The sequence below is a fragment of the Pinus tabuliformis genome, chromosome 4_1 (assembly GCF_031772625.1).
Source record: "Pinus tabuliformis cultivar Carrire ecotype Pingquan chromosome 4_1, CPIR1, whole genome shotgun sequence".
In the NCBI taxonomy this organism is placed as follows: Eukaryota; Viridiplantae; Streptophyta; class Pinopsida; order Pinales; family Pinaceae; genus Pinus; species Pinus tabuliformis.
The window spans coordinates 857,428,852-857,573,030 of NC_142303.1; the positions used below are offsets into that span (position 1 = coordinate 857,428,852).

The 144,179-nt window shown below is 35.0% G+C and overlaps 1 pseudogene; it reads left to right on the forward strand.

The window, feature by feature from the left end:
• Positions 1 to 20,699: 20,699 nt before the first annotated feature.
• Positions 20,700 to 113,865, forward strand: LOC149178914 (glutathione S-transferase omega-like 2; annotated as a pseudogene).
• Positions 113,866 to 144,179: the final 30,314 nt, after the last annotated feature.

A 144,179-nucleotide genomic window follows, 5' to 3' on the forward strand; every position in this document is an offset into this window, starting at 1 on the left:
TGAGATGCAAACATTTCTTTTCAAATTTTGAATTTAAAAAAAAAAAACTACACAAGAAGAAATTATATCACTCTAAACACTTCTTAGATATGCAAACATTTTTTTTCTTCAAATTTTGCATTTAAAAAAAAAACTACACAAGAAGAAATTATGTCACTCTAAACACTTCTTAGATTTGTGATTAAAATAGATCAACTAAGAAGATCATCTTGAAATTTTAAAATTTGTTATTGAATGATTGCTAATTAATTTTAGAGAAAAAATTCATTCATGCTACTTTACCTAATTCTACACTAATCCTACAATGAAAACCTAGGACAAACCAAATTCATAACTGATTTACTTCTATACATTTGTTTCTAATCCTACACTAAAAACCTAGAACATACCAAATTCATAACTGAGCTACTTTTATACATTTGTTTTTGAAAAGTAAAATATTCCATAGAACACTCCAAATAACTAACATCCAATCGACACCAAGTTACTAAATTTATAGCAAACACATAATTGATCTCATGGAGATTCGTGGCATAAGCTGGTGAAAACTTGTACTCCTCATATATGCGATGACACATATTCCTCTCGAGTCAAGGTCCTGTAAGTTGGCCTCGTGATTCAATATCAAATGCTCAAACTTCTCATAGAGGTTGTCCATATTAAATTTTCCACTGTCAGACACTTGTGGCAGCGTACAAATATATGTATGTGTAGATACTGGTAAAGTAGATAGGGAAGTAAGTTGTTTCAACGATTATAGGAAATTTCCTTGTTATATATGGTATAGAAAAAATTATTATCAATCGCAGAAGAAGTAGCATTCACAACTTGTAGCCCACATTCTTCTACATGAGAAGAATATTGGAGTAAACAAGTGGAGTAACATTATGACCTTCGAATAGTGTGAGGGAAATCTTATGGTTAGAATGGATGGAATTTATTTGCACCAAAGTGAAGACATAGGAAAATACCTTATTATATATTTTCTTATATATAAATCAATGTTACAAATAATAATGAGGAACTTATCATGGATGAACTTATTAGAATTGGAATAATCTCAAATTCCTAGGAATTTGGTGGGTGGCGAGCCACCTCGCACAATTTTTTTTTTTTTAATTTATTAAAAGTAATGGATGATTTTGCAAAATAAAATTTGCTTATATATAAATGAATGTGCACACAAGATACTCTCTTTTGTACATTCACACATGTAACTTTTTTGTGCTTGCTGATTTCTTTTGGTTCCTATAAAAAGGAGTATATCCTCGGATCCATATACAAATTCATATATTTGCATATTTAGAGATATTCCTATATGGTTAGACATTTATATAGTCTACTTCATCTCCATGCATAACAAGGCTTGAAATTAATAAGAATATATATATATGAATTAAACATATGAAATGTCTACCACAAGAAGCTCTCCCTCTCATCTACGCAAGTTATTCTTTCCTCATACTACACATAATACTACTTTCATACAATCATTTGTTCCCATTTCTTCTCTCTCAGTAACCCATAGTAAAATCAATACGTCTACTTGTCATGTATGTTAATGATATCTAAAGAATAAGATATTCAGATATTAGTTCTTGTAAATGTATATCTCAGTACTTTCATGCACAAAGAAATTTCACATATAATAGGGGAATGCATAATCTCAAGTATTCCTTTTCTTTCTATTTTTATATGAGCTTAGTTTCGTAGCATTACTAGGTTCCAGATTTGATAAATAAGTGTATTATACATACAACTCTAAAAAAATATGGATATATAAATTATAAGGCATCCACGTTTTCAATGTTTTACAACTTGCACATCATTCACTACTAGGCATAAAAAATAAATATACGAAAAAAACCTATCCATAATTATGACTTTGACATATATTCAGAATCGAAGCACTTCCTCCTAACCATGAACTACCTTTGCAAGTCTGTCCTGAACTAAGATCCTATAATCATCAGAATCTACTTCCCCTTAGATTCTTAGGTCGTTCCTTTTATATATTTTCTTCTAAGAATATTTTAGCCGCATACTTTTTTAAGGTCTGCGAGCGTTTCCTCATAGGCCTTTTGTTTTAGTTTTTTTTTAAAATGATACTTTTCTTTTTTTAAAGTGTTTTTTCTTTCCGGTGGTGCTTTATTTCATCTTACTTAGTATTTCTCTCCAACTAAATTTATGTAAAACAAGACTTTGTTCTATGGAATAGTGATAAAAGTGTCAAGCTTAGCTAAAAAGTTGCAAGAAATAAACTAAAAGTTCAACAAGGAACTCATATGCATTTTGAGATAAAAAAGTACATATTTGTTGAGAATAGTTAGAGAAAGGAACAAGATATATTTGTAATTGAAAATGAACACAAAGAATGTTGTAAAAAATATGGTTTCTATAACGTATTTTTTATATGTGCAGGTATAGCCCAAAATGAAAATTATGGGAATGGAAGGAATCAACCTTCCATAAAACAACAAAGATATTTGACATGGAAACCATATACCTTGGATATTTGCGAAGAGAAGTGGGGAAAAACTCTTACGACTCTCGCACACCATATTATTGAGATGGTGATCGCTGAGTGGATGATAATGCTTCAAAATGACAAAGTATGTGATAATGGAAATGTGTGGAATAACCAATATAATTTCTCGTTTAACGCAAAGGAGAATGCCTTACAGATTGACATGCATAACAAAAGCAGACTGAATACTGTACAAACATAAGAAATTAAGATCAAAGACAACCTAAACAAATTTGAGAGAAATGAAGATATAAGGATAGTCATTTGACTTGAAGATGATTTAGATTATAGAGTTTTGAGATGGTTGATGCAGGGGTTGTGTTAACGTAAGTATGAACCTGCAAAAAGGAGGACAACAATAGAAGACAATGACAGGGTTGATCTAAATGATCATTGGTACTTGATCATAGGAGATATATATTTTTGGGTGTATATGGACAGAGAATAATGTCCTCAAGAAGATGCGATTTGGAATGAAGGAAGAACTTTTTTACAATTCTTACATAGGTTATTATAGAAGAAAAGGAGGACTCCAAAAGGTAAGAGGTTGCAGATTGTAATTTGATCTTGTTTGCGAGTCAAGGAGGATGTGAAGACCAAAGAGTTGCTTGAGAAATGGCAACTGGGGACTGTATGAGGGCAATAATCGATCAGTGAGGTTCATAAATTTTTACAGTAACAAGGAATTATATGAATGAATGGTTTTATATTTTCACACCAAGAAAGAAAACGTTTATTTTTCAAGTTGGAAGAATTCCACTTAAACAAGTGGAGAATCAAATCCGAGGAGAGGACAATTAAACAACAAGCAGGTGAGGAAGAATTTGTAACTTTTGAGTAAATTAAGAAATAGGTGGATTTTTGTGATGAAATGATGAGGTAGTCAAATGTTTCACTGAACTACGGAGAAATTTACCATCAATTTTTTGGAAATAGTGAAGGCATGACAACCAAGGATTAGGTTATTAATTTATCACGGCATTTTCAGAATCATGGAATTGATCGAGAATGAGAAGAAACGTGTGATTGACTGTCTGTCGAAACAACTTATAAATATGATGTCGTGAAATAAATTAAATGGTGTTGAAATTATAATTTCAACTGCAGTGAACAGTTGAATAGCAGCAGCTACTTTACTTAAAAAAATGGGCCACCACCATTACTGTCCCTTCACCCTTTAACTGTTTTTGTGTTCCCTAAGGAGGAAGATTAGATCTAGTGCTGCGCCATTACTTCTAAACAACCGCATTAAAGAGAAGAATGGCCGAAAGTGAAAAGAACTAGCCTCGAGCCGTCGCAGCATTTATCAGCGATGGGTTTCAACACCACCAACTCAAGAAATACAACAAAAGATAAGATTTTTTCATCATGAGCAGCAGATTGTAGTAGAGACTTCATCAGCGAGTTAAAGCGGTTGGTGGATAAGTTATGACCCCTTCCCGCACTGTAAAAAGCAGAAAATGTAATGAACTATAAAACGCAGACACAACAGTGTAGAAAACATAGAGGTTTTTTTTGTAACGCACAGCAGTGCTGAAACTGTAATTTTCTAAGATAGTGAAAATTTGGTTTGTGGAACAGAAACATTCCTGTTGTAAACCCTCTGTCAAGATGAAGATGCTCTTCAACATAATCTCTTGTGAAAATCCCTCTATGTGAGGAAGACATTTTTGTAACAGTTGGTTTATTGTTAATGAATACAAGTTTTTTTTGTGTTGCTGAAACACCGTAATCAGAAAATAGTTTCTCGGTGTCAAAACAGAGTGTTGGTGAAACACCAGTTTCAGCGTTGCTGAAACACCGTTGCTGAAACACTACATTCAACAATTGACGAAACTGCGTTGCTGAAACACCGTATTCCGCAAACGATTTTTATTTCCGTTGTGTTAAAACAGAGTATTGTTCTGTTTTGTTCAGTTTTGTTTGGAATTATCAGAAATTCTCATCATGGTATCAGAGCTTGTCCAGGCTCTTTGAAGACATCAAAGAAGCTGAAGGAAGGTTTCTTGCTGCAGCAAATTATCCAGCAGAGTGAAAACGCTGTCAAGGTATTTTTCAGATTAGTTTTTTGTGTAGCTGTTGAAGACAATTAAGTGATTTTTAATACACAGTCAAGTATTGCAAGAATGGCCAGCACCAGCACCAGCGTGGGTATGTTTAATACCCAGCTCCCACAGTTCAATGGGAAAAACTATGACTACTGGGCAATAACCATGAGAGCCCTGTTTGCCTCACAAGATGACGAGGAACAGGATGTTTCCTCTCAGAATAAGGAAAGATTTAAAAAATAAAGAAGTAATTGCAGCAGTGACACAAGAGGCTCTCTAAAGCGTACCAAAAGATGAAAATTGGTTGTGGCATTTGAGATTTGGACATCTCAACTTTGGAGGTCTTAATTTGTTGAGTAGAAAAGGAATGGTAAGATGATTACCATTGATAGAGAAGCCAGACAACCTTTGTGAAGGTTGTATATTGGGGAAACAACACAGAGAAATTTTTCCATCAGGGAAAAGCATAAGGGCAAAAGCACCCGTAGAGATTGTCCACTCATATTTATGTGGACCGATGCAAACCCCATCATTAGCAGGCAGCCAATATTTTCTAACATTTATTGATGACTTCAGCAGAAAGACTTGGGTTTATTTTCTGAAGAATAAAAGTGAAGTGTTTGAAAATTTTCAAAATTTCAAAGCACTTGTAGAAAATCAAAGTGGGCTGCGTATCAAGGTTTTAAGAACTGACAGAGGAAGTGAGTATATCTCCAAAGAATTTTTACTTTTTTGCAGAGAAAATGGAATTCATAAACAATTTACAGCAAGGTACACCCTGCAGCAAAATGGAGTTGCTGAAAGGAAGAACAGAACAATCATGGATATGGCGAGGAGCATGTTGAAGGCAAAGCATTTGCCAAATGATTATTGGGCTGAAGCTGTACACTGTGCAGTATATATTTTGAATAGGTGTCCTACAAAAGCAGTGATGAACAAAGTGCCGAAAGAAGCATGGAGTGGGAGAAAGCAAGGAGTCACCCACCTGAAAGTTTTTGGTTGTGCGGCTTATGCACACATTCCAGATCAGCTAAGGAAGAAATTGGACAGCAAAGGGGAGAAATGTATTTTCATTGGATACAGTGAGGAATCTAAAGCTTACAGGTTATATATCCCATCCACCAAGAAGTTTTTTGTGAGCAGAGATGTTCAGTTCATTGAGGAGGAAGCTTGGGATGGAAGCATAGAGAAAACAGTTAATGTTAAAAACGGTTTGTCTCATGATGAAGATGATGAGGAGTTGGCTGAAACACATCCCCAAACAGCAGCGCCAACATAAGGACAGCAAGAGACACCCTTGAGGAGAAATGAGAGTGCTTCTCTAAGCACACCACAAGGAGGAAATTCAAGTGCGTCCTCAAGCACTTGCACACCAAATGAAAGAGGTAATAAATTCATAAATTTAATTGACATTTATGATGAAGGAATGAATTCTTTGTTTGCTTTGTATTGTCATGTTGATGACCCTGTTCATTTCGAAGATGCAATTAAAGATGAGAAATGGATAGAAGCTATGGATGAGGAGATGAATATCATAAAAGAAACAAGACATGGGATTTAGTTGAGCTACCAAAAGGTAAATAAGTCATTGGAGTTAAATGGGTCTACAAGACCAAGAGTAATGCTGAAGGAAAGATAGAAAGGCACAAGGCAAGACTTGTTGTCAAGGGATACAAGCAGCAGTATGGGAGAGATTATGAGGATACTTTCGCACCGGTTGCAAGAATGGAAACTGTGAGAGCAGTGTTGTCCATAGCAGCACGAAACAAATGGAAAGTTTACCAAATGGACGTGAAGTCAGCATTCTTGAATGAGAAGAAAGGCCAAGAGCACAAAGTTTGCATATTGAAGAAAGCTCTTTATGGGCTGAAGCAAGCACCAAGAGCGTGGTACAGTGGGATAGATTCCTATCTACTGGAGAACGGATTTGAGAAGTGTGAGGGAGAACCCACCATTTACATCAAAGAAAATGACGGTAAAATTTTAATTGTTGTGTTATATGTTGATGATGTGATTTTTACAGGTAATGATGACTACCTCATTGAAAATTTCAAATCAGTCATGAAAGAAGAATTTGAGATGACTGACATGGGTTTGCTGAGATACTTCTTAGGAATAGAAGTAGATCAAAATAAAAATGGAATTTTTATTTCGCAGGAAAAATATGTAAATGAAGTGTTGGGCAGATTTAACATGCAGGACAGCAAGGCAGCAATCACTCCCACAGTGATGGGATTAAAACTCAGCAAAGAGGACAGCAGCAAGGATTTTGACCCTAGCGTGTACAAGAGCATAGTTGGCAGCCTTATGTATTTAACTGCAACTAGGCCGGACATAATGCATGCTGTTAGTTTAATTTCCAGATTCATGGAGAGGCCAAAAGAAACACATTGACAGGAAACAAAGAGAATTCTGAGGTATGTTAAAGGTACAAAAAGGTATGACATTTTTTATACTGTTTCAGAATGTTCAGATTTAGTTGGATACGCAGATAGTGATTGGACTGGAAGTGTAGATGACCAGAAAAGCACATCCGATTACGTTTTTCACATAGGTTCATGAGCCATTTCATGGGCTTCCAAGAAACAGCCAATTGTGGAGTTGTCTACAACAGAAGCAGAGTACGTGGCAGCTACAACAGCAGCGTGTCAAGCGGTTTGGATGAGGAGAATGTTAAGAAATCTATGCCAAGAGTAGGCAACAACAACGGTTATTTTTTGTGACAATAGCTCAACTATTGCATTGTCCAAGAATTCTATGTTCCACAAGAGAATGAAACACATAGACACAAAGTTTCACTACATCAGAGAATTGGTGAACAACGGAGAAATCATTTTACAACATTGCAGGACTCAGGAACAGGTTGCGGATATTCTGACCAAGCCATTGGACCAGAAAAGTTTTGAGTTTTTAAGGAAACGTCTGGGTATGACTGATAACCCAGCAGTTGAAATTAAAGGGAGTGTTGAAATTATAATTTCAACTACAGTGAACAGTTGAACAACAGCAGCTACTTTACTTAAAAAAAAGGGGCCACCACCATTACTGTCTCTTCACCCTTTAACTGTTTTTGTGTTCCCGAATGAGGAAGATCAGATCTAGTGCTGCGCCATTACTTCTAAACAACCGCATTAAAGAGCAGAATGGCCGAAAGTGAAAAGAACCAGCCTCGAGCCATCGCAACATTTATCAACCATGGGTTTCAACACCACCGACTCAAAAAATATAGCAAAAGATCATATTTGTTCATAAAGAGAAGCAGATTGTAGTAGAGACTTCATCAACGAGTTAAAGTAGTTGGTGGATAAGTTATGACCCCTTTCCGCACTGTAAAAAGCAGAAAATGTAATGCACTATAAAACGCAGACACAACAGTGTAGAAAATATAGAGAGGTTTTTTTTGTAACGCACAGCAGTGCTGAAACTGTAATTTTCTGAGATAGTGAAAAATTGGTTTGTGGAACTGAAGCGTTCCTGTTGTAATCCCTCTGTCAAGAGGAAGATGCTCTTCAGCATAATCTCTTGTGAAAATCCCTCTATGTGAGGAAGACATTTTTGTAACAGTTGGTTTATTGTTAATGAATACAAGTTTTTTTTGTGTTGCTGAAACACCGTAATCAGAAAATAGTTTCTCGGCATCAAAACAGAGTGTTTCTGAAACACCAGTTTCAGCGTTGCTGAAACCGTTGCTGAAAAACTGCATTCAGCAATTGACGAAACTGCGTTGCTGAAACAACGTATTCCGCAAACGATTTTTATTTCCACTGTGTTAAAACAGAGTATTGTTATGTTTTGTTCAATTTTGTTTGGAATTATCATAAATTCCCATCAAATGGAAAGGGAAGTATTGTGACAAAGAAGGGATTTTTATTCTCTTACATCAAAATTTTGTTGGTGGGATGATAATTGAGTAGGATCAAAAATTTGTTTTGAGTAGAGAATGTGCTCAGAGATATAAGGATTATACAAGATATGTCAGGACAAAAAAATTGACAAGAACTATACAAACACTGTAAATAGGAATCACGAGCAACAGAGATGTGTACCAACAGAAAACACATTCGTACAGTGAGATAAAATAAAGAAGCAAGAACAAGTTAATAGTGCAACACAACAAAGTATCAATCTTAGTAGTCTACACACAATGATGAAATAACCAAACAAATTTACAACAAAAGAATCAAGTTTGGGATCCTAGAGGACTCAATGATTAATGACACAAGGCTGCTATAATCGTACATAAAGGTGGAAACATACCTCATGGAAAAGAATCCATAATATTTTGTTTCTTAGAAGTATGATGCATGGGCATTGATCAAAATTTTGTTTTTTAACCACTAAAAGGTCAATTAAATTTACTAGACGAGTTAGTTTCTCAAAATCTGCATTTTGTTAAGATAGATTAGGAAACGATTGTCATATAATTACTTGAGTTTAGTAAATTGTTAGATCTTGTTTAATAAGGATTGATTTTTCGATTTTAGACCTAAATTGGCTCACTTGATCCTATTTCTGTGGTTTTGAAGGAGCTAAGCAATGTATTTGAGGTTGGAATTTGTATTAATGAAAATGCTATTGATTTGTGTGTGTAAAGTTGGCTATGTAACTCTCGGATCTTGTAGTCCCTCATTTACCGGTGTTAAACTTTTGTTATTTAATGAGTGAAATCTATATCGAGATCCTTAATGCGAGCGATCTTAGGATTTTCATTGAATCTTTGTATAATTCCATAGAGGTCCTCCTTTTATGCCTCTGTTTCTTCAAAACCAGACAATTGACATAGGTGTTAAAATAGCTAATTAACTCTTGTATGGAGAACAATCTAAAATTAGAGAGTGAGTTAACTGAGCGCTGAGTCAAGTTGAATTTAGTGATTGATGAATTTAGTAGGCGGTTACATGCGAAGTTATTTTAGGTGAGTCACTAGATGGAAACATATAAATATCCCTTACCGGGTTCATTGTAATTATCAAGTTTTTGTGTGATCAATAGAAGAGTAGCATCTCATATTGTTTTTTGTGTGTTAAATTTTTGTTTCGCCTCTTTGCACTTTCCACAAATTGGTATCAAAGTCGAAGAAAGATCAAAAAGTCAGTGAAACCAACATAGCGGTCAAAAAGAGATAGAAGACTGAAAAATATCGATAATTTTTTCGCTTTGGCAAATTTGTCAAATAATTAGTGTACAACAGAATCGTTAAATAACTAAAGTTTTTCGGATCAACGCTCCCCTCCCGATGTCATAACCTACGCTGAAGGAGGAAAACATACGGTTCTTTGATTTTTTTGCAATGCAACGCCCATCCACCTTGTCGAAATCTGCGATTCTTTTATCTTTTGCAATGCAATGCCCATCCACCTTGTCAAAATCTGCGTTTTTTTTATTTTTGCAATGCAACGCCCCTCTACCTAGTCGAAATCTGCGTTGACAAAGACCGTATTAGAAATTCAAAGTTTGAGTTTTTAAAATCTCTAAACTGTTTTCTAGAAGTCACGTGGGTTTTCAAAACAAAAGCGCTACATATTCGGTGTGATTTTTTTGTTTTCAAGTCTTTAAAAGCTCTAAACTGTTTTCTAAAAGTCATGTGGATTTTCAAAATAAAAGTGATACATAATAGGTGTGAATTGTTTTTTAATATCAATGTATTTTAAAAGGGATTTTTTATTAGAAGGCAATTTTTTCTTTTTTGCGGAGGTATTACTATTAAAGATTCTCCAAAGGGTTTGAGTTTGGTTTTTTAAAAGATTTTTATAATGAATTTTTTTTATAATCTAAAGGCTTTTAAAGGATCTGTTGAAAACTGTTTTACGAGAGGGCTTTTCTTTTTAGTTTTTTATAAAGCTTTTATAATAGGTTGTAGAAAACAGTTTTTTTTGTAAAAGGTATTTTTATAAAATTGTTTTTATAAAAGTTATTAAAGAAGGCTTAACAATGTTTACGAAGGGATATTATTATTTGAAGAGTATTTTTTGAAGAAAGATGGTTTTCTCAAATTTCCAACCCCAATTCCCATCGTTTACAGCGAAGGATTATGATGTGTGAGCCATTAAGATGGAACCCACATCGTAGGCTCATGATGTTTGAGATTATGTCCAGTTTCGATTTTCAAAACTTAAGGATGAAGCAAAAGGATGAGCTCTCACTAATGCAGAGAGGGATCTGTGGAAGAAAGACAAGAAGAAGAATGCACAAGCATTGCAGCTTATCCAACAACGAGTGGATCAAACAGTGTTCTAGAAGATTATGATCACGTTTTCAGTAAGGGAGGCATGAGATATCTTGGTGACAAGCTACAAAGGTATGGCCAAAGTCAATATTGTTATGTTGCAAAATACTATGAGAGATTTTGAAAGAATACAGATGAAGGAGATAGAGGACATCGATTCTTTCATGACTAAAGTCATGACTATTGTAAATTAGTTAAAAATTTATGTTGAAGAAATTAAAGATCAAACAGTGGGTGAGAAGGCCCTCAGATCTTTGTCTACCAAATTTGATGTTGTGGTAGAAACTATAGAAGAAACCAATGATTTGACATCACTCACAGTCGATGAGATGATTGGATAACTTCGATCACATGTGCTAAGAATAGATAGAAATAAGGATTCCACTTTAGAAACTTCTTTCAAAATTCAGGTTTCTATTTCAAGAGACATAGTTCGAGGCAGAAATAGATCAAGAGGTAGAGGACAAGGCAGAAGACATGGTAGTTAGAGAGATGGCCAAGAAGACTATGAACATGAAAACGGAAGAAACTGTAGAAGATTTAGCAATAATCAAAGAGTTGGCAAATCAAACATGAGATGTTATTATTGCAATAAATTTTGTCACTATGTTCGTGATTGCAAGAAGAGGATAGTTGATCAAGGGAGCGAGAGAGCTAATGTCACTTCAGAGAGTACTAACTCCATGTTCCTAGATTTCCATACCATGCATGAACCTTCTGATAATGTGTGGCTTTTAGATAGTGGTTGCAGTAACTACATGACACGAAACAAGAATTTGGTTGCTTGGATAAGTCTGCGAAGACAGAGGTAAAGTTTGGGACTTAGGAGATTGTGGATGTAGATGGCAAAGGAGTGGTCAATATTTTGACCAAGAAGGGGCAGTCGAAGATAACCTCATAGGTATATTATGTCCCTGGTCTAAAACATAATTTGATAAGTGTTGGTTAATTGACACAGAAGGGATACAAAGTTACCTTTCAAGGACAAAAGTGTGTTATATATGACACGCCCCCAAGCAAGCAATTGACAGCAAAGGTGTAGCTGACGAGGAACAAACTCTTTCCTCTAGTTATGAATTATAGTAATCAAGTCAGTTCTTTTAAAGTTTGATGTTCTAATTATTATTGGTTATTTCACTTTCGATTTGAACACTTGCACTTTTCTGGTTTAATATTGTTGTAGCAAAAGCAAATGGTCAGAGGATTACCTCCCATCAAAGAACCTGCTAGTAATTTTGAGTGTTTCATCTTGGGAAAGCATCATCGTGAAAGTTTTCCAATGGGAGTTGCATACCGAGAAAAGAAACTTCTTGATCTAGTGCATACATACTTGTGTCGACCTATGAGGAAACAGTCGATTAGTGGAAGTTGTTACTTCCTCACTTTCACTCATGGCTATAGAAGAAAGACTTGGGTTTACTTCTTGAAGAAGGAGTTTGAAACTTTTGCAAAGTTTAAGGAATTCAAAGATTAGCAGGGAAACAAAGTGATCATTAGATCAAGGTATTAAGGTCAGATCATGGTGGAGAATATGATTTGAAGGAATTCCATGATTACTGCAAACAACATGGAATCATAAGAAACTTTACAATCTAGTACACACCACAACGCAATGGTGTAGCAGAGAGAAAGAACATAACCATTATGAACATGACAAGGAGCACGCTGAAAGGAAGAAATTTTTCTAATGAGTATTGGGCAGAAGCACTTTCATGTGTTGTTTATGTGATAAATAGATCTCCTACAAAGAGTGTGATGAATAGAGTACCAGAAGATGCATGGTCAGGTATGTATTGCAACATATCTCATCTCAGAGTATTTGGATGTGTAGCTTATGTACATGTGCCTAAACAGCTAAGAGGAAAATTGGATGATAAACGTTAAAAATGCATATTTACTAGTTATAGTGAGTAATGAAAAGCTTACAAATTGCATAACTGTGTCGCCAAGAAGACCATAATTAGTATAGATATTGTGTTCAAAGAAAATGAGTCATGGAATGCGACTGTAGAATAAACGGTTGATGCAGAAGTGCCACTGATGGAAGAAGATTAAGTAGTATAAAAGGAACGGCAAGACACACAGGTGAAGACACCAAGCAGAGACACACCGATAAGGACTCAGAGATTTTTCGAGTAGCATGGATCTTCAAGCATATCAACAGATTGAGATTCTCCCAGCAGTCAATCAGGTGATGAATCAAGCAATGGTAAGAGAAAGATGAGAGTGTGAAAGACATTTATGATGATTTGGATGTTAGTTCAAATTTTAAGTTGTTTTCATTCCAACCTTCTTCATTTGAAGATGCAATCAAAGATGAAAATTGGGTGCAAGCCATGGATGAAGAAAATGAAGTTATTGAAAATAATAATACATGGGATTTGGTTGATTTTCTAAAGGAAAAAAATCTCATTGGTGTGAACTGGGTGTACAAGATGAAGTCGAATGAGAATGGTTAAATTGATACATTTAAAGCAAGACATGTAGCAAAAGGATTCTTGTAGCAGCTGGGAATAAATTTTGGAGAAACATTTGCTTTGGTAGCCAGATTGGATACTGTAAGAGAAGTTCTAGCCACAACAACTAAGAAGTTGAAAGTATATTAGATGGATGTGAAATCAACCTTCTTGAATGGAATTATAGAAGAAGAAATTTATGTGGAGAACCCACCATGTTATGAAGTTGAAGGTAAATAAAATAAAGTTTATAGGTTGAAGAAAGCGCTCTATTGACTTAAACAAGTGCCTAGAGTTTCGTATAGCATAATTGACAGCTACATGATCAAGAATGGATTATACAGAAGCAACATTGAACCTACCTTGTACACAAAGGTAAATGAGCATGAATAGATTTTGATTGTTTTCTTATATGTTGATGACATGATTTATACATGTGATTTTGAATTGGATGAATTTAAAACAACCATAATGAAAGAATTTGAGATGTCACATCTTGGTCTCATGAAATACTTTCTTGGCATAAAAGTTGAGCAATTTGCAAAAGGAATTTTTATTTGCCAAACGAAATATGCTAGAGATTTGCTAAAAAAATTCAGGATAGAAAATTGCAAAACTGTTCCTACACCAGTTGCAACAGGTACAAAGTTAAGCAAGGATGATGAAGGATAAGATGTCAATCCAACTCTATTGAAAGGATTGGTTGGGAGCCTCATGTATTTCATAGCTTCAAGACCAGATATTATCCAAGGAGTGTGTTTGATTTCTACATTTATGGAGACTCCCAAAGTCACACATTGGAGTGGAGGAAAAAGAATTCTGATATAGATAACAAGAACTAGAGATTGTGGCATAATGTATGAAAGAATAGAAAAGAAGGATTTGATTGGGTACACAGACAATGATTTTGCGCGAATTTTGGATGATAGGAAGAGCACTTCCGGTTATTTGTTCCATCTTGGTTCAGGTGTGATTTCATGGGCATCTAAGAAGCATCTAATTGCGACACTTTCATCTGAGCAGATGTAGAATATGTAACAACAAGGTCAACAACATGTCAAACAGTATGGTTAGGATGAGTATTTGATGGACTCAAGAAGAAACAACAAGGATCAATAACAATATATTGTGACAACACCTCTGCAATTGCACTATCCAAGAATAGTGTGTTTTAACATAAGAGAAAGCATATTGGTACTAGATATCACTTTATTAGAGAACTTGTGAGCAATGGAGAAGTTCACTTGAAGCCTTGTAAATCGAGTGATTAATTGACTGATATATTTACTAAGCCATTATAAAAGATGTGTTTGATTTCATAGAAAAAACTTGGGTGTTATAAGCCAAGCTCAGACATAGACCAACAAACATCTTTGAGTTGTTATGAGTCATGTCTTAGTTTAGCGGCTGTAATTAAGGGGGAGTGTTAACATAGCTAATTAACTCCCGCATGGAGAATAATCTAAAATTAGAGATCAGTTAATTGAGTGCTGAGTCAAATCAAGTTAAGTGATAGACGAATTTAGTGTGTGGTTGTGTGTCAAGTTATTTTATTTGAGTTGCTAGTTGGAAACATATAAATATCTCTCACTCGTTTCATTGTAATCATCAATTTTTTGTGTGATCAATAGAAGAGCTGCAAATCATATTGTTTTGTGTTAAATTTGTGTTTCTCCTCTCTTCCTTTCCAACAAAAGATCCTATATTTCATCGAAAGGTTCCCTTTTCCTTTCTATATTTTAGCCTTTGGCCATCAATATTTATAAAGCCCATGGGGAGAAGATTTTCTATAGTTCCTTTAGAGAGTCCGTTAGTTAAAAAAAATCAGAACCAATTCTCATTCCTAGAAAGACTTAGAATCCTCACCTAGATTCCATAGTGAGATCTTGTTTGAGCGCAAAGGAAAAGGCCAGGCTAGAGTTGTGATTTAATGGAGTGCGAGACAAATTTATGTTTGAGAATTGTTAGAAACTATTTTTTGTTGCACAAGATTTTTTTTCCTAGGAATTTGAAAGTGTAGGAAAGTGGTTCGTTATAGAAATGTTAGGGATCAGGACCATTAGTCAGTGAAGGTAGAAGCTTTAACCTAATAACTAACATAAATAGAGTCTCATCTCAGAGCCTTAATTTTGGGCATTTGGAAAAGTGAACAAGTGACTTGTTAGTCATTGAAATGAGACTTATGTGATCCATATCAATTTTGTGAAGAATCTTCGGCGAAAATCACATAGAAAAACTTTTGTCGACGCATTTCGAACCAACCAGTGTGGTTCATCGCCAGGACAAGTTGAATGAGCAGATCTCACTTTGCACATTAAATAGATAGGGCAGAGTATCCCATGACTCAATTGTAACGGCTAAAAAGACAACAGCTCAATTTGACCGAATAATGGCTAGCTTGGGTATATATATATTATTAATTTAATAAGAAAACTCGGTTATTAATATTCAAATTAAAATGTAAGTGGACCATGTTACAAATATATACTAGAATAAGTAAATTAAGTAAATCATAAAATAAATTAATTGCAAATATATTGATAAATATAAATTAAAAATGAATTAAATTAAAATTATAAAATAAATTAATTTAAAATTGTTAGAAAAAATATTAGTTAGTTATAAACCCAAAAAATAGAGTAATAGAGTAATAGTTAATTATATTTATTAATTAAAATATATAATTATAAATATTCGCCAAAGAGTTTAATCAAGATAAAATTAGAGAATTCAAGTGTTAGAAAAATATTACAATATTAAAAATTAATTCACGGTCTTATTTAAGGATCAAAAAATAGTATATTAGCTTTAAATTAATTAATTATAAAATAGATTAATTTTAAATTAACATAAATAAATTAAGCTTATAGAGTTTTCACATATATAAATATTTATTTATTTAAAAAAAAAAACAAATAAATTAATAAAATAAAAAATAAATAAATAAAAATCAAAATAAAAAATAAATAATAATGATAATAATAAAATAAAATAGAAATCAAAAAATTAATTAATCAATTATTTAAAGGAGGGAAAGAAAAAAAACGGCTAGGAGGAGAGGGCTGGGACCCAGCAACTACTGATCTTCCAGCCATCCTCTCTATTGAGATTATTTGGCCTTTTTTCAATCTCAAGGGCTTCCCTAAATTTTCAGTGATGGAATTGCGACACTCTAGCAATCACACTAGCCTCCTCGATGCAAACATGATGATTGGTTTTCAACACATGCTTTGCTAAAGCGGAAGACTTAGTTCTCATATGCTTGAGGTCAGCTGCGTGCTCACTAATCATTTGATTAATGGAGCGACCAGTCTCACCAATATAGGGGGTCCCACAAGAACAAGGAATAATATAAACCCTTTCATGTCCTTGGGGTCGATGGGATCCTTCACAGATCTTAGGGATTTACGAATGGTGTTAAGAGGTCTAAATGTTGCAGGGATATTATGCTTCTTAAGAACCCTCACTATCTTATCCGTGGTCCCCTGAAAAAACGGAAAATGGACACCAGGAATCTGCTCTTTAGGCCCTCTTCTCGTTAACGAATTCTTAGCTACTTTGAGGAAAGCCTTTTGTCCCAAGTGTCTGCTGTAACCATTCTCAACAAAGACATTAAGGAGATGGGATTTCTCCTCCTCGAAGCTCTTTTCATCAGACATCCTTAAGGCATGAGTTGCAAGGGTGTTGAGAACCCCCAACTTCTGGGCTGGGAAATGGTGGGAACTAGCATGAAGATACTACTCAGTATGAGTTTTCTTGCGAAAAACTCGGTGGGAGAGGGAACCATCCTCATTCTTAGAGATAAGAATATCAAGGAAAGGGAGGCAACCATCGACTTCTTGTTCCTTAGTGAACTTAATAGTTGAGGATTGATTATTGAGATGATCAAAGAAGAGATCTAACTCCTCTTGGTCGTGAGACCAAATGAAATTAGTGTCATCTACATACCTCTTCCAAAGCTTGGGTAGGAGACGGGTTGAGTTCAGAGCCTTATATTCAAAATCTTCCATAAAAAGATTAGCAACAATAGGGGATAGGGGTGAGCCCATGGCAACCCCACAGGGGTTAGTCCCTGCCTTTGGTAGCGCAGGGACTCTTGCGATCGATGAGCCTTTATTTAGCATTAAATTTCTTTAGCTAACCATTACATTCACCGTTTAACCAATGTTTCAGTCGAAATATTTGTTCAAACAATTTTTTATGCAAAGTTTTAACTTGGATCTCTTATTGCAGGCAAAAGATGATGATTTTATTAAAACTTAGGATAATCGATTCAAATCGATTCAAATTTCACTTGAACTTTGATTTAATGCTAGATTGTTCCTAACATTACTTGGGAAACATTTAATGTTTCTCGTCTCATTGGCTTTATCCAAAGTCTGGATTCACCTTACAATTTCACTTTGCAAATTTTATCCAAACTTTGAACCACTTGTGGTGGAGCCAATAACTTGCCATCACTTCTCGCCACTTGTCATATCTGATAGGTACTTCTTGCCACCTACCATTGTTTCATTGATGTTTCATTTCAATGCCAACACATCGATTCTTCTCACCATTAATTCATCCCATTCCACCACTGATTCATTCCATGCCACCGCCAACAGAGAGAAAAATATAGGTCTTGTTCGGGCTCATTTTGCATCCTGCAAAAAAGACATGAAATAATCAATGAGCATCCTACCGAAAATATATGCAAAAATTGCAATAACCAGTGAGCATCATTGTGTATACAATAATCAGTGAGCAATGTTGTGTATGCAATAATGAGTGAGTATCCTGCAAAAAATTCATGCAAAGACCTGCAATAATCAGTAAGCATCATTGCATGCAATACACTTAGGTAAGCTTAGTTAATATTACAATAATCAGTGGGCATCGTTGTGTATGCAATAATTAGTGAGCAATGTTGTGTATGCAATAATCAGTGAGTATCTTGCAGAAAATTCATGCAAGGACCTGTAATAATCAATAAGCATCACTGCGTCCAATACACTCAGGTAAGCTTAGTTAATATTTTGTTAATGAGTGAAGCTCATGTATATTACAATGTTCTTCTATTTGTTAGAATGTTTTTTTATTTTCTATTAACAAGCTTGGCAATAAACCTCATTCATCTTCCCTATTTGATACATCAATTGCAATTACAATGTTCTTCTATTTGTTAGAATGTTTTTTTATTTTCTATTAACAAGCTTGGCAATAAACCTCATTCATCTTCCCTATTTGATACATCAATTGCAATAACCCTTTCACTTGCCTTTGATACATCAATCTTCGATTTTGTAACTTTAGCTCTAAGTTTCGATAGCCTTAAGCTTAGAGTCTCAGGAGGTCATGGACTGAGTAGTGGGTTCAAACTTTTGGATTAAAAAAGGACTCTTTATTATAAAGAACTTTCCTAGCCCAAGGTCATCACTTACCATAGCGAAGGTCCTGAAGGGTCTTTGCTTCAATGCTCTTTTCCATGAATTAACATCTCAGGAAGGCAAAGTAGTATTTAAGTGGTGCGTGAGCTTCTTTGAAATGAAATCACTAATATGAGTAGGGGGAAAGATGAGAGCTCTACAGGCATCTCTCAGTATAGTTTTGTTGAACTATTTTGACCTCTCACTGATGAGGTATTTTTACAACTCGCTGGTAAGGGAGGAAACAAACATAAAGCATACAAAACTACTATGTGAAGGCAAAGGTCTTTGCTTTCACCTGGAATAACTCATGTATCCATCTCCATAGTAAAGTAAAGGCACAACCTACAACTACTTTTGGTAATTTCTTTTTTAGATAGCAACCAAAAATCTTTAACAACAAAAGACCACCACTTTTTGTTTTAAACATAAACCTACTGCTACTGTATTTAAGTTCCAACATCTAACTTGAAAGAAATTATATTATACAGTACGAGTTTACTGACCTGAAAATCATGTGACGACATCTAAAAGCTTTTGCACGATACCTATAGAGTTTGTTACACCGATCCATCTCAGTGATAGCATGGTATCATAAAGAAAGTACGCCAACTAGTTGACAGATTAAATAAAGATCTATCTCCCCTTCCTTCATTGAATTCATTGGACTGCCTATTTGCTAGTTCAATTAACTAAAACAACAATATGCGCATTACGTGTTTCCACTGACCGATAAGTTTTGAACGGGCCTGACACTTCTAAACATAAACTGCATGACTTTTTCACAAGAGGGGCATCTGCATTTCGTTCGGACACTCTCTTTGCAAACTACCTCACCATTTTAGGCAAGGGAAGCAATATGCACCCCACTTCTTAGGTGCTTGCCCATTGCATTCTAAGGGAAAACAAGTAAAATGAATCAATGTGGGTATGGAATGAATAAACCTGCAACATAGCTAAACCTGGATTCGGCACAACCATACGATCTAGAAGCGGCAAAACATCGACCTGGATTCGGCACAACAATATGATCCAGAAGCGGCAGAACAAGGTTCGTTTCTAGGGCTAGTTGTCTAGTTAGGTTTATCCCATATTAAGTTTCTGTACCATGCGAATGAATGTCTTCGTATAGTAACATTTCTGCTGGAAGTACATGCGAATGAATGTCTTTGTATAGTAACATTTCTGCTGGAATTGGATCGTCTTTATGATAATAATATTTAAAATTCAGTACTATTGAGCTTTCTTTCCATTGGGGATTAGTTTCCTTTGATCACTTCTCACTGCTACAGTTTCTGGAGAAGTCTGTCTGGATTTTATGTGACAAGAGTTTCTCTGCAACCAACTGTGGATCATGCCTCAAGTGTTGTGATCAAGATCTGAGTGGAGCACTTCAGGTGTGATGTAAAAGGATAATATGAATCATAATATCATTTCATGGATTGCGAATATGACAATATGGAAAATATAATATGATAATGAATATGAGGATGATATAATCAGTTATGATATATAATTGAATTCTGTTAAATTTGGCTTCAGAATATTATTGTGTAAATCTTGTAAATGTACCTTCACCATGGATTACACATTTGGAGTTTGAATGTAATTTTCATAAAATAATTTGTTGCAAGCTATAAAATAAATACAGCAAAGTGATGCCCTCAATAAACTTGAATATGATACACTTTGATGGGTGGTTATCAAATTTTTAATGAGCAGATTTGTGAAAATTAGCTATATTTAATAAATAATAATTCTCTATTACAAATTGACTATGTTCCATGTAACCATACTTAATTTTGATAATATTATTAGGATTGCTAATCAAATCTGATATTACATCGGTTTAAATTAAACAGATATATATTAAAAATTACCCACCTCCCTCTCACACAATTCACTTTTATATAATAAAATGGTTTATATCTCACACAATTAGCTTTTATATAATAAAATAATTTATATATCAAACTTTGGTTCATATAAAGGTTCCTGGATCGCAGATAGTTGTCAAAACTTTATTTTTACCATATGCGGATTGATCAAGTCTTTGGACTGCATTATAACTGGTTAAGGATTTCAGCCCCGGCAGGGACTATCGGGGCTTGCAGCCCTCTTGTTAGAAATGGTCCGGGTCGGGATTGTCAATTGACAGAGAATGGGGACAGACATTTGTTCATCAATTGGTGTGAATTGTTCCGTCCCGGGAAATTTTCCCCGTGCGTTTTGGAAAGGGTTAAGTGCGTCGTTATAAAAGGCCGGGATCGGGATCTGTTCGGATGGTTATACCCGTGGTTTTATGGGCCTTCTCCGCTAGAATCGGTGTTAAGGTAAGTTTGGGATTGGTGTTAAGTTTTGTGATATAAAAGGAATTCCCTCCTCACGTTGTGACTTGGTGCCGTTGCTTTAGAATTTAAAATCCAAATTGAGTCTATATATATATATATATATATATATATATATATTTATGGTAATTTTAGAAATTGATTTTAGATTATATCATTTTTTAAGAAAACAAAAACCTAAAATGTAATCTAGTTATTAATATTTATTTATTTTATTATTGTGGCGATGAGAATAAGAACTTTTACCACTGAAACATATTATCCGGTATTCTTTTTATTTTAACAATTTCATGACTAAATCAACATGATGTGGTCCGTTACGTGGACAAAAGTCACGAAATCGATAATCAGGATAACGGAATCTCGGAGGAGAATCATTTTCTTAAAAGGAAAAAAAAAAACTCGTTTTAGTCGACTTTTCACGGTCATATTCTTTCTCGATCCAGAAGCATAAAAAAGCACATTAATTATGAAAAAAACGAGTAAACTCAGAATGTTGAAGAACAATATTTTCAACATTTCGATAGCGGTAACTTATTCTAAATGAAAAGTTCATATTAATTTTTTACCTCATACCCTATCTGCAACCTTTGAAATTAAAGAATTTTGTGTAAGTATTTTTAAAATTTATACCAAGCAAAGCCTTTAAAATTTTTCAATTTTGACCATCTTTCTAGGTAGACCAGCGCAACTGCATCATGAGTAAAATCCGGTCAAGAGGTAATCCGGGATTTAGAAATAGGTAATCAGAAATCGGCAAAGCTATTTATAATTTCTACATCAAAGTTTATTCCCACCGCATCGAAATTAAGGAAATATCGCGAACTATTATAAGTTTTACCTCGCCGACCAAACAAACAAAGGTATAACTTTTCATAAAATCTATTTATTGATACGCAATTTTGATATATCGTTTTGTGCGTTCCAGCTCAACTCCACTAAGATTAAAGACAAATAGAGACGTCCAACTTTCCTGCCACATTTTCTTTTGGGTCCCCAACGAAAAGCAAACGCTTACCATCCCACAGTGCAATTTAATGAGACTGACTCTCGTTGGACCAAGAATGGAACAAAATGAGACTGACTCTCTTTGGATTCGATGCGTAGATAAGCCCGGAAAACCACTTAAAAATGCTATAAAAAAAAAACAGTTGGGACGTCTTAGTCAGAATTTAGCCTCCGGTTTATGCAATTTCTGACTGCTAAATATGTCGTTTGAGATAGACAGAATTTAGCCTCCTATCATTTTTTCTCTTCCCTCCTCTCCTCTCTCAATTAGTCTCTCTATCTCTCCTTTGTCAATCCTTTTGTCTCTCCACCTCTATATTTATATGTATTTTTTCTTCCCTCTCTCTCTTGCCCCTTCCAACTCCATCTCTCTCTCAAGTCCTCTCTCTCTTCCTTTCTCTCCCTCCTTCCTTTGTCTCTTCGCCTATCTCTCTCTCTCTCTACCCTTCACTATATCATTATCTCTCTCCATCTCTCTTTCCCTCTCTACCCCTCCATCTATATGTCTCCCTATCTCTCTCCCTTCCTTTTATTTGTCTTCCCTCCTATCCTCTCTCCCACTCTCTCCATCTCTCCCTTGTCACTCCCTCTCTCCTTACCTCTATCTCTCCATGTATTTTTTCCTGCCTCCCTCTCTACCCCCCTACAACTCCCTCTCCCTCTCTCCATTCTCTCTCTTGATTCCTATCCTCTCTCCCACTCTCTCCATCTCTCCCTTGTCACTCCCTCTCTCCTTACCTCTATCTCTCCATGTATTTTTTCCTGCCTCCCTCTCTATCCCCCTACAACTCCCTCTCCCTCTCTCCATTCTCTCTCTTGATTCCTCTCTCTCTCTCTCTCTTAGACTATAGAAATTCATTGTAGATTCAAATTGCAGATGGTATATGCCAAAACAATTGACTTGAATCTAGAAGGAGTTTCCACAGTTTTTATCACAGTTGAAATCACTATAGAAGAAGAGAATACGAGTTTGTCTTTTCTAGGAGAAATCAAATTTGCAGTATCATAATTTAGAGCTAGCATGATGTCATTCTATGGATTGAGACTCGAATATGCCCTTGACTGTAGTTCAAACTATATTGGTTGGAAGGATAGGATGGAGGTAGTGTTGGAAGACGAAGGGCTTAAGGAATTCATAGACAAAGATATTCCTAAGGAAGTTGATGCTCAAGATCTGGTAGAGTGGAAAAATTGTGTGGCAAAGGCGAGAACGGTTACCCTAGAAGGAATTCGAGATCATATTGTCTCGAACCTCCATAGGAAGGAAACTCCATTTTCAATGTGGAAGCCCTTCACAAACTTGTTTCAAAACAACAACAACAATAAGAAGTTGGAATTAAATAAAAAGCTCAAAAAAATTAAGATGGAGAAGGGCGAAACAATACCAAAATACTTGACCAAGTTCACTCAATGTCGGGATGAGCTTGGAAGTGTCAGTGTTATAGTTTTTGAAGACAACTTGGTGACCCTAGAATTTATAGGCCTTCCCAAGAGTTGTCATAACTACCAATATTTAGTTAATGGGAGGGAGAAGCTACTAGAGTGGGAGCGATTATGGTCTGACTTTGTACAAGAAAAGGTTCAATGGAACACCAGAGATGGATCCCCATCCAAGCATGATGAGGAGGAGAAATGTGCCTTCGTTGGTAACACAAAGAAAGGGAAGGGGAAGTCATTCCACTCCAAATAAGATTCCATTCACGGAAACAAGAAGAAGGACTTGTCAAAGATTAAATGTTTTCACTGTCATGAGTTGTGACCCTATGCCACAAAGTGTCAGCACAAGAAGGCTCGTAAGAAGCCCTCGAGGGAGTATAAGGTGAAGCTCTTGCTTCACAATTTGAACTAGAATTGACCCTCATCGCTTGCATGGTGACATCGGTGATGGGTAGTGTGTTGTACCTGGATAATGGAACCTCATTCCATATTACCAACAACAAAGAGTTGTTCAGTGACATGGAGGGGAAGGACCTCGAGATACACATCAAGATGGGAGATGATTGAAGGTATAGAGTGAACGACATCAATACTATTACCTTTCAGAGGGAGTCTACTACTCTCACATTAAAATATGTCATGTGTGTTCCAAGTTTGAAGAATAATTTGGGTTTAGTTGTCATGTTGGAGAATCGTGGCTACGATGTGATATTTATCAAGGGAAAGGCTTTCATTTGTCACATAACCTCAAGATAGGTGAAGCAGATCAGGGATCGGGTGAAGAACCTCTACAAATTGGATGTAGAAGATTGCACTTCTTTGAGTACAAAATAAGAGAAGGTATAGAGCTGAGACATTAGTGAGTTGTGGCATAGAAGATTGGGTCACTTGCACCAAGGATTTTTGAATATCATGCAACGAATTTCTACAATACTTCCCAACAGTACACTAGAGCAGAGAGACACATGCAGAGGGTGTACATTAGGCAAGTACACTAAAGTTTCCTTTGATGATAAAGGCAATCGAGAAGAAGTGATCCTTGTTAGAGTTCACTTAGCTCGACAACATCCATGACCAAACACAAGTATTATGTAATATTTTTTGATGATTTTTCTCATAAGTGTTGGATTTTATTCATGCAGAAGAAAGATTAGACGTTCGCTAAAGTTTTTGAATTTAAAGCACTTGTTGAGAAATATACTGGCAGGAAAGATAAGGCTCTCAGAAGCGATATAAATGGAGAATATGTTTCGAATGAATTGAAGAACTTATGTGAATCATAGGGCATTCAACGAGAGTTAATAGAACCTCATAACCCACAACAAAATGGGGTGGCTGAAAGGAAGAACATAGGTATTGTGGAAGCAGAATGGGTGACATTACATGACCAGGGCATACCATTGCACTTGTGGGTTGAAGCATCCAACAAAATTTTTATTTGCATAATAAAATCCCTCACTGAATTCTCAGGATAAGTACACTAGAAGAAGCTTTTTCAGGTAAGAAATGATATTTAGCACACTTTAGGATCTTTGGTTCATTAGTTTACTGTCATGTTACCAAGGATGCATGGAAAAAACTAGAGCCCAAAGATGAGTTGGGCATATTTGTGGGGTACAGTGATACACCTTACAACTATCAGGTGTACCTGTCATCCAACGAGATGGCAGTGGTTTGTAGTGATGTGAAGTTTGATGAAGAGAAGGCCATGAGATGTTCCCTTGAGAGGGAGCCTCAATTACATGCAGATGAGGAGATTTTAGCTCCAAAGGAGGAACCTCAGGATGATGTGGAACATCCACATACAAAGGATCAGAGAGTGGAAGCACCCACTCAGGCAGAGAGTTCTAGAGATGGAAGGAAGTGCAGCAGAGAGGATGAAAAATTTATGCATCATGCTAGAGAGAATGTTGGAGCACCCACATCATAATGCAGGCACAAGAGGTCACCATATTAGTACACTTGCTACATGGCTCTGATAAGCGAGAGTGTAGAGGTTGAGCCATCGTCATTCGAGGAAGTAATGCAACAAACAGTATGGGTTGATGCCATGGTTGAGGATTATAACTCCATTATCAGAAACATAGTTTGGGAAGTGGTCCCAAGACCAGCAAAGAAGTCAGTGGTGAGTTCCAAATGGATTTACAAGGTAAAGAAAGCAACAAATGAGAGTGCGCAGAAACACAAGGCAAGATTTGTGGCTACAGGATTCCCTTAGGTGGAGGGAACTGATTACGATGACACCTTTTATCCAGTAGCAAGGTACTAATAAAGAAGATTTATTCTAACACTGTCAGTGTGGGTGGGATGGAAGATACATGAGATGGATGTGAAGACAACATTCCTCAATAGTATGATTGAGGAGGAAGTGGATATTGAGAAGCAAGAATTATTTGAGACCTTCAATAGGGAGTCTCATTCATGGAGACTCAAGGAAGTGCTATATGGACTAAAATAAGAAACCTATGCTTGGTACACCAAAATCAACAACTATTTCACTGGGTTGGACTTCACCAAAAGTGAAGAAGATGCGAACCTTTACCATATTGTGGTTGAAGGTAAATTGCTGATTATAGCATTATATGTCGATGATTTGATTCTAATAGGTAGTGAGATTATGATAAAATCTTGCAAAGAGGATCTTGCAAGAGAATTCGAGATGAAGGACATGGGGCTCATGCATTACTTTCTTGGTATGGAAGTATGGCAAGGAGATGGGAACTATTTGTCTCTCAGGGAAGTTATTCCAATGAGATATTGAAGAAGTTCCACATGGTGAGGAATAAAACCATGGACACTCCTCTAGTAAGTAACTAGAGGAAGGAGGATGCTACTTCAGGTGAAGTAGTGGATGTACTATTTATAGACAGCCTGTGGGTTCACTTATGTATTTTTTGAACACCTAACGAGACATGTGTTTTACAATTAACGAGCTTAGTCAAGCCATGGTTAAGCCAACTAAACTTTATTGGAAGGTAACTAAACATGTGTTGAGATACCTCAGAGGCACCACTTAGTTTGGTCTTTAGTAGAGATGAACAGAGGGAGTGAAGCTTCAAGGCTTCATAGATATAGATTGGGTAGGGTGTAAATCTAACAAGAAGAGAACATTAGGGGGAATCTTTAGTACTGGGTGAGCAGTAGTTTCTTGGTACAACAACAAGAAGAAATCAGTTGCCCTTAGTTTAGCAGAAGCAGAGTACATGGTTGCTAGTCAAGAAGATTGTGAGGATATCTGGATGGGGAAGATCGTTGTTAGGTTATTTTGTCAGAAGATGGATCCTACAGTGATTTACTATGACAATCAAAGTTGTATCAAACTCTTTGAGAATTTAGTTTTTCATTATTGGTCACAACAATCTCGATATCTGGTATCACCATCTATGAGATTGTGTGCAGAGGATAATCACGTTGCTAAAATACATTCCTATAGAGGAGCATGGTGCATATAATTTGGCAAAGGTATTGTCAAGATGAATATTTGAGTTTTATAGAGGTAGGATTAGGGTAGAAGCTAATATCTTTCTTGTTGAGAGAGAGTGTTGAAAATGCAACAAAAAAATCCTAATTTAATTTTTTCCTTGAATTAAATTAGGAATTAAAGTGTAATTCCAATTCTCATGACCTCTTGTAGTATTTAAATAAGTTAATTTCACTTATTTAGCTCAGCTAATTCAATTTAAGGATCTAACTAGAGTCATGTAGAGTGTCCCCTACATTTTAGGAGCCCTAGTTGAGTTTGTTTAGAGTTTTAATTATTTAATTCAGTTTAACTGAGTTAAATTCAGTTAAACTAGTTCCAACTGATGGAGGAATTAGTGGGAGATCTAGTAGTGGTGTGTAACCTGCAGTAGTGTGGTGTAACTAGCACTGATCAACCAATAAACTGAAGATTCACTAATAATTAACTAATTCATATTAGATCAGAGAAAGACCCAATTGAGATTGGAGTTCCGGGATAATGTACTATCAGTTCTATAATCATCTGAATTGTATAGGTGGTGCATGCAATAAGATGACGGACTATGAGGATTGTGCAATTCATATTTTTGGAATTTCCCAATTAAATATGGTCTAATTCCCAAGAAAATTGTGCAAGGAAATAAGAGCTCGACAGGGAGCTGAATTGGCTAAGTATTGGATTGAGCTTGTCTCAGAATTAGTGAGATAGATAGAGATAGTTTAGAGGTTTCTTGGGCTTAAGAAATCATTGTAATATTCTCATATTTTATGATTAATTCAATATATAGATAGCAGAGGTTTTTAGCTATGGCTTTCCCTAGAAAAATATTGTGTTATGTGTGATTTAATTCTTTCTCTTTTATGCTTCGTGATTTCATCGATCACTTATTATTTCTGCTGATGAGTAGAGTATATTCAAGTCAATTTTTTTAGCACATTACAATCTGCAGTTTGAATCTACAAGGAATTTCTAGAATTACCTCCCTCTGTCTCCCACATCACCATCGCTCTCTCTCTCTCTCTCTCTCCATCCTCTAGCTTTGTCACTATCTCCTTCCCTCTCTTCTTCTCTCTCACCCCTCCATCCATATAATGTATAATTTTCACTCTATGTAATGTCTAAAATATTTCATATTTTAATTTTTTAGTGTGAAATGAGTTATGTTTTTTGGCATATGGTATTGGCTTATGGTATTGTAGGAAAACCTAGTTACAAGTAGTAATATCCATGGTAAAGTTCGGGTGGATATCCATGGTTAAGAATTTTTTTATATTGTAATTCTATTGTTAGTATTAAGGTTTTATGTGTTTATTAATTGAATATAAATATGGTTATTGAATCGTTATTAGTCCCTATAAGGGAAACAGTGTAACAATTGATTTGTCTATTGATCACTATTAGCTTGAAGGGACTCTAACAATTGATTTGCCTATTTTTCTATTGATCACTATTAGTTTAGAATTGACCAATGCAAATTATAATGTTAAACTTTGAAAATTAATATTTATTTTTCAACATTATTAAAAAAATTAGTTTTCTAACATTTTATTGAACCATAAATTGAAGGTCTTATTGCAACCTTTACACAATATAATGTCATGTGGATAATTGCCTTACATATTTTGTGTGATTAATGTATATGGTTGTAATATTCATATGTGATTTTTAGATTTTTGTGTAGTGATTTTTTATTCCTCATTTTTGCAAGAAAACCATAGAAAAAATAAAATACTTGAAAATAATTTATAATCAAGTAAATAATTGAAAATAATTTATACTCAAGTAAATAATGTATCTACCATCAATTACTTCCCACCATAATTTAAGAAAGTGTTTGCAAACAAAATGGATATGAATAAGATATAAATGTGTAGAACCACTAGTGGTTACTACCCACAAAAATTTATGCAAGTTATTTCCCTTTGTGCAAGAAATTTACTTATCCACTTCACATCACAATTTATTAGTTCTTGCTAAAGAAAGATTATAGGATGATTTTTCTATCAATTATTATTGATTTAGCATTGACCAATGCATCTTATAATTATTTATACAAATTTTCACAACGCATAATTTCTAATTTGAATTGGAAGGGTTAAGCTTCCCTACAAAACATAATTACAATATAACAAATTGAATTTTATTAATTTTGACTTTTTTGTATTTATTGAGTCAATATTTAAAGGTTTACACTACAACATCTCCACCATACTCGTCTCGATATTACTTTCAACCTACTATTATTATTATTATTTTTGAATTCAACGACATATAAGTTCCACTTCTGTAAAACAAATGTTGAATTTATATTTTATTTATACATAATAAATATGTCTATTTTTAATTAGGGTCGACATTGACATTAGATTAAATTTGTTAAATGTTAAATTTGTTAAATATTAAACATTGATGATTGACATCTACCCCAAACTCAGCGCCTCTGCTCGCAACAACTATACATATTCAACTATTATAACTATAACATCATATAACTATATATTATTTATAACATAACATAGTTCTATAAATATTTAGCATAACACAGTGTTATTTAACATAATTATATATATATATATATATATATATATATATATATAGAGAGAGAGAGAGAGAGAGAGAGAGAGAGAGAGAGAGAGAGAGTTCCTAATATTACTATATATCTATATAATTATAAGATCCATCTTAACTCTGAATCTATTAAGCGACGAGTGGGATCAAATCTCTTGAGATACAAACCTCTTTTAAATTGAAAAGAGATTTGATCCCTCTCAATGCTTTAGATCTGGGGTTAAAAGGGATCTAGTTTGGTTTTTATGTATACACATACCACGTCTAGGATGGATTACTTTCTCCCTCTCCCTCTCCTATCTCTCTCTCTTCCCTCCCACTCTACTCTCTCCCTCACTCTCTGTTCATCTCCCCTTTGTCACCCTCTGTCTCTCTCCACCTTTCTCTCTTTAGATATTTCTTCTTTCCTTCCTCTCTCTCCCACTATAAATCCATCTCTCTTCCTCCATCTCTCCTTTTTTCTCTCAAGTCCTCTCTCTCCCTTTCTCTCCCACCTCCCACTCTCTCTCCTCCCCATAACTCTCTCTCTCTCTCTCTCTCTCTCTCTCTCTCTCTCTCCCTCTTTTCCCTCCAACCGTATCGCTGTCTCCCTCCCTATCTCATTCTCTTCACCTTCTCTCCCCCTTCTATCTCTAGGTTTCCCTCTGTCTCTTTCCCTTCTCTCTCTTTCTCTTTTATATCTTTCTCTCTCTTCCCTCCTCTCTTCTCCCATTCAATCTCTCTCCGTCTCTCTCTCCACCTCTATATGTCTATGTCTTTATTCTTCCATCTGTCTCTCTCGCCCCTTCCAACTCCATCTCTCTCCCTCCCTCTCTCCTTCTCTCTCTCAAGTCCCCTCTCTCCCTTTCTCTCATACCTCCCTCTATCTCTCCCCCCATCTTTATATCTCTACCCTCCAACTATATAAATATCTCCCTCCCTCTCTCTTTCTCTATTTCCCCTTCTCTCCCCCTTTCATGTCTATGTCTCCTTTTCTCTCAATCATATCCACTTTCCCTCTCTCTCCATATCTACCTTGTCACTCCCTCTCTTTACATCTATCTCTATATGTCATTGTTTTTCCCTCCCTCTTTATCCCCCTCCAACTTCATCTCTCTCTCTCTCTCTCTCTCTCTCTCTCCCCTCCTTCCCCTCGTCTCTCCATTCCTCTCTCTCCCTCTCTCTCAGTCTTCCCTTTGATTCTCTCATCCCCATCACTCTCTCTCTCTCAATCCTCTATTTTTGTCACTATCTCCTTCCATCTCTACTTCTCTCCCCTCTCCTCCATCCATATGATGGATACTTTTCACTCGATGTAATCAATGTTATATGTAATGTTGAAAATATTTCACTTTTTAATTTTTTATTGTGAAATTAGTTATATTTTTTGGTATGTGGTATTGATAATCCATGGTATTGGCCTATGGAATTGTAGCAAATATTGTTTACAAGTTAATAATATCCATGGTAAAGTGGGGGTAGATATCCTTGGTTAAGAAACTTTTTATATAGTAAATTTGTTGTACATATTAATTTTTTATGTTTTTATTATTTAAATTTAAATATGGTTATTGAATCATTATGAGTCATTGTCAAGGGAATATTGTAACAATCAATTTGTCAATTTGTCTATTGATCACTATTAGTTTAGCATTGACCAATGCAAATTAGAATGTTAAACTTTGAAAAATAAATATTCTTTCAACACTATTAAAAAAATTGTTTTCAAATATTTGATTGGACAATAAATTGAAGGTCTTATTTCATATTTTACGCAATATAATTCCATGTGGATAATTACCTTACATATTTTATGTCATAATTAATAGATATGGTTCTAATATTCATGCATGATTTTCAGATATTTGTGTAGTGAGTTTTTATTCCTAAGCTTTTCAAGAAAACCATCGAAAGAAAAAATAAGTGAAAATAACTTATAATCAAGTAAATAGCATGATTCTACCATGAATTACATCCCATCATAATTTAAAAAACTATTTGCATAAAAAATTGGTAGGAATAAGATGTAATACTCAAGTAAATAACATATCTACCATTAATCGCTTCCCACCATAGTATAAGAAAGTGTTTGAGTAAAAAATTGATAGGAATAAGATGTAAATATATACGATTACCAGTAGTTACTCTGCACCAAAATTTATACAATTTCTTTCGCTTGAGCAAGAAATTTACTTATCCACTTCACATCACAATTTATTGGTTACCACTAAAGAAATACTATAGGATGATTTTTTAATCAACCATTATGTATTTATCATTGACTAATTTAACGTAAATTTATTTATGCATTTTGTTCCAAAGCATAATTTCTAACTTGAGTTGGAAGGGTTAAGCTTCCCCACAGAACATAATTACAATATAACAAATCGAATTTTATTATTTTATTACTTTTGAATTTTATTTATTTATTGAGTCAAGATTTAAATGTTTAAACTACAACATCACTATATTGGTTCAATATTACTTTTAACCTATTATTATTATGATTTATAAATTCCACTTACAAAAACCAATGTTTATATTTTGTTTATACATAATAATTATGTCGATTTTTAACTAGGGCCAACATTGACATTAGATTAAATTTATTAAATGTTAAACATTTACACTTAACATCTACCCCATACTACACCATACTAGGTTTTAGGGCATCTCTTGATGCAATAACTATATATATTTAACTATTTGTTGTACTACTCAACAACCGGCCCATTAAGGTTAATAATATGATCAATAAATAATAGGGACCCTTTTGAATTTAGATAAAATCCCTTACTTTTAATAAAATAAGACAATTTTAGTTTTTGTCACCAAGAAACATGACTAAATGAGAGAATTCCCTTATCGGAGCTCTCATATTAGAGCTTAGGCTAATAACACATATTCATAAATAAGCTACCCATAGACTTTGTTTAAATGCATTATCGAAAGAACTTTATCAAAATATTTCAAATGTTGTAACATGTCCCATATGATAAGTTGTGAATAAATCCCTCCTCGATTAAAGTTTTCAAATATTGTAAGCCTAAAGTAATAAAGTGCTTCTTTGTGAATATAATAATAAAATGCCTAACCCCACAGGATTTCCACGTAGTATTGTCGGAGCTTCTGAATATCAGAACTTTTTATATAAACATCACTTAAAATAATATGATACCCTCATCCTCTGATCCTTTGATATTTCTTCTTTCTCATCCTCTGATATATGAAATCTCCGATACTTTGATATCCTCATATCCCTGATCTCCGATATTCCCAATCCTCTAATCTGTGATAAACTCCTCCTATCCATATCAGAACTTCTAATCAGTTGTCACTCTTTTCAACCCCTAATATCAAATCTCTGATACAACACCTCCAATACCTCTTCCCACTTATATTTTTAGTCATTACATTTTAATAATAAAAGCCTATCAGAAGGTAAGAATATCGAATGTTCCAAACATAAAAACATAATATTTCTTTAATATAACCTTCAGATATACTAACATGTATAAAATCCCATGTGAACCCACACTTGATCATTTAGTGGCCAAATGTAACGAATTTATGATTTCAAAGTTCTAAAGGATTTGATTATTGTGGCTTGATATCAATAGATTTTTCTCATAAAGACATGAACTGATTTATTCTCTCTATGGAATTCTTCGGTCAAGAAAGTTTTCACTTATTCACATGTTTTCCCTTCGCAGGCTAGTCCCGATAAGCAAATTTCAGTAGAAATGACTAGGGAAACTAAACCCAGGAAGAAACTCATTGTTCAACAATAAGTAGTCGCTCTTCCACCTGAAGCTACCGAAATGTCTACATTATTCTTGGATACAACCCGTACTCCCGATGTTGGGAGATCATCTTTGGAATCCATTTATAAAATTTTTAACATGAAGAACCTAAGGTGACAGTGAAAACAACCTCAACTGATGATTCCACCCCGGTTTCCAAAACTACTTATAGTGACATTGCCAATTCATTCCTGCATAGGATTGCAACTTGACCCAATATCATGCCCTATACAGATATGGTTAAATGGGTGATCGACCATATGAATATTTCAAATAGGAATTTCATGACTAAGAAGGAGACAATCATTGGGTCATTTACCAATAGTGATTTGAGTAGGATGTATCATCTACCACAACCTCAACAAAAATATGACAAGCTTTTTATACAAAAGTTCATGAAGTAAAATGACCATCAATTGAAGTCCATCATAAACTGGAGAAAATATCATAACAAAGACAAATGATAAGATAAGGGTATGTATGCTATTGCCTCCCTTGTTGGTCCATACTGTCAAATAGTCGTTATGATGTGTAGGATTTATGGTTACCCTAATACTCAGAAATTTTCTAATCAATGGGCACCTCTCATTGATGTTGCCTCTGATGTATATATTATGTACTGGGGAAACATATCATCTGAAAGTATAATCACTCAAATCATGAATTATAGGAGAAAACATGATTTTTATGAGAACATTGTTCCCCCTTTCTATATGAGCGCCTATATAATGGATGCCATATTTTTCACCTCTGATTTTACATCTATGGGATGGAAATGGAGCACAGAGCACCCTATGACTATCCATATCTATCATGATATACTCTAGGGATCTAAATTTCAAACTCATTTCTATAAAATTTCCATGGAGTTATGCTTCCCATCCACCAAAGTGTCTTTGATAAGAAAGCCCCTAGGGTTTCGCTTGAAGCCAACAATGATTTGCTATCAATTGGAAGATGGTTTGGAGAAGAATCCTTCACTTATATATGGATCTTTGGAAGTCTTTCCAACCCTCATGTGTTTCCCCTTTATGTTCCTGATAAACTCTTAGCCTGAGAGACAACCAACCAAACTATAGAGAAGGGCCCTTCAAAGGATATGAAAGATGCTAAAAAAGACAATGTGGCCTACCTTTCTTATTCATTGTGGTGTCTTTTCTCTTGAAAATTTCAGGCATGCTACTCTTGAGATTGAAGAAATTCAATGTTTAAATTTCATGACTATTCCCAATAGACAATATGATCCTAATGATACCACCAAGAATGTCACTACACAGGCGAAACTTAGGCAATTCATGAATGAGCCAGAAAAGTTTGATGATTTATTTGAATAAGCTTCTATCTATTCAAAGGTTGAGAAACAAGAAACAACATAGTTAGGTCCTGAGGAATTGATTCAATTTAATTAGTATAGGAATAAAAGGATAACTCACTTGCATATCGATTTGTTGAAGCTCCATCAACAAAATACAGAACATGATAAAGTTTTGGCTAGTACAACATAGGTCCCTAATGTATCTCAAATAAAAGAGATAGGTACTTCCTCTTCTTCTCAGGCAGAAGAAACTCTAACAAACAAAAAACTGGATGCAATATGGGAACAATTCACAAAAGAAACAGATCCCAAAATTCTGAAAACTCCATTCTATACAAAGATGATGTGGATCCCTTAAGTTACAGGGATGCCCTCACTTACTATATGGGATTTTGATAAATATTTGGACACTAATGATTTAGAGTAATCTTGGTATTCTCGACTTCTGAGGATGTTTTGAAAATTGAGGAAATTCCTCTGATTGATGTGTTTTATAGTCCAAATCATAGAGCCATGGCTGGAAGATAGAGAAAAAGAAGGAAAATTGAACAAACCTAGACATTAGTCCCTAGTAATGCTTCTTTTGAGGTAATTTGGAAAGATTATGAAGTTTCTCCTTCTGAGGATCTCGGGGGTCTCTCACAATTTGCAAGAGAATATGCCAGTGCTACTATTAATAAAGCCTCTAAAGTACAACAACTCCTAAGGGATAAATATGAAAGAATTATGCAGCTAGAACATGGTTTAGAGAATGAAAAATAAGTAATCGCTTAACAATGGCAAGCACAACTTGGAGAGCTTCAAACGAATTTCAATGACTTAAATATTGAACATGAATTTGATATGAAAATCCAGGATACTCAAATCTAGGAGCTTCAAAAAAAGATTGAAAAATTACAACTTAATCTTGAGATAAATGAATTTAAGAAGGAAGTAGGATAACTAAACACTCTCCTTGCCCAACAACAAGTTATTTTTGTCAGACATTGGCTACTATCCATGACTTATGTCAAACAATCAATTCATTAATGAATGAGTTGTCTGATCTGAGGACATATTATAAAGGAGGTTGAGGAGAAAATTTTAGATTATATAGATTGGCTAGTTAGTACTGAAGGGAGAGCAACTGATCTCCCTAAAATTGAAGAATCACATAAAGAGATTGTCTTACAAGAGTGGGAAATAAGACTCAAGCCTTAAAAAATGGAAATTTTCACCTCTAGGGATATTTCAAACAATCTCACTGAATCTATCAGTGACAATTTATTGCAGGGCAACTTGATTCCAAACTTCCTTGAGGAAACTTTTCCCTATGTTAAATTGCTAACTAAAACATGGCAGGAGTTATCAAAGAAGAAGGTTGAGAACATCAAGAATCTGTCAAAGGTTGACTTAGAATGCCATTACCATTTCATAGTTAAACCTCATTTTTAGTGGCTAATGTTGAGGTGTCTCGCCAACACGACTACTCATCTGCTTCTAGAACTCAACGATGTGATATTTGTTGCACGGATGCACATACAACTTCATTATTCACACGAATTTAAGCCAATGAAAGACATGTGTGAACTTTGACAACATGTGGGAGACCAACCTTCATCTTATCCATAGTCAAGTCATTACAACTGAAATCTATTATTGCCTTTTTACTTTGTATCAATTATGGTTTGTTAAAGCCACTCCAGTCTTTTATGGTACTTTACTATATTTCTATTTTCACTAGAAGCTATAAATCCTCTTCATTGATATGAGGAAGGGGTTTTGAATTTTTCTAAGAAATTTTGGTTTGCACTATTGTAGCTTGAAGTGATCTTAATAGAAAGTTGGACTGTTATTGTTTTTCTCATGAGTATAGTCAACATATATTGAGTACTACTATCTGTGTATTATTAATGTGTTTACGAGTTGAATGGTTATTTTAATTATGTTTTTCATATATGTTTTTACAAATAATTAAGCATTATCACTATTGATGTGTTTTGTTGAATATTTTAAGTATATGAATGTATAGATGAAATATTATATGGGCAATGATTTTCATTAACTAATTTAATTAACTATTTGACTAAATTAGTTATCTTTATTTTTTCTAACCTCATAAATGATTTGATGATCTATGTTAAGTCAAATGTGAGATCTTTCTAAAAGTCACATATACAGAGAAAGATTACCGAGGATAGATATTTTAAGCCTATTTATTCTTTATTTCTTAGTTTTAGTTACATCATTAGCCTCACACCTAAATATCTCATCCATTTCTGATTTTATATTAAGGGAAATTGGTCTCATAAAACCTAGGCAAAGCTACCATCCCAAAAGGAAAATGACCTGCCGTAAGATCCCAACCGTGTGGTTTTCCCCGATCAGTTGAGGCAAACATTTCAAGCCTTCAACACTATTATAGCTATAAAATCACATAGCTATATATATAAAACATAACCATAACCATAACTATAGTTCATAACATAGCTATATATATTTAACTATTATAACTATAACATTACATACTGTAATATGTACAACATCTTATAACATAATATAACTATAACTATAAGATTTAAAATAGAATAACTATTTAAAATTTAACATGTATATAACATTTAACATAGCATCTCTCTCTCTCTCTCTCTCTCTCTCTCTCTCTCTCTCTCTATATATATATATATATATATAGATATAAGTTCAAGTTTCAACAATGCATCATTGATAGATACATTAAATCCATCATGAAAAGTCCGTTTAAAGTGAATAAAAGGATTTTGACTCTTTTCTAATTTGTACCATAGTGTTTCATTATGTAGGCTTGTGTACAAGAAACATTGTCTTCATGTGTTTTCACTTAGTACATGTCATTTGTCAAAGTCAAACATTATAAAAACTTAAAGTATATTGGATTATTTGGTTGAAATTAAATTTTGTTAGTTTTGAAAATAGGTTTCTTTCAATTTTTGACATATATATTTACATATTTATGCCCTATAAATAAAATGCATCTTTTAGAAATAGGAAAGTATGAAGGTAGATTTGATCACTTCCTTCAATTTTGTTTACATGGAACTTAATACTTTGGTTGACAAATTATCAAAAAGTGGCCTCTAAAGTTTAGAACTTCTCACTAGATTATTCTACTTGAGTTTAGAAATGGTTTTCTTGTCAACATTCTTTGTAAGCCAAATTTTTTTTCTTGGATTAGTTTGTATGTATTATATGTAATAGTTTTGAATTAATGTAATAGTTTAGTCAACATTTTTTATTGTATTAGTTTATATGTATTATATGACATATGTAGAGTTGTATCCCATATGCCCCCTAATCGCAGGCCATTGTAGTCTGGGGGGGGTCTGCTATATTACATGGTTAGTCACATTATAGATCACATAGACCACCCACAGTGTGTGTTCAACTCATAGATCCTACCTTCGATTTCAGTCAGAGTGTTAGAGGTAATGTTCTTATCTATGCTAATGATCATGCTACTGATAGTGGACCTTATTCACTTGTTTCAGGTACACCTCCAGAATTTTTAAATCCTCTTTAAACTTATGTGTTAATTATGTCTTGAAATTATCTTTAATTGTTAAATCATATTTAACTAATGTGTTTGAATTTAATTTTTATGCTATTATGCTTCTAGTTTGGTAAATATATATGTTAAATTATATTTTTGATTTACATACCCTCAACAGGGCGAAGTTGAGGATCAAAGTGCAACATCGATCCCTCTGTGGGATGATGTTACAACTATTATCTCATTGGCATTGATATTTCTTGTCTATCTTTATGTGAGTTGGTTTCATAACACATAGGCCCATATGAAAAGCATTGTTGAAATTAAGCTTATGTGAACACATGAGCAGGGTGTTGGGTATAAAGGTATTGATTATGCAGGTCCATCGATGCAAGGCCCAATCTTTGACCCACAAGCATGGGAGCACCAAACCCAAATTCATTAAATCCCCATCCTATTTGACTTGCATTTGGACTCGAGTGAGGTTAGTAGAGTCTGTAACTATAGGGTTATTATTTGTATGACTAATTCAAGCTCCAATATGATTTTTCCTTCCTCATCAAGTTCTGGAAATATTGTTTGAATTGGGAGCTTGTCACCAATAACTTTCTTTGAGCATGAAACATGGAAAACTAGGTGTATTCGAGAAGATGTAGGAAACTCTAATTTGTGTGCCATAGTACCAATATTTTGCAACACCTTGTAAGTAGTACAACACTTGCGTCATAATTTATTATCCTTCTTATTTTGCTTGAGGGATATTTGTTTTTATGGTTATAGTTGTAAAAATATAGAGTTTCTTACGTCAAAACTTATTTCACTGTGATGTTGATATGCTTATTGTTTCATTCGATTATGTACGAAAGTGAGGTCATCCTTTAAGAGTTAGAGAACTTGTTGTTGATGCTCAATGTGGCCTTACACTAATTGAATGTTAGAATTTTATCTTATAGATGATGTGATGGATGGTGGATAATATCCATACAATGCCATAATTGGGGTTATTTTTGTTGCAGTATGGAAGGAAGTGTTATTCCAATATTCAACCAAAGGTAACCACTTGACTCATAGTTATTTTCTATCAAATAAAAAGAAATGAAGATATCTTTCCAAACATTTGTTTACTATATTAGTTTTCCGTCCATATTGAGGATGATAAGATGAGCTATGAGGTAATTTAGTAACAAGACAAGAAAATAATTCTATCTAAAAAATTCCAGTGAAAATGGGATCTCTGGCACTTACAATAATATTTGGGTTTCCATGTAGCTTTAGAATTATTCGTACAAATGTAGTAGCAATTTTATTAGCTTGAAAAGGATGAGATAATGCATGAAAGTGTGCATACTTGGTAGTTTTATCAAATACCACCATGATGACACTCTTTCCTTCAAACTTGGGTTAGCCAATGATAAAATCCATTGAGACCTCCTCTCAACACTAACTTGAAATGGATAAAGGTTGTAACAAAATTGTCTTAATTATCTCAAATTTAATTTGTTGGCAAACCACACATTCTTCCATAAACTTATTAATATTAGATTTAAGGCTATCGCAAAAAATTCCTTCTTAACCCTATGGTAAGTCTTTAAAAATATTGAGTGCCCTCCTAAAGGAGAGGTGTGAAGTTTCAAAAGAATCTTTTGTTTTAGTTGGTAACTCTTACATAGATATAAGTGATCTTTGTACCACAATGAGTAATTTTTCTAGATAAATGTGTCAATGGTACTGGGATCTTGTTGTAACTTTTGAATGAGTGTCCATACGTCTTCATCATTCCTCCATTCCTCCCTTTATTCAGTTATCCAATGAGGTTGGATAATAGAAATAGAATAAATCAATGCTTCCACATCCTCATACCTTCTTGAGAGTGAATCTGCAACAAAATTTTACTTCTCTTTTTTGTAGATGATTTCAAAGTGATAACCCAACATCTTAGTGACCCATTCTTGCTTCCCTTTTGAAAATAATATTGGTTTTGAAAATTATTTAAGACTATCATGATCTATTTTTACTTGGAAGTGTCTTCCCATTAGGTAAGGGCACCATTTCTTTAGGGCATGTAGTATTGCCAACATTTCCTTGTCATAAATAATTTTGTGTAAATAATTTCGCTTGATTGGACGACTTTCAAAAGAATTGGGTATTCCTCGCATTAAAACAATGCCAATTTCATTTTTTGAGGCATCACATTATACCTAAAGGTTTTTGTGAAGTATCTTGTAGCTAAAACCATAGCTTGGAACATTTCCTATTTAAGATGCTCAAAGGGCTTAACTTCTCCTAGCGTAAAAAAGGATGCATCTTTCTTGAGTAATGTTGTCATAGGTGTTGTTATTTTCCCACAATTCTTTAAAAAATTGCAATAATAACCTATCAACAAGATAAATCCTCAAAGATGGTTTAGGGTTGTGGGGAATTTTCATTCCTTGATGCCTTTAATTTTGTTATGATGATCTACCTTAACACCCACATGAGATACAATATGACGAAAATATTCCACCTCCTATACCCCAAAGGAACATTTGGATGTTTTTGCATACAATTATTTCTTCTCCAAAAGTTTGAGCAACCTATCTACATGTAGAACATGATATTTCCAAGTCTTATTGTAGATTAGTATATCATTAAAAAATATTAACACAAGTTTTCAAAGAAAGGGTTTGAAAATGGAATTCATCAAACCTTGAAATGTGGAAGGTGAATTAGTAAGGCTAGAAAGAGTGATAAAAAATTCATAATGATCTTCATGAGTTCTAAATGTTGTTTTCGTAATGTATTCAGTCTTCATTATAAGTTGATGATATCTTGAAGGAAGATCTATCTTGGTGAAGTAAATTTCTCCATGTAATTCATCCAACAATTCATCAATGAAAAGAGTGGGAAATTTATCTTTACCAATGAGCTTGTTGAGCTCCCTATAATCTAGACACATACGTCATGATCCATCCTTATTTTGTACTAATACTAGAGGAGTAGAGAAAGAACCTTGTCTAGGTTGAATTATACCTACCTCTAGAATTTCTACAAACATATGTTTAATTTCACTTTTTTTGGTTTAGGGATATATGTAAGGCCTTATGTTTAGAGGAACACTTCCTGGAATAGAGTGAATATCATGTTCATGATCATGAATAGGTGGGATTCATTTGAGAGTCTCAAATAACTTGGAATGATTGTCCAAAATTCTTTGGAGATATGGAGAAATAGATGATTTCAACATTTGAACATCTAGTGAACATAATTGTGCAATTATGCCTTGTTTTTCTTTCTTCAAAAGTTTTTTTATGCCATTTGAGCAATTATCTCCCACAGTTTCCTTGTGATGCCCCTTAATTCAATTTCGTTTCCTTCCCAATATAATTTCAAGAGATGTTATTGAAAATTTAGAGATATTATCCCCAAAGGTTGTAACGATTAGACTCATAATATGAAATCAACACCACCCATTGGAATGGAAAGAATTATACTACTGAATACATATCCCCCCATGGTTAGATTGAAATTATGTAGGAACTTCCCTAAGTAATTTGTAGTTGCTCCATTTGGAACCATCACTTAACACTCTAGTGTTGCATATAGAAAACAATTCAATTCCTTGTTTATCTTACAATGAATAAAATTATGGGTACTACTAGAATCAATCACCACTATTACCTTTTTTTTCTTGATATATCCTTGTATCTTGAGAGTTTGAGGAGTGGTAATTCCTGCCACTGCATTATAAGATATGGTCAGACTCATTTCTTCTTTCTCCGGGTTGGTTCCTAGTGTATATCCTCTTATTTTGATGTTTCTTGTTATTTTTATTCCTCCTCTTCACAATCTATGTAAAATATTTTTTTCTTAGTACACTTATTACCCTTTGTGTATTTTCTATCACAACTGTAACAAAGACCTTTTTCTCTTTTTTCCTCTAGTTGTTGTTATTTCAACCTTGTAGGTTGTGTGAGGCTATGAGCAACAACACTTCCATCTTTATAATTGTGAGTGGTAGATTTCCTTGTTGCCAAAAAATTTCTTTCAACTTTTCTTGCCACTTTGGATGCCTTCTCCAATGAATTAGGTTCCCGACGGCAAACCTCATGTTGGATGTTATCCTTTAAAGTATCAATGAATACATCAATATTATGATCCTCTAGAATATCATTTACCTTGATATTCAATCGTTGGAAGTTCTCAATGTACTCCACCATTGAACCCTTTTGTTTGAGATTTACTGATTGGCTAAAGAAGGAATTATTCCTTGTATCCTCATAATGTGCTAAAAATTCTTCTGTAAAAATTGTGCAAGTGATAATTGATTTACAAGAAAAAATCAATATATACCACACAAATTGATTTTGTTCTAAATATATAAATGCAATGCGTACCTTTTGTGTGTGTGACACATTATGTAGATCAAGTAATTGCACCATCTGTAGTATCCATGTTACCAGATCCTTGCCATCAAACTTCTGTATATTGATCTTTAGAATATGATTAGTCTTCATACCAAAGTTCGAGTCTCTAAAATCATGATTTTCACTATGTTTATTCTCTTCAGGAGTTTCATCAAATATCTTATCACCACCAAGAAGCCTTTATCTAAAAACTTTGCCAAACCTTCCTACAAACCCTCCATGTCTTCTTTTAAACCATTCATGTCACTTTTTATACCATCCATGTCATCTTTTATTTTTTCCTTTAAACCATCCATGTCCTCTTTTATTTCAACTTTGGTTTCTCTTTGTGAGAGTGAAATTTGTTGCACTTGGTCCCGTAATTTTGATATATCATGTTGCAATTCTTCCTCTTCATGCATCGTAGTAGAGCTTTCCAAGGGCTTAGTTGGTGTTAAATTATTTTGTTTAGGAGGGATTTTAAAACCAAATAATGATACATATGATTCAATGTTCCCTTTAAATAACTTTGGACTGATTTTCCAAACAAAAGTTATGCAATTTAAAAAAAAAAATACATATCTTTTTCTTGCCTTTAGGAGCTCAATTTTGAAACTATTGTATCTCTATAATTTCGGCTCTCCAAAGTCTGAAATTTCTTCTTGTGGTATCCCTTTGAGTATTCTTTCCAATTCCATAATTCAGACCAATATTGGATTCCTCAAGATAAAGTTATTTCCAATCTCCCATGATGACATGATTATGCACTAGTTCAATAGAGCAAACTTGTGCAAAATGTTGTGTCACTATTTCAACCTTCGAACTTGAAAATGCTACACAACAAACTAAATTGTGTGAAATTTTAGTCAATTTTTATGAAATTCAAATCCTGTGCTTGTATAGAAAGTTATGGTGATTTTCCCTAGGCCACCTGTTTGAAAATCAATTATGGAGTGTGCAGAAACCCTAAATGCTTCAGACCATATCTCAGATAATATAATAAACTAGCATCTGAAATGTTTACACAAAGTTTACCATGATTTTAGCTCCACGTGGTAGAAATTTCAGCTTATGAAGCCTATAAAAAAGTGAGCGAAAATTCGAAGGTGACTTGTTTGAGGTAGCGAAACCCTAGAATCCAAATCTTTGATAGCATATGTTATGCAACTAGATCACAAACTAGAAGGAAAGATAGATGAACAACTTGAAAATTAGCCTATTCAAGGAGGGAACCTCCTTTACATCACATAAATGAACAATTGTTGGACGATTCAAATCACATGATCTCCTTCATATATATATGAGTCTACAGGGTCACAATATAATCAAAGCCTACACAACAATGATAATGTAAGGGCACAACAATAATAATAGTGGGCTTCTATGGGGCACAAAAATAAAATTATCGAGGCTACATGGGCACAGCAATAAAAATAAGCGGGATACGGTAACATTAACAGTAAGGTGACTACACTAGTATTATAAGGACCCCACTCAATAAAATAAGATTTTAAGTTTAATGGTGTTAATTGTTCCTGTTGAATACACTACAATTCATCGATGTTCTTCTTCGCTATTATTAATTATTGCATGGATACTATGATTTCCTTCAATATTTGATGTAGGTGACTTTCCTACATTACTTGATGAAGCCTTTGGAAAATTACCATGGAAATGAGGTCCCCCACACCTCCAACAATTAACATGTGGTACAATCCTAGTGCCACTCTATCAGTTTCCTGAAAATTAGCCCCTTCTTATCGTACTTATTCCTCTAATGAAAGTTACTCGAGAGTTACACTATCTTAAGTTAGATATAAATGAGGTCGTAGATGCAACATTAACTACCATTAGCATCCTTGCTGCTACTCTCCTTCGAGCAAACTTACCACCATAAGAAGGTGGCCTTGAACTTCCTCCTATGAAGAAGTTTCAGGGGGTATTACTTAGAGATCATGGTTATGGGGTTCTTATCATAAATATTCTCCCCTTGATCCCTAGATGATCATCTACATAATGGACACATTCAACTGCCTCTATAACTGAAATTGGACTCCAGATTCTCACCATAGCCCTGATTCATGTATTTACTCCATACAAAAAATTATCTACTTGGCATTCATCAATATCTAGATAGGGAACATATTTTACAAGTTCCATGAATCTCATCTCATATTCTTCCACTATTTTATTCCCTTGAACTAGCACATGAAATGCTCCTACCCATTGTTATTGAAAATAAGGTGGCAAGTACTTTGCAAGAAATCTTTGCTCGAACAACTCCTACGGAACATTGTCCAATGTGAGATGTAATTATTTTTTGATATTTCCCCACAAAATTTCAGCACTTCCTCTTAGTTGGAATATAGAAATATTTCTCTTAGAGGTAGAGGCAAATTCATTTAGCGGGAAGCAACTTGTCATACCTTCTAACCATGCCTTAGCATTTTCTTCGATTTACCCTCCTGAAAACTCTGGGAGTTTGATCTTTTGCATCTCTCTAGAGATATCCTCATGAAATTGTTTATGATCCGATCCCCCAGATTCTTATAGGTTCCTTTCCTCAGAATGAGATTGTTCCTCCTTGGTATTGGCTATTGAGGGCCCTTTCAGTGCTTCCATGATTGTTTCTAGTGAGTGTATTATAATGGTTCGCTCAGGTGCAGAGAAATGGTGTTGGCGACAACCCTGGCAGTGGTGACGATGGTGGCGACAGTTGCAGTGGCGATGGTGCTACTATTAGTCTTCCTTGATGTCAACGTGTCTCTACCATCACAGTTTTGTTGTGTTCACATAGAATGATTAATAGCATTTAATGTGCAAACTTAGCTTAGACACTGTCAAATTATAAATGCAAGTACATATGGGGTTATAATTTTTCTACCATTATTACTTGCAGGCAGGTGTTATTGATACTGAGGTCAAGGAGGGTGGTATCGCTACCTCACTTCCCTAAATTGAAATATAATCTTCTCAATTCATGACTTGGTTTATGCCTAGAGTCATAAACATTTCTTAATTCATTAATTAGTCCTATTCTAAACTATACTAATTACTTAACATTAACTAATTAATCTAATTCCACACCTTATTATAATTTAATTTAATTAACCAATCCTTATTGATTTACCTCATAATCATCCAAAAATAATATCACCTATAAAATTTATCTATCCATTTGAATGATTAATATTATACCTACTGAAAAAGTACCGCTCAACAAATGCACCATAATTGTTTTCCTAAACCTTGAGCTAACATATTATTTTGTAGTTATTATTCAATAAATTTAAATGGTTTTCCTCAATTGTACATATAATTAATTTCCCTCATTACAATGTTCTTAAAAATTATCTTTTTATCCAATTAAATAATTTTCCAAAAAAAATTATATCATATAAAATCTAACCATCCAGAATGAATGATTAACTGTTATAACCACTCTAATACTTTAATTGCAATCCATCCCTATAAAATAAAATTTAATCATTTCTCAATAAATATTTTCTTAATTTTCTAATACAAAATTTATTAATACAATCCTAACGTAACTGTTTCATATATTTCAGTTCATAGAATTATTTAATGTTAATGTTAACAATGTATTCCTTTTTCAGATTCATTCGTGGGAATAAACTATGGATGCACGATTAATCCCATTTTCAATCTGATTTGATAACCTTCCTTAACTCGTTATATATATATATATATATATATATATATATATATATATATATATTAGTTTTGTTCTATTTGGAATAATATAATAATTTTATTCTATTTCAAATAATTTTAAAATGATCGTGGCTACGATATATGTGAGATTTTATTGTATTATAAGATATTATTTTTTTCAATAATATTTATTATTATTATTATAATTATTTTAAAATAAAATATAATTTTTTAGAAAAATATGTATTATTATTATTATTTTAAAATGGATTTTAATATTTTATTTTTTATGAAATACATATGATAATATCTCTTTAATTCCCATCCTCTAATAATTTAATTACTTGACTCTTAATTACTAAATTATTAATCCGTATGTGATTCATAGATGCTGGATATTTCATTAGCAAATAAGAAATGTCCATATGGTAATCAAAATCATCGCTATTAACATTCCACATATTAACATTTACCATTTCATAAAATATAATATAATTAATACATTTTAATAATTAAATTTACAATCAATCTATTATTCCATACAATGAACGAACTAGAAAATTTAACCAATTTTATAGTTAATACATTCAAATAATTAAAATTTAATTGAATTTATAATTAATCTAATATTTCGCATAATCAATGAATGAGCATGTGGACAAATTCGTTTTAACATAAATATAAAGAGATGTAAAGTGCGTACTTTTCCCAAACTAAAGGAATAATATTAATTCACCATGAACTAGTAATCTAAAGTATCATATCATAAGATACCTTCCAAAATGTTTTGTTCCATCTTAATAAGAATATTATATTATTAACATTACTCCTCCACTAACATCACCATTTAATATATCACAGCAGGTTGAGGACCATTTTATTCTCCATGATAGTCATCAGAAATTTAGAAATAAGTTTTATGGAAAGAAATGATAACCTGCATCAAAATAAAAGGGTACCACCATTTCACCTTTGTAAGGCATTGAAAACTTAACTGTGGTCAATAAGATGATTTCTCTTATTTCCTTATCAATACACCATCAATTATCAAGTTCTTTCTCATACTTATGGTTTGTGTGCACAGAAGGAATATGAGACACCCGAAATCTATGACTAACTAACACTAACAATATGTGATTTATATAAACTGAAATATTTACACATCTTTCACGGTAATTGCTAAAATTTTGACTCTAAATAACTTATTAATGGTACTAACATTAATTATAATTTTTTTATTTAAATATATTATTATTGTTATATTTGAGATTTTTGTGATTTATATTGTAAATAAATGTTTTTTCGAATAATAACATCATTAAAATTTGGTCGATATTTCGAACCAATATTATTATTATTATTATTATTGTTTTTTTGTCACAAATAAGATTAATGTACATTATACCTGTGTGATTTATATGAAAATTAATCAACTAGCATGTCTTTTTGTTTATAGTGACATGTGACTACGCCAAGTGGTCTTCTAATGTTGGTACATATTTAACCATAGCGCATGGCTCCCATGTGGTTGCTTCCTTGAAGGGTCGTGTTCTACACTGGGTGATCCAACGATGATCCCAAATTAAGGTTTAACTTAGAGAGGTAGTGTGCTCGATTCATAGTCACTTCTCATTTTGTCGTTAACCTAACTGTCACTTTTCTCATAGAGGGTTTTTCTTTGGCCTTTGACCATGGTTTTACCCCTCAACTCTTCAGATATTCCTTATAGCCCTTAGCTCATCAGATATTCCTTCTAGCCCTTAGCGCCATTCATTGTACTCGAAGTGGGAGGACTGGAATGCCGATTCCATGCTAGTTAACAGATAACCTACAACACAAATTATTTAATTTTACAATCTCTTACTAAGTTGCCTCCATTCAAAGTAGTTTCTTCAACTACTTTTGCTTGTATGATTTCTACAGAGGGTTGGAATTTTGGTGCTATGTTCATGATGCCAGCGAGATTCTAAGGGTTATTTCTTCAAATCTCAATATTCCTTACTTGGCTCCCTTTTCCCTTTTCACTTGAGAGTTTAAATCGACTCTATGTATGGTTCGACATGGAAAATCAGTCCAGCCCCCTCCATGAGGCAGCAAAATTTGAAAATGCAACACGTATTTTAAAACTTCCAGAGAAAAAAAGTAACGCTTGCATCAAGGATGATAAGGGTCGAACCCAATATGTATTAGCAGCTTACAAAGAACAATGAATAACTTTCAGTGTTTCATGGCCGCAAATCCTATTAAGTGGAATTGGAATGCAACTAACGTACCCAATCCACTAATCAAAAGAAAAAAAGTTATCAACTTAATGAGAATTGTATCAAATTCTCATTTTTTAGAGGTTGCAAAAAATCATCTAATTTTGAAAAATGTTAATGCATTATCGACCTTTATATTTTTGGAGCATATTTTTGAGAGTTTAAATTTTCGTATGTATTAAGTATGTATATATTTTTATAAATGTTAGCGATTTTCATGCCAATTTTGAAAAGTGTTGATGCATCATCAACCGCCCCCCGCCGCCCCCTTTTAACTTATTTTTGACATTTAAACTTTTATATATATTAAGTATGGATAATTTTTCCAAAAAGTTGGCTATTTTCATGAGCATTTTGAAAAGGGTTGATGCAACGCCAACTTTTTTTTTCAAGGGCATATTTTTGATAGTTTAAATTTTCTTGCGTCCTAAGACTGCACATCTTTTTAAATGTTACTTATTTAACCATTTTTCAAGTCTCCTTATTCATATTCTTGTTTTTCGTCCTAAAATGTATGTTCTTTAAGGATTTTTCAAGCTTGTATTTCTTTTTCTTCGCAATGCTTTTTATAATGAAATTTTTTATTTTTTTGAAAAGTTTAAAATAAATATTAAAATTAATATTTTGAAGCCATGATTTTTTATATATTTATTTATCATTAAGCAATACTTCAATACATATAAAATAATTGTCACTTAAAAAAGAACACAGATTTTGCATATCGAAATAATTAAAAAAATAGGTATTCCACACCTTTTTGCTAAAAATGACATGTTAAATAAATGATTTTTATGAAAAAATTGAATAAAAAATCAAAATATTAAATTTTATGAATTTTTTATGAAATTTATATTTAAAGATAATAACATTTGAAGGTTTTTTTTTTTTTTTTTTTTCCAAAAATAATGATTCAAATAAAATTAAAAAAAAAAAAATTGTTTTAAAAAAATTAAAGGAGGCTTAAAGAAAATGAACAATGTAAAAAATAAAAAAGTAGTTGTAAAAAAAACATTTGGAAAAAAAAATTATAACAAAAGAGAGAAAAACAATAATAAAAAAATTTGGGAAAAAAAAATATTTAGAAAAAAATAAAGGAAAACGAATTAAAACATTATTAGTATGCTGAAATCTAAATTTATTTTTCAAAAATAAGAAAACAAAAATTGAGAAAAAAGATTCAATTTTTTTTATTTTTTTATTTTTTACAGAACAGTTATTTTGTATTCAAAATCTGGATTTCACGACCATAACAGTTTTACATTAGAATAAAAAAACATTCTTTAAACTTAGCACATGCTTGCATGTCCTGACATATCCTTGAAACAATTTTCTTTCTCTTAGTAGCCTTCTATACTATTAAAAAACACTAAAATATAGCATAGATTGGGAAGTATAGTCTTAATAAAAAAATACATCTATAAAGAATAAGAAAACATTATCCAAGGTTGATCTTTCCCTTGTCCTTACCAACAATATTGCCTCGACTGCTTATTCTTGCACCAAAATTGTGAGCTCCTCCATCAGTCTGAAGTTTGGTTACAACCTCCTTTAGGAGTCCTGCAATTAACTCTTTGACTTTGGAGAATACACTATCATTAACCAGCTCTGAATTAGCACTGAGGAGGTTTGTCTCCATCTTTACAATTTTTCGCTCCAAGGTCACCTCCACAGCCTCAAATTTTGCATTGATTCTCTCGGCATTAGTAGCTCAGTCCTTTTCCAACAATTCTGCTCAAAAGATGATGAGGTCGAGTCTCCCCATGATTAACTTGAACATGAATTCGGTGGCCCACTTCCATCACACTAGCTCCTCCTTAGAAGAATTCCCACCATGACCTCATGACGTACTCATTTCGATGCTCAACCAACTCTCATTGTTATCACCACTACACACCAAGCCTTCAATTGTGGGAATCCTAATGGAGGGTGATGGTGACATATATAATCCCCACTCTCCTATCACACAAAACTCCGCTGCTCGTGCCATTATCCCATGGAGGTCCTTGAGTTGTAGTCCCATCAAACACAGATTATGTCCCAAGGATCTGGCGAACCATGTCCTCAGGAAATTTGTACCAGAATTCATGCTCACCATTAATTCTCTTAAATGACAGGATCCTCCATCCTCCCAAGTCCACTTTGATGTCCACTTGAAGTGATAGGATGCGTTGTCTTGAAGATCTGGGTGACTGCCATGCATCCTACCTAATCTCCACCTGTCCATCTATCTATGGCAATGCCTTTGCATCATCCCACTAGCATTGGGAGCCCTATCGAGTGTTATTACCAAACTATCCTACATTAATTCAAGGTATAGGGGGGTAGGCTTCGGTTCTCCCATACAACTCATATCTTTTGACTCCCATGAGAACCCCTCGATTTACCATTTCATCAGAGTATTGAGTTCAATCGCCGTAGAACATGGAAAAGGAAGCGTTGCTTAAATTTTTCTAATTGGTGGTTAATTCGTTTAACGATGGGAAAGTTGTTGTTCATAAAATGTCCATTTGAGAGCATTCGTATGATCAACATGGAGTCTTCCACTATGTTTATTCTCTTTATTTCGAGAGCGATAGTGATATCTAGGCATTTCCATAAAGCGAAGAGTTATGCCTTGTTATTGGTGGTCACTCCCAAACCCCACACATATTTGGTCTCCAAATGTTCCTCGAGGTTATAAAGGATCCCTCCCAAAAAGAAACCAATTCTTATTAAAAAATAATTAATAAAATAATAAAACTAACTATTTCAAAAATTATATATATAATTAAAACGTTTAAAAAAATAAAAAATAAACAAATAAAACTATAATTAAAATCAAATTGAAAACAAAAAAATAGAATTTAGAAAAATACAAAAATTTAAAAAAATAAAAAGCATCCATTTTTAAAAAACATTAAGGAAAAAAACATTAAAACAAATTTAAAAAAACATTAGGTTTTGTTATTATAATGTGTTTTTTTCAAGTTTTTTAAAAATTCTTTTAATTTTTTTTTCAAATGTTAAAAAACAAAATTTTAATGTATTTCTTTTAATTTAGTTTTAATATATATTTTTAATTTTTTAATGTTTTTGATATTTTTTTCTTTCAATTTTTCTATTTATTCTATAATTAAATATTTCTTGTATTTGAAAAGAAAATTATTTTTATTAATATGATTTTAATTAATTAATTTTATTTTTTCTAAATTATCTAATTTTCTTTTATTTATTTATTTTGTTTTTCCTTAATTTATTATTTATTTATTTGATTTATTTAAATTATCTAATTTGATTTTATTTATTTATTATTATATTTATTATTATTTTTTAATCTTTTTGTTAAATTATATTTTTTAAGAGATAATTTTTTTTCCATATATATATATTTATTTGGATTAAATTTTTCTTTGTTTGGTTTTTTTTGTTTTTTTTGTACATTGTTTATGCTTGATTTTTTTCTAGTTTTTTAAACAAACTTTTATGTTTGATTTGTTTTTGTTTTTGTTTATTTATTTATTTATCTATTTATTTGTTATTTTATTTTATTTTATTATTTTTTGCTGGGTTCATGTCGATCTTTGACTAGCAAGTCAACCCCACTTTGTGTCAATTTGATAGGTTATTTTAAAGTTCTCATTATAATGGATCGTGTCCACTCTCACAACATGTAAATTTCATGGTTGATTTTCAATTTTTTATTGCAATGGGTCAAAGTTTGCCTCCACCGTGTGTCAATTTGTTAGTTGATTTTTAAATTTTCGTTGCAATGTGTTAAGTTGTCTTACGATAAGATTTTAAAATCACTATAATTTTACATTTAATAGAGAAATTACTCTTGGTATAAACACTCTTTCATTCCAGTGTTCATTTTTAAAGTTTTATTGAGTCATATAATTTTCCCATTACGCCATGGTTGAAATACGTTGAAAACATAAGGTTTTTTGTAGTCATAATATTTGGTTGTAATTCAATGCTTGAAAAATTGTCAAAATTTTAAAGTTTTTATGAGTCATGATATTTTATCTATAATGTTATGCTTGAAACCAATTATAATTTTAGGGTTTTTTACAGTCATGATATTTTATTTTTAACGCCATGGTTGAAAATTGTTAGGATTTTAATGTTTTTCAAAGACGCAATTTTTTATCTTTAACTCCATCCCTGAAAAATTGTTCGAATTTTAAGGTTTTTCGGAGTCATGATAATTTATCTTTAATCACATTGCTAAAAAAACGTTGAAAAATCTATGTTGGAGAAAAAGAAACAAAACCATTATTCTAGTATCATCACTTTTAATTTTTAGGGTGTTTTCCACGGTTATTGTGAAAAAAAATGGTTTTTACTGCTAGTTCTAAAAATTGTTGAAAATTTACCCCGAAATTACAAAAAAAAATAAAAAATTGTTAGTTCAAACATCAACACTTTTCATTTCTAGGGTGTTTTTCCATGTTAATTGCACAAAAAAAAATGGTTTTCGCTGCAAATTTTAGAAAATGTTGAAGGCTTGCCCCAGAAAAGAAAAAAATATTCCAGCATCAACACTTTTTGTTTTCGGGTAGTTTTTTCATTATTTGGGGTTTTTTTTTTATCTATAGTTCTTGTTTTGGGGTTACAATTCTCATTAAGTCAGTAATTTTGTTAAGAAATAGGGATTTCTTGAATAGCACAATAGGCAGAGAAATATGGGCCACAAGTTTAATTTTGAAATGTGCTTGAATGTGTGAGGTTTTGGATATTAGAAGAGAGGAAACTAAGCAGGGTTTTTACTGGGCCAAAAGAAATCCCTTTGTTGAGAAATACTAATGGTGAAAAAGAAGAAATCGGGTCAGGGTGCCACCAAGGGCAAGGACAAACCCAAGCACAATTTGGATGACCACATAATATATGGGGGCTCAAACCAATGAAGTTCTTCCACTATTTGGAAATTTCACATGTACAAGTGTCATCCTAAACATAGTGAAAAAGGACATATTCTTGAATGTAAGTATTAATTAAAAGACCTCCCGTCTAATTGTATTCAGCCAAATCGATGTTGGTTTCACTTATATTCTTTCATGCTCTTCTTTCTTTCTATTTTTCTATATATATGCCCAAGTTCCATTTTCGGGCAATATCACATGTTATGTTACTTCATCTTACCTTGTTTAGTATATTATTTCTTAAGTTTGACATGAAGTTTTATTATTGGCATTCATATGCTCTTTCCTTGGATTTGATGACAACATTCCTCGCAAATTGGTAGTCCACTAGCTCAATAACTTCATTAGGCAGGTCCAATCTCCACTATAGCTAAACCAATGGAAAACAAATATTCCTGGTTTATTATCATTGGTAAGACATTGAAATTTTGGTGTTAACTCTCATTTATATGGTTTGAACCACCATTTTCTAGTGACAATTTCATACAAATATATTTCATTTATTATTAATCTTAGTATTCAATCTTGTACCATATGAATTTTAAGGTGCCTTAGGATTCAGAGAACCAATTTCTTCTTGTTTATGAATAATATCTTTCAAAAATTAATTCATATAAATTCTTATGTTTTTAAATATATTAATATGGTTGTTGGTGAGGATCAGCAGTTGGAATCACTTGCATGGCCATATCACTTATATGCAAATGTGACTACATTTTATGAGAGTCATAAGCAAAGGTAAGAAGATGAGATAAAATTATATATATGGTACTTCATTATTAGTCCTTGCTTTCGACATTGCAGGGACTATAGCGATTGCTCGACATTGACTGAACATTAAATCGCTTTGAACCACCATCGCATTCATTGTTTTAACCAATGTTTAAACATAAATATTGAATCAAACAATTTTTTTATCCAATGTTTCAGTTTCAACCTCTTATTGTAGGCAAACGAGTATGATTTTCAGCTTCTTACTAAAACTTAGGGTAAACGACTTTGAATTTCAATTTCATGCTACTTTAATGCTATTCTAGAGTTAACATTCATTCACAAACATTTAATGTTTGTCTCAAATGTCCTGGGTTAAGTTTCATAATAGACTTATATCACAATAACTACACTTGGCATTTTACATGCATTTTTGCAAACGAGTATGATTTTCAGACTTCTTACTTAAACTTAGGGTAAACGGTTTTGAATTTCAATTTCATGCTACTTTAATGCTATTCTAGAGTTAACATTAATTCAGAAACATTTAATGTTTGTCTGAAATGTCCTTGGTTACGTTTCATAATAGACTTATAACACAGTGCCTACACTTGGCATTTTACATGCATTTTTCCATTTTGCAACGACTCATTCTATTTTGCCATGACTCATTCTAGGCCTTGGTCTTCTTTCTTTGGCAGTTTGACTAAACTCCTCCTTTGGTCCTCCTGTTTTATTGTTCACTTGGCATTTTACATGCATTTTTGCAAACGAGTATGATTTTCAGGCTTCTTACTAAAACTTAGGGTAAAAGGCTTTGAATTTCAATTTCATGTTGTTTTAATGCTATTCTAGAGTTAACATTAATTCAGAAACATTTAATGTTTGTCTCAAATGCCCTTGGTTAAGTTTCATAATAGACTTATAACACAGTGCCTACACTTGGCTTTTTACATGCATTTTTCCATTTTGCCACGACTCATTCTAGGCCTTGGTCTTCTTTCTTTGGCAGTTTGACTAAACTCCTCCTTTGGTCCTCCTATTTGCTTGTTCTTAAATACGATAGAAATTCCACTGAAGCAACTTTGACAGGTAAGATTTTTTATTTTTCTTCCTACCACAAGAACTCATCCCTAAGGAAAATACAGAAGTCATGAACTCATCCCTGAGGAAAATACAGAAGTCATTGTTGAGGAAAATACAGGTCTTGTTCTTTCAACCATAGGAACTCATCTTGCATCCCGCAGAATAGACATATCTTGCATCCTGCAAAAAGGTTTTTGCAAGAAACATATTAGACGTATCTTACATCCTGCAAAAAGGCAACATATTGACATATCTTGCATCCTACAAAAAGGACATGCATAATGAGTGAGCATAGCTGCAAGGTAATTTTAGTTGTTAATACTGAGTTAATCCCATGTTTTTTCTATTTATTAGAACGCTAATATTTTTCTATTTTTCTATTAACAAGTTTGGCACTTTTAACATTTCAGTGAAATGTACGCTATTCAATAATGAGTTAATGAGTTCAGGTGTAATTTGTAGAGCTCGGTAATATCCTGGAAACTTACAAAACTCTGCTACAGAAATCTACTAAAAAAATTACAGATAGGTTTGTGTACCTTTTTGCGTAGGGTGAAACAACTAGTGTAGGTAGAATCCATGGTTGTAGTACAATATTCTCTGGTCGGCCAACAATATGTTGGCTCTAGCCTGGTCTTTTGGGGTGAGCGCTTCACCTTATTCTGGTTGAATTGGATTTGTCCGGATGGCTGTAAATGTGTTAGAAAGCTTGCATAGATGAATCTAGCTAGTAAAGGTTGAACACAGAGCTTTGCAGAGCAAAAACACTAAAAGAATCGAAAGAACAAAGAGAATGATTGATTTAGAAAATAGGTTACAATGCTCATGACATAGCGATATTGGGTGAAGATCCCAAGGTAATGGGCCATACTAGTGATCAATGAGAGGACTCAACACCTACAACAGGTTTCGGAGAGAACTAGCCAGTTGCGGAGTGAAAGGAGGAGCAATTCAAGGAGTAAATCATGCAGAAGAACTAGCCAGTTGTGGAGTGAAAGGAGAAGCGAATCAAGAAGTAAATCATGAAGAAGAACTAGCTAGTTGCGGAGTGAAAGGAGGAGCAAATCAAGGAGTAAATCATGCAGAAAGAATCTTGCATGTAGTCCCATGCTCTAACTAAGTGTCTGCATGTGCCAGTAATGAAGGTCCTAGGTGTGTAGTATCTCCAGCACCCCCCATGAACACCACTATGGGGAAAATAGAAAATGGGCGCTCTCAACTAAGGCCAAAGGTCACCCAAAATACAGTGCAACTTGTACTAAAATTGAGGAAAGAGGGAAAACCTCGTGGGAAAACCCCCCTCAAAATACATTGTAATAAAAAGAAAAGAGGAAGAAAAAACAGTTGCTAAGCAACTGTGTCCTTCACTCCAAGACGATCGCACAGAGAGTGAAACTTCTACTCGGTGAATGTCTTTGTGAAGATGTCTGTAGTCTGTTTTGCTGAAGGACAGAAGTGCAAATCAATGACTCGATCATGTACTAAGTCTCTGATGTAGTGCCTATCGATCTCTATGTGCTTCATCCATTGTCACTGTACTAGATCCCTGCAAAATTTGAGAGTGCTCTGGTTGTTACACCAGATGACAATGGGCTGGTGGAACTGGACACCCAACTCATTGAGGAAGTGTTGTAGCCACAGAGCCTGAATGGTGATGTTGACTACTCCTTTGTACTCAACCTCAATTCAAGAGAGAGCAATAGCAGCCTGCTTCTTGCTCGACCAACAGATATGGACACACCCTAGATTGAGTGAATATCCAGAGGTGGACTTGCAATCAATGTTGTCGCCTGCCCAATCAGAATCTGTGAAGCCAAGGAGATTCAATGCAGTTCCTGTTGCATAGTGAATCCCGAAGGTGATGGTGCCCTGCACATATCGGAGGATGTGCTTGGCAGCATTCAAGTGTAGCTCATGCGGCTCCTACATGTATCTGGAAACTGCCCCTATTGCATATGAGAGATCTGGTCTGGAGTGGGTGAGGTACAATAAGCTCCCCACTAGCTATTGGTAGAGATTACTATCAACCAATGGAGTGGTAGCGCCATCTTCAAGGCCGACCCCAGATAGAAAAGGAGTCGGTGCTGGCTTGCAGTCAATCATGTGAAATCTCTTGAGGAGATCTCGTGCGTACTGAGCCTGGGAGAGTTTGATGCCTATGGCATCCTGGCTAATCTCAAGACCAAGAAATAAGTGTAATGGACCCATGTCCATCATCAAGAACCTATCATCCAAGGCCCTCTTGACTGCAGCAATGGCTGAAGCCGAGCTGTCGGTGATCAAGAGATCATCCACATACAAAACTAAGATAAGAAGAGAGTCATGTGTCCTGAGCATGTAAACGTTCAGATCAGACTTACATCTTTCGAAGTTTTGTGATAAAAGAAAAGAATCCATCTTGGCATACCAAGCTCTTGGGGCCTGCTTAAGGCTGTAGAGAGATTTCTTCAGTCTGTAGACCAAAGATGAATCCTGAATGAAACCATATAGATGCTCCATGTAGATCTCCTCAGATAGGTCTCCGTGAAGAAATGCATTCTTCACATCCATCTGATGTACTTTCCACCCCTGGGCAGCCACAATGGCAAGTGCAAGGCGTATGGAATCCATATTTTCTACTGAAGCAAAGGTCTCATCATAATCAATGCCATGCACTTGCTGGAAGCCTTTGGCTACTAGCCTAGATTTCTATCTGGTGATTTTCCCATCTGCAGCACTCTTGGTCCTGTAGACCCATTTGCATCGGACAAGCTTCCTTCCTGAAGGAAGGGGGACCAGATCCTAGGTCTGGTTCTTGAGGAGACCTCCTCAATGGTCGACTCCCAAGAGGGATGCCCAGCAGCCTTAGCATAAGACTGCGGATCAGCAGACTAAACCAAATGACAATGCCAGGATGGTGTTGGTTCAGTGGCAGTGAGGGCAAGAGGAGGCTAAATAAAATCTGAGGTAGTCCTACGCAGATCAGAATTATCCCCCACAAGACCATTTCTAGCAGCTGGGTGGTCTTGTGCATATATCTCACTTAAGCTCCTTGTTCTCTGATTTATAACAGGGGAAGTTGATTCACTACTGGAAGCCCGATCTGGGCTTGGATGTGGATCATCATATGCATACACTAGATTTGTATCTGAAGACTCTGTCTCTATATCTGCATGCTCTACCTTGGCATTTGCATGCTCTGTATCTGCATATGAGTGTACTGAGTCATAATCTACGACATGGGGTAGATAAAAGGTGTCTGCATGTAGCAATTGAGGTGCATGCGAGAGACTTTCCTCAAATTTGACACTTCGCTCAATGATGAGCTTGTCCGTAGAGGAAATCAGGAGCCAGTATCCCTTCACACCATCAGGGTATCCGACAAAGATACACTCAATGCTCTGTGGATCAAGAGCTTTCTTTTTTTCAGAGGGGATCCTGGTCCATGCTCAAGAGCCGAAAACACGGAAGTGGGTGACCTCCGATTTAGTGATGCTTCAAGCCCCAAAGGGGGTTAGATACTTGAAAGACCTATGAGGAGATCTATTCTGGATGTAGTTAGCACAATTAAGTGCTTCAAACCATAACTTATGAGGTAGTGACTTAGTGCAGGAAGCCATCTCTTTGATAGATCGATTCTTTCTCTTAACAACTCCATTCTGCTGCGGAGTGTATGGAACTGTGTGCTGCAACTGTATGGTGGACTCAAGGCAAAGGTTCTGAAGTGCTGTGTTAACATATTCCCCCCATTGTCTGTACAGAGGGATTTGATCTTTCTCTCCTATTGTGTCTCAACTAGTGTTTTGAAATCTTCAAAGTGTGCAAAAAGTTCAGATTTGGCCCTAAGAAGATACAGCCAAGTATACCATGCGAAATCATCAATAAATATAAGCAGATACCTTGCTTTGTATATGGAAGGATGAGGAAAAGGCCCCATGAGATCACTATGTATCAGATCTAGAGGAGAGGATGCTCTGTGAGTCTTACCGGTGTCAAACTTTTCTCTAGGACGTTTGCCAAGGACACACCCTTCACAAACTCCTTTGGAGAAACTGATATTTGGCAATCCTTCCACCGTCTCATGCTCGCTTAGCTATTGCATATACCTATAATTTAAGTGACCAAACCTCTCGTGCCAAAGCCTACTACTATCATTAGCATGTGTAAGCAATAAGGAGGATTAAGATTCAAAAAATTCAGAAAATGTATGGAGTCTAGCTCCATTGTTTACCTCACTGGTTGCAATTTTGGAGCTGCTATGTAGGTCATATATGTTCACTACATCTGGAGTGAATTCCACTCTCTTTCTGGTGCCAGAATGAGTGATCTAATAAACTGAAAGCAGGTTTGCTGAAAGTTTTGGAACATGAAGCACATCTTCAAAGCTTCCATGTAAAAGTTCCACTCTACCTTTTCCGGTGACCTCAATAGGTGAGTCATCTCCAATGAGGATGGGAGGTCCTTTACATGCATCCAAAGAGGAATATACTTCCTTTGCAGCAACCATATGATGTGATGCACCAAAATCTATAATCCATGCATCAGGGGAAGAGTTAATTGCAACTAAAGCATGAAAATTGTTACCTTGCCTGTGTGGTGGATCCTCAGTTTTCTTCTTCGCACATAGAGGTATGTGGTCCCCAAGGTTGTGCTTCTAAAGGATTTTTTCCATTTGGTCAAATTTGTTTCTTCATGCAGGAGGATTTTGGATGGAATCCTTAGTGACAGTAGGTGCATTTGTCTCCTTTCTTCCCTTTCTCATTTTTGAAGCTGGAGGAGTCATTGAAGGGCTTGGTGTACCCTTCCTTCTTTGGATGGGAATGCACTTTTCCCTTGTCTTTTTGCTACTAATTTTTATGATTTGAATTAGATCTATGATTTTTATTATGGCTGCCATCATGCACAACAAGTGCATGTGCTTTTGGAGTTTTGATTTTCCCCATGCCAATGAGTTTATCTTGCTCAAAAGTGAGGGACTCCATGAACTCTTTGAGAGAAGGCATAGTGTGGGATTTATCTTGCGAGCCTTACTGAATGAAATGTAGACACAAAGACGGAGTATTATGGTCTGAGCCTTGACATAATAGAGAGAACTTGACAACTCTCCTCCTTGGATTTGTCAATTCCACAACCCTTGAGTTATAGCAATCGATCATTATATTTGGTGAAGAAGTCTTGAATTCTGTCATAGTTCCGTGGATCCAATGGGAGCAGCTCCACTTTGAGCAGATGTCCTTTCATCTCATCCTATTTCCTATATAGTTCTTCAATCTTTTTCCAAATCTCATTGGGAGTATTGCAGACAGATAGATGAAACTGCAAATCCGGGGAGATGCACATGCAAATGGATCTGTGGGCCTCATCCATGCAGTTGAGGTACTTGGATTTCTCTATGGCTGAAGTGGGTTCCACTTATACAGCCATGGTAATCCTGTACAACCATTTCTAACGAAAGTATCGAGCCATTTGGTCCTTCAATTCATGATAGTTGTACGGTGTTAGGATTGATGCTTTGGGAAACTCCATTTTTTGTCGATCTTTGATCTCCAAGCTATAATACTTGCAAAATAAAGTACTGGTGTGCCTTTTATCTAGCAACCTGTGGGCTCTGATACCATGTAAATGTGTTAGAAAACCTCCATAGATGAATCTAGCTAGTAAAGGTTGAACACACAGCTTTGTAGTGCAAAAAAACTAAAAGAATCGAAAGAAAAAAGAGAATGATTGGTTCAGAAAATAGGTTACAATGCTCATGATATAGCATTACTGGGTGAAGATCCCATGGTAATGCGCCATAGTGGTGATCAATGAGAGGACTCAACACCTACAGCAAGTTCTGGAGAGAACTAGCCAGTTGCAAAGTGAAAGGAGGAGCAAATTAGGGAGTAAATCATGTAGAAGAACTAGCCAGTTGTGGAGTGAAAGGAGAAGCAAATTAGGGAGTAAATCATGCAGAAGAACTAGCTAGTTGCAGAGTGAAAAAAGGAGAAAATCAGGGAGTAAATCATGCAGAAAGAATGTTGCATGTAGTCCCATGCTCTAACTAAGTGTCCCCATGTGCTAATAATGAAGGTCCTAGATGTGTAGTATCTCCAACAATGGCCAATAGTCATTCATTGACAGATGACAAAGGTAACTTAATTTGAAGGTTTATTGTTGCATTGGACAATGAAATACAATCTGCTATCCATTGTATATATATATATGTATATAGTACTGGCAGATAGAGTACTCAATGTTCTACGTCATGAGCCAATAGGAATTTTTCCCATCAACATATAATGGCATCTCATCCACCATAGACTAAGAGGGATCCATTTCTCTGAACAAAGATATCTCTAAAGAAACTATACATATAGAAGGGAGCAACATTGAATAGAAAATGCAAAAGTCGCATAGGAAAAAGAAAATAGAGCCCTATAAGCCCCAGATTTTGAAAGAAAAGGCAAGCAGTCTAGCACCCTGCCTTGCTTGTCATGGCCTCAACCTATGTTCTTTGTTTATAGTTTTACACTCCCACACAAATAAATGCAAACAATTGTTTTGATCATATGTATGCCTCGTAAGAATGCAAATAATCATATTCCGTTGGTAATTTAAGATGATTCATGACATATATACGTTATGCAGTTGTTAATGTATGTATTATATAGTCTCTATTTTGTAGATTGCTATAACTAGGAGAATGTGAAACATAAGTGGTAGTATAATGTTATGTGACCAGATCAAAATAACACAAAAACATAAGAAAAAATATATGAATGACTACATAATAAGCCACTTCAAGTGGGAAACCTCCATTTACATTACATAAATGAACAATTCTTGGATGATTCATGTGGCAAGACCTCCTCGGTATATATGGAAGTCTAAAGGGTCAAAATATAATTAAGGCCTACATAATAATAATAGTGTAAGAGCTCAACAATAACAATAGTGTGTTTCTATGGGGCACAATAATAACAATATGGGGATACACTAGCATTAGAGGGACTTAACGTATAATCAATGAGATCAATGAAATAAGTGGATACCAACAACTTTCTGGATTCTTGCTTGGTAAAAGAAGGAAATATGATGTTTACAATATCCTTCCTACAAGAAGGGTAATCTCTATAAATAGTAGGTTCTTTAAACCTGGTCAATAAGAGAAATAATATGTAAACAATAGCTAGCACTTCACAATTTAATCAATTGAAATTATAAACAACATTTTTAACCAACTGTATTCAGCTAGTGCACTATTCAACTGGTGCACTAGAATCCTTATATTCAACCTAATATGTCAAGATTAAGGTTGATGCATCCACAACCATATATAGATGACATTACATATTTTCTAGCAGACTGTTTATGAGTGAGACTAGGACAAATAGCGTTAAGGCTAATAAAACTTCCAATTTTTTGACCAATCATGTGTTTACAAATTAATTCTTTTAATTACAAAAAACAAATACATTATATATTTATAAAGTTTAAGATTAGGTCAAGTATAAGGAAAATTTAAGTTAATAGCAATCAAAGTGCAAATTGATTGTTAGAGTCTTTCCTACGTAGGGACTAAAAAGTAATTAAAACTTATTTTTTTATAGATTCACTTATGACTATAAGACAGTTGTATAACTCTTGTACTTTTTAAAAATATTTCAGTACATGACTTAAATAAACAATTTAAATAGACATTTTGACTAATTTATCTCATATCCAATTCATACATGTGTATATATATGGAGAGAAAGTAAGCATAAATAAATAAATACTTTAAGAGGACAAGTAATTAAAAAGCCAAAAAATTCAATTACTTCCTAATAAAAGTAATAAGAAGAAGATACTTAATTCATTTAATTTTTAACATGGAATTATTATGTAAAATTTAAAAGATATTATTATTAATAAAAATTCAATGAGTCACAAATAAAATATTTTAATATGGAGGGTTAAGTAATATGGAATAAAAGAAATAAGAAGGAAATACTTAATTCGTTTAATTTTTAACATGGAATTATTATGTAACATTTAAAAAATATTATTATTAATAAAAATTCAATGAGTCACAAATAAAATATTTTAATACAGAGGGTTAAGTAATATGGAAGTATGTTTAAAAATATATTAATAATAGAAAAATATTTTAATGTGCATAATATAGTCTGTCAATAAAATAGTTAAATATCAACTATATACATATTATATATGATATAAAAGAAACGATGTATACATTATATAAAGAAATTAAAAAAAATAAAATTTTGTGGCCAGAAGTGCTCTTCAGCCGAATATGGTAGACATGTTGTAATGTAATGTAATTTCCTGTAGTTAAAATAAAATAAAATAAAATTTAATACTTGTATTTATAATTATAATTATAAATAATTATAATAATAATCAAATCATCCTAGCTTTATCTTAACTTTCAATCTAGTGGCAGGAGGGATCAAATTTCTTAAAATTAAAACCCGTTTTAAAGTGACAATATATTGGAACCCTCTCGGTGCTTGGTAGATCCAAAGTTAAGATGGAATTAGGCTAGTTATGCTTAAAACATTTTAGGTAGTCTCACTATTTTACATTGTGGTCTTTTTTTAAGTATATTTTTGTTCAATTTTGTTTGAAATCTAAAAAATATATATATTTAGGCCAATCTTATGGGAAATCGGGCAAAGATGTGTTGGAATTACAAGTTTAAGTTGTGTAGTGTACAAAATCCAAGTTCTTAAGTAAATTTTGAAGACATTGAATCCAATTTATATATTAAAAAATAAAATTTAGTATATATATATATATATATATATATATATATATCTTAATTGCATATTATCAAACTTCTAAAGGCATCAAGTTTGTAGAAGTGCAATTTTTTTATTCAAGTTGGGGGAGGATTCATTAAAATTTTGAGGTCTAAAATGGTCCTCCTAATAAATATAATAAAATAGTATTAGATTACCTCATCAATTTTTTGAGGGAAAAAAAGAAAAACCTACCTTTTTAACTCATATTTTCATCTTTATATCTGTATGATTTTACTCAAATTTCGAGTAGGAACACTCATTGGATGTCAAAATTAATTTTGTATCCAAGGAGTACCCAAGTTTCCTACATTCGATGGACCCTACTACATGAAAAATGTGAAATACATCAAAAAACATGATAGCAATTTTTCAACATGTTCTTCCAACTTATCTCCCTACGATTTTGTTCAAATTTCAAGCAGAAGCACTCGATGCATGCAAAATTTAATTTTGCATCCAAGAAGAACCCATTTTTCCTACATTTGATGGACTATACTACACCAAAAATGTGAAATACATGAAAAATGTGATTGCAATCATGTTTTTCATGTATTTCATATTTTCGGTGTAGTATAGTCCATCGAATGTAGGAAAAATGGGTACTTATTGGATGAAAAATTAAATTTTGCATGCATCGAGTGCTTCTTCTTGAAATTTGAACAAAATCGTATGGAGATAAGTTGGAAAAACAAGTTGAAAAATTGCAATAGTGTTTTTTAAAGTAGCGCAGTCCATCAAAATTATGTAAGATGCATACTCCTTAGATGCAAAGTTAAATTCTGCATCCAACGAGTAATCTCGCTCGAAATTTTGAGCAAAATCGTTGGGAGATAAGTTGAAAATACAAGTTGAAAAGTAGTTTTTTTATTTATTTTTATTTTTATCTTTTTGTCATTTTACTCCGAAAATGATGAATCATTCCCCGTGGTTGACATCATCATATTGAATCTTATTGGTTCTTATAAAGTTGATTTTTGTTGTAAATTTTTGTTTTGAGATCCAATTTTTACTACAAAATTTCTCTAATGGATGAACAACCAATGGTATGCAATTGGGAATATTTTCCATGCAACCACATTAAGAATAGAAACTTGCTCAACCATTGGTTTATCTTTGGCATTTAATATGGCAATATTTGAATCTCAAATTAGGAATTTCTATTTCATGCTGAAGGTGAAAGGATACTTCTGGTCGCGTGAGGGTATGAGTGGTTCCGAAAATATTAGGATTTCAAGCCATAGAGTGTCCATAAATAGATCTATTCCCCCTGGCATCTTCACTTGTCAAGGTAACTAGTTATTTTTATGGCTTCTAGGTGTCATCATGTGGTGGGGGCATCTTGTACAGGGTCTTCAATTGGCTCACTCAGGAATCGATGGACTCACTCTTGGTTACTTGTCCACAACTATTTTAACTCTAGTGTTCCTTTACCTGACATTCATGTACCCTTTTTGCTCTGTCTTAGAGGGAGTGGTGAATTGCAACTGTGACTTCATGAAGTTTGTCCAAGCATTATTATAGTTAGAAATGGTGAGATAAAGTATGCATTCTAAGGTTCATAGAGACACTAAAATAATAGGGGACTTATGGATTGGGCATATTTAGCATATTATAACATATGGTCAAGGATTCTCTTTCGACCTCCCCAAACACACAATAGATCTACCCATAATTATGAAGTCAGAGAGACATGAAGAAACTTGGGAGGTAGTGACATCAACACCTTAGAAGCACATGTTGAACCTCGGGTATCTATCCACACTCTATTATGCCTTCTAAAGCATATTATTTTGTATGAAATGAGAGAAGCTAAGGTCGAACTATTATCAAGAATGGATGGGCTAGAGAAAGGGTTTGAACCTTGAGAAAGAAGAAATATTTCTGGCTATCATGGCTAAAGGAATTGAAGCAAGAGCTAGAGGAAGATCCTAATATGGAATAAGATCCTAAACCTTCTACTCCAATCCAGGGTAGTTCCAATCAATGCTAAGAAAAGTAGAAAATTACATCCAATTTTTGTTTTTTATATTTTTATAGTTGTCCATGTTAGCTTGTCGAAGAGGTTAGTAGACTGGTTCTCCTTGATACTGTTTATATTTTATTTAGAATAATGTAGAAATAATGCTATTTTTAGAATGTTTAGACCAAAGGCTTCAAGCCATCCTTCTTCTACAACCAAGAAAAGCTAGGTATATTTTGTTTTAATTATTAATAGTGATTAGCTAGACAAAAAAAATGTTTTACTTAATATTTAGTGTTCATGTGATGGTTCTGTTAGTTTTAAATAAATTATTATATATGTTTTTAGTTTTTTTTCACATACAAATTTCAATAAAGTTCTCTATCGATGTAATGAGTTTTGTTGTTTTTAAATTTTTAGATTAATTATTAATTTTAATATATAAGTTTGTATATGCATTTTTAAATATATTTGTATAAGTGATAGGGTTAATGGAATATTTTTTTAATATTAAAAAATATTAAAACAATGTATTTAAAAAGATGAATATTAATATTTTTTTGTAGAATTGGGTTGTATTGAGAAGCAATTTTGCAACAAATCAAATGTATTTGGTTAGTATATGGATATTTGGTCTAGTTTCTAATTTTGCAGACCATATACTTTTATGTCGATATCCATGTCTAACTTGGAATAAAACTTGTAGAATTTTAATTTAATTATCAATAATTAGTAAGTAGATGATAGAGATTTAATGGAATATTAATATTCACAAATCAAAAGTTGAGAATTATTTACCAAGTAGTCATGTCCTTTTTGTCTTTTTAATTGAATTGATTAATTAAAAGAAATGTTAGTTATTGAGAACCCATGATGTTGGTCATGATATTGTAACAAAGCCTATTTATAAATTAAGAATCTTCATAGGAGAGTGGAGATGAATCTCCCTTGTTAAGAATCTTGTTACATGATTTTTTTAAAATGAATATATGTTTAAGTTATACATCAATAATAATAATAATAATAATAAAGAAGATATAATTTAGTTGTTATTTACGTTTTTTTAAACGATGTTATGAAGTAATTTTATTTTATTTATTTATTTATTTTATGTATTGTTATCATAATTGATGTATATCTCTATTTACCAGTCATTTAACTTTTATGGTTGCATTAGTGATATTATGTAATTTGGTATCAATTTAATATAAAGAAGCTTATTTATCAATAACAATAAAATAATAATATTAATAAAATAATTTTATTATTATTATTTTTATGTATCATCGTGTATGAAATCTAAGTTATTAGAGCCATCATAGGTGGATCTCATTCAATTCAGGTATCGCTCTTCACAGGGTTGTATTATAGGTTCATCTTCCTAATGACCATAGTGTTGTGATAAAAATCAAGGTCCTTCCAAACCAATAACACTAGTCAAATTTAATGTAATCTATTTATTTAAATTAAAAAATAGTTAGGGAGATTAAAATAAAATTAACGTATAAAATGATGTTATATATATATATCTATATATATATATATATATATATATATATATATATATATATATATATATATATATATATATATCAAAAACTTATAATTATGAATATATAAATGAGTGCTTCCAAATGATGTGTAACCTAATAGGTTTTAAATGTAGTGGAGTCTTTATGGATTCTAAGGAAGAATAGAAGTATATTATTCATAAAACCTAGGAAAAACTAGCAATAGTTAGGTTGAAATGTATGTTGTCTTCCAAGGCATTAATCTAGCATTATCTTTTTCAATCAAGATGCTTATCATCATGTGTAACTTTAACCATACAACTTGGCAGCTAGTTCCTAGCATGACTCCCTCAAAATCCAAGTTAAAATTCATTCATAAAAGTCTCATGATAAGTATATCCTACTTCCCAAGAATCCAAGCTAAACACATGCTTAGAGACTTTAATTATATTTCTAACAAATTGGCTGATCAAGCATTATTATTACCCCCTCGAAAGATTAAAATTAACATAATATTGAGGGAAGCATCAATCCCCTACCCAATGAAGTCAAAATTTGAACTCAATATTGTTACAATGATAAGCCATGCATGTTTGTAGTGTGGAATTATTTAGTATATGTGTTGTAGTAGCTACGAAAACCTCCCAAAGTTTTTAGCCTGAATGCATAATTTTTTTAGTTCCCCTCTATTTTTCAAGGTTTAACATGTGTGCTTATGCTTTGAATTGCGTCAAAGTCCTTAATTTATCCATCTATCATTAAATCCTATGGTTTCTCATGCTTTCACAATGCATATTGCATATATTTGCCTTTGTTAATATTGGTTCCTATTCCTTTGAATGAATTAAGGTTTGGGGGAGTTTTTTCTTTAGCGATGCAATCTAAAACCTTGCACTATCATGACATGCATTTCAATTCCCAAACCAAGAATTTATATCACATGAGTGAAGATGGAATCCTTTCTTCATCTTCATTCTCATTCTATTGAAGGCATTAGGATTTGTAAATTTGTTGCTTTTATGATCCATTTTCAAGATTTATGTCTCCATAATATTCATTTCAAATGAGAAGTAGGCATCTTGTGTCGATGGTCATAATTCACCTAGGTCCTCATTCTATTAAGCGCATTAAGGTTTGGGTAAGTTTTATTTTCCTCATTCACCATTGAAACCCTATATTATCATGATTATGAATGAAAGTTCCAAACATGTTTTAACTTGATCCTAATCCTCTAATGTGCATCTCCAAGCCTGAATATTCATGAGCTTTTCCTGGCATGATCAATCATGTTAGTTGTGTTAGAAAATCAAAAAGGCAAAAAGATTTACTCTTTTTGATAATTACTTTTGATTTCCTTAAATTAATATTATCTTTATTATGTTATTATTTTTATCTTAGTTCATCAAGAAATTAGCAAAATCAAAACATGAGAATCAAGGACATTAGGTGTAGGTGGCCCAACCATGGAAAAGCTTGTATATAGGGGAAAACCTAGTCAAGAACTCTTCCTTCAGTAGATTCATATGAGAGTGAGACAACCAAGACCTTAACCAACATAATTTCCTCCTCCACCAAGTCATCCTTTCAATAAGATACAACAACCTTTAATAGTCTTTTTTGTCCAATAGCTTCAACCCAACATCAACCTAGAAATTTTGGCTCAGCTTCACCAACAGTTTCAGAATTTTGGCCTTCCCAGCAACTGCATAATTTCGGCCCCTCCAGCAGGTTCATAGTTTCACATGTGTGGGAAAGAGAGAGATAATTTCAACTTTCTTATGCTTGTCAGAGACCTTCTTCTCCTTCAATATCCTTCTTCCTCTTATTTCTTGAATTTCACACTTTTTCTAGCCTAAAAAGTTGCAGATTGAACTTGTTGTGTGTGAGTGACAAATGAGGTCAAGTTGTTTCCTTTATATAGTGATTATGCTTCCTAGTTTAGGCCGACTTGTCCTTCTTTGAGGCAAACTTGGTGGAGGAGGCCTAAATGGCCTATTACACAATAAAATAAACTTCTTCTTTGACAAATAAATCCCAAGAAGGGTTCTTTACAATATGAAATGGAAAATGGCAACTCACATAAACCGTAGAATCCTTCCATGGGATTTGACATAAAATAATTGACCCAAACATGAAACCCATTCTTTAATAAGTCAATTTATTTAATAAAAAAGTTAATTTTTTCTTTTGATAAATACATTTCATTATGACTCAAGTACAATTATGAAGGCTGGCACTAGTTACATTATTCAACACTCCCTCTTAACTTGGGAGGTATTCATAATTACCTATATCTATAGAGGTACATGGAAGATCTCCGAAATGAACTGTGGATAGTTCTAGGACACTCAGTGTCATGCACTAGATTCTTGATCAGGGTAATCTATCTCGGTGGGACTAAGATGGACTAAAGATTTCACCCATTCTAGGTACCATCATGCTTACTAACTAACCATCAACCTAGGGATCTAGCAGCGTATCCAAGGCCAGAGCTCCAAGACCAATGCCACCTTCCCTCTTTTGGATCTAGACATCAAACACACATAGGTTGGCCAAATGTCCTACCAAGCATATGTCATTATATGCTTCAATTCTCCTTAGTAAAATAGATATATCCATTTGCCCACGCATTTATCCCAAGTGTTCATCCTTCTTTATGGAGAGATTTACCTATTCAAACACATCCCAATTCAATAATAAAATTTCAAGTAGGCAAGTAAACACAAACCTTCGGGGTCCTTATTCATTCAAATATTGTTTGTATCATCAACTTATCCATATACAATTTCGTCATAAGATTTCTTCTTCTTCTTCTTCTTTCATTTCTTTAGTAGCACCAAGTACATTATCAATACTTCTCAGGTCTTTTTCATGAACTTTCATCTATAGTACTTTTTTTTAATTCAAATTATTTATTGTCATAATGTGCCCTCCCTCTCATTTGGGGCAATATACCCTTTCTTCTATCCATGCTCCCTCTTAGCTTATGGAGATCAACTAATTTCTTATTCTATAACATCGGAGAAGCTTCGACCTTTCATGAATTCATCAAAGGTCATCTTCATCATCATCATGCTTATACAAACACTATCTTGAAGATTGTGTACCTCCAAAACTTAAATATTAAGTACAACCAAATACATATATAGAAGCATGAAATTAACTATATCAAAATCATGTTAATACAATAATAGAAGCATTTTACTTTAGAAATTAAATATCTAAACCTAGTTAGGTTCATAATCAGCAAGAGGCACATACCTTTTAACTTTAACTTCTTTCTAGGGTTTTGTTACAAACCCTAGACTACAACATAAAGCAACTTAATTGAGAAATTAGTCTCATTCTATAAAGGGCCTCAATAAAGACATATGACAGGTTCTATTGTGATCCATTACAAACCCTAGATTCCATCTTAGAGATACAAATCCTTAGATTTCAATAATTCAATCAAATAACAATTCTAGTATACCTTTTAGACTATACTAGGGTTTGTTGCAAATCCTAGATCATATTGAAAACAATACCATCATATCCTAGAATATCAAACTTCTAGTAGGGTTTTGTTACAATGCCTAGAATAAAATATGAGCACTCACAATTAGGTTATCATATATACATATAAAAGATTTTATAATCACGCACACACATAATACAACACTATCTACTATGTAAACCCAAGGCACAAATATCAATATATTAAAGTTAGACATATAACAATTTTGACCAAGCTAGGGTTTCAATCAGACAAATGAATATATAGTTAGGGATTCATTCCTAGGATCTTACTATAAATATTATAATGGTTTTTCTCATAAATCCTAATTCATAAAACCCTAAAGATATAGGGGTTCAATATATAAATTTAGATAGAAAGCCCTAAGTGACTAGGCCTTCGATCATAACAATACTGAAACATCAAAAGAATATGAATTCATCAATAACCCTAAGTAGACTAAGGTTTCATAATTAATATTGATATACCCTTGGGTTAGCGTTTTACGGTGAACCCTTTTAGGGTTCCACAAGAATAATAATATAATGAGGGTAGATTCAATCTAATGATTAATCACCCTAACAAGAACCTTTGTTATTCAAAACACTAGACATAACGATGTCAGTGACGTAAAGAAAAATTTAAAAAGGAATAAATATACATTTATTATGAAGAGAACAAAGCTTATGTTCTAAGACATATCTTTGATTTATTTCTTAGCAAACCTCGTAGAAAATCAATTCTTAAGGTGCTTACTTTGCAACAGAGCTTCTACCATGCTTCAGGTTTATCCTTTGAGGTCTTCCTTGAGCATTCAACAAGCTTTCCTAAACAAGGAAAATATAAAAATTAAGCTTATTAGCATATAATACAAACATATCTTGATAAGAGAGGAAACCAAACATAAAATATAATACAAGGAGTATGATATGTATCTTTGGTAAAATGGTGAGGGCTCCCTCTTAATCCAATCTTGAGGGAAACCTAAAAATTATAAAAAATGTTCTAATAGGGCATGTTAGACCTGCAAATTCTAAAACATAAAAGAAAAATAATTTAAAACTTAAAGGGAAGGCCAAGAGGGATAAGAGAGAGAGAGGAATTAGTAGTTTAAGTCCTTGACTTCCAATTATTTAGTCTTTCTCTTCTTATGTTGTGTTTCATCAAAAATATTTTCTTGATCCCTATCTCTCCTTTTATTCCTTGGATTCTAAGGATAATTAATTTTATAATGACCCATCTTATGGCAATTATAACATTCAATCTTAGATAGGTCAACCTTTTTCTTTGGTACTTTGTACTTCTCGACGGTTCCCTTCTTTTGATGAGTGGAACACAAATTTGAGATGTTCTCCTCTCCATCCTCCTTGTTTCTTACTAATGATATTTTGGCTTCTTCTTGACTACATGCATTCCACATTTCTTTGAATGTTGGAGTATCCTTCCAACTATTTGTTCATGATGGAAAGGCACTCCAAGATGTTGGTAAACCTAAAGGGGTAGTAATCTGAGCTCATTTTCTTGTACAATTTCATCTATTGCTTGAAGTTCATCTCTAATTCTAGATATCCATAGAAGGATGCCACAATATCATATTTTTTCATCCTTATAGTTCTTAGTTGATTCTTGAGGCTTACAGTTTGACCAATGATCTTGATTGTGACTAATTTGGATAGAGCCTCATACATTTGTTTATGGGAATTTATGTTGGATATATATGGAATGAGGTTGTCCTTTAGTCCATCCATTATTAGGTTCATGGCCAATATTTTAGTTTCTTTGAACATTGTTTTCTCTGATTCACTTGATTCATTTGGAGGCTTCTTAACATTTCCTCGAAATAGATCCAAAACTTTATTCTTCTTGAGCATGAGATCTATCCACTTTTTCCATTTTGTGTAGTTGGAAGCTCCTTCTAGTTTGTTTTCTCCCTTCATTGAGTTAGACATAGTTCTTGTAGATAGTAGACTTATCTCCTTATATGATCCATTTCCTTCATGACCCTTATTAAACTTCTTAAAACTCCTTATTATCCTAATTCTCCTTTCTGTATATCCCCAGGCTTCCTTTTTCTTCCTTCTTCACCTTAGCTCTTATACCTTGTTGAAAAATTGGAAAGGAAAAGATATTTTCTCTTATTGATAATTACTTGTGATTTCCTTAAATTATTATTATCTTTCTTATGTTCTTATTTTCATCTTAGTTCATCAAGCAATTACAAAAACAAACATGATAATCAAGGGTAGGAGATGTAGGCACAAGACTAGAGAAAAACCCCTATATAGGGGCAGGGAAAATTTTAAGAACCCCCCCTAAATTTACATGTATAATAAATGGGCGAATCTCCATGGTATATAGGAAAAATGGAAGGTGATTTTATCAATAATATGATATGTATATATAATGTTTTGGCGAATCTCTCACCAGACATGGCAAATATTTTACTCAATTATAAAATCTTGTGTTTATTGAATACACAAATGAAATCATTGCATTTCTTTAAAATATCTTTTGAAATCAAAATTACTGAAATTACACATCGATAACCTAGTGCGTGTAGGATAAAATTCACCCGTGCCATTCATAGAAAGCATGAGAAAAAACCTAATACTATATATGAAACAAAGAAAAATTCAAATTCATCACTTCTAGGGACCTCGTAACCACCCTACCAATATACAAGTATGTTCCTGTTTGCAATTAGAAAAATTACCCAAATTACAATCTGTTTACTCCAACATATGTTGGAAATTTATAGAAGGATGACTAGTGCAATCAATCCATTCCTTTTAGCCCTGGATTTGTTTTAGTTTAAAACAGAAGTATACAAATATACTTGTCCAATGTCTATGCTTTAACCATTCACCTTAAGATGTTTTTACAATATAATTTCCTAAGTCTATTTAATATCTTCATTATCATAAAAACCAAGCTATATCCATCTTAACTCCACATCTACCACTCTTAGAGGGATGAAATCTATTTATCCCTCTGAGCACTTGGTAGACCCAGAATTAAGATGGATCTAAGATCATAGAATTTCCCCTTTAAATAGTCTATGCTCACATGAATACCATGGTATTACCATGGGTTATCATAAACCTGGAGCTTAAAAATTACTATTAGTAATTTATAAAAATTAATAAAATTAATAGTTGATTTTTATTTTATTTTATTTTAACCAAGCTAGAATGTTTAACATAGATTAAATTACAACATCCATTTTTACTCTTGATCGGATCAAATATTTTTTCACTCTATGCTAGTTTGCATATCACGATATTTGATACCTCTCGGGGGTTAGTAGATCCAGAGTAAAGATGGATCTATGCTGGTTTAATTCCCCCATTTAAATAGGCTACATTCCAGGTGAATACCATGGGTCAATACCATGTGCCATTTTTATTTTTATTAATACTAATATTAGGGTTAATAATGTTTTTTGCATGGTATTAATAACAATCTAGTCCATGGTATTTGTCCCATAGTATTTTGCCCATAGGTTTCACCTAAAGATAACACATTTTTTGAGTGTTCGTAAATAGAAGGTGACTTATGGAGTAAATATAAAAAATGTTTTAATTGTTTACCATACCTCTCATTTATTTATATTTTTATTAATTTACCATACCTCTTTTACAAATGTGGTATTTGGCCCATAAGATTCACTTAAATAAAACCTATTTCTTGAGCCTTCATAAATAGAACGAGGGTTATGGACTAAATATAAAAATAGGTTTTATTTATTTACCATGCATCTAGTTTATTTATATTTATATTTATTTACCATACCTTTTGAGTAAGTATAAAAGGACGTTTTATTTATTTACCATACCTCCACTTTACTTATATTTTTATTTGTTTAAACCCTTGCATGTATATAAGGTGACTTATGGAGTAAATATAAAAAAATGTTTTATTTATTTACCATACCTCTCATTTATTTATATTTTTATTAATTTACCATACCTCTTTTATAATTATGCTATTTGGGCCTTTGGCCCATAGGATTCACTTAAATAAAACCTATTCTTGAAAATGGGCGAATGGATTCACTTAAATAAAACCTATTCTTGAAAATGGGCGAATGGAAGGTTGTAACTCCTAATTTCAAGGGCTAAATTTACCTTTTTTACCCTCTCCCTTAAAATAAGGTGGGCTATTTGAGGTGATTTGTAAAAATGTACTATGATACAAAATATTCGCCCACCAAAAATTTAAAACCCCTTAATTTCGCCAAAGGGCGAACATTCGCCCCTAAAATTTTCTATGTATAGGGGAAAACTGGGTCAAGAATTCTTCCTTCACTAGATTTGTATGACAATGAGACAACCAAGACCTTAACCAACATCCTTTCCTCCTCCACCAAGTAAGCCTTTCAATGAGATACAACAACCTTCAATAGTCTCTTCTTGTCTGACAACTTCCCCAGATATTTTGGATGAGCAGGTTCAAAATTTTGGTCTTCCCAACAACTCCAAAATTTCAGCCCCTCCAACAGCTTCACACGTGTGGGAAAAAGAGAGAGAATTTCTAATTTATTATGCTTGTGAGAGAGATTCTTCTCCTTCGATATCCTTCTTCCTCTTCTTCCTTGAAATTCACACCTTTTCTCACCCCATAAATTATGTATCGAACTTGTTGTGTGTGAGTGACAAATGAGGTCGACTTGCTGCCTTTATATAATGATTATGATACCACGTTTAGGCTCACTTGTCCTTCTTTGAGGCTGACTTTGTGGAGGACGCCTAAATGACCTATTTTACAATAAAATAAATTTCTTGTTTTACACTAAATATGAAGAATGGTTCTTTACAATATCACATGGACATAGATAGTTGACATAAATCCTAGAAGCGTTTAATGGAGGCTTTGACCTAAAAACAATTGACCCAAGCGTTATTCTTTTTCTTTATTTTGATAAATACATTTCATTATTACTGAATTACAATTATGGAGACCAACATTAGCTACATTCTTCAACAAGTTTCATCATCATTGGAGGTTAGATTATACACCAATTCTATTAATCTAGTTTTTGTACTTGGATATTGGATTGTTTTTCAAGTTATTTCATTGGTTTAAAGCGTGAGCTTATGCTGCATAATTAATGGAACCTCTAGTGTTTTCTTCTTGGGTATAACATATCATTTTGTTTTAAAAGGATTCAATTACCATGCAAGATTTAATTTTCATAAGTCTGCTTGATTATTAATAAAGAAGTGAACTTGTATATATGTTGTCATAAATTCAAGAGTTAACCTTCAATTTTCACAGTATGTATTAAACCTCTAAACACATGTGAGGTGTTATGAAACCAACTCACAAAAAGATAGAAAATATAGTTGAACTCCTTAGAATTCAGCCTCTTTGAGGGGGCAACCTCCTTTACATTACACAAATGAACAATTCTTGAATGATTCAAATGAAAAAACCTCCTTTATATATATAGGAGTCTAAGGGGTCACAATATAACCAAGCCGACCTAACAATAATAATATAAAGGCACAAAAATAACAATAGAGGGATTCTATGGGGCACAATAATAACAATATGGGGACAACAGGGGCACAACAATATTAATAAGGGATACAACTACAATAGTAATGGGGGAATCACTAGTATTATAGGGACCTAACATGACCCTCTCCTTCAAAAAAGTGTTGTCCTCAATGTTTGAGTAGTTCTGGATGCTTTTGTATAAAATTCTCATCCTCCCATGTGGAATCTTCAGCGGATAAGTTCTTCCACTTGATGAGATACTCCGAAATGGATCGATTTCATAGCTGTCAAGTTCTTGTTTCTGTGATTGCTTCTGGTTCCAATATAATTTTTCCTTCCTTGTCAAGTTCTGGAAATATTGTTAACTGGGAGCTTGTCACCTATAACCTTCTTTAAACATGAGACATGGAAAATTAGGTGCACTCAAGAAGTTGCAGGAAGCTTCAATTTGTATGCCATAGTACCAATATTTTGCAACACCTTGTACGGACCATAATACTTTGGTGATAATTTATTATCCTTCTTATCTTGCTTGAGGGACATTTGTTTATATGGTTGTAGCCATAGGAATACCCAGTCACCTACATCAAAACTTCTTTCGCTGCAATGTTGATATGTTTGTTGTTTCATTCTATTCTGTGCTAACACGAGGTTATCCTTTAAGAGTTGGAGAACTTGTTGTTGATGCTCGATGTGATGTTCCACTGCTTGAACCTTAGAATTTTCTCTTAAATATGATGTGATGGATGGTGGCTGATATCCATAAAGTGCCATAAATGGGGTCATTTTTGTTGTAGTATGGAAGTGTTATACCGCCATTTAGCAAGAGGAAACCATTTGACCCATTGTTTCTGTTTATCAGATACAAAGCAACGAAGATATCCTTCCAAACATTTGTTTACTATCTCAGTTTTCCCATTAGATTGATGATGATAAGATGAGCTATGAGCTAACTGAGTACCAAGACAAGAAAATAATTATGTCCAAAAATTTCCAGTAAAAATGGGATCTCTGTCACTTACAATAATCTTTGGGTTTCCATGTAGCTTTTGAATTGTTTCCATAAATGCAGTAGAAACTGTACTGGATTTAAATGGATGTGATAATGCACAAAAGTCTGCATACTTGGTAAGTCTGTCAAATAACACCATGATAACACTCTTTCCTTTGGAATTGGGTAAACCTATGATAAAATCCATTGAAACCTCCTCCCAACGTTGGCTTGGAATGGATAAAGGCTGTAATAGACCTGGTGTCTTAATTGTTTCAACTTTATTTTGTTGGCAAACCAAACATTCTGCCGCAAATTTTTGAATATCCGATTTAAGGCCATCCCAAAAAAATTCCTTCTTAACCCTGTGGTAAGTTTTTAAAAATCCTGAGTGCCCTCCTAAGGGAGAAGCGTGAAATTCCAGAAGAATCTTTTGTTTGAGTTAGGAATTCTTACATAGGTATAAGCAATCTTTGTACCATAATGAATCATTTTTCTAGCTAAATGTATTATATGTACTGGAATGTTGTTGTAACTTTCAAATAAGTGCCCACACTTCTTCATCATTCTTCCATTCCTCCCTTGCTTCATTTATCCAATCTGGTTGGATAATAGAAATGGCGCACAACAATGCTTCCACATCCTCATTCTTTCTTGAGAGTGCATCTGCCACAACATTTTCCTTCGCTTGTTTGTAGATGATTTCAAAGTCATAACCCAACATATTTGTGACCCATTTTTGTTGTTCTTCAAAGGATAATATTTGTTCTAAAAAGTATTTAAGGCTATCATGATCCGTTTTTACCTTGAAGTGTCTTCCCATTAGGTAGGGTCTCCATTTATTAAGTGCATGTAGTATTGCCAAAATTTCCATCTCATAAATAGCTTTGTGTAAATATTTTCCCTTGATTGGATGACTTTCGAAAGCAATGGGTCTTTCATCTTGCATTAAAACAGCACCAATTCCATTTCCTGAAGCATCACATTCTACAATCAAGGTTTTTGTGAAGTCTGATGTAGCTAAGACCGGTGTGTGGCACATTGCCTCTTTAAGATGTTCGAAGGCCTTTGTTTCTTCTGGAGTCCATGAAAATGCATCTTTCTTCAATAATGTTGTTAGATTTGCTACTATTTTCCCATAATTCCTAACAAACTTGCGATAATACCTTGTCAACCCGAGAAATCGTCGCAGATGCTTTATGGATGTGGCAATTTTCCATTCCTTAATGGCTTTAATTTTGCTAGGGTCTACCTTAACTCCTTCATGAGATACAATATGACCCAAATATTCCACCTCTTGTACTCCAAAGAAACGTTTGGATCTTTTTGCATATAATTGTTTCTCCTCCAATAGTTGTAGCACCCTGTCAACATGTTCAACATGATCCTTCCAAGATTTGTTGTAGATTAGTATATCATCAAAAATTACTAACAGAAATTTTCTAAGGAAGGGTTTGAAAATGGAATTCATCAAACCTTGAAATGTAGAAGGTGCATCGGTAAGGCCAAAAGGCATGACCAAAAATTCATAGTGACCCTCATGAGTTCTAAATGCTTTTTTTGGAATGTCTTCAGTCTTCATTCTAATTTGATGATATTTTGAATGAAGATCCAACTTGGTGAAGTAAATTGATCCATGCAATTGATCCAATAATTCATCAATGACAGGAATGGGAAACTTATCTTTAATAGTGAGCTTGTTGAGCTCCCTATAATCTGGACACATGTACCATGATCCATCCTTCTTGTGCACCAATACTACTAGAGCAGAGAAAGAACTTTGACTAGGTTGAATTATACAAGCCTCTAGTATTTCTGCAACCATACATTCAATTTCACTCTTTTGGGCATAGGGATATCTTTATGGCCTGATGTTTGGAGGAACACTTCCTGGAATCAAATGAATAGCATGATCATGATCATGAATAGGTGGGAGACCTTTGAGAGTCTCAAATACCTTGGAATGATTGTGCAAGACTTTTTGGAGATTTGGAGAAATAGATGATTTCGATGTGGAAACATCTAGAAAACATAATTGTGAAATTACACCTCATTGTTCCTTTTTTAGAAGCTTTGTCATACCGTTAGAGCTGATTATATTTCCTGGTTTCCCTGCAATACCCCTTAATTCAACTTCCTTTCCTTTCGTAGAAAATTTCATGAAAAGTTCTTGAAAGTTAAAAGCTATTGTACCCAAGGATTGTAGCCATTAGACTCCTAGTACAACATCAACACCTCCCATTGGAATGGAAAGCATTGGGATATTCAATACATATGCTCCCATGGATAGCTTGATATTATGGCACTTTCCAGAGCAATTTATTGTTCCTCCACTTGCAACCATCACTTGACACTCTGGTGTTGGATGTAGGAATAAATTCAATTCTTTTTCTATCTTACAATGAATAAAATTGTGGGTACTTCTTGAATCAATCAACACTATTACCTTTTTCTTCTTGATATGTCCTTCTATCTTGATGGTTTGAGGAGTGGTAATTCTAGCCAATGCATTACAAGATATGGTCGGATTCATTTCTTCTTTATCTAGGCTTTTTTCCTGGAGTATATCCTCTTCTTTTGACTTTTCTTGTTCCTTTTCTTCTTCCTCTTCACAATCTATGTAGAATAATTTCTTCTCAGCACACTTATGACCTTTAGTGTATTTGCTATTACAACTGTAACGAAGCCCTTTTACTCTTTTTTCTTCCAATTATTGTGGTGTCAACCTTATAGGTTGTGGAAGGCTAGGGGCAACAACACTTCCATATTTATAGTTGTGAGTGGTAGGCTTCCTAGTTGCCATAATTTGTTTTTCCATTTTTCTTTCTAACCTAAATTCCTTCTCCAATGAATCAGGTTCCCAAAGGTGAACATCATGTTGGATACTATACTTTAAAGTCCCTATGAACACATCAATCCTATGCTCCTCAGGAATATGTTTTACCCTTATGTTCAATTTTTGAAACTCCTCAATGTGCTCCATCATTGAACCCTTTTCTTTGAGACTTATCAACTAGCTAAAAAAGGTGTTGTTTTTGTATCCTCATAATGTGCTGTCATTTCTACCGTAAAAATTGCCCAAGTGACAATTTATTTACAAGAGCAAAGCCATCGATACCATACAAACTGATTTGGTTCCAAATATAAAGTTGCAATACGTACCTTTTTTGTGTTTTGCACATAATGGAGATTGAAAAAATGCTCCATCTGTAGTATCTATGTTGCAGGATCCTTGCCATCAAACTTCCTCATATCGATGTTTGGAATATGGTGGGTCTTCAATCCAACATTAGAGTCTATGAAATCATGATTAACATTTCTTTTGTTCTCATCATGAGTTTCCTTTACTACCCTTTCACCATTAGTGACTATTTCTTGTAGCAACTTATTCAAATTTATCTTCAATTCTTCGATCTTATCATCCATGCCATCCATCTTAGCGTCCATGCCATTCATCTTAGCTTCCATGCCATCCATCTTAGCTTCCACATCATTCATCTTAGCTTCTACGCCTTTCTTTAAACCATCCATCTTAGCTTCCATGCCATACATCTTAGCTTCTACATCTTTCTTTAAACCATCCATCTTAGATTCTATTACTTTTTGTGCGAGTGACATTTATTGCACTTGGTCTCATAATTTTGATATATCATGTTGCGTTTCTTCTTCTTCTTCATGAGTCATGCTAGAGCTTTTAGGTTGCTTACTAGGTGTTTGCATTTTCTTTTCTCAGGCCATCAATTACTGATAATAATTCTTTACTATGCCCTTTGAATTCCTTCAAACTAATTTTTCAAACCAAGCTTATGAAAAATTAAAAAAAAAATGCACACATTTTTTCACTTTGTAGGAGCTCGATATTGAATCTGATGTATCTCTGTACTTTCGGATCATCCAGTTCTGAAATTGTGACCTACAATAGCCCTCTGTGTCCTCTTTCCAATGCCACTAGTCTGATTGAATTTAGTTTCTCCAAGGTAGAGTTATGCACAATCTCCCAATATGACCTGATTATAGACCTTTCCAGAAGAGCGAACTTGTATGAAGTGCCACGTGTCACTGTTTTGACCTTACTATCTGAAAAATATACATAGGAAACTACAGTCTTTCCTCTTTCTGTAACTTCTAACGAAATTTCAACACAGTCAACATTTTAGGACCATGAATTCCTTTAAGCCCCTAATATTAGTTTTATGAATTATTGAAATGAAATGTAGTAAGTGAAGACATAAATGTAACATTCACAATGTTTTCACATGGTTCCCTAATTATTGGTGGCATGCATGCATGAATAAAGCTTCTTGATGGTTGCGACAGCATCTAAATTCACAAATTATGGCATTAAGCCATTTTTTTTTAGTTGTCTCATTAGAAATACTATTGTTTCTAGTATCTAATTTGACTAATTGAAAATGGCATGAATTCTCAATATTATAGTCATAAGATTGTCTAGAGTGAAAATGTGGAAGTTTGAGAAATATCATGTTCCTTTAAAAATGATTGAAGGATAGTGAGGCACTTTTGAAGTTTGCACCTTAACTTGTGGCAATGGTCATCCTCCTTCCTAATTTTCTTTTATGACTTCATTGATTAGGTTTTAGCTATTTTTGTAGATGCATTATGGAGCAGTTAAATGAAACTTATGTAGCTTGGATTTAAATGAGCAAACTATCAAGCTCTCGTTAATTGTGGGAACATTGCGAAGGAATTATGTATATGGCTTAGGCACACAAATTGTATCTATCTCACATTTGTTTATGAATGTCATGAATCCTCAACAAGGTGAACCTCATATCATTTCAAAGTTGAAGTTTGCTAATATGATTACTAATGTTATGAATCCCCATTCACAAGCCTCAAAGCCCATTTTATTTTCTTTATTATATTGTAATATTGTTTTCAATGATTACTAATAAAAGAATCTAAGAGTCACTTGGAATGTGAAAAGTTTAATGAGTCGAATGGGCCATGAGGTGATTTGAAAACTAATGGGAGAGGTGAACGCTCAATCACCCACTTGCATAAAGAGACCCCCATGCCTCATTCAAATGAGAATTTTGGCATTTTAGTATTAGCATAGTTGTAGCATTCAAGGCTTTGAGCACATTCCACTATTGGATTTTGATGGGCATGTGGTATGTGTATTTGAATGAGTGACAATATTAATGAGAAGCTTCTTCACTTGTGCATTGATTCATGTTCATAGTAATCGAATTTGTAATGGTTATCCAATGATTTTGTTTTTTATCCACCTGCATTTTCATATTCGTTACATTTTAATGGACTAATTTGTTGCATGCAGTTAGTATGCTTGCTTTGAATCTCTGCTCTTTCATTCCGTGCAAATATTAGTAATTAATTGTGAACTAATTTGAAGTTGGTTTCTAACACTTTCTTTCATATGTATTTCTTAGTTAGTCTTAGCTATCTAATTATTTATTAATCCATGCTCTCCTCATTGTCATGTTTTTACTTTCTTGTATTTTGATTTACAAGCTATAAATTGATGGCTGATTCCATCCTCATTATTTAGGAATTTTACACTTAGTCTCACATTTATTTATGTGCATTTTAAGGCTAAGAGTAACAAAATCACATGGTTGTACCCAGGTCTACATAGGTCCACATACTGGGGCTCTTATCCCAAACAGTGTGAGGTCTGGTTGAGACTTCACACCTAGGAGAGCCCCTAACTATTGGCATTTCATTCTATTCTTAATGAGTAGTACTATCAAAATACCCAAACAATATAACATCTAAGAGATCAATAAACAAATTACCTAAGAAATTAAATAATAAACTTTGAGTATTGCATCCATATCACACCTTAAATTCATATATTCTTGTAGCATATCTGATTTTGGCTGAAACCTATATTTTTTTCTTAGAGTAGGAAAGAAATTAAAACAGATTTCATAAAGAAAAATGTTTACATATATCAAAACGGATCCACATCATGGAATATTTATGATATAAATCCCATCTCCAAAGACCTTATATCCTAGCATCTCCCCAACATTTTTACCTCTCTCTCTCTCTCTCTCTCTCTCTCTCTCTCTCTCTCTCTCTCTCTATATATATATATATATATATATATATATATATATATATAGACTTCAATACATAAACATAATAAAAGAGAAATTTGTGTATAACTACATATTTTACACCACTCAGAAGTATCCATAATACAATATAATAAATTGTGTGATATGGAAATCCTCAAAAGGTCAAACTAAATCAAGTCCCCTCAAACGCGGTAGAGATGGAAGTTCGATGTGTCCAACAGAGACTCCCCCATAAGTTATTCGTGAAATTATCCTTCTAGATCAATTAAAAAACTATATGTTTTTCACGCTATGTTAATCCTCTAATAATTTATAACATTTCAAATATTATTACATCATCGTTCTAGACATTATTGCTAAATATACAAACAGATCAGCAATGAAGCAAAGGTTGGGCATGATAAGACGCAACGTGCTTTTAATTCCTAAAGTTATATCGATTGTAGATTCTGGAAATATCATTGATGATTAGGAGAGGGGTCAATTATTTGGGCCCTCTCCTAACCGTTATATTCTCAATATTTCTAGAATCTACAACTGACATAAGGATTCCCACTTCTAATCCCATGTAGTAGTTTAGGAAATATTGGATCCATGGTCATGTCAAGTCATTGGAATTCCATGCACTATATAGAGGTCATATTCCTAACATCTTGACCCTTGAATCATGAAAAAATGAGATTGGTTATAGATGAGATTATCGAGCATTACATTCTAATAACAATTAGTGATGTATGTTCATTATTCTCTCTTACTATTTAAAAATAGTAGAAATCCTTTAACGAAGGGCATGCAGTCATGGTTTCAATGTTATCAAAAAATTGTAACCTAATATTCTCACGATTAGAATTGGATATTAGATTCCTTCCATGTGACGAAGTTAATTATGAAAATGGCACAAGTTAAAATTTAATGACACAACTCATAGGACCGTGTGGAACCTTGCATTCACTTAAATCTCGATAATCTAAAATGATGTCAAACTTGATTTTTCATACTGCGTTGAGCTACTATTATTAATGGAACTGATTTCATTAACCAGAGAATAAGTGTTGGTTCATGTTAATGAATGAGAATGCCTAAATAAATTCACATTTGGATTGATAATTTACTTTAGTCAAACCTTGGATACAATTATTGATTGCACCGAGAGGTGCTCTCTAGGATAGTATGGGAGAGACTGTCCTGTTAAACATTTTCACTTAGTCAAATTACATAAAAAATAAAAATAAACTTAAACTAAAAAGCTCTCCCTTCTATGGGAGAGATGTTGTAATCTTTAACATTTAGACTTAGTCAAATTATATAAAAACAAAATAAAATTAAAATTTACTAAACCAAATAAACAAAATAACTAATAATTACACCAATAAGCATTCCTCTATGAGGTTTTGTTGGGCAGATCCAACCAATCAAATGCAATTATTTTTGTCGTCTACTTTTCAATGGAAAAATGACACATAACACCTCAACACGTGTTATTACATGCCCCAAACAATTTCTTAACCCTCGTTCTCATTCTTTTCAGAGTTGGCTGCCTCATTGGAGTATCGAACCATGTAACCTCTCTATGTCTTTGTGTGTGTGAGTTCCCTTATCTACCCGCACGAGTGAAAGGCCTCCACCACCAATGAAAATTTTTAATGGCAAGGTTATGCATAGGTTGTGCCCATTGTTGGCAAAAATACCTTCATATCTATTTGCATTTACACTGGGGAATATTGTTTCTAGGAAGGTTGGTCCAAGGATTGGGATATATTCTCGAACTTGTCCTATTCTGGAAGTTGCAAAATATGAGTTCATGAACACATAGGATATAATACCATATGCCATATAAAACATGTTGTCGAAGGTTTGAGTTTTGAGGGTTTAGGGTTTTAAGCTTTGGGAAGTGTTTTTTTGCAAGGTTTTATTACATAGGAAGAGCAAAGAAATGTCAAATTTGTACAGGGCATGTAATGTATTTCTTTGAACATTGGCTTAGGTTGTTAAGATTTAAAGGATGAGATACAAAATTGAGAACAAACCAGGAAGGGGTTGATCTCGAGGATGCTTACTTTCTTGTCCCTTTCAAAAAGGGTTTTCAATTGCTTTGGTGTATTGATTGTCAGGTCTTGCTGACTTTCTTCTTTGTTTATTAGCTTTTTCTTTATCTATATGTTTCTAACTTCGATTATGTTCTAATCCTCCTATGTGTAACACATAATATCAATGTTGACTGGGTTCGACGCTCGGTTTTATTGATGCAACAACCCAAACTCAATTTATTGATACGTATACATTTCTAAGTGTAAGTTGGGTGCCCTGAGTTGGATCAGTTTCTAAATAAGTGTTAGGAACGGTTAAGAAACAATGACATGGAAACTTGATGTAGTCCATTCTTTTGCATGGATTTGTGGGCCCCATGGATGTAAAAAAAAATATTCCTACATCTTTGTTATTCTATGGGGTTATTCTACTTACATGGCTATAGAAATTTTACCACAAAATTAATTATGGAAAATATTTATTTTTCTTTTCATTGCTCGAACTTGGAGATACAAGTGAGTTCTAGAACTTACTATTCTAAAACTTTAATTAGTTATGAGCACCAAACTCATTGGAATTAATAATAAAATAATGAACAATAAAATTTTTAAATTGATTCAAATAAAACAATATCCAAAAGTACATTTAGAAGTTGTTGACAGTATTGGACCCGCCAGCATTCAGGGGATCTCCCCGATATGATGTCCCAATCAGACCTCACACTGTTTGGTGTAGGAGTCCCATATGATATAAAGGCCCGTTTCCGAATCCTTAAATATTTTCCTTAGCTCTAGTTGTGAGCACAAGAGAGTGACCCAATGGTATCTTCAAAAAGAACGGTGAGTGTACCTAGTGAGTGTGCAACGAAACTGTGTCTAGGTTCTCTTACTGTAAAATGGGGGGACAAAAGTGAGCCTCTAAGTGAGAGGTAATAGTACCACCCAGGAACAGACACACATGAAGCATAAGGACCTATCTATTATTGTTGGGTCCCTATAATACTAGTGATTACCCCATTACTATTATAGTTATACCCATTATTAATATTGTTGTGCCCCTATTGTCCCCATATTGTCATTACTGTGCCCCATAGAATCCCACTATTGTTATTTTTGTGGCTTTATATTATTATTGTTAGGTCGGCTGGGTTATATTGTGACTCCTTAGACTCCTATATATAGAAAGGAGGTTTTGTCATTTGAATCATCGAAGAATTGTTCATTTATGTAATGTAAAGGAGGTTTCCCCCTAGAAGAGGCTGAATTCTATGGCGTTGATCTATCTTTTCTATCTTTTCTTGAGTTGGTTTCATAACATTTGGTATCATAACTTTGGATTCTAGGGTTTCGCTGCTCCAAACAGGTAATCGTGGAATTTTTGCTATAACTTGTTTTCTGCGACGTTTCATAAGTTGAAAAAAACCCATTTGAGAAGACATCACGCTAAATCTCGGGTCCAAATTTCAGAGCTTTTTTCACTGTATTTGCGGAGATATGATCTGAGGAAGTTGGTCTTTTTGCAGACTCCTGAATTACATTCCAAACAGGCGAGCTGGGGAAAATCGTCATAACTTTTTCTCTGAGCATTGGATTGAAATTTCATAAGAAGGTGTAGAAAGAGGATGGACTGTAGTTTCTTCTATATATTTTTCAGAGCTAAAGGTCGAAACAGTGACTCGTGGCACGTCGTACAAGTTCGCTCTACTAAACTAGTCTATAATCAGGTCACTGTGGGAGATTTTGCATAACTCTTCCTTCGAGAATCAAATTTGGATCAGACTGGTGGCATTGGAAAGAGGACATAGAGGGCTACCACAGGTCGCAATTTCAGAACTGGATGTTTTGAAAGTACAGAGATACATCAGAGGCAATATCGAGCTCCTACAAAGTGAAAAAAAGGTGTGTAGATTCTTTTAAATTTTTGCTTAAGATTGGTTTGAAAATTTATTTTGAAGGAATTCAAAGGGCTAGTAGAGCATTATTATCGGTAACTGATGCCCCAAGGAAAGAAAATGCAAACACCTAGTAAGGAACCTGAAAGCTCTAGCATGACTCATGAAGAAGAGGAAGAAATGCTACATGATATATCAAAATTACAAGAACAAGTGCAACAAATGTCACGCTCACAAAAGTTAACAGAAGCTAAGATAAATGGCGTGGAAGCTAAGATGAATGGCATGGAAGCTAAGATGGACAATTTGAAGATAGATTTGAACACAAATTTGAAGACAGACATGGCAGATTTGAAGACAGATTTGACAAATTTTCTACAAGAAATACTTACTAATGGTGAAAAGGTAGTAAAGGAAACTCATGATGAGAAAAAAAGTAATGTTAATCATGATATCATAGAATCTAATGTGGGATCGAAGACCCACCATATTCCAAAAATTTATATGAGGAAGTTTTATGGCAAGGATCCCGCAACATGGATATTACAGATGGAGCAATTTTTCGATCTCAATAATGTGCAAAACACACAAAAGGTACGTATTGCAACTTTATATTTGGAACCAAATCAGTTTGTATGGTATCAATGGCTTTGCTCTCGTAAACAATTTATCACTTGGGCAATTTTTATGGAAGAATTGATAGCACATTATGAGGATACAAAAAGCAACACTTTTTTTAGTCAATTGATAAGTCTCAAACAAAAGGGTTCAATAATGGAGCACATTGAGGAGTTCCAAAAATTGAACATAAGGGTAAAAGATATTCTATAGGAGCATAGGATTGATGTGTTCATAGGGTCTTTAAAGGATAATATCCAACATGATGTTTGCCTTTGGGAACTTGATTCATTAGAGAAGGCATTCAGGTTAGCAAGAAAAATGGAAAGCAAAATTATGGTAACCAGGAAGCATACCACTCACAACTATAAAGACAAAAGTGTTGTTGCCCCTAGTCTTCCACAACGTATAAGGTTGACACCACAACAATTGGAAGAGAAAAAGAGCAAAAGGGCTTTGTTACAGCTGTGATAGCAAATACACTAAAGGTCATAAGTGTGCTGAGAAGAAATTATTCTACATAGATTGTGAAGAGGAAGAAGAAAAGGAGCAAGAAAGGTCAAAAGAAGAGGATATACTCCAAGAAAAGAGCCTAGATAAAGAAGAAATGAATCCGACCATATCTTGTAATGCATTGGCTGGAATCACCACTCCTCAAACCATCAAGATAGAAGGAAAAATCTAGAAGAAAAAGGTAATAGTGTTGATTGATTCAGGAAGCACCCATAGTTTTATTCATTGTAAGGTAGCAAAAGAATTTAATTGCCTCCTATATCTAGCACCAGAGTGTCAAGCGATGATTGCAAATGGAGGAACAATAAATTTCTCTAGAAAATGCCATAATATCAAGCTATCCATGGGAGAATATGTATTGACTAGCCCAATGCTTTCCATTCCAATGGGAGGTGCTGATGTTGTACTAGGAGTCCAATGGCTACAATCCCTAGGTACAATAGCTTTTAATTTTCAAGAAATTTTCATCAAATGTTCTGCGGAAGGAAAGGAAGTTGAATTAAGGGGTATTGCAGGGAAACCAGGAAAGATAATCAGCTCTAACGGTATGACGAATCTTCTAAAAAAGGAACAATGAGGTGTAATTTCACAATTATGTTCTCTAGATGTTTCCACATCGAAATCATCTATTTCTCCAAATATCCAAAATGTCTTGGACAATCATTCCAAGGTATTTGAGACTCCCAAAGGTCTCCCACCTATTCATGATCATGATCATGCTATTCATTTGATTCCAGGAAGTGTTCCTCCAAACATCAAGCCATACAGATATCCCTATGCCCAAAAGAGTGAAATTGAATGTCATTATGAATTTTTGGTCATTATGAATTTATGGTCATGCCTTTTGGCCTTACCAATGCACCTTCAACATTTCAAGGTTTGATGAATTCAATTTTGAAACCATTCCTTAGAAAATTTGTGTTAGTATTTTTTGATGATATACTAATCTACAGCAAGTCTTGGAAGGATCATGTTAAACATGTTGACAAGGTGCTACAACTATTGGAGGGGAAACAATTATATGCAAAAAGATCCAAATGTTTCTTTGGAGTCTAAGAGGTGGAATATCTTGGTCATATTGTATCTCATGAAGGAGTTAAGGTAGACCCTAGCAAAATTAAAGCCATTAAGGAATGGAAAATCCCCACATCCATAAAGCATCTGTGAGGATTTCTCGGGTTGACAGGGTATTATCGCAAGTTTGTTAAGAATTATGGGAGAATAGCAACACTTCTAACAACATTATTGAAGAAAGATGCATTTTCATGGACTCCGGAAGCAACAAAGGCCTTCGAACATCTTAAAGAGGCAATGTGCCAAGCATCGGTCTTAGCTACACCGGACTTCACAAAAACCATTATTGTGGAATGTGATGCTTCAGGAAATGGAATTGGTGCTATTCTAATGCAAGATGAAAGACCCATTGCTTTTGAAAGTTGTCCAATCAAGGGAAAGTTTTTACACAAAGCTATTTATGAGAAGGAAATGTTGGCAATACTCCATGCACTTAAGAAATGGCGACCCTACCTAATGGGAAGACACTTCAAGGTAAAAACGGATCATGATAGCCTTAAATACTTTTTAGAACAAATATTATCCTCTAAAGGGAAATAAAAGTGGGTCACAAAGATGTTGGGTTATGACTTTGAAATCATCTACAAAAAAGGGAAGCAAAATGTGGTGGCAGATGCACTCTTAAGAAAGGATGAGGATGTGGAAGCATTTTTGTGCGCCATTTCTATTATCCAACCAGATTGGATAAACGAAGCAAGGGAGGAATGGAAGAATGACGAAGAAGTGTGGGCACTTATTCGAAAGTTACAACAAGATTCCAGTACGTCTGATACATTTAGTTGGAAAAATGATTCGTTATGGTACAAAGATCGCTTATACCTCTGTAAGAATTCCCAGCTAAAACAAAAGATTCTTATGGAATTGCACACTTCTCCCTTAGGAGGGCACTAAGAATTTTTAAAAACTTACCATAGGGTTAAGAAGGAATTTTTTTTGGATGGCCTTAAATCAGATATTCAAAAGTTTGTGGCGGAATGTTTGGTTTGCCAACAAAATAAAGTTGAAACAATTAAGACACCGGGTCTATTACAACCTTTATCCATTCCAAGCCAATGTTGGGAGGAGGTTTCAATGGATTTTATCACAAGTTTACCTAAGTCTGAGGGAAAGAGTGTCATCATGGTGGTAGTTGACACACTTACCAAGTACAAACATGTTTGTGCATTATCACATCCATTTAAAGCCAGTAAAGTTTCTACTGCATTTATGGAAACAATTCAAAAGCTACATGGAAACCCAAAGATTATTGTAAATGACAAAGATCCCATTTTCACTAGAAATTTTTGGACAGAATTATTTTCTTGTCTTGGTAGTCAGTTAGCTCATAGCTCATCTTATCATCCTCAATCTGATGTGTAGACTGAGATAGTAAACAAATGTCTGGAAGGATATCTTCGTTGCTTTGTATCTGATAAACAGACACAATGGGTCAAATGGTTGCCTCTAGCTGAATGGTGGTATAACACTTCCTTCCATACAACAACAAAAATGACCCCATTTATGGCACTTTATGGGTATCAACCACCATCCATCACATCATATTTAAGAGAAAATTCTAAGGTTCAGGCAGTGGAACATCACATCGAACATCAACAACAAGTCCTCCAACTCTTAAAGGATAACCTTGTGTTGGCACAGAATATAATGAAACAACAAGCAGATCAACATTGCAGCGAAAGAAGTTTTGATGTAGGTGATTGGGTATCCCTACAGCTACAACCATATAAGAAAATGTCTCTCAAGCAAGCTAAGAAGGATAATAAATTATCACCAAAGTATTGTGGTCCGTATAAGGTGTTGCAAAATATTGGTACTATGGCATAGGAATTGGAGCTTCCTGCAGCCTCTCGATTGCACCCAGTTTTCCATGTTTCATGTTTAAAGAAGGTTATAGGCGACAAGCTCCCAATTCAAACAATATTGCCAGAACTTGACGAGGAAGGAAAAAATATATTGGAACCAGAAGCAGTCACAAAAACAAGAACTCGACACCTACGAAATCGATCAATTTCGAAGTATCTTATCAAGTGGAAGAACTTATCCGCTGAAGATTCCACATGGGAGGATGAGAATTTTATACAGAAGTATCCATAACTACTCAAGCGTTGAGGACAACACTTTTTTTGAAGGAGAGGGGCATGTTGGGTCCCTATAATACTAGTGATTACCCCATTACTATCGTAGTTATACCCCTTATTAATATTGTTGTGCCCCTATTGTCCCCATATTGTTATTATTGTGCCTCATAGAATCCCTCTATTGTTATTTTTGTGGCTTTGTATTATTATTGTTAGGTCGGCTGAGTTATATTGTGACTCCTTAGACTCCTATATATAGAAAGGAGGTTTTTTCATTTGAATCATTGAATAATTGTTCATTTATGTAATGTAAAGGAAGTTTCCCCCTCGAAGAGGCTGAATTCTAAGGCGTTGATCTATCTTTTCTTGAGCTGGATTCATAACAATTATCCAGCGGAATGGTCCAGAGCAGACAAAACAGTCATTATATTGAACAAACAAGGGAAGATCTATCTAACATCCAATGGAATAGTCCACAATGGATGCGACAGTCGTGATAACCAATAAGAAATGAAATATTTGTCTAGTATCCTACGAAATAGTCCACATGGATGGGACAACAATAACAACTATTACAACACATTCTTAACAAGATAAGCACTAAAATAACCAAAATAGTTCAAATATATTAGTACATGTGAAAGAAAACATGAAATACAAATGTCCACAAAATAGTCATACAAACATTCATAAGTCATGCATGAAGAAACTGTTGGACCTAAAAGGATTATGTTATTAAGAAAAAGTTCCAAGACACATATTTACATTGTACATTACTAGCCTGAGTAGTGGGATATTGGAGCCACTCCTTTCTCCTCAAGGAACTAGCTGGTCTCTCTAATGCCTTGTGGGAGGATCCAAGGTGAAAATTCCTTTGCTCATACAATGAGGGGATATATATAACTAAGGGTTGATGCTCACCCCTTGGGACTCTTTGACTACCCTCATCACTATTCAACTTCCTATGAATTTTCAACTTACATGACTCTTCATATTCATGTGTGTCCATTGGACTTCCATTTTACAATAAATTTGATTTATAATATAAATGGCCCACAATAGTGATGTGGCATATGATAACTCAATACACGACTTGAAATGACATTGCTGACATGGACTGGCTTAATGATGTGGCAATTTCAAGCCATTGTTGTTGGTGAGTGCTAGATGTGTTCTTAGATATGCTTTCTATTCTCCTCTGCATAGCTTGGTAATGCAAGGTCTTCAATGATCTTCAATCTTGGAAGGTGGTTGCACACTTCTATTCCTTCACTTGCTCTTGGTAGGTCCACTTGTCTATTTAGATATAAGTGACTCTTTAGGAATTCTCCCCTCCTTCTTCTCCTTCTTTATCATCTCGCCATGAGTTGATAGTGTACCTGTTCCTTCAATTCACTCATGACAGGATGACATGAATCTAAAATATCCATAGTCTAACATGATGCTTTATTATCCATGAACTAAGCCCAGGACAAGTGACATGCTGGGAGAGAGTGCCCAGTAATTATGCATTGCAAGGTTTCAGGTGAAAGGGAGAGAGATTTATCACTGATATTGTGCAAAGCACAACTCAGACTTGACTGAGGAAATTTTTAGCAGAGTCCCCACTGGGTAAAGAAATTGTATAGTGGCCACTGGTAGTCAGGTTTACATAGTTCAAGGAAGTAGTGGCCGATGTGGGATGAGGCCCTAAGAGGTTATTTCTATGTAGTTTTTCATAAGTAAGGGGGGTTGGGAAGAACATAGGCATGGAGGAAAAATCTTCGTAGTTTGTGAGGTTAGTTAGCCCTGACTCAGGAAAGGACACTAGAGGAAATGTCTACATAGTTATGGAGGCGAAGTGAGGTTGGGATATTTGCAGATTGTAGGGTTCTTTTGGGCAAGGGAAAATCTCAAGGAGTGAAATTGCAAAGTGTGGATTTCAAGCCAGAATGGGAGGCACAATTATGCAATTCTATGGGTCAAGGAAGGGTGTTGGGCTCTGAAATTGTACAGTACAATTGCCTTGGAGGACAGTGACTACGAACTGTGCAGTTCCAGGTAGAAAGGTCACATTAATGAGGGTTGAGACTGTAGAGTGCGTAGCTCAGTCGGGGCCTAGTGAAGCTGAGTTTCCTGGTTGGGAAGATTTTTCGAAAATGACTAAGTGTGGGAGGAAGATGGATTCTTCATGGACTTGAACTTGTGATTACACACTTAGAATAATTTGAAGACATGAAAACATAGACCACAGAACAAAAAAAAAAGCATTACCCTTTGTGTGATTGTCTCATCACAAAAAGTGACAAGTGTGACACTTTAGATAGACTTTAGGATGATTATGACGACACTTCTACAACAATGCTAAAAAGAAATTGTATGAGTGCGATAGATGTTTACATGGCTAGGAAACTTGTATACATAAAATCCAACATTTGAAACCACCATATAGGTTTTCAAGCATGCAATAATAGATAAACATTCCAAAACAGAATAATTAATCGAACAAGAGAAAGGATTCAAAGAACTTGGATAAAGCTCATGAAATGAGCTTAAGTGTTGGCAACAACCAAGGGAAAGACCAAGGAAGGCTCTGATATTTGAGTCCCAACCAAAATTTTGGTGGGTGTTGTAGCAACTACAACACTTCGTGACACATTGGTCGAATTCGAACTTCTCTTTCTTGGTTAGTTTCTTCTTTGGAGGGCATTGTTCCTTCAGGGAGCATTGATTCATCATGCATATTACTTTGGCTTCCCCACTTACCCCATGGACAGACATAGTCCCCTCTATATATTGTTAGTTGAACACAACATAAGATTCAACATAATCACAACATTTTTAGTTGGGAAGGGTAGTCTATCTCATGAGCTTAAGATTTTCAGAGTATAGTTTTCCATATCCAGTGTTTCTCTGCTACTAGTAGGCCTAGACAATACCCTGGAAGAGTCACACAGGAAAACGAATATTTCTCTGCTGCCAGCGAGTCTGGATAGTACCCCGGTGGGGTTTCCTACTTCACCTCTCTATGCAGGAAGCTTTTGTCTTCTTTCGACTTTATTTATTTATTTAAAGGGAACTGTGCATCGACACTTATTTATTTTAGGGTGGAAGAGGGATCCCAAATTGTTGAGAGCAAGATAGGTTGTTCCTTCACAAAATCATATAAAGACATTAGATTTAGGTTTTCTCATTTAGATCTTCCCCTTCTCCATTCTACTAGTTGGATAGGCTTGAAAACACCAAAGCAGAAAACTGAGTATAGGCAAGACATTTCTGGACTAGACATGGGTTCATGGTTGAACCAAAACTCTCCTTATGGACGGATCATATTTTATGTCAGAACTTCATCAGCCAAAAGATGCAACGAACACAAGGAAGATGGAAAAAAGACTAGCTAAGCTCTATAGTGTCATAATACTATTTATACTTCAGCCACACACACACTTAGGAGCCACAAAGTAGTTAGGCACAACACTTATTCACAAAACAAAACAATAAAAAACTAAGCAAAGACATAAACAACAAACAACAAAAGACTATGTACATAGTGTGGGGCGTAGCCCCAGATATTCATTGAAATTATTTCTTTAAGTCTTGGTCATTAATAGGGAGGCAGTCAATCTTCCCATCAAGTTATTGAAGATGATATGTGTGTTGGCCAAGCTTTCATGGACTGTGTATGGACCAATCCACAAGGACTGGAACTTAATGTGTTTGCGTTTGTCCTCATGGGCTTTATCCCACTTTAAGACTAAGTCACCCACACTAAATATATTCTTCCCTACAAAATTTCTATCAAACCATCTCTTGATATGACTTTGGTGAATTGAAAATCTTCCTTTTGCTTTCAACCTTTCTTCCTCTAGCTTGTGGAAATTTTCCTTCCTATGCTAAACTAAAATACATGGCTTTCCTTGGGATTCTTGGGACAATTGGAGAGTGGGAAAGTAAATGTTTGATGAGAGTATGGCTTCTTTTTCATGCACAAGAAAGTAAGGGGAGTTGTCCATAGAAGGCTTAGGCATGACTAGATCAACCTGTAAGGCATTCAGCAAAGAAGAGTGTCGCTTTCACTGCTCAGAGAATATGGTATTTTTGATGATACAGATGAGGTTCTTATTCATGGATTCAGGAATACCATTCCCCTGTAAATAATATTAGCTAAATGTTTCAAGATAATACCATTTGCCAATGAAAATTCATAAAGTCTTAACTATGATAAGTATGTTGCATTGTAAAAAAAAAGTGACATAGGAACTCCAAACCTAGAGATGATGTTCTGCTGCAGAAAGTTGATGACTTCCTGATCGTTCACCAATTTTAGCAGAATTCCCTCCGTCCACTGCATGAAATTTTCTGTAGAATATATAATATGATGGTGTTTCTTTGATGAGTGTGAGAAAATTTCCCCAATGATATCCAAGCCTCACTATTGAAAAGGTTCTTCCGCTACAATGGGCTATAGTTGGGCTACTAACTTCTAATTTCGGCTGGAACACCTTTGATAAACTGGACACTTGTGGGCATATGAATGAGCTTACTTGAATAATTTAGGCCATTAGAATCTAGCCCGCATGACCTTATGTGCTATAGTGTTTCCTACAAATTGTCCCTTGGCTAGTTCATCGTGGACATCGCGTAACACCTTTTCTGAATTGTGTTCCTCCAAACACCTGAGCAATACTCCATTGTGATGCTTCCTGAACAACACCCCATGCACCAACTGATATGAAAATTATTTAATTCATAGTGCCCTCTTCTACCGCATAGAGGAGTGAGAGGTAATGGTGTCATGCTCAAGGTATTGGCACACATCCATCTACTGAGAGTTTATATCCGAAGTGGGGGAGGCTCACTCAACATTGTACATCTCAATCTCTTGCTCACATCTCACGAGCTCTTCTTCTTCCTCTTTTGCATTAACTTATTTTGCTGCTAACTTTTAGAGACCATCACCCCTGATTGTGCGAACTAGCTTGATGTTAATATTGTTTTCCTGTAATCCGGTCATCCAGTTCTCCCTTCTTTCACCCAATTCTTGCTAAATAAGAAATGATCTCACTGCTGGGTGTGGAACAAAGATAATACAACCATTTTTAAACAGGTAGGGTATGAAGTGCTTTACCCTCTTATACACTACATAAGCTTGTTTTTCCATGGAGGGGTAGTTGAGATTTGTTCCTTGCACACTTGCACTCATGAAGGAGATATGTCATTCATTGTTGAACTCATCATTCTGAGTAAGCACAACAACAAGAGAGGTTCTAGAAGAAAACGTGTAGAGAAAGAAGTCTTTACCAAAGTATGGGTTGTACAACGTGGGTGCTTCTACTATATCTTTCTTTATATGGGAAAATGTGTCCTTTTCACTTTTATCCCCTTTATATACTACATCCTTCTTGATCATCGCTTGTATTGGTTTAACAGTCTGGGCATAGTCGAAGATGAACTTACGAAGGAAGTTGATCTTCCCCAAGAAAGCCTGCATGGCTTTCTGGTTCACTGGGAGGGGAATCTGTGTGACATTCTTGACCCTATCTGGGTATACCTTGATCCCACTTTTAGCAATGATGTGTCCTAGGCAGTTACCTTCCTATACTGTAAACATACTCTTCTTTGGATTCAAGGATATCCCATATTTTTGGCATCGGTCAAAAATCTTCTTCAGATGGCACATGTGGTGTGACCTCTGTTTGGAAAATACCATCACATTGTCAAGGTAGACCACTGTGCTTTTTCCAATAAGCTTACAAAAGGGGATGTCCATCACACGTTGGAATGTTGCACTGACATTGGCTATCCGAAATGGTATTCTTCGAAATGCAAATGTGCCTAACTTCATTCGGAACGTAGTTTTTAGTTTGTCAGGATCTGCTACCAGAACCTGCTTGTAACCTGAGAATCCATCAAGCAAATAAAAAATTTTGGCCCCTCATACTGTTTGTAGTATTTGCTCCATGCACAACACAGGCTAATTGTCCTTGTCTGAGATGTTGTTGAGATTGCAGAAATCTATGCATAGGTGGATCTCGCAGACTTCTTTCTTATAGGGACCAAGTTTGATACCCACATTTAACTTTTCACCTTGTAGATGATCCAAGCATCCAACAGTTTTCTCAACTCCTTCTAGGATGTTGCCTTTGTTTGAATTCATCCACTTCAGTGGTCATGGAATTCACGGGCATGGAAAATTTTAGGGGCTAATATTTGTAGGTGGGATGATTTTCCATGATTTTTCCAAAAAAAATATTTGCCAATTTCCTTCTTTTATAAAAATGGTTCGCCGTAATTTTACAATATAAAATTATTTTATCTTAAAAATTCCCAAATTTATATAGAGAGTAGATATAAAATCATTATAAATTTGAGTAATTTTACAAATAAATCAATAAACATTTTATAGTTTGCATATTATGGACTAGTGGGATTCACTAATGTTTTTAAACTTCAAGATCATTTTCCATCCTTAAAATTTTCCCTGTTCACAGGATGAGTCAGGCTTTCAAGATCATTCAGATCCTTTTCCTTAGCCTTTCTCACGGAGGTCTGAGACCTCCTTCCCATGTCCTCAGAGTCTTTTGTGGGTTCATCATTTGTGATGACTCCAATAGCACACAAGTCCTTCTCAACGATAATAGTTTCTTCATAATTTTCTATCAATGTCGGTCTCGTATTTCGCTTTACAAATGACACAATACTTGTCGGCAAGGAAGAACTGTAGTAGTATATGGTGATGGAGTCATGAGGTTTTGTGTCATCTGAAAACTTGTTCAAGAAGCATTTGAAACTCTAATTGAAATATTTAACTTTTTCCTTCTGCTCCATATTAATACTACCCACCTCCTTTAATAACATGGCAGGGGTCTTGTCTTCAGCAAAATTTTCAGGAAAGGTCCTTTTGAATCCCCTCCAATTCTAGATGGAGTTTGGAGGAAGGCTATGATACCATACAACTTCTCTACCATCCAACGTGCATGGGAAAATTCTGCATGCAACATCATCATAATGTACCTTAAGTGTTTGCAGATGTAGGTAAAATTTGTCGAAGCGGTCTTCAGCCTTCACTGTCTTGTTAGGGTCATATTTCATCAAAATTCTCTCTACGTGCCTCAGCATCTTGTGCAGGACACTGGGAATTTCTAGTGGGCCCTGAGTCATCCAATCCATATTTTTCTTTGCCTTGTCTTCTTCTTCATTGTCCTCCTCTTCTTCTCCCAAATTTGATGGTTCCTCCTCATTTTATTCCTTCTCTTATTCTCTTCCTTTCATGCTAGAAGTTGAACCTATGATTAAGCAGTTACCTCCTTCTCCTTCGTAAAAGAGTGGAGATTCGTCTTCCCTTTCAACAATGTCTTCTAGTTCTTCAAGAGTGGCGAGGACTACTTCTTCAACAAATGATACCACTACTCCTGTGGTGGTGGTCTTATTCTTCATTTGATAATACGGAAGAGCGATCACTCCCATAATCAATCCAACAACTTTTGCAAATTGACAGGTGATGGGGCGGATGACTCGAAGTTAATGATATATGAGTTCACGTTTAGACCTGGGCGGTGAAGAGTTACGAACTTCTGAATTACGAGTAGGGGAGATAGAGTGAGTGTTTCTTCCTTGACCAGAGGATGGATGAGTGGGGTCGATGGGACAATCAGCCATAAAATACAGGCTAGCCCCCTTCTATCTCTATAAATGCTAATTGTGTTGGACCCACCAAAATTTAGGAGATCTCCCCAATATGTAGTCCCAATCTGACCTCACACTATTTGGTGTAGGAGTCCCATCCAGTATAAAGGCCTGGTCGTTGAATCCTTAAAATATTTTCCTTGGCTCTAGATTTTAACACAAGAGAGTGATGCAATGCTATCTTTGAAAAGCAAGGTGAGTGTGCCTGGTGAGTGTGCATCACAACTATTTCTGGGTTCTCTTACTACAAAATGTGGGCAAAAAAGTGAGCCTCTAAGTGAGAGGTAATAGTACCACCCATGAAGAGACATACATGAATTAGAAGGACATGTCTAGCATCTAGCAATATTGTCTAGAATGGACACAAAAATCATTACAACCAACAAAAAAGGGAAGATCCATCTAACATCCAGTGGAATATTCCACAACAAATGTGACGGTTATGATAACCAATAAGCAAGAAAAAAAGTGTCTAGTATCCTGTGGAATATTCCTCAAGGATGGCACAACAATAACAACCATTATATCACATTCTCAAAAATATAAGCACTAAAATAACCGAAATAGTTCAACCATCTTGGTACATGTGAAAGAAAACATGAAATACAAACTTCCACAAAATATTATTATAAACATTCATAAGTCATGCATGAAGAACATGCCAGCCTTAAAAGGCTTATGTTATTAAGCAAAAGTTCCAAGACACATATTTACATTGTACACCACTGGCCCCAATAGTGTGACATTGGAGCCACTCCTTGCTCCTTAAAGAACTAGCTAGTCTCTCTAATGCCTTGCGGGAGGATCGAAGGTGAAAAGTCATTTTCTCACACAATGAGGGGGTATATATAACCAAGGGATGATGCTTACCCCTTGGGACACTTTGACTATCCTCATGATTGTTCAACTTCATATGAATTTTCAACTTACATGACTCTTAATATACATGTGTGTCCATTATACTTCCACTTTACAGTACATTTGATTTACAATATGCATGGCCCACAGCAGTGATGTGGCATATGACAACTCATGACATGACACTATTCAGATGGACTAGGTTGATGATATGGAAATGTCAAGTAGTTGTTTCTCGTTAGTGCTAAAAGTGTTCTTGGATATGATTTCTCTTCTCCTCTGCATAGCTTGGTAATACACAGTCTTCGATGATCTTCGGTCTTGGAATGTAGTTGCACACTTATGTTCCTTTGCTTTCTCTAGGTAGCCGACTAGTATGTTCATCTACAAGTGAGTCTTTATGCATGCTTCCCTCCTTTTTATCCTTGTTTATCATCTCGCCATGACTTGATAGTGTACCTATTCCTACAATTCATTCATGACGGGATGAAATCAATCTGAAAAATCCCTTGTCTAAGATCATGCATTATTATCCATGAATTGAGCCGGGGAAAAGTGACAGGCTGGAAGAAAGGGCCTAGTAACTACTCATTGTACAGTTCTAGGTGGTAGGGAGAGCGCTTGATCACTGAGACTACGTAGAGCACAACTCAACCTTAACTGAGGATCTTTTTAGCATAGTCCCCACTAGGGAAAGGAATTGCATAGTGGCCAAGTTCAAGACAACAGTGGATGATGCAGGATGAGTATGTCAGAGGTCACTTCTTCGCAAGTTTCAAAGGCAAGAGGGGTTGGGTAACAGAGAAGCATGGAGGACAGATTTGTGTAGTTATTGAGGTCAGTGAGCTCCGCCTAAGGGAAGAACATTGGAGGATACATTTGCAAAGTTCTAGAGACCAAGAGAGGCTAGTATTTCTCTGCATTATGGGGTTCCAACGTGCAAGGGAAAATTCTAAGGAGTGAAAGTGTGAAGTGTGTAGTTCAAGGCAGACTGGGAGGCAAAACTGCGCAATTCTGGGGGTCAAGGAAGGCTACTGGGCTATGTAATTGTGCGCTACAACTACCTTGGAGGATAGTGACTATGCACTGTGCAATTCCAAGAAGAAAGATCACATCCATGAGGGTTTATACTGCGCAGTGCATAGCTCAGTCGGGGCTTGGTGAAGCTAAGTTTCCCGTTCAGGAATATTTTTTGAAAATGGCTAAGTGCAAGAGGAAGATGGATTCACACTTGAATTGAACTTGTGATAACACACTTAGCTTACATTGGTGGCATGAAAACATAGACCACCATAGCAACAAAAAAATTATTGCCCTCTGTGTAACTATCTCATGACAAGAAGTGACAATTGCGACACTTGGGATAGACTTTAGGATGACTGTGAATACATTGCGATAATGCTCAAAACTTTGTGTATGAGTGTAAAAAATGTCTACATGGCTAGGAAAACTTGTATACATAAACACCAACCTTCGAAACCACCAGAAAGTTTTGTAAACATGACAAAATAGAAAAACATGCCAAAAGACAAAAATTAATCCAGCAAGCAAAAGGATTCAGACAACTTGGAGAAATCTCGTGAAATGAGCTTAAGTGTTTGCAACAATCAAGGGAAAGATCAAGTAAGGCTTTGAAATTTGACTGCAAGACAGAACTTTGGAGTGCATTGTAGCAACTACAATAGAAGGCTTATGTATATGCAAAATGGGACAATTTCTACATGGAAGAAATATTATTGACACATTTAAAAGGGGTCATCTCATAATGATTTCCTAATCACTAATTTTGGTTATCTTTGTTTGAAGTATCAAAAGGTATTGAAAAAGGGTGGTCTTTTTTAGATTAAAATCCAAACAAATAACCTAAGAGGAAATTCAGATTAAAGTCTTTAAGCAATTTCCTGATGTGGGTGTGTGCTTTTACAAATAGTTGAGAAAAAATGGGAGAAAGTGTGTTGTAGTGGCTACAACCATCCTCCAAAATTTTTCCTTAGGTTTGTTTTGGAGCCTCGCTACCAACCATCCTCAACAGTATGCCTTGAACTGTTAAGCACATGAGCTTCAGTGGTTTTCTAGCAGATTGCCAGCCTGTGTATGATAGCTTGTTCCATCCCCCTCATAGGTTGTTCCTTCGGACTGGGTCTAGCTACAGGGTGAGCATTTCCCTCAAGAAATTGTGCAATTCTAGAGGGGAATTAACCTTCCCCCCAGAAATTGCGCAATCCTGACTGGCAGCCTACTGGGCTCCAAAATTGCGCAATTATGCCTATCAAGCTTCACTTGAAAAGCTACGTAATCTGTCCCACCAGGACTGTTCAACCCAAAAATTTCACAATTTTGCGAAAAAGTTAGCTGCTTAGCCGAGAAATTGTGCAATCCCTCTGGGCAGCCAACCAAGCTCCCTCCCAGAAATGCACAAATTTTCCCATTAGTCAAGTAGGCTATTGCATGTGCCTTTAGGTTGACCAGTTCCCTCTGGGACTAAGAAAAACTGATTCGCATGCATGGAATTCTTCTCACAAGGTAGCATGAAAAGGCATCCCTTGATTCAGGGATCTATTTTTAGCAACTGGAGGTTACATGAAATGATCATTTCAAAAACCTCACACCAAATGTCGCTTTTCCTAGATTTGTGGCATGCATGTCACAACCTCAACTTTATCAAAACTCATCAACCAGACGCTGCAGAGCTCAGTTCTCACATCGACCTTGCAGCTCTGACATCCCACACTGCATCTAGGAGCCATCATCACATTCAACTCAGTTTTTTTGTGGGTAAGCCTGCTTTTCATGTCTTGCATTGCATTTCTATAACTTTTTGTGTTTCTCTTCATGTGAGTGATGTGTTTTGATGTATGTTAGCTTATAGAAGCACTGTTTCAGTTTTTGTTCGCATATCACTGTTGTCGCATGCATGACATTGCTTTGCACGAACAGTCGCTGTTGCGGTGACTCACTTCACACACATGCATGCTTTCCCATTTTTTGAATCATGCACTTGTTGTTTGCATGATTGATCATTCACTCTTGTCTTCACTCAGCTTACCATGCATCTAGACTTCTCATGTTTTCAATCACCCGTCGGCTGGTCTGGGCTGCCTTGGCCTTGACCGTGCCTTTCCCAACTAGTACTATGCATTTCTGAAAGCGAAGGCTCTACCTTCCCTCCATAAATTGTGCAATTCGAGCCCATCAGTAACTTCCAAGCTTGCATTGTGCAACTCTTGGAGGCAGTGTCCTGATGGCCCCAGAAACTACGTAATGGAGTTTGACGGTTGCATTTCACTACTGACTGAAATTGCCCATTGCATAGTTTCAGTCCTCAGCAAGCTAGGCTGGACTATGCATTACACAATTCCAGCATTCAGTTAGCTTCCTGACTACCTGGATAGTGCCTTGCGCAGTTTTTGCAGTCAATCTCCTGACCTCCCGACGAAAATTGTGTAACCTTCACGATCAGTCACACAGGTATGTTGCAAATCAGTTCTCAAGTTTGTTTTGGTTTTAGACTGACAGATTTCTTTCCATGAGTGTTTTTATGTCTCTAGGCATCACAGACATTCATCAGCCTCCCAATAGCACAGGTACAATGGCTTCTAGGAGAGCATAGTCAAAGACACCGTTAAGAGTGAAATTGGGGATGTAGTCGATCAGGTGCCTATGAACTTGCCTATCTATGAAAAATTCAAGTTGTTCATGGAAAAGGATATCAAGATGAAATGGTAATAGCATCACAGTGAGCAGCACCATCAACAGCAACAGAAGGTAGCACACCTGCACACGACGAATGCAAGAGGAAGGTTGTTGACAACACAGTGGCGGAACAAAGTTGCAAGCTTAAACATATCCACTTGTGATGAAAGTGACCTTCGAACTTAGGCTATGAGGTGACTGTGTGACATGAAGATTTCACAAAGACAGAGAATGGAACAAAGAAGGAGTTTCATGTGTTGAAGCAGCAACTCAAGGAAGAATGAGAGCTCCATAGACGAGAGAATGAGTTGTAGCAGGAACAAGTACAGTAGGGGGTGAAACATGCATAGACAGATGAAACTATGCCTGTACAAGTTATAGATCCATCCCATCATCTGGTACAGAGAAGATAAGGTGAGCAATGTTATTGATCGCATGCAAGGGAATTCAACAACATCCATGTTATTATGGGCACACATGCGATCCCACCCATTTGGCACACTCGCCAACGCAAAGACAAGAAGCAAGTCCGTCTGGAGTTGAACATGTATTTTGACAAGTTGATGTGCATGGCCACCAACACATGCTTGGAGAGCAGTGTAGACACTATGCATCAACAAGTTGCTGGTCCAGTCACACCTAGGATGACCATGCGCATGCTATGAGATGAGTTGGATAGAGGAGCCATATCAGTGCACCCGGATGCAACGAGGGCAAGTACAACCCACTGCTAGGACTGGTACACTAAACGGTCTCAGGTCTAATTGGGACTTCTTATCGGGGAGATCCCTTGACATGTTTGTGGGTCTAGTACTATCAACATTTTTCCACCAGAAGAAGGGCCAAATGACAAGCTCAGTCCTCACACCTATTTTGAATATGTACATATCTATCATGACTAACTACAGAGTTGCTCTTCTGGAATGTATGTCTTATCGACATGACTTCATTATCTTGGAAAAGATCTCGTATAGCTTGTCACATAAAGCATATAATGGTGGAGGCCACATACCTTGGTTAGGCATGCGATCGCCATTGTAGGCTCATGCAAAAGACATGGAATCTTTGATGAATACATGACTTATGTGTTGTTCATTTACACGCTTCAAGGGCACCCAATGCACTCATGTTCCATGCTGCCTGTAAAATATATCCATTCTCTTGCTAATCTGGTCACAAAGATAGACTGTGCTTTCAATCACTTCGACCGTAAAGCACTCAACAAAGAAATTCTGAAGTTACAAAAAGCACCTGATGAATCCGTTGAACAGTTTCACATACGCTTTTGTAATCTTGCTTATTGATTCCCCGAAGATGATATTGATTTGGAATTTTTTGATGGAAGATTTATGTATCTTCTTCACATATCCGAACCCTGCTCAGCACACTTCGGTGATGAAGCTGCGCAATCATAGGTAGGCATAGTTGCTGTCACAAGTGACTGTCCACCTTCACCTCATCAAATAGCAGCACCATTGCAAAGCGATGTGAGAGATTATGCACGCACATTTTTTTAAATGTCACATTATCCCACCCCACCTACTCTTAATATCTCCGTAGATTTGGCATGCAAGCCTATTGGTTTTCACATGGATTTGTTCCCTCAACCTTCGTCCCCAGGTTTTGTTGATCCTCTGGATTGTATTGTCTTGTGTTTTTCTATTTTGGGCTCCTCACCTACTATGAATGAGGATCAAGTTGTCAATGGAGTTAGTGTTATGGAGCCAACATGCTCCATCACTCATGATGAGTGTGTGTGAAAATATCAAGAAGAACCCACGATGAAGGATGATTCCCTTCTAGCCACAACTCATCCGCTTTGTCTTGACATCCCTTGTGATTTTTCCATTGTTGATTTCCCCTGTGAAAACTCATTTTCGGATATTTCTAGTTCTGATCATTCACAAGACATGTGGGATGTTAGTATGTCATTACATTGTGGGGAGGACACATCTTCCTTTGAAAATCTGTTCGATCTATCATCTGTCATTTTTAAAAGCATAGAGGGTGAACATCCTTACTTCTCAACTACCCCTCTGCATGATTCATCAAATTATCAGGATGCCAAAAAACATCCTGAATTTTTTGATCTTGGTTGTCGTGATCTCTCTACTACTTCATCTGAACATGATGTTGATTTAATCGTTGTTAATCCATCTAAGGCACTAGTTTACGATTATCTATCTTTCGATGAAGTCAAAACCCCTCAGCCTATCGAGACACTTTAGCCCGAGCTGATCATTATGTCAAGCCCTCATTGTCGTGAGGTTGTTTTCACTTCTGATCACGAAATTGTTGAAACACATAAGGCTCCTCATCACTCTCTGATTTTCATTGAAGATCAACCAAATGCCGAGATTTTTCTTCCTCCACTCAAACTACACGATCCCATCGCTCATGCACTGGAGGAATCTTGCATAGCAAGAACACTTGCACAATGTAAGTGGTATATCTTTCTCACGTTTCCTTGCATGTCACAGTAAAGAGAATTCATACACTTGACATCTGCACGTAGTGTAGCACACCACCATGGAAAGTCCATAGAGTGCATGTCATGCACTTTCAATCATTTTTGTTCTATGGATGCTTGTAAACTCGGAGTGTGTTTGTCTTCAGTATTATATCTTTCTTTTTTGCTATTTTGCATAGCTATCTTATTCGTGAACCATGCCTTCACCAACATGGGTCGACCAATGCACCGATGTTTGCATTGGAAATATCACTTCACGTGATCAGGCCCATGCACTGTTAGCATCGGAGTAGGAGTAGTGTTTTATTTTGAGTTGTTTGCTTCTTTCTTTATGTGTTTGTTTACTTGCTTGTTTTTTTCCTACGCGCTTTGCTTTCACATTTTCTTCTGCTGCTTGCTTTTCATTTTGGTTTGTTTGCTTGGTTTGTCCGTAGGTTAGTTTTGCATGGGCCGTGTGTGACTCTTGAAACAAGCTAGGTAAAGTACAAGAAGACTTGTACAACTATCAATATTTGGTTATTTGTTGTCCACTCTGTTATGTAAGAACTTGTTGTCTTCATTCCATAATACATCAATGGAAAATACATATTGTTCGAAGTGAACCTTGGTGAAAACGCAACGCTTGTGTGCTAACTATTATCACCTACTCTAGTCGGTTGTTTTTGGGTTAATCCTTGTCACCTCAATCAAGTAGAGTAAGGTGAGGGGAAAAACCTTAACAAGTGCACTAGAGGTATATGTAAACTAATTCTCTGAAGGAACAACCTCTTCTGATCTCAACAAGTCGGGATCCCTCTTCCACATCTGAAATGAATAAGTGCTGTGCACAGTTATGAAAATGAAAAGGGAAAAAATGAAAAAGTGAAAATTTCCAAAAAAATGAAAAAGTGAAAAATTTCCAAAAAAATTGAAAAATGAATAAGCCGAAAGAAGAGAAAGGCTTCCTACACAAAGAGGTGATGCAAGTAACTTTGCCAGAGTACTGACTAGGCTCGCTAGCAGTGAAGTGATTCTTATGTTCCTGTGTGACTCCGTCGGGGTACTATCCAGGCATGTTGGCAGTGAAGTAACACAAGGGATGCAACTAAGACTCTGATGATTATACTTATTGTGCACCAATATACCCCTTATCCCAAATTGAAACAACTGTTTTGACTTGGCTTGGAATGTGTGCTGACTAACCAAGGGCTTGGCAGATACTGCATCTTACAATCAAGCAAGTGTGGAAACCAAGACAAATAAAGAACTAGGCAATACTTCTGAAGGTGTTAGATTTTCTTTTCACGAACAAGGTCCATTCAGAGAGCTGGAGTTCTACCACTGTGTCACCAAGTGTTGTAGCAGCTACAACCAACCTCCAAATTTTTTCTTTAGCTTCGTTTTGGAGCCTCCCTACCAACCATCCTCAACAGCATGTCTTGCACTGTCAAGTACATGAGCTTCAATGGTTTTGTAGCAGATTACCAACATGTGAAAGGTAGCTTGTTGCATCCCCCTCATAGGTTGTTCCTCCAAACATGGTCCACCTGTAGGCTGAGAATCTCTCTCAAGAAATTGCGTAATTGTGCAGGGGAACCACTTCCCTGCAGAAATTTTACAATCCTGACGGGCAACCTTTTGGGCTCCAAAGTTGCACAATTCTGCCTGTGAAGCTTCACTAGAAAAACTATGAAACCTGTCCTAGCAGGGCTGCTTAGCCTAGAAATTGTGCAATTCTAGGTAGCAGTTAGCTACTTAGCCCAAAAATTGTGTAATCCTTCTGGGCATCCATCCTAGCACCCTCCTAGAAATGCACAATTTTTCCCATCAGTCAGGCAAGTTTTTGCATGTGCCTTCAGGTTAACTGGCTCCCTCCAGGACTAAGAAAAACTAATTTGCATGCATGAACTGCTTCTCCCAAGGCAGCATGCAAAGGCATCCCTTGATTCAGGGATCTATTTTTAGAAGCTGGAGGTTACATGCAAGGATTATTTTAGAAACCTCCCGCCAAGTGTTACTTTTCCTAGATTTGTGGCATGCACGTCACAACCTCGATTTTATGGATACTCATCAACCGGATGCTACATATCTCATTCCTCACATCGTTCTTGTAGCTCTAACATCCCACATTGCATTTAGGAGTCGTCAACACAATTAACTCAATTGTTTTGTGGGTAAGCTCACTTTTCATGTCTTGCATTTTGTTTCTACCACATTTTATATTTTGCTTCATGTGAGTGTTATCTACTTGATTTCAGGGAGCGCTTGATGTCATTTTGATGTATGTTGGCTTGTAGAAGCATCATTTCAATTTTCATTCGCATCTCACTATTGTCGCATGCATGACATTGTTTTGCACAAATGATCATCGTTGCGGCTACTCACTTCACACACATGCATTCTTTCCCATTTTTTGAATCTTGCATTTATTGTTTGCATGAATGATAATTAACTCTTGTTTGCACTCATCTCACCATGCATCAAGACTTGTCATGTTTTCAGTCGCTCGTTGACCGATCTAGGCTATCTTGGCCTAGACCATGCCTTTCCCGGCTAGTACTTTGTATTTTTGGAAGCAAAGGCTTTGCCTTCCCTCCAGAAATTGCACAATTTTTGCCCAACACTGACCTCCAGGCTTGCATTACACAATTCTTGGAGGCAGTGCCCTGCTGGCCCCAGGTACTGCGCAATGCAGTTGGCTAGTTGCATGTCACTACTGATTGAAATTGTACATTGCCTAGTTTCAGTCCTCATCAGGCCAAGTTGCACTGTGCATTGCACAGTTCTAGTATTCATTCAACCTCCCGACTACCTGGAATGTGACTTACACAGTTTTGGCAGTCAGTCTCCCGACCTCCCGACAAAAATTGCGCAACCTTCACGATCAGTCACACAGATTTCTTGCTATGAGTGTTGCTATATCTCTAGGCATCACAGGTGTTCATCAGCCTCCCAGTAGCATAGGTACAACAACTTCCATGAGAGCAGAGTCAAAGACACCGTTAAGAGTGCAACTGAGGATGCAGTCGATCAAGTGTCTATGAACTTGCCTATCTATGAAGACTTCAAGTTGTTCATGGACAAGGATATCAAGATGAAATGGTAACAACATCACAGTGAGAAACACCATTAGTAGTAGCAGAAGGTAGCACACTTGCACGTGACGAATGCAAGAGGAAGGTTGTTGAAAATGCAAAGGCGGAAAAAAGTTGCTAGCTCAAGCAGATCCAATTGTGATGAAAGAAACTTTGGAGGCTCAGGAAATGAGGTGACAACACAACATGAAGATTGTCTGAAGTAAGAGAACATAATAGAGAAGGAGCTTCATGTGATGAAACAACAACTCAAGGAAGAATAGGAGCTACATAGACGAGAGAATGGGTTGTAGTAGGAATAGGTACAAAAAGGGGTGCAACGTGCACAAACAGATGAAACTACACCCGTTCAAGTTATAAATCCATACCAGCAGCTGGCACGGAGCAGACAAGGTGAGCAGTGTTGTTGATCGCATGCAGGGGAATTCAGCAGCATGAATTTTATTGCACACATGCATGCAATCCTACCCATTTGGCACACTGACCAAGGTGAAGAGAATAAGCAAGTCCATCTGCAGCTGAACATGTATTTTGAGAAGTGATGTACATGACCACCAACACATACTTGGAGAGCACCGTAGACACTATGCATCAACATGTTGCAAATACGATCACACCTAGGATGACCATGCACATGCTATCAGACGAGCTGGATAGAGGAGCCATATCAGTGCACCTGGATGCAATGAAGACAAGAGTTCACTTCAACAATATGTCACCATTGAGTGCACGGACACCATCATAGAGGAAAACGCTTGGAATTAGCTCACCACCTTCGACCATCACAAAGATGTCAAAGAGTTGGTCTCACCACAATGATCTGAGTGTCAGTGATGTCTTGCATGGCTTTCTCAAGCCATTTTGTCTCACATGGGCACATGTGCATTGTAATGTAACGTCTTGTCAAGTGGAAGTTCAAGTGTCGATAGTTGAATGTAACAATCATAGAGTAGTTGAAGAGTCGTGAGGATAAATGAACGGTCTCAAAGGGGAATGTCAAGGGTCACCCCACCCTTTTCTATAAATAGTACCTCATAACTCATTGTATAGGATTTTGGTCATCCAAGTTTCTGATAGGAGTATCTTAGAGAAAGCCTGGACAGTATTATAATGAGCCTTGGCTTCTCCACTGCACAGAGCTAGTATATCTCTTTGGAGGAGCAGGTGGTTGTGGCTGTAACGTTTCGCTATCGAGGCTAGCGGGTGGACATGGATGTATTGTATGACTAGAACTTACACTTCTTAATATAACAAAGATAACACATTTCATGCATATGTCATATTGTATTCCAGCTATCTTCTTTACTCTAAATGATATATATATTTGTTTTCTTATGCATGCATGTATGGACTATTCTATATAAGGATGTATGAATCTTACTGAAATGTGTTGATTGGTTTAACAATCACTTTCGATTGCTCACTACCTTGCTTTAGAACTGGTGATGCATCTTCGCTCATGTGTTCACTTTCAAGCCGAGTACTATTACACGTTTCCAAGGGGCACACTCATCCCACTTTCCATGTGTTAGAACCATTCATGCACCTTCCTTGACTCACCATAGTTGTCACACCCTTGCTACCAATAGGGACATCTTACTTGCCTCTGTGCGAAACAACGATCAAGGTGATACCGTACAACCCACTGTTGAGACTCCTACACCAAACGGTCTGCGGTCTAATTGGGACTTCTTACCATGGAGATCCCCTAACATGTTGGTGGGTCTAGTACGATCAAAAAAGTGCTAAGAAATAATTACTTCAGTTAGAAAAGTTTGGCTGAAGTGGAGTGAATATGTAGTAAGCAATCACAAACTACATCAAATGGATGAATGGAGTTAGAATAGTTATCTTTTATTATATTACATCAGTAATTCCATGAAATAGCCACATTATTAGTAAGATGATCAAGGTATCCTTTCAGTGTAGGAAGGAACCTTGATGAGAATACAGGTAGTACTCTTTGTCCCATGGAAGGGATCCAGTCTTGCTACCTCAAATTCAATCATGTTGTAAACACAGTCTTGCTGGAGTAAAACTTCTTGAGAGGGGAAAATATCATAAAGTTAGCACCAGTTAAAACTTTTGAATCTTCAGATAGAAGAAACCCTACCCAAAGTGAGATATCATCTATATCACAAAGTCTGGCATGTACCACATTTATTTTATGCTATGTGATCCACAACTGAACGGAAGTGTTATTGATGGTAGGACTATGCACAACAATCCAATAAGTTATTTTCGAGGAAGGTTAGCACCTTTATTGAAATTATATGGGTTTTTTTCTTTAGTCCACCTTATTCTTAGACTTATCTAATTTCTCCAATACATGTGTTTTTGAAATCATATATCACAACTTCAAAACTATGCAGCAACACTGATATTCCTTGGAATGATTGAGATGATGTTGTGGTATTTTGAATATTCCAATTCTAATGTAACTGGGTGTATACCAATGAGTATTCACTATCTGGGCAATCACTTTTATGACAGTCATTTTTATGGTTATGATTTACTGTGGAAATCCACCCTTTCCAAAATTTTATAAGGGGAAACTTTGTACAACACACTCAATCTAAGCTTATTGTCATATAGTTTCTCAATTTTTTTCTCCTAAAAATCTTTTACCTTGGTATTTTCTACTACGTAACAAATTAATTTTACATATCCAAACAAAACATCAAAGCAATGCATCAGCTAAGTTATGAATTTGTCATTTTACATATTCATTCAAAACTGTTAGCCTCCTATCTTCCTTTTTCACCCTCTTCATTTTGTAAATTGCACATAGGATCAATAGTCTCCATAAAAACGAGACTCTTTCCATCAGGTTGCAGGCGATCATCCTAACATTTTAAATTTGACTTGGGGTATAAAATATAAGCCTTCTAAATTCTAAAGAGAGTATGAGGTAATGTCCTCAACCTTATAGTTCTAGGTGTTCATAGATAGTGAAACCCCTCTACAACTCCTACAATAGTGGGAATTCTTCAAGTATGGCCTTAAAAACTTCACAACATTAATTTCTAATACCACCCTCTTGAAGAGTTGCATATCATTTTTCCAAAAAATTGCAACCTGAAGAACGTTTAACGATAGGCAAAACAATCCCAAATTTTGTTGTGCAGACTAAAGCTAGGAAACTTCCTCTTTTTTGGATTCTTGTTTTAGATACTCTCCTTTCACATGAAATCTACCAAGTTTTTTTCTAGAGCCCCCTATGACATCCACAAGACTATAATTTAACATGACATCTAATTATTTCTAAGGTTCTTCAATGTATATAAAGGCACATTACATGGGAAACCCTTTTTACTCTTAAAGGATTGGGCTATCAGTATTCGCTTGTGATTATTGTCTTTTATTCTTAACATTGATCAATTTCACATGTCATCATTATGAATCTAACAAATAGGTAAAAAAATGTTCATCAATCATTATCTTTGTCCCTTTTTCTTCTTTTTTTTCCATTAGCTTCTTAACCTGTGATTGAATTCTGGGTAAATGAGACTTCATGATTTCAATTCTAAGAGAAATAAGTCCTACAGACAACTAGGTATTAAAAGCATGTTAAATAAAAATAACACACACACAAGAACAATCATAACTCTTTTTCACTTTATTTTTAAAATAGACCTTCTCAAATCATACAGGTGGTTCAGTATTCTACTAGAGCCTCATTGGCTTAGATTATAGATAGTGGAGAATTCAAATTCACAACATATACCTTTCACTCCTTCATTTCAAGGGATACTTCCTTTGAATTCTATGTTGAGTTTGGTAAATACCACCTGTACATATCCTATGCATGACCTTGGTCATCTAGGTGTTATTCCTTCTTGAAGTTGAAGGGACTAGAGGATCATATTTGTGTCATGGTGCCATCTCTTTTTGTAAAATCTCACCATTTTTAAAGATGCTTGTTGAGTAATCTATTACTTTGTGAATTTACTTTTCAATAATTCTTGTTGAGTAATTAGTAAAACCAGAATGGGAAAGGACAAAAGAGGGTGAGGATCACTTTGGTTGGACATTCCCAACATATGAACATGAATATCTTGGGGAAGATCCAAATAAATTGAATGTATCCAAAACTACATGAGAACTTTATGAGCTTTATAACAGTAATTACAGTGGAAAATACACTACTTGGTATAAGCAACTCCTCAATATCACTTCCCTACATTTTACAAAACCTTGTTAGTTGTCATCTTCTATGTTGATACCTATATACGTCTATATTTTTTTTATTCATTCATCTAACTCGAACATAAAACTATTATGGGATAAAAATAACAAAACAATCATGAACAATAAAGCTCTGAGATCACCTACATGTTGAACTCGGAGTTTAACAATATAGAAAAATATCCATAGGTGGACCTATATCCACCTCATTTGCAGTTCCAAATTGATGAGGTCAATGGCTGCGTATATAATGCAATCAATAATGGAGTTTATAGATGTGGCTTTTCCAAGAAGCAAGAACCTTATTGATAGGATAATTTGATTTTAAGATAAATATTTTATGTTAAAAGATTTATTATTATTAAAAATATGTTTATACATGTTCCACTCCTCCTTAACTGTTCTACTTAAGTATATCAATTCCATTTATCTTTGTGCAATTCATGCCCATGGCTTTGTAGTTTATTTAGTAAATTTGTCTATGGTGAAAAATTTAGTTTTCTAGGTGTACATTCCATGGAACTTCCTATTCCTATATTTGTTTAGTTTATTATGTGAAAGTTCTAGAAATATTTTTATAATGTTCCCATGCCAGCCTTACTTACTCATTCAGTGTTGACTGGTCAATCCTTCTCAGAGTTGTTTCTCAAAGGTCTCACCTGAGTTAGTTCTTCTTGGGCATGTAAGGAGTTCCTTTCCTTCCAGCTAAGGTAAGGAATAATATTTCCATCTAGCTATGTGATGAGCTCATATTGACTAGAAGCTAATTAGCATGGCTTTAATACATGTCTTTCTTTGCATTATTCACTTTGTTAACAACAATGCATTTACATTGAAGGCAATTTAAACTTTCTTATATTTTATGATATCTCAAAAACTTTGGTAGTTTAATAGGAGCATACAAACAAGGAATACATTCTTCTTGGAAAGAAATAATTGTCCCAATACTGACATGGTAGATCAAAAAATGTTATATAACGAAGGAATCATATTGAAGGTTAACAAATAGATTAAATCTTTCCACATGGCGTGTTTATCGGATTAGAATTATTTGGACATTATGAGTGTCTTTAATACGTAGATGAATGAATATAAAATTTTCCTAGAATTGAGTTTTAAAGATATTTTCCTCTGGCATTCGCAAAAAAAAAGTCTAGAATGTTATCAAGAGAAATTGAAAACCTTCTAGGTTCTTTTCTAACCAAGAATACTCATAGAATTATTTCTCCTTGGCCTGTTATGCATCAATTCTATTGTAAATCTTTTCTTGTTTATCAAATTCATCACAAAGGTGATGATACCTCCCCTTGTCTCAACTCTAGAATCAAAAACTACATCACAAAGATGACGATACCATCCCTTGTGTCAACTATGGAATGAAAACTTGAGGTAGGAGAAATATTTTTAATATATTTAATAAAATGAAAAGGGATTCCTTCCTCAGAATGGGTATTAGTCAAAGGGAATCGTTTTTATATTTCCATTTCAATAGGTTCATGACCATTAGTCACCGCAGTCCTGTGTTCATTCTCACCACCAATATCATAGACATAATAAACAAGAATTCCACTAAAGCACACACACTATGATCCTTGATTTCCTTGCTTAAACTACAAATTTATTATGTCATCATCTGTCACTAAGTAACATTTTTGTTCATGTTGTTGCTAATTAGGCATGAGATCTAGAGAAGAATTTTTAGATATAGGAATAATATATTGAGAAACAACCTTGTTTCCCTTTAAAAATAGATATTACCCTCAACAAATAGGTCAACTACTCTTCCTGTAGCATATAAGTCAATTCTTGAAGACATCTCATAGTAAACAACACTGCTAGTTCTTGTATTGAGATGAAAAAAATGTGCAGGTTATCAGCAAGTATAGTGGAAAGGTTAAAAAAAATTGACCTTGTCATTTTGTGTTGCAACACAATCAAATGATCCAACTTGTGACTTAATGTGGCCAATGGACCAAATTCCACACAATGAAAATAGATGCAAGGTGGCTAGGACTTTGGAGATAGGATAAGTTGAGGATGTAGGGACACTAGAAAGGCTCTATCGAACCACTAAGTGATTCTATCAACACCCTTAAGAAAATTGGTCTAGCTAAACCATGGTTTCCCAAAATGTGCTTGTCAAAATATTAAAATTCTGAAGCTGGTGATACCATCCCTTCTATCAACTATGGAATCAAAACTGTAGGTGCTAAAATTATTGTTAATGTCTCCAACAAGATGAAAAGGGATTCCTTCCTGGGAATGAGTATCAATCAAAGGGAAACAATTATTTTCATAAATCATTGCATAGTAACTTATCCATATGCAAACACAAAATGCTATAATACTCTAGGTATTGAGTTAAATAGATGGAAATGTCATAAAATTGACTTAACTTATCATTTATTAAGAAAAATTTGGGTAGTTGTAGGAATACAATATGCCAATAATCACCACAATCATGTGTTAATTCTCACTAGCTATATCATAGACATCATAAGAAGGAATGCCACAGAAGCACCTACACCAAGATCCTTGATTGTCATGCTCAAACTGTAAATTTACTATTTCATCATCCATAATGTCACTGAGTAATACTGTTGAGCCTTAAAATTTTATGGTTGTGTGGCATTCATGTACAGTACAGAAGGGAAAATGAGTTTTTTATGTATTTGAGTAAACCCAATTAAATATGTGGATGGTTGGCAACCCACACCAAACCTTTCTTTAGGTTTACTTTGGGATGGTAAGTTTCCCATGCATCTATGTACAATATAGTAAATCAAGATGTGGAAGTGCCAATATAAGAGTCAATCAATTTTTGGACTTTTAGCAGATCCACCCACAATCATGTCTATCTTCAAAGTTTCTCTGGTTTCTTGTGGTTTCTAGATAGCTTAACAAAAAGATATGAAGTTGATTCCAATATTTGATGATAAACTCTTAATAAAATAAAATTTACTCTTATATTTCACCTCCTTTTACATGCGCAAATGTATTTTAAAAGAAAATGAATGATACACTGGATTCCAAACTTTGATTTTAAACCCCAATAGCTAAGCCATCACCTATAATCTATGTATCACTTCACATATTCTCTACAACACATCAAGTGGGCATGTTAAATAATAGGTTGAGAACCCCAGATCCAACTTGAAGGGATACCACCCATCTAGAACACATTTTCTAAAATAAAATGATTTGCAACAAATGTTGTACCTCTCGTTCATTAGGAGTGATGCAAAACTTGCACCCAGTTTCTCATTAACAATCATGGATTATGATTTCCATAAACATCATACTTAGCCAACAATATAGAGGCTCTACTAGATGTCGTATTTTTTATGTCTTGATATTACATGAGCCATGAATAACTTAGTACCTCTAGGCCCTAATAGTTGGTCTTAATTTTGGTGAGTATGTCTTACAAGAATCATCTTTTTATTGTTAACTTTTGATATCTCATCACATATCTACTGTACCAATCCTTAATTCCAATCATAGGAATTTTTTTTCTTTGTTGAATGCTCAACAAATGAAGGAGCCTCATAGTGAATTGGTAAGAAGTGCGGGGTTTTTGCTTGCAAGAAAAAGAAGCCATGTTTAGTAGTTAAATATGTTACCTCCATTGTTTATATTTGAATTGTACTCACTTGTGTTTTTTCTATGTGACCTTACCCTTTCAAAATTCTCAAAGCTTTCAGCTATAATATGACATATTTGGCTCAGTTTTGAAGTGATTTATGCTTGTTATGAACTCGTTCCAATTTAATGATCTTATCAACGTACCTTTGCATATTTTTGGAGCAATTGATAGTTATAATTATTAATAAAACATCTTGACTCAACATAATTACATAAAAAATAATAATAAAACAAAAAAATAAACAAGAAATAATAATATAAAAATAAAATAAAATTATCTAATTAAAATAAAATAGTCAATTTACCCTTATGAAGCATTTTGACTCATGTTTTTCACAATCCATGGTTTTTTTCCATGGTTTTCTTCTTTAATGTAGCCTATCAAATAAAATAAAATAAAATTGTTTAATTAAGATAAAATAGTAAATTTACCATTATGTAAACATTTTGACTCATGATTTTCACAACCCATGATTTTTCCCATGGTATTATTCTATAATGTAGCCTATTTAAAGGCATAGAATTCTAATGAACCTTCCACACATAAAAATAACTAATCACCAATTTTTTGTCCCAAATTTTAGTCCTTTTATGTTATATATATATATATAGATAGACACCTAATACTTATAGAGGGTTTCAGGCATTAAGACCTTGGGTTGTCAATGTCACGGGTGGTTATTATTGGTAAAGGTAAGCCTTCACTGAAGAGCACCAAATTAGGCTTTATCTTTTTATTTGAATGTATTATAGGAAAAGTTTCAAAAAAATTAGGGAATCTCATTTGAATGATTTTGATTGACGTATTTATAGTATTTATGTTCCTTCCCCTGAAGAACACTGAAATAGGATTTATTCTTTTATCAGATTGTCTTGTGGTAAACATTTTCAAAAAAAATTATGGAATTTGTTTCGATGATTTTAATTTGTGTATATATAGTGTTTATATATGAAAAATAAGGCTTTACTTTTGTATAATTATTATTTTCCTCTATCATAGTGTCTTATAGGAAAAGTTAAAAAAAAATAGTGGGAAAATTTTAATAAAACATTTTTCGTTACAATTTCTTAATTTTAAAAAATAAAAACAAGACTTATTTTCTCTTTATCCCATTTCAATTATTTTGATTCATGTATCTATAGTCCTCATGTACGAAAGATTAGGCTCTATTTTTGTATCAAAGTGTCTTATAAGAAATGTCTACAAAGAAAAATAGGGATTACCATTTCAATGATTTTGATTGATGCATCTATAGTCCTTATGTTTGAAAAAATAGGCTTTACTTTTCTATAATTATTTTTGTCCTCCAGCATGAGAGTGTCTTATAGGAAATTAAACATAAATTTGATATTTGAATACTTTTGTATGACAGGTATATATATAAACACATAATATTCGTAGAGTGATTCAACTATTATGACCTTGAGTTGTGAATCTCATAAGTGGTTATTATTGGTAAAAGTAAGCATTCTCTTGAAAACACCAAATTAGGCTTTAGATTTGTATCAAAGTGTCTTATAGTAAATGTTTTCTAAGAAATTAGGGAAAATTTGGTAAAACTTCTTTCATTATAATTTGTTAATTAAAAAACAAAAGATTCACCTAGTGATTCAGGGATTAAGACCTTCAATTCTCAATCTCATCGTTGGATATTATTGGTAAAGGTAATGCTTCAACTGAAAAACACCAAATTAAGCTTTAGTTTTGTATCAGAGTGTCTTATAGAAAAAGTTTTAAAAAAGAATCAGGGAAAATTCTGATAAAAAAAGTCATTATAATTTGTTAATTTAAAAGAAAAGACAAAAAAGCCAATCGCAAGAGTTCTTTTCTCTCTTTTTTAAATTTTTATTATAAATCCTTTGCAAATGGTTTATGTAAAAAAAAAATCTCAGAAAAAAATAACTCTATTTCTATGTCAAAGTGTCTTATAGGAAAAGTTTAAAACAAAAAATAGGGAATCTCATTTCAATGATTTTGTATATGTATCTATAGTATTCATGTCTAAAAAATTAAGCTTTATTTTTATACAATTATTTTTGTCCTCCAGTATGAGAGTGTCTTATAGGTAAAGATTTTTTAAAAACTAGAGAACTCATTTCAATGATTTTTATTTATGATGCAGGTGCGTAGACATAGCAAAAAAATCGATGAATACTAGATGAAAACCTTGCCAATGGGATGAGATGGTGACGTGATGATGCTGAGCGAAATTTTAAATGTTTTTGTAAGAAATTTTAAAATTTTGCATTAGGAAGTGAGGTTGTTTTTAGAATAAATTGGAGGAATTATTTCCTAGTGTCAATATGGTTTCAGTTTCCCTTATTTTGTAGAGAAATGGAAACGATTCATCTTGTGACTCTTGGTTGACCCATGTTAGCTTTGTTTCTAAAGAGAGAGTGTTTGAGAAGAGATTGTGTAGTAGAGGAAGAAGAGGAGCTCCAACACAAGGAGAAGAGACAAAGGTCGAAAGGATTGGGGTGCACATCCCACATTGTATATCTTGTCAATTTAATATATGCATTAATTTGATTAATGAGCAAACTATTTAGATGCCTTTGTGTTTCTTTACTTCTATGTCGATATATGATTAATGAAGTGTTGGTCTTTGGTGAAAATCGATTTCTGTTTGTAAACTATTGCAATCACACTTTATTCCTTCATGTTGTTATCTTTAAAAGTATGCACTTGTAAGGTTGATTTATAGTAATAATTTGAATGCATCGTGGCTATATGCCTTTATGTCAAATTGATGTTTTGGTTTAAGTGCAACCTGGAGCTAGACATATTTACCCATGTGCATATGAAGTTGTAGCTTCATATTGTTGTTCTAGTTGTTGCATTTGTGTTTGGGATATGTTGTTTGTCTAAATATCTATGTGTGTTGTTATTGTTGGTAAATGCTAGCACCACATATTTATTGTAGATTCTATGTGTTGCTACTATATATTTTTTGAGAACCTGTAATCCATTGAATCGATTGATATTTTACCCTGTGACTTTAATTGTTGTGTGAGTTAGTCATGCAAATTTTTTATTGTGTTGTAATTATTTCCAAAGATGTGGAGGAATGTACTCTCTCTTTTGGAGTGGTGAATATGTCTTATTCACAATGAATAGAGCGTTGTCATAGAAAACATAGTAGCCTATTTTAGTGCTATCAAAACCCTTCTTGCCACTGATTTGGATTGGAAGATATGTTATGGTTTTTCAAATTTGATGGAGAAATGTTTATGAAATCATATATGGTGTTAAGGAGTTATTCAAGGCCATAGAGAATTTATTGGGGACAAGGCCGAGTTATTTCACCTTCAAGGAATTCAAAAAGACATTTTTTTAGAGAGCTACAAAATCATTTTATAGCGCCTATAGGATTTTGTAACAATGCTATGAAATCATTTCACTGTGCCTACAACGAGTAGTTTCAAGGTATGCATATTAGGTTTTGAATGCATGTTTTGGTTTTCATGTTTTGCCATTTGAAAAGTGAATACCATGTGAATTGGATGAGGTGATAAAAAGGGTTAGAAATTGACGTAAATGTCTCTCATGGAGTTTATAAAAAACAAATTCATATTCTTATTTTGACTACATATTTTAATTAGTTATTGAAACTCCAAAATTGGGTTTAAAAACAAGGTTGTGGTAGTGGAGTGTCTAAGGTTAGTGGCAGCTTGGGTAACTCAATCTATCTTCATCAAGTGGTATCAGAGCCACAAAAATCTCTTTAGTTTTATAGCTCTTAGTGGAGGATACAAGATGCTTTGGAAGAAAAGAACAGAGAATGCAAGATGCATGAAGACTAAAGCTATAGAAAGGTTAGACTGACATAGAGTCTGAAAAAGGTAAAAAATATTTTTTTTTCCCATTTTGAAGCTTGTTGATCACAGGGAAATCATTGGATCTTATGAGTGTTGTGTTGTGTTATATTCTTTCCATGACTAGCCCATGTAGTTAACCGAGGGGTTAGAAGTGGGGTGGAGCCCCCCCTTCGTTGCACCGATTGTGTAACGAGGGGAGTCACATGGGGTTTGACGGGTGTAGGTAACCCCACTCTATGGGGTCTAGGGCAACGCCCCAGAAAACTTTTTTTTTGGACCCTATATTAGGTTGGGCGGACCTACCTATGGTTTTGTGCATGTTTTTTGCACATGGTTTTGGACACGATGGTTTTTGGTCCATGGTTTCGGATGCGACGGTTTTCAATCCATGGTATTGGATGCTTCAACATGTATAAATATGTATTCTAAAATTGAAAGGAATATAATGAAAAATCAAGCTAGTAGTCTCGGTTTTGGGATCTAGGGAAAATCTCTATGTATATGTGTTTTATGTGTTATGCTGTCACATTGTTTATTTTCTGTGTTTTAGAATTCATATGTAGGTAATTTTCTATACGAGGTTAAAACCTACATTTGGTATCGAAGCTGTTTTGGCTTCAAAGGGACGCCTTTATTGCTAAGGAGTTTCACTCGGGCCTGTGGTAGACCATATTCAGTGGGAGATCTGCAGGATCGATTCTGGTAGTGAAAGAAGATGGCGATCAGTGGAAAGATAGATATCGAGAAATTTAATGGTTAGAGTTTTGAGTTGTGGAAACTCAAGATGGAGGATTTGTTGGTGAATAAAGATTAGTGGATCGCTGTAGATCCGGGTAGTAAACCAATGGGAGTGTCTGATGAAGAATGGAAGAAGTTGGATCGGAAGGTAAAGAGCACAATACGATTGTGTGTCTCAGATTCAATATTGTTGAATGTATCAGGGGAAGCTACAATGAAGGCTTTGTGGGACAAGTTACGGACTTTGTACCAATCTAAGTCTCTAGTGAATAAACTGTTCCTACAGAAAAAGCTGTATAAGTTGAGGATGAATGATGGAGACTCGGTGATAGAGCATATGAATGCGTTTAATACTATGGTAAGTCAGTTATTGTCTATTGATATAAAAATTTTAGATGAACATAAGTGCATTAGTTTTTTGTGTTCTCTACTAGATTCGTGGGATAGTCTGGTTATTGCAATAGGTAGCAATGCAATTGCCTTGAAGTTTGATGAAATAGTCTCATCCTCGTTGACAGAGGAGATGAGATGGAAAAATATGGAGAGCTAGAATGGTGATGCCTTGTCTGTACGAGGACAGTCCCAGAATAGAAACAAAAATAAGTCATCGAGTGGGAGATCTAAATCTCCAGGAAAACCTGTAAAGGTGGTGTGCTGGAAATGCGAAAAGGAAGGGCACTATAAAAGGGACTGTAAATCTAAAGCTCCTGACAAAGGAAAGGGATCTGATGATGCTCCTTCTGCAGAGGCGAAAACCACCTCAGATGAAGGTGGGGATGTGTACTTGGCTTCTTCAAGTACACATGTAGATCATGAGGCATGGTTGATTGACTTAGGTACATTCTTTCACTTCACTCCCCATAGAGTGTGGTTCTGCGAGTATGAGAAATATGATGGTGGTGATGTCTTCTTGGGGGATGAAAAGAAGGATAGAATCATTGGTCGTGGAAAAGTAAAGTTGAAGTTGCAAGGTGGAAGGGTAAGAACACTTCCAGGTGTTCTGCATATTCCTACATTAGCCAGAAATCTGATTTCTGTAAGAAATCTAGATGATGCAGGTGTAAAAATAGTGTTCGAGAAGGATACCTGCAAGATGGTGGAGGGGGCACTAGTATTGATGTAGGTAGTTCAAATTGGAACTCTGTAAAAGTTGCGAGGTAGCACTGTTGTTGATGGGTGCAACAGTTTTGTGGTTCCTGAAAGTGGAGCAGAAAATCTAGTGGTCTCTAGAGATAAGACCATGATGTGGCATCAAAGGCTTGGACATATTGGAGAGAAGGGCCTTCAAATAATTCTTGGTAAAGGTATGGTAGAAGGTATGAGTAATAGCTCTTTGGATTTTTATTTCTGCGAAAATTGTGTATATGGGAAGCAGAATCGGGTGAGTTTCCCCTCTGGTGGTAAGAGGGCGAAACAGATATTAGAACTTGTGCATAGTGATGTGTTTGGACCTGTGAAGGTTCCATCACTGGGTAAGTCTCTATACTATGTATCATTTATAGATGACTTCTCAAGGAATACATGGATATATTTCCTTAAAATGAAATCTGAAGGCTTTGACAGGTTTAAAGAAATTAAGGCTCTGGTGGAAAACCAGATGGAGAAGAAGATAAAGGTGTTGGTGACAGATAACAGTGGAGATTTTTACAATAAGGAATTTGAAGAATTCTGTAAGAAGTGTGGTATGGCACGGTAGAGGACTACTCCATATACACCTTAGCAAAATGGAGTTGTAGAAAGAATGAAAAAGACATTGATGGAAAGGGCAAGAAGCGTTCTCAATGGTATCAGTTAGGACAGGAATTCTGGGCAAAGGCGGTGGAGATAGCATGTTACATGGTCAACAAATCACCTTCATCAGCGTTGGAGGATAAGACTCCACAAGAGATATGGATTGGTAAGAAACCCTCTCTTTCACATCTGAGGGTATTTGGATGTGATGCATATGTACATGTTCCAAAGGAGAAACAAACCAAGTTAGATAGTAAATCTGAAAAGTACATATTTATTGGGTATAAGGATGGTATAAAGGGTTATAAGCTTTGGAACCCAGTAACAAGGAAGGTTGTGTACAACTGAGATGTGGTGTTCAGAGAGGTGAAAGATGTTATTAAACATGAATTCCAATCAAAGGAACCTAAGAAGATAGAGTTTATCTAAAGAAGGAAGAATCATACTCTACAGCAGAGGAGGAATCAGAAGATGAAAAGCCACAAACTCCAGGTGTGAGAAGATCAGTTTGAGAAAGAAGGAAACCAGAAAGGTATAGTCCATCTACTTTCTGTTCAAATTTTGCTTTATCTATTACTGATGATGATCCCAGAACTGTGAAGGAAGTAGTAGATTCAAAGGATGGAAAAATCTGGAAAGAGGCCATGGTTGATGAAATGGCATCTTTGCACAAAAATGAGGCTTGGGATCTAGTGGAGTTTCCGGCTGGAAGGAAACCCAATGGAAGCAAATGGGTGTTCAGGAAGAAGACAAATGTAGAAGGAAAGGTGGAGAAATACAAAGCTCGGTTGGTAGCAAAGGGTTATTCTCAGGTGCTGGGAATTGATTTTGGTGATATTTTTTCTCCTGTTGCCAAGGTAACTTCTATTAGATTACTTTTATCTATTGTTGCTACTTTTGATTTTGAGGTAGAATAGATGGATGTGAAGAGAGGATTTCTTGAAGGGGATGTGGAAGATGAGATCTACATGAAGCAACCTGAAGGCTTTGTGGTGAAGGGTAAGAAAGAACTAGTATGCAAGTTAAAGAAGTCTCTGTATGAGTTAAAACAGTCACCAAGGATGTGGTATCAGAAATTTGATACATTTATATGGGGACTTGGCTTCACCAGAAGCAAAGTAGATCACTGTGTGTATTTTAAATTAACTGGTGACCATATTATTTATCAAGTCTTGTATGTGGATGATATGTTGCTGGTTGGAAATGACAAAGAAATTATCAAGGATTTGAGGACCCATTTTTCCTCCAAATTCGACATGAAAGATATTGGTGCTGCAAACTATATTTTGGGCATGGAAATTAAAAGAGATCGGACAAAGAAGAAACTCTGGTTAAACCAAAGGAAGTATGTCAAGACAATATTGCATAGGTTTAATATGCAGTATAGTAAACCGATGAAGGTTCCTATTCCTGTAGGTGTAAAGTCATCTGCTGAATAGTGTCCCAAGACACAAGAAGAGGAAGAGGACATGTCCCATGTTCCATATGCAAGTGCAGTTAATAGCCTGATGTATGTGATGGTCTGTACTAGACCAGACATTGCACATGTATTTGGAGTATTGAGCAGGTTTATGTCAAAACCAGGGAAGGAGCATTGGACAATAGTGAAGTGGGTTTTCAGGCATTTGCATGGCACTAATGATTATGGTGTGTGCTACCAAGGAAGACTAGGATTGGACAGAGTGTTTGATGTTCATGGTTTTGTTGATGCGAACTGGTCTGGAGATCTAGATCAGAGAAGATCTACAAGTGGGTATGTTTTTAACCTATTTGGAGGTGCAATCAGTTGGATGAGTAAGAAACAATCTATAGTGGACTATCAACTATAGAGGCAAAATACATGGCAGCCACTCATGCAAGCAAGGAAGCCGTTTGGTTGCAGAGATTGTGTTCAAATATGGGGTTAGTATATGGAGCTATAAGGATAGACTATGATAGCCAAAGTGCAATTTTCTTGGCAAAGAACCCTGCATATCATTCAAAGACAAAGCACATTGATGTTCAGTATCACTTTGTGAGGGATATGATAGAAGACAAAAAGGTGTTGCTGGTAAAGGTGGACACTTTAAAGAATACTGCAGATGCATTGACAAAATCTGTGAGCTCTGAGAAGTTCTCTTAGTGTAGAGAAACAATGGGCATTACAAGGCTGGATAAATGACTAATCTCTCTTGTGGCCCCTTGTGGAAAGAAAACAACAAGTCGGAGAATGTTGGGTTGTGTTATATTCTTTCCACGACTTGTTGGCATTATGACACAGGTTTGGCACTATGACACAGGTGTTGTCCTTTATGGCAACTCACTCAGATGATAGATCACAGTTCAGGCTCTCAGAATGATGGAAAAAGAGATATATGTAGGTTCCTCTTAACCCAGTTGTGTATACACGCAGGTTCGACAATCAAAAGGCGCGTATATGTATGCATGCACTTTCATGCAAGGAAAAGTGTGTACATCTGGGAAAACTTATTTTTTGGTCCATGGTATTTAGTCCTTGGTATTTGAACCTATGGTTTTGAACCATGGTATCTCATCCGGAGTGTTAAAGCCAGGTATTGGGTCCATGGTATTGGTTCTCTATGGTTTTGGACCATGGTATTGAGTAAGGCCTAAGACTATAAAAGGGGAAGGAGATCATTAGGCAAAGGCATACACTCAAGCATTGAATATCTTATGAAGAGCAAGATCTAGAATTGGGTTATGGTGCATAGCTGGATCTGAACCAAGGAGGAACCTGAGCGCTAGAAGAAGAATAAGTTCTATTGATGGGTCAAGATCTTAAGGCTTGAATAGTAATATCTATATGAGATTTTGATCTGTTATATTTGGCGCATGACTTGATTTATAAATCTGATAATATGGGTATAACTGATGTTTGAATAAGTGAAAAGGGTAAATTATCTTTTATAGATCTATACCGAGGCGCGTATACATGCTGGTTCAGTAAGTCAAAACGACGTATACGCTGGTTGGCCTTAATACATCAGCGTATGCACACAGGTTCTACATATTGAAGTAGTGTACGTCTCATGAAATATGTTTTAGCTACTTCTGTTTATTGATGCAGTGTTCTGGGTTCAGGATTGGTTTCTAGTTACTGTTACTGTATTTTGGTTACAACTTCAAGAGAAGTAATTGTTTAATTTAGTTTTGATTGGAGCAAAGGAGATTGATTGATGCAGATGTAATTGATGGTTGATTATTGTTATTAATGGATCTAGTCTGAAAATTTATGAAACATTGACCCTGGAAGAAAAGAGAAGGTTGTAGCCTTTTGTAAGTTAGCACCTACGTACCAATACATTAGCTAGTACAAGAGCTAAGGGGGTTGTAGCTCCCTTCCAGGAGAAGCTGGAAAATGAGAGAAGGTTGTAGCCTTCTGCAGGTAGAAGCCTGTGTACTGGTAGAAGACTGCACCAGTACAGAAACATTGTAAAAAGAAGTTTCTAATTGAAAGACGATAGAGACGAATTGCAGCAGGTGGTTCTCACCCACATTGGGTTTCCACCTTATATCTTGTGTTGTTGTGTGTGATTGTCTGTTCTATTTTACTATCCATGGTTATTGTTTATATGTTTCTGACACACAAATTAATGATCAACATTTGAAGAATAAATTAAATTATAAGTCTGCAAGTTATACGCGAGTTTTCGTAACTGCAATTGCGTATATACACTGTTTTCACTAACTGAAGTAACGTATGCAAATCTGATTATGAAATGAAAAATAATTAACTTGATAACACTGATTCACCACCCCTCTCAATATTATTTTCAACACAACTAGCCCATGTAGTTAACCGGGGGGTTAGAAGGGGGGCGGAGCCCCCCCTTTGTTGCACCAATTGTGTAGCCAGGGGAGTCACAGGGGGTTTGAGGGGTGCAGGTAACCCCACTCTATGGGGTTTGGGGTAGTGCCCTGGAAAATTTTGTTTTTGGACCCTATATTAGGTTGGGCGGACCTACCTATGGTTTTGTGCATGTTTTTTGCACATGGTTTTGGACGTGATGGTTTTTGGTCCATGGTTTTGGACGCGATGGTTTTCGGTCCATGGTATTGGATGCTTCGGCATGTATAACTATGTATTGTAACATTCAAAGGAATGTAATGAAAAATTAAGTTGGTAGTCCCAGTTTTGGGATCGAGGGTAAAATCTCTGTTTATGTGTTTTATGTGTTTTGCTTTTGCATTGTTTATTTTCTGTGTTTTAGAATTCGTATGTAAGTAATTTTCTGTATGAGGTTAAAACCTACAATGAGTGAAAAATATTGGAAATTGGACTTACTGGAGAAGAATAAAATTAGGAAGTGATGAATGCAGGGATAATATTTGATGAGTGTGTATGCTTTCAAGAAGTTAAGGATGTGTACGAAGAAATAAGCTTGCTTGAAGAGGCTTCAGTGGAAGAAGCATAAGGGACCTTGGAAGAATTAATGCAAAAATACAAGACAAAAATGATAAAACTTATAGTATGAGATAATTTGGGAAAAAACCTCAAGGAAGTCTTGTATGAGGGTTTGAACTATTTATGGGAAAATTCAAGATATAAATATTTGAATTTACATCTTGAGGAAGTGCATTGTTCCAGGATGAAAATTTTCAAAGAAGATGAACAAAGGCATAAAGAAAAGGAGAAGGAAAGAGACCAAGCATAGAACTTGGTATTGAGGCAAGCAGCAGACTTGTCACAAATAGTTGAAGAAGAAGAACCTTACAACAAGAGGAGGACAAGTTGAATCCTTAGGAAGACTAAACTGGTAGCACCTACCATATTAAGTAAGCTACATCAAAGGTGAAGGAGCAAGAAAATATCTTAGATAAAGAAATGGTGACAAAACCCAATAGAAAAGTAAACTTGCGAAAACTAAGAAAAGTGAGTAGTGGAAGATGTAGCTGCCAACAACTTTGAAAACGAAGGCGCAAGAGTGCTCAAGAAGAGGTTATACTACAAAGAACCTAGAAAAGAGAAGTTACCAAGAGGATGACTTCCTATGGTTTACAAGTAGCAGAATTGTTACATGGAAAAGAAGGGCTTGTTTCAGCTCACTAATAGATAAGGAGAGTTCACAAGAAGAAGAGATGAAGATGATTGTTATTAGTCATAGCAAGGGTTTAGAGGAAAGTCACAAGTGAAATAAGAAAAGTGGCAAAGCAGTTGGACTCAAAGGAATAAGTGATGAAGCATTTGAGAAGAAGATGGTTGAGTTAGGGCATAACTAAATCATGTGAAACAATTGATACAAGGAAGTCAAGATGACCAGAGTTATGGTTGGATAATAAGAAGGAGGAATGGTGTTAATTTAAAAGGAAGGTTTGCAAAAACAAAAGGATGACAGTAGTAAGAAGAAATTTGCAATGGAAGCTGTGTGCTCAAGTGAATATTAGGAAAGGAGATAATGGTCTTTTTTTACTCAATTGTGGATTAATTGTTGATTACAAGTAGCAGTGATGAATATTTGCAGTTGAGGATGATGGTAAGGAACCTTGTACTAGAAAGTGAGGAAGAACAACAAAGCTCTTAGAGGAAGAAGGTGAGAAAATTGCATGCAGAAGCCAGAAGAGTAGAAAGTGCTTAGATGAAGATTCCAGAGGAAGGATTCAACAGAAATAACAGGAGAAGACTAGGCATGGAAGAGCTTAGTACAGTATTTATAAATAGGTTAATGGAGTCAAATTGTTGCAGTGGCTTGTGTGAATCTTATAGAAAGCAGAGAGAATATCATAGAAGAAGCAGTTTGGGGACTATTGAGATTCATAGTAAAGGTTCATAACTAAGCCATAGTAGATCAAGTCATGACTAACTTGATAGAGAAGTAGCTGAAATCAAATTACAATTAGAGATGATGAGAGGACTGTTATTGAAATATGAGGAAGGCGAGGGTTACATATGGTGTCTCCAGAAGAAAGTAAAATGGAATTTGTCACAGGTGAAGCTGAGATACAGATAGATGCTCAGTTGGTGGAAAATCTCAAGCGAGTTTATTTGTAGCCATGGAAGAACAACCTAAGGGTGATGAACATGTGTGTGGATGCGAATGATGATGTTATTATAGTGGATGAAGTAGATGAATATTTGATGAGTAGCCTAGACACAACAAATTTCATGCCAGGACTGAATTGGAAGATGAAATTGTCAAACAGAAAGGAGGAAGGTGTAGTTTGAAAACCAATGATTCTGAGGATATTTTTTATCAATGTATTAGCAATTTTGAATAGTTCGAAAACAAGTAAAGGTTAGAGTTCATAGTAGAAGCAATAGAAAAAGGTACAAGTTGGTTAAATATCTAATAATATTTTAAGATCATTGTGCGGGTGACGGTATGTGAAGGTGAGGATATGTGCAGTATCTTAGAGAAAGGAGTGCTCAAAGGGTTTTAGAGAAGACAACCAAGAAGATGCCAAAGGCCTATACTTAGGAGAAATTTTGGTGAGGTACCATGTAGCAAGGTGGATAATTGTTACTACAGAGGTGTGTTGTAGCTCACAAGTTGAAGTTATTATGAGAAGATCAGAAGCATATGACTAGGAGGTCATGAATTTTTGTACCTTGGGAGTCTTATGTAGGCGTATAGATGGAGACCAAAATTCGATGAATATTGGACCAAAATCTTGCCAATGGGATGAGATGGTCACATGATGATGCTGAGAGAAATTTTAAATGTTTTTGTAAGAAATTGTAAATATTTTCTTTAGGAAGTGACTTTGTTTTTGGAATAAATTGGAGGAATTACTTCCTAATGTAAATATGGTTTTAGTTTCCCTTATTTTGCGGAAAAAGGGAAATGATTCAACTTGTGACTCTTGGTTCTCCCATGTTAGCCTTACTTTTAAAGAGAAAGAGTGTTTGAAAAGAGAGTGTGTAATAGAGGCAGAAGAGGAGGAGAAGAAGAGAAGCTCCAACACCAGGAGAAGAGGCAGAGGTTAGGAGGCTTGGGCTACACATGCCCACATTATATATCTATCCAATTTAATCTACGTATGAGTTTTATTAATGGGAAATTTGTTTATATGCCTCTCTGGTAGTTTACTTCTTCGTCGATATATGATTAATGAAGTGCTCATCTTTGGGGAAAATCAATTTTTATTTGTAGATTGTTGCAATCAAATTTTATTCCTGCATGTTATTGTCTTTAGAAGTCTAGACTTGTAAGGTCAATTTATAGTAGGAATCCAAATGTGTCATGGTTGTATACCTTTATGTCAAATTAGTGCTTTGGTTTAAGTGCAATCTAGATATAGACATATTTAACTTTGTGTGTATGAAGTTGTAGCTTCATATTATTGCCATAGTTATTGATGTTGTGTCTAGGATATGTTGTTATCTGAATATTGATATGCGTTATTATTTCTGGTACATTGTATCACCACATATGCACTATAGATGTTTTTTGTCACTGGTATACAATTTTTTAAACCCTATCGGTTGATATTTTACCCTGTGAATTTAACTATTGTGTGCATTAGTCATGCAACTTTATTATTGTGTTGTATTTATTTCCAAACACGTGGAGGAACGCTCTCTGTCTTCTGGATTAGTGATTGTGTGTTATTTACAGCGAATAGAGCATTGTTATATAAAATAGAGTACCATATTTGAGTGCTATCAAAACCCTTCTTATGTTTGATTTGGATTAGAAAATGTGTTATGGTTTTGAAAATATGATGGAGAAAGGCATGTGAAACAATATATGGTGTTAATGAGTGACTCAAGGCTATGGAGAATAGATTGGGGACAAGGTCAAGCCTTTTCACCTTCTAGGAATTTGACAAGATAGTTTTTTGGGAGCGCTACGAAATCATTTCGTAGCACCTACAAGATTTTGTAATTTCATTATGAAATAATTTCATAACATTTATAGCTCGTACTTCTAGGGTTGCATATTAGGTTTTGAATGACTATTTTGGCTTACTTATTGTGCCATTTGATAAGTGAATACCATGTGAATTGGATGAGGTGAGAACAAGGGTTAGCAGGTGAGAGAAATGTCACTCATGGATTTTATCAAAAAATGAATACATATTATTATTTTGATTGCATATTTTAATTAGTTCCTGAAATTCAAGAATTAGATTTAAAAATAGGGTTGTGTGTGTCGAGCGTCCTGGGTTATTGACAGTTGGGGTAACTCAATATGTCATCATCAATAGATGTTTCTATTGTCCTTATGTCCAAAAAAATAGGATTTCATTTTGTATAATTATTATTGTCCTCCAACATGGGAATTTTTTATAGGAATCCAAACATCAATTTGTTGTACCAAAGATGGAAGATTCACAAAGTGATTCGGGAACAAGGACCTTCAATAATTTTTGGGCCTCATAATTTTTATAGTTTCCTGACCTTATTTCTTAGTTCTTATATTGTTTTCTTAAGTCTTTCTTGAATTTAGGATATGATAATATATGTAATATGGATTCTAGAAGCATTTAATGTATTTATATTATTTGATGTCCTTTATGAAATGATTTGATCACAAAAGCATTATTTCTTCATGGTTGGATCCTTATTTTGAACAGGAATATATCGATGAGCTAGCACCTAATGTTATTCCTTGGATTGATCATACGAGATTAGATAGGTTGATGTTGACCTGACCAATCATGGCTAATGGAATGGAGTTGAATCCTATTTGAAGAAAATCGATTAAGGACAGGCTTCTGACTTGGTTATCTAGAAATATTAAGACATTTTGTAGCTTAAAATGAGCATCCCTAGAATCTTCAGATTCTCAGAATTTATCTTTCTAAAAAATAGATTTATTGTTCTTATCTTCTACAATGACAGTATAAAGGTTAGGAATTTAGCCTTGAGAGAGGTTGTTCAATAAGAATAATTTTGACATAAGTTTTGAACTTGAGAATACATTGATTTTAATCAATATTTTGTAATTCGATGAAAGATTTTGTTATCCAAAGGTAATCTGTTGCGCTAATTCCTTTTATAACGCAGTTTGATTCTGGTGATTTGGGCTTGATTCTGGAAGCAATGTTGTCTTCATATGTACTATTAAATATGCATTATGTTCTTTCTCTTCAGTTATTTATTTACTTATTTTTTCTCAATTTACAATTTTCTGTTAGTTAAATTAATTTTCAAGTCACATGTTCTGTTTTGAACATAAATTATAGTTGGTTGTTGCAGATTCGGATTTACTTTAGATGATTCATATGGGACTATTGTTATAACATTGTTGTTTCTCACGCATTGTCATAGAATCATTATTTTTTATTTCTTACTGTAGAAAATTCATTTCGATAATATAATTATGTAGTGTTGTTTCTTTGATTTTGTAGTTGTTGTTCCTCAGGTAAGAAGTCAGTGCTTGATGGTTTTCCTCTATTTTTTCCCACAAAAAGTATTTAGGATTTGAGGATTTTAATGGTTTGGTTTATTTAGAAGCAGAGTTCTCAATTGTATTATGAGTTGATTCCTTTATCATTGCAGTTTCACTTTCCATTAGGGAAATAGTGATTAGTCATACTAGCATTTATCTTGCATAAAATGTTCAGATAACCTTGAATAGACAGACGAGACCTCAGGTTAACAATATAATGTGCACTAATTAGTTGGTCATTTAGGAATAGTTTATTGGATCAACATTACGGTGTCGTTTTCGAGGAGGTTCTCAAATAGAGTTCTAGTTGTGTCCTTGGTGGTTGGGTATTAAAGACGGAAGTTAAGAACTTGTGCACACACTCTATAAAATAAAAAGGCATGTCGTGGTGTCCACCCTCAAATGATACGCTTAGGTTGTTTAGTTTGTATGACTAGAAAGAAACCTAGGACTAGGAATAAGGTAGAGATAGATCAGATATCCAACACGAAAAATACCAAAAGCCAAGGTCATGTTGGCCTTGGTAGAATGACCTTCATAGACAAAATAATTTAGAAGGCAGAGTCTCAAGTGTTGGTAAGTCCCCAAACAGTATCTAGGAAAGGATCTACTATTATTTCCCCTTGAGTAATAGAGTCATATGCTGTAGCTAATGTTAATATTCATGATAAAACCTTTGGATTTGAGAAGAGCTTCCAAGACACACTTAATAGGCATCTTAGTCCTTTTAAAAAGGGTGATGAGAATTATTGCAACCTAAGGGAAAGAACAGGTGAGAAAAGTGAACTATATCTCAACATTATGAGTAGGAATCTCCTGCAACACCCATTGAGAGAAGAGAAACTAAAATTCCTAACTTAAGAAGTACTATACGACCCAGTCAAGGCCTGGAACCCTGTCATCATACTAAATTTTTCTAGTTAGTACCTCCTTACTATGGGATTCTTGAAGGTTATTTACATATATTTGATGAAATGGAAACCCAGTAATAGGAACGCAAACCTTGACCATAGAATATCCCATCGTTGGTCCACAGTGTAATGCACCAATGGAGGTTATCCTACTTCAAAACCTCCCAAATTTCCATGGGATGAACCATAAAGGTCCCGGTGCATTTTTGTTTTAATTTGATGTTTGATGTTGAGGATATGATTATACTAGTCACCCCTAAAAATTAAAATTGTTTCCCTCTAATTTAAAGTTACGAGCATTGCAATGGTTCATGGCATTGGGGTGGGGGGTTACTATCAATTCACTGGATCAAATGAAACAATTTTACCTTCCTTAATAAATACTAGGACTATTACCGATCCAGAGATCTAAGGGAGGAAATATTCAAGATGACATGAAAAGAAGATGAAACCTTAGAAGAATATATTAAAATATTTCAATACAATTTACAAAGATCAACATATATAACTTTAGTTAGGGATGTGTTGGAAAATGCTTTAATTAGAGGTATGAAGGATGAATGGATAGAAACGGTCAATTTAATGGGGTGGGGTCATATTTATAAAGAAGAATATGACTATATAGTAAAACTGTGTATCGGGTGTTCACATGGGATTACATAAACTAAGATTGGAACTCGTGATCCTCTCAGCAGAGCTAACGAAGTTGCAAGAGGAGTTACAAGAGCAAATATTGGTAAGATTTTAGACTATACTAAAAATCATATCCTAAGTACATTGACAACACAATTGGAGGTTTTACAGGTAAAACAATAGCAGGCTGAAGTGGAAGAGGCATTAACCATTTTCTGTCCTCGTAGTGAGAAAAGGCATAGTCACAAAGAATTCACATTGGAAACAATTGAGATATGTGTTATATGTACCAAAGATCACTCAACTGATCATTTCCCCTTGCTTCCTGTATTAAAATATGTATTCAAGGAAGTTGAGGAAGAACTATATCCAACATATTTCATGGCACGATGATGACAATGGCATAATCACCCACCAAGTATGATGCAGGATCCCTCTATGTTTTTTTCTCGATAATATTCTCAAGAGAAATTTCCTAGATTAACTTGGAAGGGTCAGCAACATCTTAGTGCTTCTTGTAAGACTCAACGATACCATTCATCACCCTATACAAACCAGTCATTTTATGGTTCTTCTTGCTCAAATCAATAGTATCCTGCACCCTCATGGCAGAATTTACCAAATAACCCATACCCTCCCAATTGCGAAAATCAACCCACCCAAGGGCCAATATGTTCTCAAAATTGGTAGCATGCCACTAAACTGATCAATAAATAGATGGGAAATTTTCCTCATTAACAACCACCAATACAAGTGCCACTTCAAGTGACCCCAAATGATCCACCTCCATTATGGCCTCAACTACCTTCATAGTCAAATCCGAACACAAACAACATGCCTATGCAATTTCTAGAAATCCTGGAAACTCCAGATTCTTGTCCTCCCTCTTTAGAATGTAATGAATTACATTTGGGACCTAGGTAGACTATCTTCCTAGAATATCATCTAAAGAATCAAGAGCAACCAAAAATGAAATTCCTAGTAAAGAGAAACCTTTGACATAACACCCTCCTCTTACCGTAATTATTACTAAAGCAAAATTGTCCACTAAACTGATTAAACAACATAAATGTATTAAGATTACGAATGTGTCTCCCCCATTCCTTGGTAGATTATCCATAGTAAAATCACTTGAATATCCTGACCTTGATCTCATAGGGGAACTACAAAATTTATGTATCAAAATCTCTTTCCTATAGACTATCATAGGTATACCTATCTATGCTAAAACCTTTAAAAATATATGTGTCAAGAAGACTCAAAGGAAACCAAAATGTTCTCCTACAATCCATGTTCTTGGGAAACTCTATGATATTATCCTAGGAAAATAAATGCCTATCAAATATGACAATCCTAGAAACCATGTAGTCACCCTTCAGATTGAAAGGCATAACTTCCCAAACACCTTAGTGGACTTAGGAGATACTATACATATTATAACACTCGAAACTTGTGGCCTCCTTAGAATAACCAGATTTAAACTTACTCCAACCATGCTGCATCTAGTTGTCAGATATGTGGTGAAACCAAAAGGAACTATAGATGGTATCATTATTTTTGTAGACTCCTCGAAATACCTAGTGGATTTTCTGGTCCTTGACCTAAAAATAAGTTTGAGGGACATCCTATGATATTATGCATACCATGGCTTTCCATTGCATATGTATACATCGGTTTTCGAATTGGAAGCATGACCATCACTAAGGGACCTCCTATCAAGAATATCATTCTATACCCACTCACTAGACCCAGCATGCCAGTTGACAATTCTAGATGGTTCCCTCTCAAATACCAAGAAGGAAGTTTAGGTTCTTCCCTCTCTATCAATAAAGATCTTATCTTTAAAAGACAGACTGAGGAAAAGAATGGATTTATTAACTAGCCTTCCACCATAGGAAAGCCAACATATTAGATGTTAAAAGTTGTACATAACAGTGAATCCCAAGGATATCAAATGGAGGATTTGAAATTGAACCTAGAAATACATTGAATATTAATGCCAATCTTGATGACCCTCACCATGAAAAATTGATCCAAATTGTTCAGAAATATAAACAAGCCTTTGCTTGGGAGTATTCTGATATGAAGGGAATTAATCCATAATTTTGCAAACAACATATCTATATTGAGAAAGATTCTCGAGTCATTCGCCAACCCTAAGGAATATTAAATACACACTTTACGGGCACTGAAACAAGAGCTTCAAAAACTTATTGATGTTAATTTTATATACCCTATTTCTGATAGTCAATGGGTTTCACCACTGGTGGTAGTCCCTAAAAAGAATGGAAAATAGAGAAATTTTATATTTTATATAGAACAAAATAAATCTATGTAGAAGGATCATTTTCCTCTTCTATTTTTATACAAAGTCCTTGATACTCTTGCCAGAAATAAATATTTTTCTTTCTTGGATGGATTTAGTGGATATAATCAAATTCATATTGTTCGTGAAAACCAAGATAAAACTACGTTCACATGTCCATGGGGAACGTTCGCATATATATTCTTACCATTTTAGCTATGCAATGCACCAACCACTTTTCAAAGGGGAATTCTGAGTATTTTTATTATTTAATTAATGAAGGGTTTGAACTATATATGGATGATTTCACCCCTTATGGTAATGATTTTGATCAATAATTACATAATCGTGAAAAGGTTCTTGCATGATGTATAGCCACCAATCTGTTCCTTAGTAACAAAAAATTCCACATAATGATGACAAAAGGTGTAGTCCTGGGACATTTTATCTATGCTATAGGTATTGAGGTAGGCCCAGCTAAGATCGAGATAATTCCTAAAATCCCTACCCCTCATACTCCAAAAAATATACATAGTTTCCTTGGTTATGCTCATTATTATCATCGTTTCATAGCACATTTTTCAAAATTCACATCACCATTGTATGCATTACCTCAACATGTGGAATTTGAGTGCACTGATAAATGCAATATTTATTTTTTAGATATGAAAAAATAGGGTTCAACAACTCCTTTGTTACGAGGACCAAATTGGATTCTACAATTCCATATATCATCATATGCTTCAAATATAGTGATTGGAGCAGTTCTCGCATAGGTGGAGGATAAGAAGCCCTACACAATTTACTAAATTAGGAAAAAACTCACACCTGCAGAGTTAAACTATATTATGACAGAAAAAAAGATTATTTTGTTGTTATTTATGGTATAAATAAATTTCGTTATTATATAATAGGATATTCAGTTTTTCTGTACACTGATCATTCTATTAATTATTATTTAACTAACAAACCTATTACCAATGGAAAAGTAACTTGTTGGTTATTGTTATTGCGAGAGTTCAATAGTACAAAAAAAATCGGCTAAGCAAAGAGAACCTTGCCACATATTTATTATCAAGAATACCATCTATGGCTGACCCTCTATGAGTGGAAGACCAATTCCTAGATGATCATTTGTTTATTGCGATAGTCAAAACACCATTATAATAGCCCATGTTAAAAAAATCATGTAATAAATTTAATAAAGGAAAAATAAGACCAAGTTCATGGGACATTTATTCCATGTTGAATGTTGGGAAAAACATCCTAGCAGGTGTTCATTTGGTTTATTATGACTAAGGGGGAATTGGAAAAGGAAATGGTAAAGGATTTGAAAAGGAAAGAGGCATTAATTGGCAAATGTTCATTTATGAAAATTAAGGAAATTAGGAGAAATGAAGGTGACATGTCACAGGTTGCATGTGAGGAGGAAAATGAAGGAAAATAATGGAAATCAATGAAAACAGAGGCCTCATTAATAAAAAAGATTTCGAGGACCAATTCACAACTTTTTTTTCAGTTTTAGGTTGGAGCTCTCTCTCTATTCTCTCTTTCATAATTTCATACACTCGGAGTATTCATGGCACACTCTCGCATTGGAGGAAGGAAGGAAAATGAAGTACAAGGAGGAAAAGGGAAGAAAAGATCAAGCAAGAAAGAGTTGGATCAAGTGGCTACAACAGGAAGGTATCGAGTTCCATATATGATTCCCTTGCTAGTTTTGGCATGCATGGTACATGCATGAATGTATTTGGTTCTCTTGTTGTCATTGGCATGGGTTTTTCCACATGTGATAGTGGTTTACAACCTTACCTTTCCATTTTTTGGATAGCCATGATGTGATGGGGTTCTTTTACTTTGTTGAGCTATATTTTCAGATTGTTTGGAAACTGAGTGGGGTAGTCTCAGTGAAATTCCTAAAAGCCTAGGAATCCCTTTACTGGTAATAGTGAGATACATGGTAAAGCTTGAGGGTAGATATGGGAAAATTCATCACGGTTTAGGTGGAGAGATATGGAGGCATCCATGCATGCTTAGGGCATAAAGATCCCCTGACCGTTATATGGTGGGATTGCATTAAATCTTGTAGTGTATGTTTATTTATTTAGGCCTAGGAATCCCTTGACTAGTAATGGTTGGATACACGGTAAAGCCTGGTGATATAGTTTAGGATTTTGGACCTAAGAATCTGTTTATCGGTAATGGTGGGATGCATAGTAAAGCCTGAGAATTTTTGGTTGGTTTTGTCGTGAGTCCCACATTCATGCTTGGAATATGGCACAGGGGTGATTGAATGAAAGAAGGTCTTGCTTCAGCCCAATCTATGGTTGGGTGGTAAGTGGATGTCCCTAAATTGGTTGGATTTTGCATAACTTAATAAATTGTATTTTCCTATTGTATTTCATGAGTAAATGTGCCTGTTATTATTTGGGTTTGATGGTTATTCTATCATTGTTATTCTATTGGTTATATGTCAGTTATAAGCATGGTTTTATGATAGACTTTGGTCGTGGCTCCCACCATGTTTTGTTTAGTAAGTGAAATTTGAATGAATGCTTTAACTAATAAATAATAATGCAGCTATTGTTAGAGGTCATCGAACCTTCTTGATGAATCTCAGATAAGTATGAGGTCCTTATGTTTAGATATGTTTATCTGACTTGTACATTACATGTTTATTATGTGTTTGAGGAAATGTTTGTCATGGTTAGGATGATTCTAGTTAGTTCTTGGTTCATATTTTACATTAGAGGCCTTGTCTTATTATTATTTATCACTTTTGATAATTTCATCAAGTTTTGGGTAGAGGCTTGAGTCCTAACCCTGAAAATGTGGCTCCTATCTTGGGTCACTAGCACAAAACTCCCTAAAAACCAATGTAGTATCATGGAGGCCTTGTTGTTTGAGTGACTATAGGCTTTTAGTTGCATGGAAGGCTTGTCACAGGAGTGACTGGGGGTTTAGGTTAGTAAAAATAAAGTTCAAAATAGGGGTTTGGCACATGGAGTGATTAGTTAGCACCTGAGGGGTCCCGTAGCTCCTGAGAAAGGTCAGTTTGGTTTTTTTTTGTCAATTCCACTTCCTTAACTATACTTGGAGAGTTGAATCATATCATAGCAACTCTTCATCACATTTTTACCCTGGTGGAACAATTAGCTTGGGTAAATGTGAGAGGAAGGTGTTACAAAGTGTTATCAGAGAGGGTTCTGTTCTCTTTGGGTGGTGTATGGTTTCCATTCTCTTTGGGCGATATCTGATACCACAGGGTGGTACCAGAGCATGGTTCACCCCTCGGACTAGATTTATAGAATATGGTTACCATCCAAGCATGTTGATTGAATATGAATTTTTTGTGCATGTTTGTTGTCTTTGTGGATGTATGCTTGCATTGTCATAGTTATAGTTGCTGTGCATGGGCTCATGGTATGTGGTTAGTATGGTCATGCATGGTAACTGAATGATGATTGAGATGATATCTATATACTACTATGATTATGTTTATACATGTATTGTGGTATGTATTATTTTTATATTTTGGTTTAGCTAACATGGTATACTTGTAGGAAGAAGATCATAGATGATCAGAAATATGGTAGAATATAGTTCATGAGACTCTACCTATAGATCAAATGAGCAGCATGGCGATGAGTAGTCCCCTCACACAACAGACACTTTGAGGAGTTTGAAGGTAGAAATAAGGAATTTCAAAGTGGATAATGACAGGATAATTCAATCACAAGAGAAACTTGCTAGGGCATAGGAGAAGCAAGCAGAGGTTAATGCAATGATTCTTCATAGATTGTCAGACTTACAAAGGTAGGGAAAACTTAGGATAAGTTATTGATAGGAGGACATGACTAATGGAGCCTATGGTAACAAATTTCATGAGGGACACAGGTCAAACATGGATGATACCATCAGGGATGATAGGTTCTTGGATAAACCTAATAAGAGAGGCAATGTACATAGGCATTATTCTAGTTATTATTCAGACAAGTACCATGGTCATCATCATCGTCATTCATATAGGAGGAGTGACAGGGGATATATGTCAAATTATTTCAAGAAATCCAAGCCACCTACATTTAATGGAGAAATGAAGAAGTCACGAGATGTAGAATCTTAGTTGCTTGGAATAAATAATTTATTCAAATTACATGATTACTCATAGAACATGAAGGTCAAACAAACTATGTTCAGTCCTAGAGGTAAAGAATACATTTGGTTGGAAGATGTGAAGAATGTCAGAGGCATTTGGGAAGAGAAGATGATGTGGAGGGAGTTTGAAAAACTTTTCAAGAAGGAGTATCTATTGGAGAGATACTATGATGACAGGGTGAAGGAGTTCTATGAGTTGAAGATGGGGTCCATGACCAATGAGGATTATACTAACAGATTCTTAGAGTTGTTGAGGTATGTTCCTTATTTTATGGAGAATACGGTGAATATTCAGAGATTCATCAGTGGGTTGTCAGTAGCATTCAAAGATAGGATCAATTTTTTTGAGACTAGATCGTTGGAGGAAGCCATCAGAAATTTGAAGCATTGTTATAAAAGGGAGAGACAAAGCTAAGGGAAACTGGTCACCAACTAAGTGGATCACCGGGAATATACTATCGATATGGAACAATGTAAATTATGAAATAGGAGTTGTAAACTGAAAACGAGAACTCTAGCCAAAAAAACCCAAAAAAACATGAAAAGAAGCATGAAAACAAAAAATGTTCATTCTCGAATAATGTTTTTTTTCAGGGTAAATTTTCAACATTTTTAAAAAAATGGTAGTAAAAGCCAATAAAAAACAATTTTTTTTGTGCAACAAACACCTTAAAAACAAAAAGTGTTCATGTTGTAATAATGCCTTTTTTTTAAGGTAAAATTTCAACTTTTTTAGCAATGGCGTTAAGGATAAAATATTATGACTCTGAAAAACTTTAAAATTACAATGATTTTTAGGCACGACATTAAAGATAAAACATCACATCTCTAAAAAGAATTAAAATTCCAACAATTTCAGCCATGGTGTTAAAGGTAAAACATCATGACTCAGAAAACCCTTGAAAATTTGACAATTTTCAACCATGCAATTAAAACCAAAGATCATGACTACAAAAAACCTTAAATTTTCAACATATTTCAACCATGACATCATGAAAACCTTCTACGACTAAAAAAATAAAAAAATTAATACCTGAATGAGAGAGCCATTATACCAAGAGTAATTTTTTTTTTTTTCAAATGCTAAAAGTATAATAGCTTTAAAATCTTACCCTAAGACAACTCGACACATTGCAATAAAAATTTAAAAATCAACCATCAAATTGGCATGTAGTGTAGGCGAATTGACCCATTGTAATGAAAGCTTAAAGAGAAACCATGAAATTGAGACATTGTGGGGTCAAACTCAATCCATTATAATGAAAAATTTAAAATCAACTATCAAATTGACACATAATGGGATTGGGTTGCTAGTTAAGGATCGACATGAACTATGAAGGAAAAAATAAAATAAAATAAAATAATATATAAATATATAAATAAATAAAAATGAAAAATACAAAAGAAAATAAAAAATAAAACATTGAAAAAATAAAAATGGGCCCAGGGGGTGGTAAGGCCAATTCTCCCTCCTCGTCCAGCCTCGCTAGCCAATGGGCCCCAGGGGTAGTAAGGTTAATTCCCTACCCACTCCTGCGCCCCAATGGGCCCAATGGGTGGTAGGGCCGATTGTCAGAATTGACCTTGCCGCCCTCAAGGACCGTTGGGCGTTAGGGGTGGGCGGGGAGGGCGGGACTTGTGTTCATATACCTCCCTACCCGCCCACCCTTACAGCCTAATGGTCGTTGAGGCTGGCAGGGTTTATTCTCAAAATTGACCCTTCCACCTACACGGCTCAATAAACCCTAGAGGTGGCAAGGTCGATTCTCAGAATCGAGCCTTCCACCCCCGCGGCCCATTAGAACATAGGGGTGGGATGGGAGGAAGGGAGTTATGTTGGCTCCATCCCTCCTCGCCCACCCCTGCGAACCAACGGGCCTTGTGGGTGGTAGGGCTAGTTCTCAGAATCATCCCTGACACCCCTAGTGTCACAACCCCAATTCTGTTTTTGCAAATTGAGCTACATGCAGCACTGGGTAAATGAATCAACCCATTGGTGTTCTTTAGATTTTTTGGACTATGCCTAGTTACTTCATCATTCACCATTATTAAACAGTTAAGTTGGGAATTACTTAACTAAAACAATCACAGCATCATTCTAATGCAAGACACACATTCTTTCTGTAATAATTCAATTTACGTAAAAATATATAATTTACAAATTTTCCCGTGGAGACAACCTCAACCTGTTTCATAAAAGTCACAAGTTCAATACACTGCTCAACTGGTTGGCCCTACTGCACGACCCGACCATAGTCGCACCTTCTTCAGGATCGTCCAGCCCTGGCAGCTTGGCCCAACCCGTCATGTGGCCTGCAAAAACTACCCACGGCCCAATTGTCCGCCATGTAGGCCTCCGTGGAGACCTACCCACCTGTGGTCATCACGACCTGTTGTCTGCGCTCACCCAAAACTGAGTCAGGTCAACCCGCCGATCTGCGGTCATCTGCCCAACTCTTTCACTGCGTTTAGAACCATGCTACCTGTGGGCTCATCTCTGCCAATCTCTATTCAGTTTTACATTTTATGTTTGTGATTTAGTTGTGTTCTTTTCAATAGTGCCTCTGCCCAATATATATGTTGCTCGGTCATGGCAGGGGCCTCGGCCCATGTCAAGCCGACCCACAACTCACGCCTTTCCACCATAATATTGCGATGGCCCATCCAACTTTCATGTTGGCTCATACGTCTATTCCCATCTTGCCAGTTCACATCGGCTCGTCACCCAACTTGTTCTCTACCTATATACTCGCTGACCCACATGTGCCCAACACTTAGTCATTTTAGTGTTGGCACCCCCGGCTCGTCGGTTATGTGTGCTTGCCATGGCTCATCGGTTAAACATGCCCGCCACACCTCATTGGTTAAATGCACCCATCTGCTCATTGGTTATGTGCGCGCCCACCAAACTCGTTGGTTAAACATGCCCATCGACTCATATGCTAGCTCATCGATCAAATGCGCCCATCGAATCGCCCGCCAGCTCATCGGTTAAACACGCCCGAGTTTGGTGCCCAAATCGTCCAAGTGCGATGGTGATGACTCAAGGACTTGACATGGTGGACCGTTGGGCCACTTAGTGGACGATTTTTTTTTATTATTATTTCTCAAATGTTTATATTATTTTTATTTTTTGAATTATTTTTAGCATTTTTTATTTTTATTTTTATTTCAATGTTTTATTTTAAGCTTTTTTAATGTTTTTATTATTTTATTTAATGTTTTTTTAAGTTAAATTATTTGATAATTTTTTTGTAATGTTTCTTTGTTCGTTAACTTTTATTTTATTTTTCTTAAATTATGTTTTCTTTTTAAATATTTTCTTGTATTTTTTTAATATATTTCTTT